General features: G+C 39.7%; 17 protein-coding genes and 2 pseudogenes across 21 annotated transcripts; 13 read left to right on the forward strand and 6 right to left on the reverse strand.

Moving 5' to 3' along the window:
• The first annotated feature begins 832 nt into the window (after positions 1–832).
• LOC122000407 (calmodulin-binding protein 60 D-like) lies at positions 833–2564 on the forward strand. Its single transcript, XM_042554819.1, has 5 exons — positions 833–1024; positions 1107–1683; positions 1760–1920; positions 1995–2160; positions 2252–2564. Exons 1-5 carry the CDS (start codon positions 857–859, stop codon positions 2449–2451), a joined length of 1272 nt encoding a protein of 423 aa, XP_042410753.1. The 5' UTR covers positions 833–856; the 3' UTR covers positions 2452–2564.
• Positions 2565–33669: 31105 nt separating this feature from the next.
• LOC121999642 lies at positions 33670–34817 on the reverse strand (annotated as a pseudogene).
• Positions 34818–35906: 1089 nt separating this feature from the next.
• On the reverse strand, positions 35907–36419 carry LOC121999643 (zinc finger CCCH domain-containing protein 37-like). Its single transcript, XM_042554295.1, has one exon. It carries the CDS (start codon positions 36417–36419, stop codon positions 35907–35909), a length of 513 nt encoding a protein of 170 aa, XP_042410229.1.
• A 560-nt stretch (positions 36420–36979) lies between these two features.
• Positions 36980–43167, forward strand: LOC122002172 (phytochrome-associated serine/threonine-protein phosphatase 3). 2 transcript variants are annotated; one of them, XR_006117595.1, is made up of 10 exons: positions 36980–37185; positions 39288–39434; positions 39542–39609; positions 40298–40355; positions 41257–41367; positions 41482–41532; positions 41991–42134; positions 42216–42312; positions 42467–42538; positions 42693–43167. XR_006117595.1 is itself a non-coding variant. In XM_042557260.1 (10 exons), exons 1-10 carry the CDS (start codon positions 37105–37107, stop codon positions 42774–42776), a joined length of 909 nt encoding a protein of 302 aa, XP_042413194.1. In that variant the 5' UTR covers positions 36982–37104; the 3' UTR covers positions 42777–43167. The 2 variants fall into 2 exon arrangements, 1 of the variants encoding a protein (XP_042413194.1); XM_042557260.1 differs by having other exon boundaries at positions 36982–37185; positions 42216–42308.
• Positions 43168–47155: 3988 nt separating this feature from the next.
• On the forward strand, positions 47156–50339 carry LOC122002173 (peptidyl-tRNA hydrolase, mitochondrial-like). The gene is made up of 8 exons (XM_042557261.1): positions 47156–47524; positions 48465–48549; positions 48885–48952; positions 49043–49093; positions 49177–49250; positions 49725–49783; positions 49851–49927; positions 50012–50339. The coding sequence occupies exons 1-8, from the start codon at positions 47288–47290 to the stop codon at positions 50123–50125; spliced, it is 765 nt and encodes a 254-aa protein (XP_042413195.1). The 5' UTR covers positions 47156–47287; the 3' UTR covers positions 50126–50339.
• Positions 50340–50642: 303 nt separating this feature from the next.
• LOC122002171 (glutathione reductase, chloroplastic-like) lies at positions 50643–56896 on the forward strand. Its single transcript, XM_042557259.1, has 11 exons — positions 50643–51070; positions 52146–52371; positions 52472–52750; positions 52833–53009; positions 53098–53151; positions 53228–53376; positions 55170–55233; positions 55314–55484; positions 55571–55711; positions 55877–55930; positions 56674–56896. The coding sequence occupies exons 1-10, from the start codon at positions 50694–50696 to the stop codon at positions 55910–55912; spliced, it is 1674 nt and encodes a 557-aa protein (XP_042413193.1). The 5' UTR covers positions 50643–50693; the 3' UTR covers positions 55913–55930; positions 56674–56896.
• Positions 56897–59547: 2651 nt separating this feature from the next.
• On the forward strand, positions 59548–65861 carry LOC121999644 (annotated as a pseudogene).
• A 1464-nt stretch (positions 65862–67325) lies between these two features.
• Positions 67326–67796, reverse strand: LOC121999645 (ethylene-responsive transcription factor 8-like). Its single transcript, XM_042554296.1, has one exon. It carries the CDS (start codon positions 67794–67796, stop codon positions 67326–67328), a length of 471 nt encoding a protein of 156 aa, XP_042410230.1.
• Positions 67797–69082: 1286 nt separating this feature from the next.
• Positions 69083–72411, reverse strand: LOC122002175 (IQ domain-containing protein IQM2-like). Its single transcript, XM_042557262.1, has 9 exons — positions 71398–72411; positions 71200–71314; positions 71051–71116; positions 70883–70971; positions 70706–70796; positions 70456–70602; positions 70265–70357; positions 70076–70177; positions 69083–69929 (listed from the first exon to the last, which is right to left on the reverse strand). Exons 1-9 carry the CDS (start codon positions 71676–71678, stop codon positions 69303–69305), a joined length of 1611 nt encoding a protein of 536 aa, XP_042413196.1. The 5' UTR covers positions 71679–72411; the 3' UTR covers positions 69083–69302.
• Positions 72412–73829: 1418 nt separating this feature from the next.
• On the reverse strand, positions 73830–80294 carry LOC122002176. Of its 2 annotated transcripts, none has more exons than XM_042557264.1 (14): positions 80075–80294; positions 78875–79577; positions 78760–78794; positions 78577–78655; positions 78387–78465; positions 77956–78036; positions 77719–77879; positions 77580–77636; positions 76853–77012; positions 76385–76604; positions 74807–74920; positions 74563–74682; positions 74349–74400; positions 73830–74174 (listed from the first exon to the last, which is right to left on the reverse strand). In XM_042557264.1, the coding sequence occupies exons 2-14, from the start codon at positions 79478–79480 to the stop codon at positions 74016–74018; spliced, it is 1923 nt and encodes a 640-aa protein (XP_042413198.1). In that variant the 5' UTR covers positions 79481–79577; positions 80075–80294; the 3' UTR covers positions 73830–74015. The 2 variants fall into 2 exon arrangements, with proteins under 2 accessions (XP_042413198.1, XP_042413197.1); XM_042557263.1 differs by having other exon boundaries at positions 77956–78048.
• An 8871-nt stretch (positions 80295–89165) lies between these two features.
• On the forward strand, positions 89166–90806 carry LOC121999647 (secreted RxLR effector protein 161-like). Its single transcript, XM_042554297.1, has 3 exons — positions 89166–89507; positions 89559–89732; positions 90741–90806. The coding sequence occupies exons 1-3, from the start codon at positions 89166–89168 to the stop codon at positions 90804–90806; spliced, it is 582 nt and encodes a 193-aa protein (XP_042410231.1).
• Positions 90807–91677: 871 nt separating this feature from the next.
• LOC121999648 lies at positions 91678–92205 on the forward strand. Its single transcript, XM_042554298.1, has one exon. It carries the CDS (start codon positions 91678–91680, stop codon positions 92203–92205), a length of 528 nt encoding a protein of 175 aa, XP_042410232.1.
• Positions 92206–92597: 392 nt separating this feature from the next.
• Positions 92598–97045, reverse strand: LOC122002178 (sec-independent protein translocase protein TATC, chloroplastic-like). The gene is made up of 4 exons (XM_042557265.1): positions 96722–97045; positions 93564–93865; positions 93033–93323; positions 92598–92949 (listed from the first exon to the last, which is right to left on the reverse strand). Exons 1-4 carry the CDS (start codon positions 96966–96968, stop codon positions 92740–92742), a joined length of 1050 nt encoding a protein of 349 aa, XP_042413199.1. The 5' UTR covers positions 96969–97045; the 3' UTR covers positions 92598–92739.
• A 671-nt stretch (positions 97046–97716) lies between these two features.
• On the forward strand, positions 97717–99062 carry LOC122000408 (probable calcium-binding protein CML14). The gene is made up of 2 exons (XM_042554820.1): positions 97717–97831; positions 97921–99062. Exon 2 carries the CDS (start codon positions 98405–98407, stop codon positions 98897–98899), a length of 495 nt encoding a protein of 164 aa, XP_042410754.1. The 5' UTR covers positions 97717–97831; positions 97921–98404; the 3' UTR covers positions 98900–99062.
• Positions 99063–99477: 415 nt separating this feature from the next.
• On the forward strand, positions 99478–104586 carry LOC122002179 (glycosyltransferase BC10-like). Its single transcript, XM_042557266.1, has 10 exons — positions 99478–99959; positions 100046–100162; positions 100279–100379; positions 100802–100873; positions 100975–101056; positions 101149–101229; positions 101461–101499; positions 103375–103440; positions 103542–103688; positions 104043–104586. Exons 1-10 carry the CDS (start codon positions 99690–99692, stop codon positions 104220–104222), a joined length of 1155 nt encoding a protein of 384 aa, XP_042413200.1. The 5' UTR covers positions 99478–99689; the 3' UTR covers positions 104223–104586.
• A 620-nt stretch (positions 104587–105206) lies between these two features.
• Positions 105207–108743, forward strand: LOC122002181 (uncharacterized membrane protein YuiD-like). 2 transcript variants are annotated; one of them, XM_042557270.1, is made up of 5 exons: positions 105207–105532; positions 105765–105921; positions 107150–107200; positions 108278–108370; positions 108551–108743. In XM_042557270.1, the coding sequence occupies exons 1-5, from the start codon at positions 105384–105386 to the stop codon at positions 108608–108610; spliced, it is 510 nt and encodes a 169-aa protein (XP_042413204.1). In that variant the 5' UTR covers positions 105207–105383; the 3' UTR covers positions 108611–108743. The 2 variants fall into 2 exon arrangements, with proteins under 2 accessions (XP_042413204.1, XP_042413205.1); XM_042557271.1 differs by having other exon boundaries at positions 105765–105903.
• Positions 108744–108877: 134 nt separating this feature from the next.
• Positions 108878–110730, forward strand: LOC122002180 (two pore potassium channel c-like). 2 transcript variants are annotated; one of them, XM_042557267.1, is made up of 2 exons: positions 108878–109874; positions 110362–110730. In XM_042557267.1, exons 1-2 carry the CDS (start codon positions 108925–108927, stop codon positions 110507–110509), a joined length of 1098 nt encoding a protein of 365 aa, XP_042413201.1. In that variant the 5' UTR covers positions 108878–108924; the 3' UTR covers positions 110510–110730. The 2 variants fall into 2 exon arrangements, with proteins under 2 accessions (XP_042413201.1, XP_042413202.1); XM_042557268.1 differs by having other exon boundaries at positions 110105–110499.
• A 96-nt stretch (positions 110731–110826) lies between these two features.
• LOC122002182 (DNA-binding protein DDB_G0278111-like) lies at positions 110827–113836 on the forward strand. The gene is made up of 7 exons (XM_042557272.1): positions 110827–110991; positions 112177–112242; positions 112319–112368; positions 112457–112521; positions 113297–113388; positions 113464–113535; positions 113619–113836. Exons 1-7 carry the CDS (start codon positions 110989–110991, stop codon positions 113655–113657), a joined length of 387 nt encoding a protein of 128 aa, XP_042413206.1. The 5' UTR covers positions 110827–110988; the 3' UTR covers positions 113658–113836.
• Positions 113837–114435: 599 nt separating this feature from the next.
• On the forward strand, positions 114436–117334 carry LOC122002183 (zinc finger BED domain-containing protein RICESLEEPER 2-like). Its single transcript, XM_042557273.1, has 3 exons — positions 114436–114615; positions 115052–116976; positions 117050–117334. The coding sequence occupies exons 2-3, from the start codon at positions 115317–115319 to the stop codon at positions 117139–117141; spliced, it is 1752 nt and encodes a 583-aa protein (XP_042413207.1). The 5' UTR covers positions 114436–114615; positions 115052–115316; the 3' UTR covers positions 117142–117334.
• Positions 117335–138394: the final 21060 nt, after the last annotated feature.

Here is a 138394-nt window from a genome sequence, read left to right on the forward strand (position 1 = left end):
CAAGAGTTAAAGGAAGATGAAAGCGATGGAATAATCAAAGCGTCCAAATGGTTGTGTCCACATAGCTGCGCATGTGGGAGCGGGAGTCTTTTTATAGAGCTACAACTATATCTTCTCATGCCCCACGTGCTCCAAGATGAACACTAATATTGTCCACATCCTCCAGATGAAATTGGTACACTATTCATATCTTTTGGGATAAATAACTATATTACTATGATCTTTCGGAGGGGAAAAGTAATGACTACATTATCCATATTTACCGAAGTAGCGGCTCACCAAACTATGTAAAGGGTAAATCATGAGTGACTCAGCTAGAGAAGTCGATGATCACTTTAACCTCTATTTTTACTTAACTATTGATCCATACCTTTGACTGGACCACGTCACATCTAGATTTATATTCCCACATCAAATATCTGCTTTTTTTGATATGTCAAACCTAAGGTCGGCAATGATGCAATATATGATTAACGTTGCATGGGACCAAGCTCATTTAGGTGCTTTTATTTGAGTTGGTCGACAAAATGTTACATTTTGATATTTCATGGAAGCTCCCATCTTACAGAAATTTCTCATCAATCTTATATAGTACCGAAGATTAACCGTTGACATGCTGAGTGTTTGGTGTTTGACTTGAGCCCTCCACAGTTACAAGCCATCTTCCTCCCGACTTGACTTCCCAAGAGTCAAACTCCAACCTTCCAACCACTTTCCATGCACACACAGCGAATCAACCTCCCAACTGCCGCGGATATCATCGCGCGTTACGCGCCAGCTTACTCCAACTCGCCATATAAATTAAGCCAGCCATTGCCCCCGAAATGAAGCATCGATCCCTCAAGCTCGTTGACTAATGGCGATCCAAAGCCTTTGCGTAGATATGCAGCTCAAGGGCAACGAGGATAGCAATACGGCGGCCATGCTCAGACGGATGGGTTCCAACTTGTGCAGAGAGGAGATGAGCACGAGCAGATCTGCGCAGAGTTTTTGCAGCATGTTAGAACCGATGCTTCGAAATGTGGTATGTATGCACTAAATCAGAACATTTGTGGTATTTTTATTTTTTGTTCAGATCTTGTGCTGAACAAATTGACAAAGTGCAGGTGCGTGAGGTGGTTCAGCAGAAGTTCGATCAGTTCGTGGTCGCACTGCAACGGCCTCTGTCGTCAGTTGCTCCCCCCAGATCTAACCATTTGCTTATGGAGAAACAGCCGCCAGTAGCAAGCCTGGAACTCATGTTCGTAGATCAAATGTCAACGCACATCTACACCAAATGCAAGATACGGAACAGAGACGACAAGCCTCTGCAAGTCAAGCTTGTCGATGCCATGACTAAAGAAACTCCGGTCTTTTCTCCCTCGAAGACTATGAAGGTAGAGATTGTGGTTCTCAATGGGAATTTCCCCTCACAGAAAGAGGAAGACTGGACGGCAGACGAGTTCAACAGCAACCTCGTGAAACAGAGAGATGGAAAGCCGCCGTTGCTCGTCGGAGAATGCACGGCGGTGCTGTCCGGAGGCATGGCGACGTTTCAAGAAGTTGAGTTCTCAGACAACTCGAGGTGGGTGAGAACTGGGAAATTCGTGCTGGGTGCGAGGGTTTGCTATGGCAATGGCGGAGGGGCAAGGATTAAGGAAGCAACGACCAAACCTTTCAAAGTCCTGGATCGTCGCGGTGAAGGTGATTGAACGCCACCTAGCTCCAACTAAATTTCAATCCGTTCAGATATCTAATGATTAAGTTTCATGTTTAACAGCATATAAGAAACATTATCCACCGATGCCTAATGATGAAGTGTGGAGATTGAAGAAGATCGGCAAAGATGGAGCATTCCACGTGAGGTTGGACAATGCAAAAGTAAGAACAGTGGAAGAGTTCGTGAGGCTAATGGACAAAGATCCAAAGCGTCTCAGAAACGTAAGCTGAAATGTCTAAATCTTTCTCTACAAAGGCTTTAATTTTAACCAAAGTGAATGATGGTGATGATTCAGATTCTAGGAAAAGGTATGTCCGAGAAGATGTGGAAGGCAACTACAAAGCATGCAAGGACTTGCAAAGTTGAAGAGAAACAGTGCCTTTATCAAGGGCAGTTGCAGATGAATGATCAGTTGAACAAAGCTAATGGAGTGGCGTATAATGGATGCTTTGCCACACAAAGTGATCTTCTCTTCGTTATTATAATTTTGTTCTGAAATTAAAACTCTATTATGAACGTATTACTTATTGGATTTCCCTTCTCTCTTTCCAGTGAATTCTGTGGAGGAATATGGAGCAGAGACTCGGCTAGTTTCAAGTTATCAGCAGCAGAACATGAATATGCCTGCATATGAACAAGGGAGATCAGAGGACAACAATAGAACTTTGCAAAGCAACATGCAGATGAACACCACAATCGTAATCGAGAACATGGACTTCGAATTATTTGCATTGCAACAAGTTTCATCCTAGCAAATCTTGTAGCTTTATATATACTCCCCACTTAATCTTGTATTATGTTTCTTAGTTGTAATGCTTCTTCAATATATCAAGACAGTAAAGCAAAGTCTGATGGTTAATGATCATGTCCGGAATCTGAGTCAGACGGACTGTCGAGTGAGATGGATGAAATATTGATCGAATCACGATGACCCGAGGGAGGTATGCTAAGATGTCTTCTATGTTGACCAAGTCGTCAAAAGTCCTCTGGTCAACGCTATCTGCAGCCAGCGACTGGGTCGCCCCGATCCCTAGTACCCCGATGCTCGAGCCAGATCCAACGAGTATATAAGTAATAGACTAAGACATAAAATAATGACATACATATAGAATATGAACGAAGAACGTACCCTGACCCAAGGAGACGCCCTCGGATGGAACGTTACTCGAGTTGTTGTGACCCGGAAGCGTAGATGAATAAGTCGGATGACCAGCTAGATCTGACGGCACCTAATCGAGCATGACCTAGATCTGGAAGACAACATGCAAGCCGGAACCTCGTCATGTCATGCCGACCGGGATATGAAATCGGCACGTAGGTCGGGATATGAAATCGATACGCAGGTTAGGATACAACGAATATGCCCAAATAAGACAACGATGCGAGGATCGGAATGCAGCCTCATCTCGAAGGCCGGAACACAGCAGAGATGGAGCACGATCAAATCGGAATCCACTGGCGACGAGGGCCTAGAGGGTCGACCCACATCGAAGGCACACGACAATGCGGACGGTCGGGAGGTGGCCTACGATGAGGCAATAAGAGAGGCAATGTTGTGGCGTCCTGGAGGAGACCGCTGGTGAGGCAGCGCTTGGTTGTTCGGCGATTCGAAGGGCGACAGTCGGCTGTTGTGGGCGCCGATGTGCCAAGGGAGAGGGAAGAGGTAGGAGGCGGCAAGGCTGACGTTGTGGGTGAGGGTGAGACGATGCCAGTGCAATGTCGTGCGGGTTTTCCCAGCAACGGAAGAACCCAAAGCCCTTTCTCCTCCCAAAGGCAACGGCCCCTTCAAAGAAGAAGACCTTCCTTCTTATGCTGGTTGTGGATTAAAGGAAGAAGGCAGCTCCGGTGTTGGGGCTGAGAGGGGAGAAGGAGGCGTCGGCTAGGAGGGCGGCAGCGCGACAGTTGTGGCGACCTCAACGACGTCGCCCTGGAGGAGAGAAAGGAAGATGCAGCGGCGTCCTCATGGGCGTCTGTGTGGCAGCCAAGGCACGAAGAGGTGGCGGTGCCGCTCGGCGACGGGGGAGAAAGCGGCAGCCACGACAGCGGTGGCGTGAAGAGGGAGAAGGGAAGGCGGCGTCAGTGTCGAAAGAGGAGAGGAGATGGTGACCAGAAGCGCCTGTCGACCGTAGGAATGGGAGAGTATAAGAGAAGGGGGGTGGCTCGCCGGCGACGAGGGAGACGGTGCCGATGAAGGTGGCGTCCCCTCTACTGTTAGAGCTGTCAGACGGGTCAACCCGTGGCGGGGCGGGTCGGCCCGTGGCGGGCTAACTATTTGGCGGGACGGGGCGGGCCAACCCGCCAACTTGGCGGGTTGGGAAATTTCCAACTCAACCCATTCTAAGGCGGGTTGCGGGTTTGGCGGGCCAACCCGCGGGCCCATCAAAAATTTTTTAAAAAATTAAAAAATATTTCATATCTTCAATATTTTACTTCGAAAAAGTTTTCTATAATTAAATATATACATAAACATGTATTTTAAATATAAATAAAAACAAACGAATACTTATGTTGGATGAAAAATACTATTTTTATTTCAAAATTATAACAAAGAAAGATAATAAATTGGCTTAAAACTTATCTTACATGTGTTTTTCAATCCACGGGCCAACCCAAGCCTGAGCGGGCCGTCCCACGCGGGTCGCGGGCCTAGGCGGGTCGGGCCACGGCGGACTTGGGTTGATAAAATTCTAACCCAACCCGCTTAAATTGTTTGGCGGGGCGGGCCAACCCGATGGGCCCAACCCAAATTGACGGCTCTATCTACTGTGGTGGTAGTGAAGAATTTCCACGAAGAAGGAAAAAACCTAGCCCCCCTCTTAAGCCCTAAATAGTGTAATAACCAAATTACCCTTCCTCCTCTTCCTAATTTCTCCTTTGCCCTTAAATTATATCGACATTACAAGCCTCCCCTTCAAGTCTAGTCGAAGGAGGTGTAAGTCCGACTGACTAGACCCAGCCAAACGAAAAGCAAAATCCCTCATGAATATAGAGTCAGATCGTTAGGCCTGTCGTATAACATCAAACGAATAACCACGAATGGTAGACACCTGGCAGAGCGACGAGTGAGATGTGAACGATGAGCGCCAGGTAGAGCAACGAGTGGGATGCGAACGATGAGCGTTGGGCAGAGTGACGAGTGAGATGCGAACGATGAGAGCTGGGTAGAGCGACGAGTGAGATGCGAACGATGAATGAGGTGAATGTTGACCAGGCCATAGGGAGAATGTCGAGCGAGTCGAAAGACGACGAGCAAAGGGTTCTGAGGGCACGACCGAAAAAGTACTAATAGAGCAACAGTAAATCACGATCGAGCAATAGAGAGAATGATAGACGAGCAGAGTCGTAAGCGCGACCGGAAAAATGCCAACCGAGCGACAATAAATCAGGGTCGGGCAATAGAGAGAATGATGGACGAGAAGAACCATAAGCACAACCAAGAAAAATATCGACTGAGCGACAGTAAATCACGGCCGAGCGGCTGCACAATACTGACCGGGCAATCGAAAAAATGTTGATCTAGCAATCGAAAAATGCCAACCTGGCGATCGAAAAAATGCCGACCTGGTAATCAAAACAATGTCGACCAGGTAATCGAAAAATGCTGAGTGGGTCGAAAGACGATGGACGAGTAGTATCAAATACGCGATTGAGAAAATATCGATCGATCTATAGTAAATTATGATCGGACAATCGAATAATGCCGACCTGGCAATCAAAAAATCTCAACCGGGCAATAGGGATGAGCAAAACGCGGATGGTGAGCGCGGGCCAGAGCAGCGAATGAAGCGAGTGTGATGAGTGTTGGGCAGAGCGGAGAGTGAGTGGTGAGTGCCGATCGAGCAACAGCGATGATCTTGTCCGAACCAGAAGCCAACAGACGCTGGGCACGTGGCGCTTTCCGACTCGCTGATGTAGATCTCCAACCGGTGGCGCGATGCTCCGGCTAACCTGCACAGAAGTCGGGCCAGGAAGGGCGTTCCCGGCGGCGACCCTCCGACGCTCAAGTCAGGTAAATTACGATAAACAAGGTGGCTCCCAGTGTCTCCAAATACCTCCCCCCAAAAAGTCCTCTGGCGACGAAGTCTGAGGCTCTTTATATAGAGCTGTGAAGGGTTTGGGCACGTGTACCGAGGTGCATACGTGTCCTCTGTCCCTTCCTAGGTATGCGGCTGTCAGAAAGCTTACCTGACCCATATCATTACAATCAAAGCACGCCCTTGATGGGACAGCAGAATCCCCTGTCACAAGATTTGGAGCATGGCACACACGTGAAACCTACCAGTTGTCAGAGAAAGAAGTCTCCTGTCCTTTTCCCTTGCTCCAAACTTATCGTCCGGGCTGACAGCTCCCTCAACATCCGGCCGGACATCCGCAGTGGTTTACTTGTGCTTTGTGGAGACTAATAAACAGGGGTGCTTTATGACTGTGGTCGGTCAAAAGGTCAGCTCGGTCCATGACCTTTTCAACTGAGCGTCGGAACCCCGATTTGACAGGATGCCTTCCAACCATAAGTGTGAGCCGGCCGGACCCATCCGGGTATTCGGTTCCATCGGTCGGCCGGCAGTCCGGTCGGACCGGCCGTCTACGGTCGTCCATCCGGTCGGACCATACTCTCCCCGGATGGGCGGCTGCTCCAGTGACCTCCACGTGGCGTTGACTCTGCTAAATGGGGTCCCCCATTCTTACTGCCGGATCACTTGCCTCCCCTTCAAGTCTAGTCGAAGGAGACGAATAGTCCGACTGACTGGACTGTGAGTCTAGCCGAACGGCTAATCCATGCTAATACTCTCCGCCCGGTCAGCCGTAGAGATATCCTTGAATGAATCGATGATGGCCTTCACCGGATCTCCTCGCGTTCTGCGCCAATCTTCGACATCAAGGTTGATCATACCTTCATTAAATGCTCCGAATGATTGACTGCCACGTGGAGCAATGCCATCAGAGTACGGAGGCAGTGGCATGATATTTTGATGTGATCGAAGCAATTCGAAATAAACGGCTAGATGCATGCTTTGATTTCCGTGACCTGGATCCGACGGTGGAGGCCGCCCGGCCCTCACCCTATAAATCCTTCGCTTCCTTCTCACCTTTACTCGCCTCCATTACCTCTACTGTTGCCCTCTGCGCTTTGGAGCTCCGGCGATCTTGTTTCTGCCCTTTGACGCTCTTCGGCGCCTTTCCTCGATCCCTCTCCCCTTAGTAAGGTTTTAGATCTTCCTTCTTCCTTTCCGGTATCTAATTCGCATTTCTTCCCCTAGCTCCAGTCTTTGCAACTCCTTTTCTTGGTCTTTGAAACTTCTTTTTTGATTTCTTCTGTCCGGCTCATGGCCAGTTCTTCTCATCCCGAAGAACAATCCCCAGGCCCATGGTATACTACCATGCGGTCCCGTTTCGAACAACGGGATTTTGATATTTTGGCTGAGAATTTCGAAATCCCCGAGGATTTCGAAGTTCGCCTAGCTGGTCCCGCCGCTCGGCCACACAGACCGCCGCGCGGCGGTTTCTGTGTCTTTCGCGACCAGTTTACCGCCGGTCTGCGGTTTCCTGTACATCCCTTCATAGTAGATGTCTGTAATTATTTTGGTGTGCCGCTCGGCAGCTTAGTACCCAATACCTTCCGTCTCCTCTGTGGCGTTGTTGTTTTGTTCAAGATTCACAACATCCCCCTCCGACCGGAGGTCTTCTTTTATTTCTACTACCCTAAGCAAGCCGAGCCGGGCACCTTTATGTTCCAAGCTCGGCCCGGTCTGGTCTTCTTCAACAAACTACCCACCTCCAATAAACATTGGAAGGACTATTATTTCTACATCCGCATGCCCAATCAGCCGAACTTCCCGACCCAGTGGCAGGTCAGTCTGCCTCCTCCTCCCGAGTTGAAGAAATTCAAGACCCGACCAGATTATCTTCACGCTGCCAATGTACTAGCCGGTCTGCGGCTTGACATCAACAAACTTCTTCACGAGGGAGTGATATACATTTTTGGGCTGAGTCCTATACGGACCCCACTTCCGACCGGCTTCGGTAAGAATTTTGCTTGGGCATTTGCTTTAATTGCTAACTGATTTCTTCTTCTTTTCATGCAGCTGATATCGTCATGGACTCGTTGATGGCCGGCGTTCTGAAGAGAAAGGCAGCGGCGCTGGAGGCCGCGGCGGCCAAGAGCGGCACCCCGGCTGAATCGGCCGCTCAGGCCTCTCAACAGCAGGTGGCCAGCAGAGCTACCCCCTCCCGGGAACCAACGGCCCCCGAGGAAGGGTCCGTTCGGGAGGAGGAACAGCCACTGCAAAAGAGGCGGCGGGTGGAGACTCCGCTGCGCTCGGCTACCTCCGCGGTCCAACCCTCCGACCGGGCCGCCGTGACTGCTAAAGGCAAGGCGCCTGTGCCCGAGACCATTTCGTCCGACCGGACGCCATCTGACTGGGACGAGCTGACTGCTCCGGTTGAGGCCACTCCGGTCGACACTCTCCCCCCTGCTCACCGTTCAGTCCAACGCTCGACCATCCATTCGCGGTTTTCTGCGCCAGCTTCTGATCCCGGTCAGGCGATCCCTGGTCACGGCCGCACAATACGGGTTACTCTTCATCTTCCAACTGAAGAGTTGCTACCAGAACCCGACCGGCCAACCGTGCCCGAGCACACCATTACTTTGAAAGGGCCCCTCGCCGAGATGTGGGCCGACGCTCGGGCGCGCGTAGCAATGATCCCCCTCCGGAACTTAGCCAACAGCCACATGCAAGCGGCTACGGGGGTAAGTTTGTTGAAGTTTTGCCTGAATATTTCCGCTCGGCTTTTAACAACTGCGCCTTCTTGCTTCAGAGATGGGTGGAAGAGATAGCAGTTTCCAACCGCCTGGCTATGGCGGACGAGGAGATAAGGCAACTAAAGGCGGCAGGCGGTCCGAGCGGCTCCCAAGGCCCTTCCTACTCCGAGCTGCAAAAAGAGCTGAAGAAAGCTCAAACTCTGCTGGCCGCTGAGCAGAAGAAAACAGCTGACCAGGCCCACGCCCTAGCCGAGTCCGAGCGACAAGTCAAGTCGCTTGACACAAAGATAACTCTGGCCACCACTCGGAAGAACACAGCCATCTCCGACCTGGAGAAGAAAAACGTGGAGGCCCGGGGCCTGGAGCTGAAAATAAAGGAGCTGACGGAGCAGCTCGACCGGGAGAAGGCAGGCCGCTCGGCCGATGCGGAGAAGATTGAACATCTGAATGAGGCCCTCACAAGCTCCCAGGCGACCTTCAAAGAATACCAGGATGCCGAGCCGAGCCGAGTTGCCGCTCTCCGACAAAGCCATATCCGATCGCCCGAGTTCTCGGAGAAAATTTGCGAGCGGATGTACTCAGCTTTCGACTTGGCCATTACGGCCACTATGACCTATTTGAAGTCGAAGGGCCTTCTTCCGGAGTCCACCAATATTCCAGCCGGCGATCAGGTGGAGCTCCTGAGCAACATTCCGAGGGACCTCTACGACTACATCGAGTAATTCTTGTAATTTCGCCGCTCGGCTGAACATGAATCTTTTTGTACTTAGGCCACTCGGCCTAAGGTTTTAATTTCAATGAAATGCTTTCCTTTCGTGTACTCTATCTTTTTGCACTATCCCCTTGCTAACACCTGTGCTGCCTGCTCGTCTACTATCACACCTTTGGCCTTCGAGGTGCATTCTTGCAAGTGTTTTCCCCAGCCCCTCCGTTCGGCCGAATATCATTCGGTGTTGCAAGAATCGCTCGTTATAAGCCGATCAGAACCTTTATACCTTGAGTCTGAGCGGAACTTAGCGTCGGTCTAACAATATCGACGGATAATTGCAGTGTCGACGATACTCCGCTCGGATTATTTATAGACGCCGGCACGTCTCTCGATGTTTAACGTCGGAGCTCGACGGTTAGTCCGCTCGGATTATTTATAGACGCCGGCTCGTCTCTCGATCTTTAACGACGGGGCTCGTCAACACGGATATTTATAGCCGGTCGGCGCGGCTCTACGGTTTAACGTCTGGGCTAGACGGTCTTCCGCTCTGAGGGTTTATAGACGTCGGCTCATCTCTCGTTCTTTAACGACGGAGCTCGTCGGCGAGGATATTTATAGTCGGTCGGCGCGGCTCTGCGGTTTAACGTCTGGGCTAGACGGTCTTCCGCTCGGAGGGTTTATAGACGCCGGCTCGTCTCTCGATCTTTAACGACGGAGCTCGTCAGCGCGGATATTTATAGCCGGTCGGCGCGGCTCTGCGGTTTAACGTCTGGGCTAGACGGTCTTCCACTCGGAGATTTATAGACGCCGGCTCGTCTCTCGATTTTTAACGTCGGAGCTCGACGGCGCGGTTATTTATTGCCGGTCGGCGCGGCTCTCGATGTTTAACGACGGGGCTCGTCGGGTTTCCGCTCGGGGATTTATAGATGCCGGCTCGTCTCTCGATCTTTAACGACGGAGCTCGTCGGCGCGGATATTTATAGCCGGTCGGCGCGGCTCTCGATGTTTAACGACGGGGCTCGTCGGTTTTCCGCTCGGATTTATAGCCGGCTCGTCTCGATATTTAACGTCGGTGCTCGAGGGCGCGGCCGGTCGTAGCGGCTCTCGATCTTTAACGCGAGCTCGTCGGTTTTCCGCTCGGGATTTATAGACACCGGCGTCTCTCGATCTTTAATGACGGAGCTCGTCGCGGATATTTATAGCCGGTCGGGGCTCTCGATGTTTAACGACGGGGCTCGTCGGTTTCCGAGTGAGTTTATAGACGGCTCGTCTCTCGATCTTTAACGACGGAGCTCGTCGGCGCGGATATTTATAGCCGGTCGGCACGGCTCTCGATGTTTAACGACGGGGCTCGTCGGTCTTCCGCTCGGGGATTTATAGACGCCGGCTCGTCTCTCGATCTTTAACGACGGAGCTCGTCGGCGAGGATATTTATAGCCGGTCGGCGCGGCTCTACGGTTTAACGTCTGGGCGAGACGGTTTTCCGCTCGGGGATTTATAGACGCCGGCTCGTCTCTCGATCTTTAACGACGGAGCTCGTCGGCGCGGATATTTATAGCCGGTCGGCGCGGCTCTCGATGTTTAACGACGGGGCTCGTCGGTCTTCCGCTCGGGGATTTATAGACGCCGGCTCGTCTCTCGATATTTAACGTCGGTGCTCGACGGCGCGGTTATTTATAGCCGGTCGGCGCGGCTCTCGATCTTTAACGACGGAGCTCGTCGGTTTTCCGCTCGGGGATTTATAGACGCCGGCTCGTCTCTCGATCTTTAACGACGGAGCTCGTCGGTGCGGATATTTATAGCCGGTCGGCGCGGCTCTACGGTTTAACGTCTGGGCTAGACGGCCTTCAAGGCTAACTCCTTACCAGGTCGAGCGACCTTGGCCTTCATATCATATCACGCGTTCGAAAAATATTTATGCCCAGCTGAACAGCACGGGTCATTCGCTTACAAGTTTAAATATATAAACCTCCAGGCCGATCGGCTCGGGGGGCCTTCGTTATTCGGGCGCTTGGCTCAGATAATCCATACGCCCCTGCCGAACGGTAAGCCGCTCATCGGAGAATACTCAATGTGTTTGTAACACCCCTAGAAAGCCTAGATAAGAAAGTAAGGATAATGAGAGTTTGAAGGTAGTGAAAAGAAGGTGTAAATATTCTAAGTTGAATATTAAGATGGGAAGGATTTAGATGATTAAAACTTTATGAAAGAAAATAAAGTTGAGAATATAAATCATCTATATTTATAATACATGGAATTAATGTAAACAAAAGGAAGGAATATGAGATAATATATATGTGTATGAAATATTTATGCATAATGCATAATATGGTGATATATGAATTATTATGTACAAAAGAATATCAATAATATGTTAGAAGAGAAATAGGATTGAACCTTGGACCTCTTGTAAGGAACATGTATAGGATATCAAAGGGGATAGGAGAATTATTGATAAAAAGAGAAAGGACTAAGTAGTTAAGAATAAGAAAGGATTCTTTTTACTTAAAAGGAAAAGGAAGTAAAAAGAAGTAAAAATATACATAACCAAGTTTTGATCCTTGGTTCTCTTGTGGATGCATGCATATGTTAACCAAGTGTGATAGGAGAGGATATTGTAAGAGGAGAGATAGGAATTTTAATTAAAGGAAAGAAAAGAGAGAAATTAAAGGAAAGAAAAGAGAGAACTCAAGAAGCATTTCTCTAGAATATTCTTATCATTAAAGAGGAGAAATAAATAAGGAGGATGAATCAAGTCAAGTTTTCCTCCCCTCATTTTAGTATAAATAGGCATGGAGGGGTGGCTTCATCCTCAACTCACTCTCCTCCTCTTCTCCTAGAGGTGCCGAGACACTCCCTCTTTTCTTTCTTTCTTTTTGTTGCCGAGCAACACAAGAGGAAGAAGCCTCCTCTTCTTCCTCCTCCTCTCCACCAAAAGACCTAGCCACTTCTTCCTCCATTGGTGCCGAGCAAAGCAAGCAAGGAAGAAAGGTCCACAAGCAAGTTCTCAACTCTAGGAAACTTAAGCAAAGAAGGTAAGCTTCCCCTCACCTGTGGTACAAGGTTTTTATGTGATTTTCAGATTTATAAGGATTAGAAAACCTAGGAAAGAATTTAAGAAAATTCGGCTAAAGAAAAGGTTTTCAAATCTAAGATGATTTAAACAAGACCTCATTTCATGATAAGATTTTCTATACTATGTAGAAGGATTCTTTTCCATGATTTTATACTGATATGATGTATGATCGGAGGAGTATCTAACCCTAGGATTTAACCAAAAATATTTTAAAGAGGCTAGGAAGATTATAGTCTAACCAAACTAGTGCAAGGTTCCTTCTATGAAATGCTAAGGACCTTTCTATGGTTTTCTTGCTTGGAAATTAATTGGAACCAAAAGAAAACTCACTTGTATGCTTCGGACCAAAAAGGTTAAGGGTTAGAAAGACTAAACATGCTCCTATGATAGGATATAAAGTTTCTTAAAGGGTGTTCACATTGCTAGAAACTCATGAACTCTTTTTAGGGTTTTTCGGCCATGATAAAAGGGATAGCTTAGATTAGCCTAAACAAAAATATTAATATGCTCAAGACCTCTGTGATATTATGATATGAAAGTTGATTAATGCTCTCATGTTTAATTGGAATGTAGAAAATTAGTTACATGATATAAGACATGTAAGATCACAAGAGTCCTAGCTTGTTTATGATCCAATTTTGTGTATGATGTTCTTAGTAACTTTTGCCATGATATTTACTTAGGCTTTCCATGCTTTAGGCCACTTAAGAAACCTAGCTTAAGGACTGGTAGGTTTTGGCCATGAAGGAAAATAAAAGAAAAAGGGAAAGAAACCTAGGAAATGCTATACATAATGAGAAGAAATGAAATTATGTTATGTAATATGCCATGATATGTTATAGCATAGGAAATGCTATACATAATGAAAAGAAATGAAATTATGTTACGTAATATGCCATGATATGTTATAGCATAGGAAATGCTATACATAATGAGAAGAAATGAAATTATGTTACATAATATGCCATGATATGTTATAGCATAGGAAATGTTATACATAATGAGAAGAAATGAAATTATGTTATGTAATATGCTATGATATGTTATAGCATAGGAAATGCTATACATAAAGAGAAGAAATGAAATTATGTTACGTAATATGCCATGATATGTTATAGCATAGGAAATGCTATACATAATGAGAAGAAATGAAATTATGTTATGTAATATGCCATGATATGTTATAGCATAGGAAATGCTATACATAATGAGAAGAAATGAAATTATGTTACGTAATATGCCATGATATGTTATAGCATAGGAAATGCTATACATAATGAGAAGAAATGAAATTATGTTACGTAATGATATGTTATAGCATAGGAAATGCTATACATAATGAAAAGAAATGAAAAAAAAAGAAATGCATGAAAGATTGTTAGGGACACGATATGATAGTTATGCATGATAAGTTATTTTTTTTGTATGGTTTGTACCAAGGGTGGGCTCCGTAAACGCCCCGGGATCGATGGAGTAAGACTCGGGCCTCGTAAGTAATGGGCCTCTGAATGCCCTAGGTCGATGGAGTAAGACTCGGGCCTAGTATGTATGCATGGTAGGGTTCAAGACTTGCTACCTTGGACCTACCTATGAAGCGCGCGCATTATGTATGTGGTACAAACCGGGATCCCCTCTAATGATGATATTAATTTCAAGTACTTATAAGTATAAGTTTTCAAATTCATGATGCATTGCCTACATATGTGCTTGAATTATCTGATGATTAGATATAATGTCATGTGATATTATATGAATATGAATATGATACCCTTGTATGTCGTATGCTTATGATACCTCGCATGATATTGATATGCAATGATATGAATTCAGTTTTAGTGAGTAGGAAAGGAACTTACTGAGCCATGAGTGCTCATAGCTTACTTTCCTTGTACCGCAGATATGGGGGACGGATATTCGGAACGACGGAGCAGCAGGAGGAGCAGATAGTGATGTGTGTGGTGGTGGCTCGGCAAGAATGATTCGGACAAATTAATATTTTTAGTTATATGATCAATATATGCACATTCGAACTAATCAGAATATGTGATATCATGCTTATTTAAATAAAAGGAATGATTTAAAATTTTCCGCTGTTATAGTATAACTAAAGCATGTACGTAAGTAGTATAAGATCGTAGCGCCGCCCTTGGATAAGAAGGGTGGGCGTTACAGTGTTTTCATCTTTTTGCTTCCTGCATCACAAGTACATAAGCGACCAAAAAGTATATAAATTTATATTTAGCGCACCTTTCACCTAGCTTGGAGAACGTACTCCTGGCCGAACGGCTCAGGGTCTGCTTCGTCGAGCATTTTGGCTCGGATAATTTACCTCCGGCCGAACGACGCGGGGCCTTCGTTTGTTGTTGACAATGCCTTATATTTGTTCTCTTGATTCTTCATTTCTGCATTTCCAGTATTCAGTCGAAAAAAGTACACGGGATGATTTACAGTGGTACACCTTTCATCCCGCCCGGTAAGGCTGGAGGTGGTTCGCGCTCCACGGTCTATCCAACTGCCGACCGTCCTCATCCTCCAAATAATACGCACCCGAGCGGAGCTTTTCGATGATTTTGAAGGGACCTGCCCACGGAGCTTCAAGCTTGCCGACGTCGCCGACCGGTTTGACTTTCTTCCAGACAAGGTCGCCGACCTGGAATGATCGGGGAATGACGCGGCGGTTGTAGTTTTGCTTCATTCGTTGACGGTATGCCATCAGCCGAACGGATGCCTTGGCTCGCTCCTCGTCAATCAAATCCAGCTCCATGTTCCTCCGATCGGCGTTGCCTTCATCGTACAATTGGACCCGGACGGACTCGACGCCGACTTCAACCGGAATGACTGCTTCGCCGCCGTACACCAGATGAAAAGGTGTGACGCCCGTTGCTTCCTTAGGAGTCGTCCGGATGGCCCATAAAACGCCCGGCACTTCATCCGGCCAACTTCCTCCCACGTGGTCGAGCCGAGCGCGCAGAATACGGAGAATTTCCCGGTTGGCTACTTCGGCTTGACCGTTGCTTTGGGGGTAAGCCACGGACGTGAAGTGTTGCTCGATGCTGTAGCTTTTGCACCAATCTTCTAGCACCTTCCCTGTGAATTGCCGCCCATTGTCGGAAACCAATCGGCGAGGGATACCGAACCTACAGATGATGTGTTGCCAGATGAATTTTTTGACCATCTGCTCGGTGATCCTGGCTAGTGGCTCGGCCTCCACCCACTTGGAAAAATAATCGACCGCTACCAGCAAAAATTTCCTCTGCCCGGTCGCCATCGGAAATGGACCCACAATATCCATTCCCCATTGATCGAACGGACATGAAACGGTTGATGTCTTCATCTCCTCTGCCGGTCGGTGCGAGAAGTTGTGATACTTCTGGCATGAAAGGCACGTAGATACTGTCTGAGCGGCGTCCATTTGTAAGGTCGGCCAAAAGTATCCAGCTAGCAAAATCTTCTTGGCTAGTGATCGTCCGCCCGGATGTCCTCCACACGATCCTTGATGTACCTCTTGGAGGATGTAAGCCGAGTCTTCCGAGCTCACACACTTCAACAGCGGGCGAGAGAAAGCCTTCTTGTAGAGCTGATCGCCGATGAGTGTGAACCGACCGGCCCTCCTCCTGAGCAGCTGGGCTTCTTCCCGATCGGCAGAAATGGTGCCCGAGCGCAAAAACTCCATGATGGGTGTCCTCCAGTCGTCCGGAAACATGAGGCCTTCCATCCGGTCAACATGTGCCACCAAAGATACTTGTTCAATTGGCTTCGGGATAATGACCGGCGTTATAGAACTTGCTAGTTTGGCCAACTCATCGGCCGCCTGGTTCTCCGTTCGGGGAATCTTCTGAATGAGAACCTCGCGGAAATTAGCTTTGAGTTTTTCAAAGGCCTCAGCGTAGAGTTTAAGCCGAGCGCTGTTGATTTCAAAGGTGCCAGATAGTTGCTGAGCGGCCAACTGTGAATCTGAATAAAGTGTCACCCGACCGGCTCCCACATGCCGTGCTGCCTGTAATCCGGCTATGAGGGCCTCAAACTCTGCTTCATTGTTGGTAGCTTTGTAATCCAGCCGGACGGATAAGTGCATCTTTTCTTCTTGAGGCGATAGCAGCAATATTCCAATCCCACTTCTGAGCCGAGTGGAAGACCCATCCACATATATTCTCCACAGAGCTTCCGGCTCTGGCTTTTGCACTTCGGTCACAAAATCAGCCAAGGATTGCGCTTTGATCGCCGAGCGGGGCTGGTATTGGATGTCAAATTCACTTAGTTCCGTCGTCCATTTGATGAGCCGTCCGGACGCTTCTGGATTCAACAGCACTCTTCCTAGTGGGTTGTTCGTCCGGACAATGATGGTGTGAGCCAAGAAATATGGTCGAAGGCGCCGAGCGGCTAGAATCAAAGCAAAGGCCAACTTCTCGAGCCCGGTGTAACGAGATTCAGCATCTTTTAAAATGTGGCTCAGAAAATACACCGGCTGCTCTTCGCCGCTCGCCCTCATAAGTGCTGAGCCTACAACATGCTCAGTTGAAGACAGATAAATATAAAGTGACTCACCCCCGATCGGCTTGGCTAGTATAGGTAGAGAATTGAGATATGTTTTCAATTCTCCGAACGCTCGATCACATTCTTCATCCCACTGGAACTTAGTAGCCTTGCGGAGGATCTTGAAGAATGGTAGGCTCCGGTCGGCGGTTTTGGAGATGAATATGGACAAAGCAGTTATCCGACCGGTCAACCGCTGCACTTCCCTTGTATTTCTTGGAGGCGGCATGTCTTGCAGAACTTTCACCTTGCTGGGATTGGCTTCGATTCCCCGCTCGGTCACTATGTACCCCAAGAAACGCCCTCCTTTTGCTCCGAACAGGCACTTTTGGGGATTTAGCTTGACTCCATATTTGCGCAGCATTCGGAAGGTTTCTTCCATGTCCTTGAAGAGATCGGCCGCTCGGGCGGACTTGATAAGAATGTCGTCCACATAAACTTCCAGATTCCGCCCGATCTGCTCCCTGAACACTTTGTTCATCAAGCGTTGATAGGTGGCCCCGGCATTCTTCAATCCGAACGGCATCACATTATAGCAATATGTGCCGTCGGCCGTTACGAAGCTTACTTTTTCTTGATCTTCCCGGGCGAGCGGCACTTGATGATAGCCTTGGTAGGCGTCGAGCATACAAATTAATTCGCAGCCGGCCGTAGAGTCCACCAGCTGATCTATCCGGGGCAGGGGATAAAAATCTTTGGGGCATGCTTTGTTTAAGTCCCGAAAGTCGATGCAGACTCTCCACTTGCCGCCCGGCTTGGAGACTAATACTACATTAGCCAGCCAGCTCGGGAACTGCACTTGGCCTCCAGAAGTTTCTCTACTTCCGCCCGGATGATGGCATTCTGCTCGGCACTGAAATCCCTTTTTCTCTGCTTCACTGGCCGAGCGTCCGGTCGGACATGCAACTCATGCTGCGCTATGCTCGGCGAAATTCCGGGCAACTCATGTGTCGACCAGACGAAGACATCATGATTTCGTTGGAGGCATTGGATCAGCTCCTCCTTCTGCTCCTCCTCCAGATCAGAGGCGATAAAAGTCGTGGCATCCGATCGGGTCGGATGAATCTGAACCTCCTCCTTTTCATCATAAATTAAAGCAGGAGGTTTCTCGGTTATGGCGTGTACCTCGATCCGGGGCGCCTTCCGAGCGGAACAGGCTTCTACTCGGATCATCTCTATATAGCACCGCCGAGCTGCTAGCTGGTCTCCACGTACTTCTCCTACTTTGTCTTCCACGGGGAACTTGATCTTCTGGTGGAAGGTGGAGACGACCGCCCGGAACTCGCTGAGCGCCGGTCGTCCCAAAATGACGTTGTATGATGAGGGAGAGTCCACCACCACGAAGTTTGCTGTTCGCGTCCTCCTGAGCGGCTCTTCTCCCAGTGAGATAGCCAGCCGTATTTGTCCGACTGGCTGCACTTCGTTACCCGTGAACCCGTAGAGCGGCGTTGTCATGGGCAGCAGCTCGGCTCGATCAATTTGCAGCTGATCGAACGCCTTCTTGAATATAATGTTGGCCGAGCTCCCTGTGTCAACAAATATGCGGTGAATAGTGTAATTTGCTATTACCGCTTTAATGAGCAGAGCGTCGTCGTGGGGCACTTCTATTCCTTCTAAGTCTCCGGGCCCGAAAGTGATTTCCGGTCCACTTGCCCGCTCTTGGCTACAACCAACTGCGTGGATCTGTAGTTGCCGGACGCCCGCCTTTCTGGCTCGGTTGGAGTCTCCTCCGGTCGGCCCACCAGCAATAACGTTGATCTCGCCTCGGGCAGTATTGCTTCTATTCTCTTCTTCCCGAGCGGACGGCCGGGATCGTTCTCTTGACGCTCGGCGATTCTCCTGCCTTGGAGATCGATGCCGATCGGGCGTCTGTTGATGTCGCCTCTCGGTGCGGGTCCGGTCGGCTTCATGGGTCCTTTGTCTCCTGTCGATGGGAGGAGACCGTCGTTCGGCATTCCTGGGAACGGGATTAGCCACGAAGGGAAGGCTTCGACAATCCCTCGTGTTGTGCGCATCCGTTCGGTGGAAGGAGCAGAACATAGGGGTCCATCTCTTCTTTGGCTTGGGCCGAGCGGCAGCTGTTGGTGCGGTTAGCACTAACGATTTAACCCAGGTTTTGATGAATGACAAATCAGGTTAAGTTAGTTTGTTTTTGTCTAACACTTTGATCGAGTGTGCAGGAGAAGTCCAGACAGGTCGACGGGCTGACCGGATGTCTGGCACGAAGTCCAGCTAGGTCGACGGGCTGACCGGATAGCTGGCAAGAAGTCCAAGCGGGTCGACGGGCTGACCGGACGCTTGGCGCGAAGTCCAGCTAGGTCGACGGGCTGACCGGATAGCTGGCGAGAAGTCCAAGCGGGTCGACGGGCTGACCGGACGCTTGGAGAGAAGTCCAAGCGGGTCGACGGGCTGACCGGACGCTTGGCGAGAAGTCCAGACGGGTCGACGGGCTGACCGGACGTCTGGCAGGTAAGTGAGGTAAGTCACTGGAGGGGAGTGACTGCGAGGACGCGTTCCCGGGAAGGGAACATTAGACGTCGATCCGGCTTAGATCCATTTCGGAAGTCTAAGTCGAGATCGTGACTAGATCCCGGTCTCGGAAAGACGGAATCTAAGTTATACTATTTTTGCTAATTCATACTCACTTTGCTTTTGCTAACAATCTGTGTTGCAGGGTAAATTTGCCTCCGGACTAACGTTTGTCTTGCAGGATGGATTCTGCGGGAAAACAGGGTCCGGGCGCTCGGGAGGGAAATTTCATCCTGATCACGCGTCGCCACGTGGAACTCGCTGGTTGGACTTGCCACGTCTCACCAGGGCGCCCGGAAGGCATCCAGGGCGCCCCGAGCCTCATATAAAAGAAGGGTCAGAGGAGAGCTTCATAATAACAACGAAAAGAAAAGTCTTCCACTGCTCTGCACTTCTGCGACGCGAACAAAGCTCCGACACTACACTCCTTTCTTGTCTTTATTGTCGGTATTTGCTTTTCATTTTCATTAGCATTCATTGTACTGGTTTTTGTAATCATTATTTAGAACTGCTAGTGAATTGCCCAACGAAAGTACTCACGGAGTACGGGCCTTCGAGTAGGAGTCGTCACAGGCTCCGAACGAAGTAAAAAACACTGTGTCTATTTTACTTTTCCGCTGCGTTTATACTCTAACTTTTCGAATCGATATTCACCCCCCCCCTCTATCGAATCTAACGGTCCTACAAGTGGTATCAGAGCAGGTACCTCTCTGATTTGGTGCAACCACCAATCAGGCAAAGGGGGGACTTTTTGAAAGAAAAATTAGATATCGTTTGTCTTTAAAATAAAACCTTACGCCTTTCGTTTTTTTCCCCTCCAAAACTATTTTTGAAAAATACATCGTCATCTCTTCACCATTACTTAGTATTGACAAGATATTACATTTTCAACAATTTGAAATAATATTTTTTATTAATATTTTAATAATATTTTATTATTTTTTTTCGAAAACAGTGAAATATTATTTTTTTCGGCACTGCTAATCCAAGATCAAGTCTTGGGATCTTTTGTTTGTTTCTCTGTGTGCAAGAAATTATGACTCTTCTAGAAGGACGGAACCCCTGCGAACCGCCACCATACGATCATGAAGACTTCAACTACTGGAAGCGATTAATGGAATGCTTCTTAGGAAGCGTTGACATCGATTATATGCTAATTTTGAGGAAACCTTCTCAAAACTCGGAACTGAACAAAAAGGTAAGTAACATTATTTGTAATGTTTTACCTAACAATATTTTATGCAGATTAGAAAAGTACAAGAATGCATATGAGCTGTGGACCCAGTTGATCAAGGTTCACGAGATGCCGATGGAGCTAGAAGATCAAGTTAAAGTCGAATCCGGACTCGAGTCAGATCCAACGGAGAAATTAGGGGTTGCGCTCAAGGTTAGTAATATTTACCAAAACACCCTTGCTGGTAGTAGTTTAAAATATGCGACTGTTAATTTCGATATGTCTGAAAGTATATGTGAAAATAGTGTACATGACAATACTTGCAAAAATACCTCTAGGATATTTTCTGATAAAACAAATATAATTAATTTAGAAAATACAGAAAATCTGAAAATAATTAATAAATCTAAAAATTTGAATTTAAACCTAAACAAATTTGAAAATTCAAACAAAAAAGATGACAAGGTCAATATTGATCAAGATAAAATTAATAAATTATTTAATCTAGAAAATTCTATCCAAAACCAAGATAATTTAATTAATGAGAAATTAAACTTTAAAGATAAAACTAATCTAATAAATTCAATTAACCATATCAATTTAAAAGGCAAGGAAAATATAAGGATAAAATCAAACACTTTGATAAAATCAAAACGGAATTTAACAAACTTAAAATTAAATGTTAAAGATAACATATTAAACAAAAATAATCTAGAAATTTCAAAATTAACAATTAATAAAAAGTTAAAAGATAAACCATTAAGAAAATATAATTCAAACTGTTTAGTTAATTTAAATTTAAAAATAAATAAAAACTTAAACTTTAAAAATAAGCTATTAAAGAAAGATAATTCAATTAACCCAATAAAATTGAAATTGAAAGAACATTCAAATATTAAATACACTCTCTTAAAGAAAGATAATTTGACCAATTTAATTAATTCAAAATTAAAAACTTAAATTTAAATTCCAAATTAAACATTACAACTTAACTAAAACCAACTCTAATTATACAAAAATCTTAAATTAAAGACCAATGATTTAGGGGAGGCTCCGATACCGGCACCTCCAAAACTAACTTACCCGGCACAGGTAACCCAAACAAACTAACCCGGGTAATTAGGATTAGTTAATAAGAGACCAAGTTTAACTTGAATCATGGTCTGGTGAAGTTTTGGATGATAGTACGTTAGGAAGCTTGGGCATCGCATGTCTAGAAAGATATGGCTTCGATCGGTGCATTTGGGAACTGACCGAAGCTACCCTTAAATGGATCCTAACTAGTTAGACCAAGGTTTAATACTAAGCTCTGTGGATAGGACTATTCGGAAAACCTCGAAAGGTTGGCTACTTCTAATGACGTCCAAGTGACTCACCAAGCTTAGAAGTTTATCCGAAGAATGCCTATTTGTTGAGACCAAAGCTAAACCTGAATCTAACAAAAGTTAAACCAAACTCTGTAATTAAATCTAATTCATCTCACAATATTATAGAATTCCCTGATTGATAATCTAGATCGGGTAAGATGAATAAGGATCAAATTAATTTTCAATTAAATTAAAATTAATTAAAATTAAATTTCAAATTTTAAATTGAATTTCAAATTAAAATTAAATTTCAAATTTCAAATTGAATTTCAAATTAAAATTAAATTTCGAATTTCAAATTAAATTAAAATTAATTAAAATTAAATTTTGAATTTCAAATTAAAATTAAATTTTGAATTAATTAAAAATTAAATTTCGAATTAAAACTAAATTAATTTTAAAAAAAAATATTAAATTATCTTTAAAAATTATTTTAAAAATTAAATTAACTTTAAAAAATTATTTTAAAACAAACATTAACTTTTAAAAAAAAATAATTTTAAATTTAACTTTAAAAATTTTATATTTAACTTAAAAATTTTATTCTAAACATAAAAATTATTTCCAAATTTTTGAAAATTATTTTAAAAACTCATTTAAAAATCATTTTAAAAACTTTAAAAAATTCTTTTAAAACATTTTATAAATTATTTTAAAATCTATTTTAAAAATCATTTTAAAAAACTTTTAAAAATTCTTTTAAAAAATATTTTAAAACATTTCAAAAACTATTTTAAAAAACTTTTTTAAAAATCATTTTAAAAACTTTAAAAAAATTTTTCAAAATTATTTTAAAAAAAACTATTTTAAAAATCATTTTAAAAACTTTAAAAAATTCTTTTAAAACATTTTAAAAATTATTTTAAAAACTCTTTTAAAAATCATTTTAAAAACTTTAAAAAAAATTCTTTTAAAAATTATTTTAAAACATTTAAAAATTTTTTTAAAAAAAAAAAAAAAACTCTTTCAAAAATCATTTTAAAAACTATTAAAAATTCTTTTAAAACATTTTAAAAATTATTTTAAAAACTATTTTAAATCATTTTAAAAAACTTTAAAAAATTCTTTTAAAAATTCTTTTAAAACATTTTAAAAATTATTTTTAAAAAACTCTTTTAAAAATCATTTTCAAAAACTTTAAAAATTCTTTTAAAACCTTTTAAAAATTATTGTTATTTTAAAAATTATTTTAACTTAAAAAATTATTTTAACTTAAAAATTATTTTAACTTAAAATTATTTTAATATAAAAATCATATTTTTAAATTATTTTAACTTAAAAATTATTTTAAAAATTATTTTAAAAACTTTTAAAAATCATTTAAAAACTATTTTAAAAATTATGTATAATTTTGAAAAAATTCTTCTTATTTTTTCACTATAATAAAAAACTTTTAACTTAAAAAATAGTAATAATAATAAATTATTTCTATAGACTATTTTCACTTTAAAAATTATTATTTTGACTTTAAACTCATTTTTATTTTTAAACATCATTTTAACCTTAAAATTATTTTTTAATTTAACTTAACTGAAAATTAGATCTTAAATTAAAACTCATTAAAACTTAATTTAAACATTACTTTTCAACTTAATTTAACCTAATTAAAAATTAAAACTTAAAAATTTAACTTAAACTTAAAACTTAAAGCTAAATTAATCACTGATATTAATTTTAATCTAAAATCAAAACTGAATTGTACGTATATTAAGTGTCATTAAATTCCTGTTAGAAATCCCTTAAAAATAATAATTATTATAATTCTTTTAAATTCATTTAAAACTTAGACACCTAACTTAAAAACTTAAAATCCGTTAACTTCAACTTTAAACTTAATTATGTAATTAATAAGTAGAACTTAACTTTATTTGAGAACTAAGCTTGATTTGATCAGAACCTAGGTTTAACCTTAGTAAAAATATTAAAATTACTCTAAGTCATTTTTCTTAATCAACCTTTAAAATATTAATTATTTTTATTAAAACATAATTAAAGTTTGACTTAAATTGAACCTTACTTAACCTTGTTTAATAACGAGTTTAACTTCAAATTACCACCAACTTTAAACTAAGTCAATCCAACTTAAAAGGAAGTAAATGAAAAGTTAAATTATAACTAACACCTTCATCAATTAATACAAAATTTAGATTATAGCAAAATTTAATCAATAAATTATTAATATTGATCAATTATTAATTAATAACAACTTATCTTACTTAACATTACACTAAAGATTAATTTATTTCAACTTAATCTAACATTAATTACGGTTAGTCAAATTTAAATGAACAATTTTATAAAGATAATTATACAATCGTCTAAAACACTTAGGTACAAAAATATGTTACGGTTGTAAAATTTTATATTAAGGGGAAGTAATAAATAAGGAGGATTAATAAATTAAAGGAGTATCAAATTAAGAGGGAGGTTTATTTTTTAATTATCTCCTGAAGTGTTATTTTTTAATCTTCTCTTTAAAATCTCTCTAGAAAATTCTACCTCAATTTAAAAAATAAATATATATCTACTTTGAATATTTTTAGCAAATGTTTTCAAATTTTATGTCAGGTTCAGGGGGAGGAATTAATTAAAAATTTCCCTATATATAAAATATTTTAAATTTTGTTTGAAAAATGTTTTCTTAAAAATTTCTTAAACCTACTTTTGAAAACTAACTCTTATAAAACTAAGTTGTTTTTAAGAATTGGGTTTTACTTTTTATTGAAAATTGATTTTGAAAATTAGATTTAACTTAGTTTTGAAAATTGTGGAAATTAGATTTTTCAAAACTTAAGTTTACAAACTAAGCTTCTCAAAATCATTTTCCTTAATTTTGAAAATCAAAGTTTAAAAATCAATTTTCAAAATCAACTTGATTAAAATTGTGAAAATTTTTTAAATCAACTCAAAATTGTTTCTTTTAAATCACAAACTTTTTATCCTTTTTACTTAATTTTTGAAAACTCAACTTTTTAAGTATTTTAAACCATGGTTTTGAAACTAGTACTTTTGAACTTTAAAATTTTGATTTTTGAAAATTAGATTTAATTATTTTACTTTATCAAAATTAGTTCTACCAAACTCCTTTGAAAACTAAAAGTAAAGTTCAAAATCAATATTTGCAAATTGAAATTTGATTTGCAAAAACTCAGTGTTGAAAATTATGAAAGTTAGATTTTTCAAACTTAAATCATTGTCAAAACTTAAGTTTTAAATTAAATCGTTTACAAACTTAGTGTTGAAAAATAAATCAGTTTTTGGAAAAATAAAATTTTCAAACTTAGTTTTGGAATTTTGGTTTTTGAAAACTTATGTTTGAAAATCAAACTATCTAAACTTAGCTAGCTTTCTAAAAGCTAAAAGCTAATGCTTTAAACGAATTTTCAAAAGCTTAAACTCTCCCAGATTAACTTGACATTTTTTTTGTCTGAAGTCTATAATTACTTAATCCATGCTTATTTTTGATGAATGCCAAAGGGGGAGGGTTAGATGGTTAAGTTAGGTTAAGTTAGCTGAACCTAACTGAAAATTCAAACTAACTTTAAAACCACATAAATGCATGGTTCTTGCATATGTTTTCACTAACTTAACCAAGTTGTCATTCCATCAAAAAGGGGGAGATTGTTGGTGCGGTTAGCACTAACGATTTAACCCAGGTTTTGATGAATGACAAATCAGGTTAAGTTAGTTTGTTTTTGTCTAACACTTTGATCGAGTGTGCAGGAGAAGTCCAGACAGGTCGACGGGCTGACCGGATGTCTGGCACGAAGTCCAGCTAGGTCGACGGGTTTGTTGGACCCTGTGGTAGTTTTGATGTGATCAACCAAGTTTGTTAGGTCCTGCTGTGTTTGATCCCTGTGTCTGAGTGTGCAGGAGCTTAGGAACACAGGAAGTCGAGCGGAAGACGCAGCTAGCGAGAAGGACGGCACAGGAAGGGAGCCGACGGGCTCGGTGCGTCCGAAGGACGAGAGAGTTGCGGAAGAGTACTCCGGTGGGCGTGAAGAGCGTGCGCGGCGTTCGAGGGACGTTAAGCCGGGACGGAAGGCTGCTCGAGTAGAAGGCCGGGAATTGGGTTCGGGTGAGCCCTATTCCGGTTGGTCGCAATCACCCAAAAGAACGGAGCTTCGGAAGCTAAAGAGGAGAAGAAAAGAAGACAAAAGAGGCTGAAATTACTGTAGCTGAAATTACTGTAGCAGTAACCTTGAAGGCGCCTTAAACACATTGAAGGCGCCTTGAACACATTGAAGGCGCCTTGAATGATTGTTTAAGGCGCCTTGAGCAGTCCAGTTTGACCGTTTGCGCTGCGGACAAAGTTTTATCCGCAGATCGAGTTGGAGGCGCCTTAAACCTTGTTGGAGGCGCCTTGGACCCTCGAGATAGACTTTCCAGGAGCTATAAAAAGGCCCCTGGAGCTAGGAATTCAACAACAACTCAAGCAATCATTGTGTAGTCATTCCTAGCAATAGTTCTAAGCTTCCAAAGTGTAAAAGGCTTCTCCGCCTTCAGCAAAGGAGATTTTTCTACTGAGCTTTTTCTTACTGCCCTGGATTAACAACCTCCTTGGTTGTAACCAGGTTAAATCCTGTTTTCTACTTAATATCTATTTCCTTGCTTAGTTTAATTTTATTTCTGCCTTTACTTATTTACTATTGCATTAATTGAGTTGAAATCCGAGGAGGGTATTTTTATTTTGTGTTTTCAGCAATTCACCCCCCTCTTGCCAGCCTCCGCTGCACCAACAAGTGGTATCAGAGCCTGATCGCCTCAGAAGGACTAACCGCCAACTGAAGCACTACGATCAAGACGATGGCCGGAGCGAACATCCATCCCCCGAAGTTCGACGGAGACTTCGCCACATGGAAGCGCAAAATGGAGGTATTTTTTAAAACAAACTTTGATATTTTAATTACTATGAAATATGGTTTTGCAGCTCCTAAAGACAAAGAAGAAAACACGTGGAGCAAAAAGGAGCAAGCAGATTTCGTCGCCAACGGAAAGGCTGAGTTCCACCTACTCAGCGTTCTGCCGCCGCAGGAGGTAAACCGGATCGGAAGCTACGACTCCGCGAAAGATCTCTGGGAAAAATTCCTGGAACTTCACGAAGGTACCTCCGAAGCGAAGCTAGCAAAGCGCGACATCCTCCGGAACCAGTTGACGAACCTCCGGATGAACCAAGGCGAGAAGGTAGCGCAACTCCAAGCGAGAATCAAGGAGCTGATAATGCAACTAACGAACCTTGGAGAAGAGGTAACCAACCGGGACTCTATCCGGTACGCGCTCAATGCCTTCCCGAGAACTCCAGAGTGGGCCTCCTTAGTAGATGCATACTACATCTCTAAGGACCTCGAGGTAAGTACGTTAGAACAGTTATTTTCGACTTTTGAACTTCACGAATCTCGAGTTTCAGAGCCAAATGGAGTAGAGAAGACCGGTCAGAACATAGCTCTAAAGGCAAAAGTAATCGGTTCTGACTCCGAAGCCTCGGGCGATGAATCCGAAGCAGCACTACTGGTAAAACGGTTCAATAAGTTTTTTAATTCTAATAAATTTAGACCGCAGAAAAAGAGGCATCAACAAAGAAAAAGGACGGTTCGCTGCTACAACTGCAACGAAGAAGGGCACATCAAGGATGACTGCCCGAAATTAAAGAGAAAGGAGAAAGAAAGGAAAAAAGCAAGAAACCCACTCCCCAAGCACAACTGAAGGCTACTTGGTGATTCATCATCCTCCGAGTCCGACATCGAAGAATTCTCGGGACTAGCACTGATGGCCAACCATCAGCTAGAAGAAACGTCTAGCTCAGAAATGAGCATAGATGAAGGGGGAGGAACATCAGAAGGAGAAAGCAATGATGAAGGGGGAGCATCGCAAGATGAGGTAAGTAAGGTACGTGCCCTAAACTCTAAACAGTCTTTTGAGTTTATTAAAGCTTTGTCTAAAGAATTAGATCAATTAGAAAAAGAAAATAAAAATTTGAAATCTGAAAATAAAAATCTAAAATTAGAAATTGAGAAATTAAGAAATAGTACATGTTTAAATAGATTTCCAAATTCAAAAATTAAAGTTTATGGAAAATTGAACTGGTATATTAGAAACCATCAGGGCCAGCTTAGAAGGATACCCAAAAATTATGTACCCCCTAAGTATCTGAATAACCCTGTAGGTAGGAACCTCTATTGGGTTCCAAAATCTGTGCTTAATTAATTTTTCAAAAATTAAAAACTTACAGTGAGAAAATTAAATATTGAAATTCTTTATGGAAGATTTGTCTAAGGAAGTGGTTGTTGCTCCAATAACCAAGAAGGCCTAGCGCCTCGCCACGACCTGGAAGCTAAAATAATGAAAAAAAATGTTTAATTAATTTTCTGAAAAAGCATTAAACTAGAATTAAATAATGCTTTAAAAGTTCTTAAATCTTTTTAAAATTCTAAAAAGTCAGATTGTGAAAATTCAAAAATTTAAATTTGACTTAGAAATTTTTTTATTGACTTAGAATTTTTTTTAAAATTCAAAAATTTGACTTAGAAACTTTTTTTGGAAAAATTCATATTGACTTAGAAAATTTTTTGAAAATTCAAAATTTGACTTAGAATTTTTTTTGGAAAATTCATTTTGAATTAGAATTTTTAAATTCTATACATTTCACTTAACTTAGGTTATTTTTTAACCTCATTTTTTTGTGATCAAAGGGAGAGAGAAAATACAAGTTTAGGGGAGTTAGAAAATTTTGAAATTTCGTTATTATAAAAGTGTTGCAATTTTACTAATTGCAAAAATTATGCTTAACTTGTTAGTTTAGTAATTTTTCTTTAAAATTACTTTTTATGTCTATTTTAACCCTAACTTGAACTTGGGTTGATGCACATCAAAAGGGAGAGATTGTTGGACCTGTGGTAGTTTTGATGTGATCAACCAAGTTGGTTAGGTCTGTTGATCCTGTGTCCGAGTGTGCAGGAGCTTAGGAACACGAAGTCGAGCGGAAGACGCTAGCGAGAAGGACGGCACGGGAAGGGAGCCGACGGCTCGGTGCGTCCGAAGGACGAGAGAGTTGCGGAAGAGTACTCGTGTGAAGAGCGTGCGCGGCGCTCGAGGGACGTTAAGCGGGACGGAAGGCTGCTCGAGGAGAAGGCCGGAATTGGGTTCGGTGAGCCATATTCCGGTTGGTCGAATCACCCAAAAGAACGGAGCTTAAGCTAAAGAGGAGAAGAAAAGAAGACAAAAGAGGTTGAAATTAGCAGTAACCTTGAAGGCGCCTTAAACACATTGAAGGCGCCTGAACACATTGAAGGCGCCTTGAATGATTGTTTAAGGCGCCTTGAGCATGATTTGGCCGTTTGCATGCGGATAAAGTTTTATCCACAGATCGAGTTGGAGGCGCCTTAAACCTTGTTGGAGGCGCCTTGGACCCTCGAGATAGACTTTCCAGGAGCTATAAAAAGGCCCCTGGAGCTAGGAATTCAACAACAACTCAAGCAATCATTGTGTAGCCATTCCTAGCAATAGTTCTAAGCTTCCAAAGTGTAAAAGGCTTCTCCGCCTTCGGCAAAGGAGATTTTTCTACTGAGCTTTTTCTTACTGCCCTGGATTAACAACCTCCTTGGTTGTAACCAGGTTAAATCCTGTTTTCTACTTAATATCTATTTCCTTGCTTAGTTTAATTTTATTTCAGCATTCTCTTTTTTACTATTGCATTAATTGAGTTGAAATCCGAGGAGGGTATTTTTATTTTGTGTTTTCAGCAATTCACCCCCCTCTTGCCAGCCTCCGCTGCACCAACAGGGTTGACCGGATAGCTGGCGAGAAGTCCAAGCGGGTCGACGGGCTGACCGGACGCTTGGCGCGAAGTCCAGCTAGGTCAACGGGCTGACCGGATAGCTGGCGAGAAGTCCAAGCGGGTCGACGGGCTGACCGGACGCTTGGCGAGAAGTCCAAGCGGGTCGACGGGCTGACCGGACGCTTGGCGAGAAGTCCAGACGGGTCGACGGGCTGACCGGACGTCTGGCAGGTAAGTGAGGTAAGTCACTGGAGGGGAGTGACTGCGAGGACGCGTTCCCGGGAAGGGAACATTAGGCGTCGATCCGGCTTAGATCCATTTCGGAAGTCTAAGTCGAGATCGTGACTAGATTCCGGTCTCGGAAAGACGGAATCTAAGTCATACTATTTTTGCTAATTCATACTCACTTTGCTTTTGCTAACAATCTGTGTTGCAGGGTAAATTTGCCTCCGGACTAACGTTTGTCTTGCAGGATGGATTCTGCGGGAAAACAGGGTCCGGGCGCCCGGAAGGGATCCGGGCGCCCGGGAGGGAAATTTCATCCTAATCACGCGTCGCCACGTGGAGCTCGCTGGTTGGACTTGCCACGTCTCACCAGGGCGCCCGGAAGGCATCCAGGGCGCCCCGAGCCTCATATAAAAGAAGGGTCAGAGGAGAGCTTCAGAATAACAACGAAAAGAAAAGTCTTCCACTGCTCTGCACTTCTGCGACGCGAACAAAGCTCCGACACTACGCTCCTTTCTTGTCTTTATTGTCGGTATTTGCTTTTCATTTTCATTAGCATTCATTGTACTGGTTTTTGTAATCATTATTTCGAACTACTAGTGAATTGCCCAACGAAAGTACTCACGGAGTACGGACCTTCGAGTAGGAGTCGTCACAGGCTCCGAACGAAGTAAAAAACACTGTGTCTATTTTACTTTTCCGCTGTGTTTATACTCTAACTTTTCGAATCGATATTCACCCCCCCCCTCTATCGAATCTAACGGTCCTACAGCAGCTACCTCTTGTACTTGGGACCTCACACGAGGGGAGCAGATTGCTTCGGCCCTTGGTCCTCTTGGCGGTTGATGAGCGGCCAAGGGTCTCCACTCGGCAGGAGGAGCCCGTTCGGTTGGTGTTTCTTTCTTCCTGGCTGCCTACGCTTCCTCCACGTTGATATATTCATTGGCCCGGTGCAGCATATGATCATAATCTTGGGGCGGCTTTCGGATGAGCGACCGGAAGAAGTCCCCATCCACAAGGCCTTGCGTGAAGGCATTCATCATCGTCTCCGATGTGGCCGTTGGAATATCCATCGCCACTTGGTTGAATCGCTGGATGTAAGCTCGAAGCGATTCTCTCGGCTCTTGCTTGATGGCGAACAAGCTGACACTTGTCTTCTGATAACGCCGACTGCTGGCGAAGTGGTGGAGGAAAGCTGTTCGGAAGTCCTTGAAGCTAGTGATGGATCCGTCCGGCAGCCTCCGAAACCACCGTTGAGCCGATCCCGAGAGAGTGGTAAGAAAGACTCATCTGTATATTGATGGAGCGTAGCTGTGTTATCGAACTTACCCAGATGATCATCCGGGTCTGTTGTTCCATTGTACTCGCCAATCGCCGGGGGCGCGTAATGTTTAGGCAGAGGGTCTCGTAGAATAGCCTCCGAAAATTGGCGATTGATCCGCTCGGGAGATGAGTCCGCTCGGGGAGCTTTCCCCTTTCTGGCGTCTCGCCTAGGCATTTCGTCGGAAGAAGATCCTCTATCTCTCCGAGCTGGTACGGCTTCAGGGGTGCGGAATAAGGCCCGATGGAATGCAACGGTGGCTTGAGGTGCTTCCGCTCGGCCACCCGATGCAGATGTTGCTTGTTGCTCCGGCCGCTCGGCTGATGCTTTTTGTTTTAGCTCCACAAGTTTGGCGGCCCTCATCTCGACCAGAGCGTCGAGTTCTTTCGTCGAAAGCGTCACCGTGTGTTGTCGTCCAGCCTCGTCCATTGTTCCCGTTCGAATGCAGGTGCGTTCCCACAGACGGCGCCAAATTGATCCTGTCCGAACCAGAAGCCAACAGACGCTGGGCATGTGGCGCTTTCCGACTCGCTGATGTAGATCTCCAACCGGTGGCGCGATGCTCCGGCTAACCTGCACAGAAGTCGGGCCGGGAAGGGGGTTCCCGGCGACGACCCTCCGACGCTCAAGTCAGGTAAATTACGATAAACAAGGTGGCTCCCAGTGTCTCCAAATACCTCCCCCCAAAAAGTCCTCTGGCGACGAAGTCTGAGGCTCTTTATATAGAGCTGTGAAGGGTTTGGGCACGTGTACCGAGGTGCATACGTGTCCTCTGTCCTTTCCTAGGTATGCGGCTGTTAGAAAGCTTACCTGACCCATATCATTACAGTCAAAGCACGCCCTTGATGGGACAGCAGAATCCCCTGTCACAAGATTTGGAGCATGGCACACACGTGAAACCTACCGGTTGTCAGAGAAAGAAGTCTCCTGTCCTTTTCCCTTGCTCCAAACTTATCGTCCGGGCTGACAGCTCCCTCAACATCCGGCCGGACATCCGCAGTGGTTTACTTGTGCTTTGTGGAGACTAATAAACAGGGGTGCTTTATGACTGTGGTCGGTCAAAAGGTCAGCTCGGTCCATGACCTTTTCAACTGAGCGTCGGAACCCCGATTTGACAGGGTGCCTTCCAACCATAAGTGCGAGCCGGCCGGACCCATCCGGGTATTCGGTTCCATCGGCCGGCCGGCAGTCCGGTCGGACCGGCCGTCTACGGCCGTCCGTCCGGTCGGACCATACTCTCCCCGGATGGGCGGCTGCTCCAGTGACCTCCACGTGGTGTTGACTCTGCTAAATGGGGTCCCCCATTCTTACTGCCGGATCAAGCGATAAGCAAAACGCAAACGGTGAGTGTCGGGCAAAGCGGTGATTGAGACGCGAACGGTGAGTGTCGGGCAAAGCGATGATTGAGACGCGAACAGTGAGTGTCAGGCAGAGTAGCAAATGAATCATGAACGATAAGTGTCATGCAGAGCGGTGAGTTGAGCGAGCGTGATGAGTGTCGGGCAGAGCGAAGAGTGAGTGGTGAGTGCCGATCGAGCAACAGCGATGAGCGAAATGCGAACAGTGAGTGCCGAATAGAGCGGCGATTGAGACGCGAATGGTGAGTACCCGACAGAGTAGCAAGTGAATCGCGAACGAGGAATGCCGGGCAGAATGCCGAGTGGAGCGTGTCCCTGACTAGGGAGGAACCCCGCCCGACTAGTAGTTGATCCCGGTCCAAAGGGCGGCGGTCGGCAGCTGTGGGCGGCAGCCGGTGGTTGTGGGCGCCGGTGTGCCAAGGGAGAGGGAAGAGGTAGGAGGCGGCAAGGCTGGCGTTGTGGGTGAGGCCGATGCCGGTGCAGTATCATGCAGGTTTTTCTGGTAGCGGAAGAATCCAAAGCCCTTTCTCCTCCCAAAGGCAGTGGCCCCTTCAAAGAAGAAGACCTTCCTTCTTCTGTTGGCTGTGGATTGAAGGAAGAAGGCGGCTCCGGCATTGGGGCTGAGAGGGGAGAAGGAGGCGTCGGCGAGGAGGGCGGCAGCGCGGCGACGGCTATGGCGACCTCAATGACGTCGCCCTGGAGGAGAGAAAGGAAGAGGCAGCGGCATCCTTACGGGCGCCTGTGTGGCGGCCAGGGCGCGAAGAGGCGGCGGTGCCGCTCGGCGATGGGGGAGAAAGCGACGGTCGCGACGGCGGTGGCATGAAGAGGGAGAAGGGAAGGCGCGGTGTCGAAAGAGGAGAGGAGATGATAACCAGAAGCACCTGTCGACCGTAGGAGTTGGAGAGTAGAAGAGAAGGGGTGGCTCGCGGCGAGGGAGACGGTGCCGACGAAGGTGACGTCCCTTCTACTGTGCTGGCGGCGAAGAATTTTCATGAAGAAGGAAAAAACCCGGCCCAGTGTAATAACCAAATTACCCTTCCTCCTTTTCCTAATTTCTCCTTTGCCCTTGAGTTATATCCCCATCAGATAACTAACACATTAATTAATTCTTGATAAATGGATGCAGACGAAAAGCTTCAGAGCTTTATTCAACAAGTTCTTCTATTCTATTTCCCCTTCCATATTCATGTTCTTCTTGGAGATCTCGTTGTGGGGCAGTTGCATGCCTGCTCATGTGAGTTTGCTTTGCGATCGAGACACTTGGAACTATTTTGTTTCTCTTCTTCTCCATTGCCTTGTTTAATTTCCTGCGATCTACATTTTCTTTGAGTTGTTAACCTTCTTCTTATAAGCAATGACTGCGTTCATGAATTCCTGCAAGAGAAGGTATTATTACATTAGTTACTAAAAATGCTTTTGAAAATTTTGCAGTACTTTTACCTGATAGGCTGCAGGGCAGCCAGGATACTCAAATTCCTCGGTGGCCGGCCGACGCATTCGCTCCGGGTGGAACTGTAACCCCACCGTGAACTTGCCCTCCTCCGGGCAGTACGAGTTCGGGTCATAGAATCCCTCCACCAATCCTTCTCTCGCCACACCCATCGCCACGAACCGCTCCGCCAGCCTCTTAACCCCCTGGTGGTGGTAGCTGTTCACAGAGATCTCCGGCGAGCCTCCGAACCATGAATACAGAGGAGTGTTCTCCACCAGCCACACAGGATGCCGGTGGCCGTCGTAGTTTTCATAGTCCACATGCTTTCCGGTATCTGGAAGCTCCTTTTCCACGTCCCGGAAGAGCGAGCCGCCGCATGCCACGTTGAGGATCTGCGCGCCGCGGCATATGCCGAGGATGGGGGTGCCTCGCTCGAGGCAGAGCTCGGCGAGGGCAAGCTCGATGAAGTCCTTCTCGTGGTCGACGGAGGCGTCGCCGGGGTGTAGGCGGCGGACCTCCTCTAGCTCCTCCGGAGAGAGGCTGCTGGAGGTCTCGCCGTCGTAGAGCGACGGATCGATGTCCTCTCCTTCACAAAGGAGCACGCCGTGGATTGGCTCGTAGCCGCGGAGGAGCGAGTGGACGCCGGAAACTCGAGGGACGATGATTGGAACTCCACCGTAGGCGACGATGAGTTCGAGATGATACTCCCCTGCATGAAGAACGCAGAGAAATGCCATTGTTTGATCATAAAAAAAACAGAGAATCTTTGGTTTGGTGAAACAAGACCACATACCTACGAAGTCGACGAACTTGTTCTTGCGAATGGTGCGACGAGAGACGATAAGAACTCGGGGGAGCATTTGAGATTGATCGCAGAATGAATTCATCTCGATCTTCGCAGAATGAATTCATCTAGATCTTCTTATTGGTTTTCTTCTTTACTTAAGAAGCAACGATGCAAGAGAAATATTCACTTTGCCTCTCAAAATTTCGAAGTTCGTATCTGTGTCATCAAGAAATTACATTTACCTCTTACAATTTTAAAATCTATTTATCTATTAATTAAAATTTATTTGATATTGATTTAATTCAACAATCAAGTTGGGAATTACATTTAAATTTATTTAAAATTGTTGGAACAGATATGTATATTTTATTCAAAATATAAAGGCAAAAGAGAATTTAGTACTCTGATAGTAAAATTAAAATTTCTAAAACCTTGGAGACAAAATGAAAATTTCAGAACAAGAGTAGGGCCGGGTGAGAACCCGTGTTTACTAATTTGACTACACCTGTACAATTACCTGAAATGTCATAGGTGAAAAGCGTGGGGTCATCTTATTGTCCCATAAACACGATGCGGCGTCGACGATACTCTATCTCATTGCCACCACGAGAGGCTTCCGTTCACGTTTCGAATGCCAGGTCACTTGAAGACGTGGCAGAAGCCACGCGTCGAAGGAAGGTGGACGTTGTAGGTGGGCATGCGTAGTTCTGCTCGGTGACAGTTACAACTGGGGCGGGCCCAACTGGTGGAGTTGAAGTGCAATTTCATGATGACGTGTCAGTTCCGTGAAAGTCTCAAGTCACAACTCACAACTGTCAACTGTCAACTGTCTGAGAGAAGAAGACAGTGGACTCACGTGCTTCATGGGTTTAGATTTTCAGTATTTTCTTTTAACCAAACATTTTTTTTAACAAAAGAAAATACAACAGCTTGATATTTTGCATGACACACAGAAATTATTAATTATGGTAGAATTTTTTTATTCTATTATAATTGTTTTTGTGCATTGGAAGAGAATGTTCATGGTGTTATCAGCTAATTGAGTTCCATTAAGAACAGTTTGGATGATAATTAAGTGCAAGCTCTAAAATTTAGAGTATCTAATTACAATTAGTTACTCCCAATTCTCTCTACGGATTATGAATTATAGTGGTAGTAGTAGTTAATCCACCAGCTCGTAGACCCACCGGATATCCGGCTCGTCCGCTCTCTTCGCCGGCTCTGACGCTTCCCTTGCAACATCCCCCGCCGGGGAGACGGCCTCTGGCCGCAGCTCATCGGCGGAGTGCGCGAAGAAGCAGATCTTGCGTGCGCATGTGGGTCCGGAGACACACATCCTCGTCCGGTAGCGCGTGGGGTGGAGCCAGAACTCGAACACCCCGTGCGCGAACTCGCAGCGCAGCCCCCGCCGGCACGCCCCGCTCTGCCGGAACTCCGGGCACGGCACGCCGTGGTGGGGGAACCTCCTGGGGTCCCGCCGCCGAGCCTTCTCCCCCCGGTGCGCGTACGGACATTTCATCCATTGGTGCGGGTACGCCTTCCCGCACCGCCGCACCTTGAACTCGTACATCAGAAACTCGTCCAGCTCCGCCCTCGTCACCCCGTACGCCACCCGCGCCGCCTCCGACACCCGTAGGTACTCGCACGGCACAACTAGAAAAGGGTGCTGCTCCATCGATACAATTAACTGTTCTCTGCATCGCAAATTTGGGTCTGGAAATCGATGTATTTATAGGGGAATCCTTTTGTTGGATTGTGCATGCATGCTAGGCAAGTGTAACCTTGAATTCTGCCACCAACTCCAGTGGTTAAAGCTGCTGGGCAGGGAATGGTAACGAGTTAACTTTAACATCGCCGAAGTAATTCGGCAGGCGAACTCTGTTTACGGCGGAGGAGGTGGGAAGAAAGGGGCGGCGGCTGCCTATAGAGGCTTGATTTGAGAGTTTCAGGGAAGAGACAAGGGAGGGGCGGACTTCTTCCGATGGCTAGCTGCGTGTCTGTAATTCTGAAACGGCAGGCAGGGAGAGAGGTTTGTCGGAGTCCGCCGGCCTGCAGCCCACAAAATGCGGGTTGGTCTTTTGATTAACATTATTCATTTGTTTATGAATTATTGTTTATGAATTTGATTATTATTATTCATTTGTGGTAAAAGAAAGCGTTATAAGCTAGGAAACAAATCGGGGCCGATACGCTATATATCTATATCTTCTGCCACATAAAATCGCTACCTGTTATTTTTGCAAGTTTCCGCTTCGTACCCCTTCGCCCCCATTTCGGAAACCGGTTCGATCTCGATTCCTCCTCTCTCGCTTCATCGGAGAGCGAAGCGTCCCGAAGGATCGGAATTCGTGCTCTTCGCCATGGAGCTAGATCAATGGATCTCCAAGGTGAAGGAAGGGCAGCATCTTGAGGAACACGAGCTTCAACTCCTCTGCGAATATGTACGCTAGGGCATTTTCCCCGTCTCTGCTATTGATCTTAGTTTGTGCTTTTCCCCCAAGACTCTTCTTCTAGGGTTTGTTACACGCCTGCAGTTCTTATTAGTACCTAGATGTGTTAATTATTTCTTGGTATGTAATCCAACCACACTTCCGTCTCCAACCACAGTTTATGTTCGTTTTCAAGATTCACTTTGTTTGGAAATCATAAAAGAGACCTAAACCTGTGTCGAAGGGAAGTAGGCTCTTTATCTGGAGGAATTCAGTTTTGTGAGAATATTGTAGGAGATGAAGTCCGTGTAATCTAACATTATTTCCATGGCATGAGATGTCTTTATGATACACTCTTCGGAGTCAATGTGAGTTGGAGAGTGCATACATGGGGGGTTGAAGGTTTGACTTTTGTTGTCGTCACAAGTTACGGTTATCTTACCTTTGTATTGTTTGTTTCAATATTTATTGATTGATCAACCCCATTAGTGTAAGCACAACCGTGCACATTCACAATATAACTATTATTAGCTCAACGTCTCAGCCTCTCATATATTAATGGTTAACCATCACGTTTATTATTTCTTCTTCATATTTAGAATTTGAAGGGGAGACTTGGCGCAACGGTAAAATTATTGCTTTGTGACCAAAAGGTTACGGGTTCGAATCCTGGAAACAGCCTCTTGCAAAAAGTATGGTAAGACTGTGTACAATGGATTCTTCCCCGGGATCCCGCATGGCGGGAGCTTCGTGCACTGAGCTGCCCTTCTTCATATTTAGAATTTATTTTGGTGTAAGACAGGAGTCTCATCCATCAACTTATATAAATTTTACACGTCTCTTTTCTTGGGGAAGCTGTTTTCAACTTCCTCTTCAGCATCCTCCCATCTTTACTGTAGGTCACCGGAGAATGGTATGTGAGCTTGAAAAACTTGGGAACAATTTCTAATAGGCTCGCATTTATTGTGGTTGACTACATCATCATACTTTTGGCTTCTTTGATATGCTCAAGTTCCTTTCTTCACACCATCATCCGCTGTGTTCTGTGGCTAGTTGACCAATTATTTTTCTATGTATTAGAAGTTTGATAAAGTGATTTTGTGAAGGAGTTTTAACCTTTCAAATTTCTGCATTTCCTTGTCTATGTTTTGTCAAATAATGTTCACATATAATTAAACAAGTTATTATCAATGTTAAGATATGTTTGTCTCAACTGGTTGGGAAGTGTGCATGAATCTTTATCACTCCACTGGGTTCTACATAATGCTATATCATTAGCAATATTCAAAAGTAAATTATAGAGCTTGTACAAAAAACAAACAAACAAGCACACATTTGATTTCCCTTTGGCTATGTAGAGCAATCTTTGACCTAAAAATTTTCTTTGTTGGACAATATATTGCCTCTTTATGTTGGTTACATAGACTCGGAATCAGTTGCTAAAAGTGACACCTTAATTGAAGTAAACGTTTTAGATCAGTTAGGACTCTTGATAATTGAAACTAACATTGCTTGAAGATCAGATGGGAGCCTTATTTTGTGTTTTGTGATTAAAGCATGAAACAATTTTATAGCAACTACAAAGTCATGCTTGCCAATTTTCTTTTCTTCCATACTTCATTGTTGAGTGCTGACAACAAGTATAGGAAGTACTAGCTAATCCCAAGTTGGTTGATTAAGTGAAGTATCTTCACCTCTTGTTTTTGTTTGAGATTGCCCTTATCCATTCCAATTTTATGTAGAAATGTACTGTGAAATCATATTTTGCTAAACTTTGTTTGGCAGATAGGCAAAGAGATGTTAAAGTATGTAGCAATAGCTGAATCAATGTTTTTTTTTTGTTTGAAAGGAGAAAAATATTACAAAATCATTGTTCATAGATAAATATCCACTTTCCCTCTTGTGGTCAACGTGCAAACTAGATAATTAACTATTGGTTTCTTGTTTGACTAGTTGTTCGTGAAATCTGTATAATTTCCTTCTGTTTCTGAGGAAGGGAAAGGCCAATAACGTGCCCATATATTATATATAATACATACATGAAGGCGAGCCCTCATTTGGTGAACATCCTTCTGAGTTAAATTTTCCAGTTTTCATATTAATTTCCTTGACAGGTCAAAGAGATACTTATAGAGGAGTCAAATGTACAACCTGTTAATAGCCCTGTCACTGTTTGTGGTGACATTCACGGTCAGTTTCATGATCTAATGAAGCTATTTCAAACTGGAGGTCATGTTCCTGAGACAAATTATATTTTTATGGTGAACTTCTCATTTTCTAAAAAATATTGGTCCATTTTGTTTGTTTATAATTTTGTGAGAATACCTACTATGTATTGTGATTTAAAATTTCTCAATATATCTGCCAGGGTGATTTTGTTGATCGTGGTTATAACAGTCTTGAAGTTTTCACAATCCTTTTGCTGCTAAAAGCCAGGTAATCAGTATGTGCCACATTGTCTATTTTTAACTCTCTTAATCTCCCATTATTTCTCTGTAATACTTGAAAGTGCATTTATGCTAAAATAACAAGATACTGGCCATTGCATTGGAATAATCTGGAAATGATGTGTCAAAAGTCTAAAACAAGTTATGAGTGAAGTATAATTATAGTTGAAATTATTCGAGAGATTACTTGGATAAGATTTTGGTCGTTATATGATGAATTTGTTCCTTTTGAGTTCCAGAGTTAGTCAATCAGCTTGGAATTTGATATTCCTCTAATGTATGCCACATCTCTTGGCCGCTAAAGTTAGGTGAATGCTCAACTAGTACGTGCTTCTCTTCAAGCTGATTGGGCATTAGAAAGGATATTTGTGATAGTCGAACTCCATAAATGCAGTTTACAAGCTTTATGCACGCAACATTATTTTTCTTGTTTCTGAAGTGCAACTGTGGAAGGGATACAATGGTTTAATTCATGCTTTTATTCTGTATAATGTGTTTGTAATTTTAACCCAGGGAATATACTCTTGTGTATGACACTTTCAGCATTTTCTTGAAAATGATTTCTATGGAGCTAATCATTTGCAATCCTTATCAGGAGCTACTTTTAGCCATTTCACTGAGTTTCATGAAGCACGCCCAACTCATATTATTTAATTTTTGATTTCCTTGTACATCAGATACCCTGCAAATATCACCCTTTTGCGAGGCAATCATGAGAGCAGGCAGTTAACCCAGGTAATTCTATTTGGTAGTGTGGTCTGTTTATTACAGAGTCAATCACAAGCATACTGATCTTTCCTTGCAGAGATGAAAATTATTTGATGCGACAATTTCTTTATAAAGTTCTATTTGATCTTCTTCAGTTTTAGTTGCATTTGTTTCTTGCTTCAGTTTTTAAAATTATGCATATGTATCTCATATATCACATTTCACCACTTTATTTTTATATAAACCGTCTTTTTGAGATTTGATAGATAAAAGTGTTGTCAAAGCTCACCTTCCTATTTCACTATATCTAATTCATTTGTTGCACTTTTTCAATATTTCACTACTCATATCTGCATGAATCTTTAATTTTTATACTAGATGTATGTTATAAAAGAAAATCTTGTTTTCTTGAAGACCTTTTGGGGTTTGTTGTGTTTATTTAGATGTTTAAACTCCAGATCTAAAGAAGGGATGATGCTATGCTTTTAAATATAAATCTTCAATTCTGAGATGCTGTTTTTGGTTAACTGCCTCTGCTATGACTATGACAGTTACTGTGTGCATGTTCTTTTGCTACTTTGCCTTCTGCGTGCATATCTAACTAGTTTGAATTTAGATGTCAGACATGGCTATTTCTAAATACCTTTTAACATGCTGTCAATGAAAGTGTAGTGTGTTTGATACAAATATATATAGATAAGAGTCCTTGAAGGTATAATCATAAAATGGAAATAGATGCTTTAAATAAATAAATAAATCAAATTTGCTGTTTTCGAAAATATTGCAATTTTTTTTCTTGGCTGATCATGATCTGAATGCCACTGCCATTAATCAGCTAACGATCAGATTTCATTATATAATTTGGTTAAATCTTTAAATTAACTTAATCAAATTTAATATATATTAATTTGGGATGTGATTTTCATAGGTTTATGGATTTTATGATGAATGCCAGAGGAAGTATGGGAATGCAAATGCATGGCGCTATTGCACAGATGTATTTGACTACCTTACTCTATCAGCAATTATAGATGGAACTGTAAGCCATTTTACTCAAACTTGAGTGCACGTGTATTCTCATATAATAGTGAATTGAATTTCTCGTGCTGTGTCAGATAATCAATTGCTTTATTCATATAACATTTGAATGCAGGTACTTTGTGTCCATGGTGGCCTTTCTCCAGATGTAAGAACAATTGACCAGGTTCGTCTTTACTTTGCTTTTAATTGTTTGCAAAAATCATAAACTATGTCTGCCAATATGCCTTTGGTTGTCACGTTAGTGGTGTCTTGAGTTTGTATAAACTTTTTAAGTATGACCTCTATGCCTTCTGTTACATTTTAATGGAATTTCAACTTGATGCATTGACGGCAACTATGTCTCTGATTCTTTGGTAACTTTTAATATCTGGATGGAATGTATAGATGTTTCTTCATGTCGAATCAGTTCTTACTATATCTTGGTCTGGAGCAACTTGTTGCCGCTTAGGTTACCCTGTTGAAGATTTTGTTTCATAATACGGAGAGAACTACATTTGGTAATTAAAAGAATGAAAAGTACAAGTGCATGTCAAAAAAATGCAAATATGGGAAAATGACTAAGATTTATTTCTTTCTTATAATTAGTATCCTCATTCTATTTTCTCTTTTTATGGTGAGCAGATAAGGGTTATTGATCGCAACTGTGAAATTCCCCATGAAGGTCCTTTTTGCGATCTCATGTGGAGTGACCCAGAAGAAATTGATACATGGGCCGTTAGCCCTCGAGGTGCAGGTTGGCTATTTGGATCAAGGGTTACAACAGAAGTATGCAGATATTTCTGTTTTTTTTCCCTAGCTTGTTTGTAGCTAAGTTGGTTGCACTGATCAAAAGCTTTGTATTCACAGTTCAATCAGATAAACAAACTTGATCTAGTTTGTCGGGCTCATCAGTTGGTCCAAGAAGGCCTCAAGTATATGTTTGATAAGGGACTCGTAACGGCAAGTTATTCTCATGCACAAACAGCTCTCTTTCCTTGTTACTTGCAGTACAAGTTTCTCAGCCATCAATTAGATCCTTCTTTCATCTATATTGAATTTTTATCTGGTGACTAGATTCGCAAATTCGAAGTCCTACGGGCTGTATAAACTTTTTGCAGGTTTGGTCAGCGCCTAATTATTGTTACAGGTGTGGGAATGTAGCTTCAATATTGAGCTTCAACGAAAACATGGTATGACAACCGCACTTATGTCTGACTTGGTGTTGTTTGCGTACTTATCATGTGACAGTCTAGTTTCTTGTGCAACTCATACTAAACACTTTGAAGTACTGCCGATCCCAATGTTACATTCCCTTTTCAAGATCTTTTCCCTTCATGATGGCAGGAAAGGGAGGTGAAATTCTTCACAGAAACAGAGGAGAATAATCAAATGCGGGGGCCGCGGTCTGGTGTTCCCTATTTTCTTTGAACGAATTGATATTGGTTGCTCAAGTACGTTTTCATACATCATAGAGCAGACCAGTAAGATGATAGATGCACTGAGATTGATGTGTTGACCGTTGGAGAATGGGTCAATGCTGATGAGATCCCAAACCATTGCAGCTTTGCCTCGCACATATGTTATGCTACATAGTAGAGATTGTCGATGTCGTCTGTCTTAATTGACTATGCTGTTTTGCTACAATTAAAGGTCATGATTTCAATTGTTATTTTGAGTTAGGAGGTCAGGGTGAACTTATTTGTTGCAGGAACTTCATAGGTTCTATTTAAATTCTCTGCAAAAAGTTGTTTCCAAATGCATGGACCAACTTGCATCAAGTGATTTGCTTAGCACTTTGAAAATGTATCTCTTTGTTTCAGACCTCGCGCTTTAATTCAGCCTCCATGATTGATATTCTTCAAAACAGCCACTTGGATCTTTGTTTTGTATCCTTCAACAAAACAGCCAATTTTGATTAAATCAAGGTGACTGGTTTCGAATAAAATTAGTGACATTTGTTGGGACGAGAGTTCCTTTTCTCTGTTAGCTTGGCCTATTCCGTTGCTTGACCTAACTCAAATGGATGGATATTTTCATTGGAAATTGTTATATATGAATTAACTTTCATCAATTCCTCTGCCGTCTTCTCACCATTTCTCATTCACGGCGACTCACCAAGTCGTCGCCTTTCTTCCCCTCAAGAACCCATCGCCAATTCCACCTCTTCATTTCATCTCCTCCGCTGAATTCCTTACGTCCACATTTTCTCTCCAACGGAAGTTCAGTGCTTGGCATCATCCTCACGGCCTTGTCGCCGCCGCCCTCCTCTCCTTTAAATTCGCTGTTCGAGATGACCAAGTGGCTCCGTGGTCAACTGGAACTCCTCCCAACCGGACCCTTGCTCCTGGAACGGCATCCCTTGCAGTTGCAGGGGCGGATCCGTGGCCGCCGCCTTGAGCCTGCCTAAGAAGAAGCTGCTAGACTACCTCTCCGCCGGAGACTCCCCTCCGGAACAACCGGCTTTTCGGAAGACTCTCCGCCTGCCTCTTCGCCTCCCGGAAACTCCAAAGCTTGGTCCGTTACGGTAACTTCTTCTCCGGTTCTATCCCGCCGGAGATTGGGGACCTTTTGTACCTCCAAAGCTTGGATCTTTCAGGCGAGCTTGCTAATCTTTCTTACAATGGATTCAGTGGTTCAATTCCTGTCGAGCTTGCTAATCTTACTAACCTTCAAGGAACCCTAGATTTGTTCCACAATAGGTTCTCCGGTTCGATACCGCTGCTGTGGAGAACAGAGAACCGACGGCTTTCCTCAGAAAAACCCAATCCTTGTGGCCTGCCATTGAACAGTCCCTGTCCTAGGGATTCTCCATTGACGAATCCCTTCTTGCCCAACAACTATTCTCCTATGCCACTTGAAGGAAATGCCACACATGATAGAAGAAGAAGCAACACAGGCCTGCTGAGTAAAGCTGGAGTTGTTACCGTTGCATAAAGAAAAAATAAGTCAGGTAACGACGATCGGTCAGGCTCCATTAAAATTTTCCATTGACTCAAGGGACAAATGGCGGAAGTGTACAAGGAGATCCATCTTGACCGCAAGCATTTCCAGATCCGCAGAAAAAAAAAATTCAATAAACATGATGCTTTGTTGCCATTGTGGTGTGTAATATGGCTGACATTTGTTTGATTGCATTGATGTTAGGGATGGTAAGAGACAGATTCGGTTCAGGTTTTGCCAATTTTAGAATCTGTCTTGTTAAAAAAAAATAGATCCGAATCTAGATCCGTCCTGTCAATTTTTTTAATCAACCTCGATTCTGCTCAAAATCTGACAATTCTATAATGAGTTGGATTTGTCAATCTGCTAAATAAATAAATATATATATATAAATTATTATTATTATTATTATATAATATAAATATAAATATAAATATTATTATTATTATTATTATTATAAAGGATGGGTTCATTAAAATTGAATCTGTTTCTAAATTTGATTAATGGATTTAAATCCGTCTCGTAATGTATTTGATTGGGGTTAAATTTATATTGAATAGGATCAGGGCCGCTCTTGGAGGAGGGTGACAATGACCCTGGGCTCAGAATTTGGAAGGGTACAATTTTTTTTTTTTTATTATTATGTATTGTAGGCATTAGTTGAGGCCTTAGGTAGTTGGGACTTTGGGTAGTTGAGCTCAAATTCATATTTCAAAATCTTTTGATATTATCTTTTCCTTTTTATCTTTTTAGATTACAATTTGCAAAGTGGTAAACAAATGAAAAATTAGGGATTTGGAGCTGCCATGAAACAATTGGAAGGTATAATCTTTTTTTTTTTTTTGAAAAGTATAGGAATGATGATTTTATTGTAAGTTTGATTATTATTAAAAGTCTTACATCATATATGAACATAGAGTCAATACTTATAACAAAATATCATATTTTTAGTAAAAAATAATTTAATGAAAGAAAGGACGATGAAGTTTCACAATCCTTTAGAATTGATTATTTGTTGTTGTTGTGGACATGACGATTGTTTCTTTAAAATATAGATTTGAGCAAATGAAAATTTTTGAAAATATATTTGATTTTTTATTTAATTAAAAAATGTTAAGAACTTTGTACGATTATGAATTACGAAAATATTATGTCAATCTAAAATTTACTCTAACTCATAATAATTCATTAGATGTTAAGTTAGATAATTTATTTACCGAATTAACAAATATTACAAATAACTTTAGTAAACATTCTTGAATTTGTTCAATGTATAAATTGTTATCTAAATATTACAATTACTTATAAAATCTTATTGACTATACCTGCTACGGTAGCATCTGTTGAAAGGAGTTTTTTAAAATTAAAATTATTGAAAAATATATATGAGATTGTCAATATCGCAAGAAAAATTAAATGAATTGATAATTTTATGTATTGAAAAAAATATTTTGAAAAATTTTGAAACTGATAATATTAAAGATGATTTTACAAATAGAAATACTATAAGAAATCATTGTAGATGAATTGTATATTATTAAAAATTTATTTTGAACCTCATTTTATTTTTTCGTCCTGGGCCTCCTGAGTCAAAGGACCGGCGCTGAACGGAGGAGTTTAATAAGAGTTAAGTTTAAATTCGATCTAATATATCTCTATTGATGTTCTTTTAACTTTTACTCCAAAGCAACTGCTTCCCTTGGGATTAAAGAGAAATGGAAATCTGGTCAGTTTCCAAGTCCAAGGAGGGCATATCCTTTAGCCTTCTATTGACAGTATTTTATTTTGGGGCATTTTGTTTTAGCACATTTGAGGTCAAATATATTTTAAAAAATTATTGTTATGTATTTGAAAATATTTTTATAATTAAGAAAATTAGATGAACACATTGATTTTGTATAATTTTAAAATCTCTATGTCCATCAATCAATTTTAACTGAAATTGATTAATGGACTTATAGATCTCGGAACGATACGAAATCAGTTTCTATATGTTTATCTAATTTTCTTGATTGTAAAAATATCATCAAATATTAATTTTACTTAATATATTGAGAGTAATGATTTTTTGAACACGAATATATCTAAAAAATTAATTTATATTTAGAAAAACATCGTTCTCAATATATTAGATCAAATTAATATTTGAGGACACTTATATAATCATAAGAATTAGATGAATTCGATCGAAATCGGTTGATGGACATAGATATCTCAAAATGATATGAAATCGATTTTTATATATTCGTCTAATTCTCCTAATTATAAAAATATCAATTTTACCATAACAATGAGGACACTTATATAATCATAAGAATTAGATGAATTCGATCGAAATCGGTTGATGGACATAGATATCTCAAAATGATATGAAATCGATTTTTATATATTCATCTAGTTCTCCTAGTTATAAAAATATCAATTTTACCATGACAATGATTTTTTGAACACGAATCGATCAAAACTATCTTAAAAAAACTTGATCTGACTGTGTAAAAAAGGCATTCCACTGGAATAATAATATAGAGAAAAATAAAAGTGAATATATGATTTGATAATTTTAAAATTAGGGTATATGATTTGATCATTTTAAAAATTTATGCACTCGATAAAAATGAAAGTGAGGATGTGGTTTGATAATTTTAAAAATAGGATATACGATTTGATAATTTTAAAAATTTATGCACTCGTTAAAAAGTTGTTTATCCTTATATTATTATAAATGGCAGAGAGGGCTTAATAGATAAATAGGTGGGGAGTAAAATGTTAATAATGGAACTGTAAGAGACATACTGCTAACATGTGTAAGTAGAGTGACTTAAATGATAATAATAAGACTATAGGGGTACATCAAAAATCAAACAAACAAAATCTGGGCTCATCGAGTCACGTGGGGTCGGATCATTCTCCAATAGATTTCCCAGGCAAATGGCGAGGGTTTCTCCGATACATCGCTGGTCATCCGTGGCGGCTGCGGGACGGCACCTCTGTTTGATGTGATGCTTGGCGCAGTCGTCTCCTCCGCGTCCGCCTCCTCTGGAGGACTGCGGCTTCCATTCCCGGTCTTCGCTAGCGCGGCTCGGAGGACGATGCAGATGCCTCTGTCGACGCGGCGCCCTCTCGCGCCTCCTGACGCCACCGCTTCCTCCTTGGCCCCCAGCGAATCTACCCGCAGGCCTTGGCTCCTCGTCGGGCTCGGAAACCCTGGAAAGATATATCAGGGAACACGGCACAATGTAAGAGCCTGAGCACCTATCTAAATTTGTACTTTAAACGTTCCGTTTTGTTTTAATAAAATGCCTCATACATGTTCGGTGTTATGCCTCATACTCGTTCATTTCGATTGTTTTACGCATAAGATATTTTTTAATTTTTTGGTTTGGAGAGCTTTGTAAATTGATAAATGTGTAGCCTACATAAGCTTGATTCGCTTCCTTGTATGGTTATCGTTATGGGCTTGGAACTACGCTCACTCGTTGACTATCTGTCTTGGTCGCTACTTTGCTTGCACTCAATCTTTTCTATGGGAGAATACGAATAGATACACTGATGGCTGTATTGATGCCTAAATTGGGCTGAAAGGTGGATTTTTACGAGGTCAGTTTCAAAGAGCTCTGAAACTGCTCCATCAGAGTGCATTGTTGGCTTATTTATGGTGGGCACCTTGCTAATTGAAGGGTCAGCCCAGGAAGCTTGTCTACACGACTTATTTGACACAAGAAAACATTTTATGTGGTGTTGCAATGTGGGTTGATTGGCTCAAGCACAATGATAAAGTATACATATGGAAAGGAAAGAATGTGTTGTATGACCTCCCATTTATTTCACCTCATTCAAATTCCCCTTTAGCCCTGTATTGGCTAAGAGTGGTAGATCCATGAGTTAAATGTGGCAAGCAAGTCATATTTAAAAGAAGCATTCTAGGCTAAGAGTACTTTAAAGAATTGTACTATCAATTATAAAGTAACAGTGATATAGGGTTAATATCCTTCACATTCGTGAACTTGGAATGTTTCATAACTTTTTTGAATGTATCATATGGGTTTCTAACCCAATTTGCTTGATGCTTTTCTGAAACTTCAAACGCACCATGCTAGTCCATCATAATAACATGATAATCAAATCATTAACTTTAACTCCTCTTAATCTTACCATTAGCAATGTCTTTTGTTTTAGGTGGGTTTTGAGATGATAGATTTTATAGCGGAATCTGAAGGAATATCTATGAGTACTATGCGTTCAAGAGCTCTGTTTGGAAAAGGTAATTCTGGTAATTTTGTTTTACTTGTTGCATGTCTATGTTGTTTTATGGTTCAGTTAGAAGATTGTATACTGGGTTTTCATTAGACCATAATCTCCTGTGCTCTTTCTGCTTTGCAATGACTCGCCTCGAGTTCTTGTTTATAAGTTCTGTCTTGATCACATGAATATGCTCGTGATTATGTCCCATCCAATCAGTAACATGACTACCTATTTTCAGCTTACATAAACTAAATCAATTATGTCCAAAGGAGTGACATGTGAAAAATGCAATACTATCTTTGGGACATTTGTCCTTATCTAATTTGGAAGGCTCAACTTTCTTTTCTTTATCAGGTTTCATCTGTGATGTTCCTGTCATGCTTGCAAAACCACAAACCTTCATGAATGCTAGTGGTGAATCGGTAACTAATACTGCCATTTCCAATTGATAAGTTTATATGCCAATATCTATATGCAATTTCTAAACCATCATATCTTGAACACTATTTCAGGTTGGACCAATAATATCATACTTCAATGTACCTCTCAATCAAGTGCTTTTGGTAAAAGGCTTTTGTTGGGATTACTTGGTGACCGGTATTTGTAACTTTATGTTCTATGATAATCCAATGTCTTTGCTATGTAGATGTATGATGATTTAGATTTGCCATTTGCAAAACTGCGCTTATTGCCAAAAGGTGGACATGGCGGCCATAATGGGTAATATATTTCTTCCCGCCAAGTTTTTTGCACTATCGTGTCAAGAGTAGTGAGTTCATTTATGGTCATTTCACAAAAATTTGAAAGCCTTCTCATGAACTGGCACCAGATTATTATTACTATTCAGACTAATACGAGCTTCTTCATAATGTTCACATGACTTAAATGGCGTTCAAACATAGTTCAAGGATGAAAGGGCAATACATACATGAGATTACTGGCGTTATTGCTGTGAAAATGGAAGATATACGACAAGGCGATGTTTATATGCACCCACATTTTGAATGACATAACCATCTATGGAAATGATCTTAGAACATTGAATGAATACTGGTGGACTGGGCTTTATCTAGTGTGTCAGTTCAGTTCTTAATATAACAACTTCAGACACCCCAACAATCTACCATTTATATTTGTATTGTATTCGCCTTGACGAAACTATGCATGGGTAAGTAACAGAGATTGTTCTAACAGGATGCGGAGCGTGATCAATCACCTGAAAGGAAGTCATGAATTTCCTCGTTTAAGAATAGGTGAGCTAGGCAACTTTCAGATACAGTTTACATGGGTTCCTAAACCTAATATACATTTTTTGTCAAGGTATCGGAAGACCCCCCGGGAAAATGGATCCTGCGAGCTTTGTTCTCCGACCATTTAACAAAAAGGAACAAGAAGAGGTTTTTGCATCTTTACTTACCTGATTCAACGACAAGAACTGTTGATCAACCAAACATCTGAATGTTACAATCTGGTTTCTGCAGCTAGATTTTGCCTTTCAAAGAGGGCTGGAAGCAGTGAGAATTCTAGTTGAAGAAGGGCTCAACAAGAGTGCCACATTTGTAAACACTGCACAATCACAAGTTCTGAATAGCTAGGCACCTGGTTGATGATTATGATGATATTTTTGCTTTGGAATCAACAAGATCATGTGGATCAATCTTTACACCTTGATTTATGATTTTTTTTTTCCTGAAGAACAAGAGGTAATTCACACACTCCTTGGTTTGGAAGAAAAATCATGGAATCACTTTCTCCTGTAATTTATTCATGTTATAGGAATAAGAAAACTTTGGTGAAGGGACTTAATTGCTTGGATGATCGACTAAATTAATTTACTACTTTGGTTGGTCACTAATCCATCTAATTGCACTAACTCAATCAGCCCTTTAATAGACACATATTCATGAAAATTTTAAATAATAATAAATAAACAAGCAGTAGGATGAAAACTAACAATTTGAGTTTACTTTAAGAAAATTTATTTCAAGAAAAATAATAAAATAATCACATCAAATGCACAATTTAGACCACTTTTGTATATAAAAAAATGATTTCATCGTAATTGTGGCCCATGAAGAGTTGGATTTTGTGTTCTATATATTTATTCCATTTGTTCCATCTGACTTTACTTCTCGCTCTACGTTTTAGACTCCAATTTACGCGATGGCGGCCGCCCTGTCTCTCCGAGCTCCGCCTCCCGCCCTTGCCTCCGCCATCGCTCTCCGAACCTTCTCGACGACTCTCCTCTCCACCCCCCTCAAACCTCTCTTCGCCTCCTCCTCGAGGGCCTTGCGATCGACCCCGTTCCCACCTTTCCTTTCCCTCCTCCCCTCTCGCCGTCTCGCCGTCCGCGCCTGCGCCGACGGAGGAAACGGTGCCTCCTTCTCCCGCCAGTTCGACTTCGACCTATTCACTATCGGCGCCGGCAGCGGAGGCGTCCGCGCCTCGCGGTTCGCGGCGACCTACGGCGCCAAGGTGGCCATCTGCGAGCTACCGTTCTCCACTATATCCTCAGAAAATGCTGGCGGGGTCGGAGGAACGTAAGATTTCTCTTTTATCCATCTGCGTTGTCTAATTGACTGAAAATTTTACCCCTGATTCATATGCTGTTCTTTTGCTGCGTAAGTAGCATCTTCTGTAAGATGATTAATCTACTGAACTTCATGATGCCAAAGAGCAAAGAGGTTTTGACCTAGGATTGTTTTATCAGCCTGTATGAAATCGAACTTTGTTGGATCATCTCCAGAATTTTGGATTTTCATACTTGAATAGACTATGTTATGTTTTGGTTATTTTCTGACTCCTTTTCCTTATTAGAATATCGTTTGATACTTTCCTTTTACTCCTTTCCCTTTTCTCCCTGTATTGGTTCTTTTGTCTGCTTATTTTGTTCTATTTAGCTTTTCTTTTAATGTAGAGAATTATGTTTGTTTTGATAAATTGCTATTACAATTTCATATCATTCATTCTTTCAAGTAGATTGAGTTTTCCGGGGTTTGTTCTGGGAGGTGTATTTTCAAGGTGTCAAATTCTATAATCTATACTTTTTAACTTATAGATCGTTGAAGATCATTGAACAGGCATTTCTATATTTGTAGCTTAGTCCATGCTAATATACGAGATGTTCCATATTTACTAACACGTTGATTTTATGGCTGATAGATCATTTAAAGAAAAACCAAAAAGAGGCACGTTTTTAAAGGTAGACAATTAGACACGTCCTACATAGCAGGGAACGACAATTTGTTCAAAAGTAATAAAAAAAAAAAAACAAAGACAGCCAGGCATGAAGTTGTGAATTGAGCTGGAGTTGTTATTAGGGAGTATCATGCTAAAGACATAAATGATCACCTACTTTGCCTTGTGATTTAGTATAATAGTGTTGAGGTATCATATGTGAATAAACTTTTGGCACTTTCAACTCATTCTTTTTTAGTCAATCTCGTTCATCATGAAAGCCACACATCCAAAGCACATGATTTGATACAAGTTCCTCAAGTAAGAATGATTTTCTTAGCAAACGGAGGGGAAATATATTATTTTATGATTGGCATTTATTTTTATTGTATTCACCTTTTGTTCATATAAATGATTATATACTTCTTTCTTATATAGATGTGTGCTTCGTGGGTGTGTCCCAAAGAAACTTTTCGTGTATGCGTCTCAATATTCCCATGACTTTGAAGAGAGTCATGGCTTTGGATGGGCATATGAATCTGAGCCAAAGCATGACTGGAGTACCCTTATAGCTAACAAGAATGCAGAACTACAACGTCTCACAGGAATCTACAAAAATATCCTTCAAAATGCTGGTGTCACTTTAATTGAAGGCCGTGGAAAGGTTAGATGTACTTTTGAAATCGATTTAAAATTTAGTATTTTAATGAATAAATTATTTTGATTGTTATGGCTTATTTGTTTTCTTGGTCTTAATGGTACAGATAGTTGATCCACATACTGTTGAAGTTGATGGGAAACTCTACACAGCTAGGCATATACTTATCTCTGTTGGTGGGCGACCTAATCTTCCAGAGATTCCTGGTATAGAATATGCTATTGACTCAGATGCTGCATTAGACTTGCCTTCAAAACCTGAAAAGATTGCAATAGTAGGAGGTGGGTATATTGCTTTAGAGTTTGCTGGCATCTTCAATGGGTTGAAGAGTGAGGTTCATGTATTTATTCGACAAAAGAAAGTTTTGAGGGGATTTGATGAGGAGGTGAGGAAGATAACTTGAATTAAGAGGAGTACATTTATGTTTTTGATTGTGAATTCATCTTCTCACAGTTTGGTTCATGCAGATTAGAGACTTTGTTTCTGAACAGATGTCCTTGCGGGGCATTGAGTTTCATGTAGAGGAGACTCCTCAGGCACTTGTCAAGTCAACAGATGGATTACTATCACTTAGGACTAACAAAGGAACAATTGATGGTTTTTCACATATAATGTTTGCAACAGGGCGAAGACCAAATACAAAGGTTTGTTGTTTGGAGGTTGAATTTAACTTATATGTTATGTCACAAACCTAATATAATGTCTATATATAATTTTCTTTCATACATGCAGAACTTGGGACTAGAGAATGTTGGAGTAGACTTGGCTGAGAATGGTGCCATTCTGGTATTGTTACTATGCACTTCATTTACTCACTGGAAGTTTTCAAAACATTTTGATTCTATCTATTTGTTTCCTCTAGGTTGATGAGTATTCTCAGACATCAGTAGATTCCATCTGGGCTGTTGGAGATGTTACAGATAGGTTAAACTTGACTCCTGTTGCACTAATGGAAGGAGGGGCATTTGCTAAAACTGTCTTTCTTAATGAACCAACAAAGCCCAATTTCACGTATGTATTTACAGCATTTTAGTGGCAATTTAAATTTTAAATAGTGATATACAAACTCATTAAATTGGTACGATAATTTAAAGAAGAACACAGCAAGAGAATGTTCAGAATCTTTCATATTCTAGTCAAGATCAATCAGCTAAGGTTAACTAGATAGTCATTCTTCTGAGTTTATCTTTTCATTTCTTGGTCAAGATTCTGTAGTTAACTGAATAATCATTTTTCAGAGTTTTAGTTATTTCTATTGTTGATGGATCATGTTTATTTGCAGTTTCATATCTGATCTTTCAATGTGATTTATCACATTTATTTAAGCTGCACTTTCTTATTTTGTTAGCTATTTTTGGTTACACACATGGTACCAGGATGTTGCTGCACCTTCTGATTTCTGGATATGCACATAAGGGAAACTTTAAAGTTAAGCAGAAGAAGAATCTCATCATTAATGAAAAATTTGCTGAACTTGATAATTGTTTGGGAAAACTAATTACATCAATCAAGCAATAAAAAAGGCTCCTGTGGCCTAAGGGCAAAAATTTCAGATATTGCGGTAACCACTTCAAAGGTACCTCATCAGTCATCAGTACTAATGGAAGATGCTATTGGGACTCATAAATCTGTTTAAGGATGTCTTTGGTAGCTTGAAGTGTGTCATCAAGTCTAAGCTGTAAACTTTTGTCACACACATAGGAATGCTAATCATCAATTAGAAGTCATTACATATTCTGAATTTGTACGTGATGCAGTTATTTTTAAGTCTTGTCTGTTATTGGTTTCCAGCTTGTTCTGGAAGACTGGAACTGAGTGGTATGTTTCTTGGTCTTGAGATTCAAGGAAAATCTGATTATGTAACTTGCATATACCGTCAACAAGAAATGATATATTTCTCAAAACTCCTCTTCGTTCCTTTAGAAAATCAATGTTTTCCCCTTCAAAACAAACGCCAGGAATGATGGGTTCTCTCATAATAAGCTTGCAATTTTTTCTCTCTCCTATGGAATCATCCTGGTTTGTATCACCTTCATTCTTTTCCTTCTTTTAAGGTACCCAATCTGAGGATTAATTCGAGTTTGTCTTTTTAATCCATAAGTTTCCCAGAATTTTAATTGAGTGGAACATGTCCCTAGGTGTTTCTGGTTGTTTGCAGGAAGATCTGAAAGCTTTATAGCTTCCAGTTACTTCTATTTTCAAAACTCGACATACAGTAGGAATGATAAAATATAATATTGGAGCTCATGGAATGCTCAAGTGCTAGGTTTCTCAGTTTCACCTTTATTTTCCAACTATTCATAGTCCTACTATTGTTGAATGGTTTAATTATGATACTTGCTAACAAAACAAGAAATCTTCATATCTGCTTCCCAAGACCTTGGGGCTTCTTTTCCTATTCCTGAGGATTATTGCTTATTTGAACATGAGACTACTTGTGACCTTTAATAACTATCCTTTGGGTTTTGAATATTCTACATTTTTACAGGTAATATTTCTTGATTTGTGGTCTTGGTTGACCAACAAAGATGCAATAGTGCATATTTAAAATGGGCTTTTATACAGCTTAAATTTAATAATTATTTGTCCTCTACATGCTCATGTGTACTTCTAGGCTCCAGTTTGTGAATTCAAATTCAATAACATTACAGCTTAAATTTTAATAATTATGTGTCCAGTACATGCCCATATGTACTTCAAAGCTCCAGTTTGTGAATTCAAACTCTCAATAAATGTTACACAGAATCTTTGAGGCAGATAAACTTGATGAACTTATCAAACTAATTCTTTTGTATTTATAACAGAGCTGTGCCTTCTGCTGTATTTTGTCAACCTCCAATTGGACAAGTTGGTCTAACTGAGGAGCAGGTGAGGTGCACTTTGTACACAATAATAGTGCTTATGAGCTTTCATGTTTTATTTCCATATGAACAATTTAACTGATGTAGGCTATCCAAGAGTATGGTGATGTTGATATTTATACCACCAACTTTAGGCCTCTGAAGGCTACCCTCTCTGGTCTGCCTGATCGTGTGTTTATGAAACTCATTGTGTGTGCAAATACAAATAAAGTATTAGGTGCTCACATGTGTGGGGACGATGCACCAGAGATTATACAGGTTACTGTCCTCTAGTTCAAGTGCATACTTTTCTACTTTCTGGTTGCCCCAGTTTAGCCCACAAAGTTTAGCTTCATACACTTCAGGGGATTGGTATTGCTATAAAAGCTGGACTAACAAAATGGGATTTTGATTCCACTGTTGGAATTCACCCAACCTCCTCAGAGGAATTTGTGACAATGAGGAACCCAACTCGGAAGATTCGGAAGGATTCGGCTTCAGTTGTGGTATGTCAGTTATTATAATTGCAGTTTATCGTCCATAAAAATGAGCATTTTTTAGTTAATCTTATGGTGTGTTTTTTTGCCACAAAAGGAAAAAAATTTGGTGTGGATGTTCTAACCATTGTTTCTTCTCGCGGCTGATAATGTTCCTATTGTCATGTTATCTAGGAAATGAGTGGCGACAAGATAAAATCAGCAGGATAAGTAGTACATCCACATCAAGTAGGTTATTGGAATTTACTCATTTACTATTTAGAAAACATTAATTCCTCTGACGTTCATATAAGTTTTACTTGTACCTTTGCATTTATTTGAGCATAATACAACTTTTGCCTGAATATAATTCTATTCATGACGTTTCTCAAAAGCATGATTACTCTTTGCATGAACTGGTTGGTTTTGCATATATACAAGTATATGTTTCTTATGAACTTGCAAAAGTTTTACTCGTAGCACTGCTGCTCGCTGGAGCATGATAAACACTTTTGTTGCCAGAACAATCTGTTATCATATTTCTTGGATGTATAATTGCTTCATTGCTACAATCTGGAAAAGGTAGACTATATATGTTTTAGTGTATGTTTCCCTTGATGAAAGTTTGGTTATCTGTGCCTTTGCATGAAGTTATATGTACGTTTCCTTACTACATGTTGATTAGCATCACTCTATTAGATAGAAAACCTTCAGATCAAACCTTGAAACAAGATAAAAATACAATAAACTACTTTCTTAAGTAAAGGATGCTTTCATTGTATTCACGCAGAATATCATCAATGTTTAGCACATCTTCAAATTTTCTTCATGCAAAGTTTGAAATGGTTGTCAATACAATTAAATAAAGAAGAGTTGCATATGGCTGCAAAGTTTGAAATGAGCTTTTCTTTAGGATTTCAATTCTTTGTGCTGATAAACATTGATCCAGCAGACCATTTAAAAAGACACTTCTTGTGTTGTTTCTCTTGCAGGAGAAACATCTCACTACCAGTAAGGAATCAGAAATCGGTTCTACATAAGGAGCCTATACCCAACGGAGAGTCTGATGTCTATGGTTAGGGTATAACCATTCCACACAAAAGAAGGAAAACATGTTTTGCTTTTTTTTTTTAAAAAAAAAAAATCTGTAGAAACAAAATTCTGGGTTACTTACTCATCTTCCTGCAGAGAGATTAAGTATTGGGTTTTTGTTTTTTTTTTGGTGTTTATCAGTTTTGATCTTTTGGTCGCCAACTAGTTTTACTTGAACATTGTGGAGGTGAATTGTTGCCGTCGTCAAATAACCAATAGCATTGGTGTTTATATTTATAACAGATGATAAACCTATATGAACCGTCCCCGCAAAACAATGCATATATACTCTATCTGCTATTATACCTCTCTATTGTTTGCATTGCCTCAAACTTCATTGTGTATATGAAAACGAAGGCAACTTTAGATACTGCAATGTTCTTGTACAACTAATGTTCAAGAGTGATGATACTTGTATGCTTGCGGAGATATTCGATCTAGTATAATTTATTCGAGCTCAAGGTTGCCGATGATTATCAATGATCATTAGTCGAATCGAAGGTAGCGCAGCATTATTTTAAGTTCAAGTTTATCTAACTTCTCCATTTTCTTTCTTTGAAGGTAGTGATGTTCATTAGTTGAATATGCTGTCGAAATTCACATGTTAAGAAGCAGCATATTGAATGAGATCACACAATTTACAAAGTAATCTAGAACTGACAAATGAAACCCGAGCCGGCCATTTTATCGATGAATGCTGCGTGTTTAAGCTACATTTGACTTTGTCTATACGACTAAACTCAAGGAAGCAACAGCTATTGATAATATCGACCAAAAAAACCACATAACTGATGTTTAGGTGTCATTCAATAATATTGAAGATAGATAGCATTGTGACTACAAAATAATCAAAATTTTGACTAATAACAGTGATGCATGAACAAGAACCTGCAACTATAACATTGCATGAACAGAGATCTTCAATGTTAAAGCAAAAGAAAGAGCAACGCGATCACAACAACTTGAAGACTTTAGTTAATCAGTAGTATCAACTAAAGAACTATGAATTATGATGAAGATTACTCCACAAGAAGACAAGTGCACTGACAAACTGTAAATATGAGAACTTTTTTCTACTCTGATGAATCATTGCAAAAAGATCTTGAGCTATGAGATCTTCATTATATGTATCAAAAAACTAACTCATACTGTATCAATCTGAAACCATAGAGGAAGTAATTTAACTAGAAAAGCAGCAGCAAATTGATTGATGCTCCATCCATTTCTCGCCCAATTCTTACAAAATTTCTCGTCCCCTCGAAAACAATCGATCCGCTAAAGTCAAGTAGAAAGGGAAGTACCGAAAAACCCCAGCTTTGCACTCAATCGGATCCCTTCTTCTTCTTCTTCTTCTTCTTCACTACTCGTCGCCTTGTGCTCCGCTTCCATGGCTGCATCACGGAATCGTGGAACCTCGAGGGCATTGCCAGTTGCCTCTTCCTCGGCTTCCTCTTCGAACCATCTTACACTCCGCCGCCCGTATCCTCCTCCTGCCTCTCGACCGCCTCCCGCTTCCCCTTCTCCTCCTCCTCGCCGATTCCATTGCTTCCAATGCGCTCCGCGTCCAGAGCTCTGTCCCCGAATACTTCAATGACGGCCAGCGCCAGAAGATCGAGACCTGCGCAGCGATCACTGGAAGCGAGGTAGGGATTGGAAATGGAGCTCAAAGGCGGAGCCTCTGATGCTCGAATTCTCATTGGAAAAAGGCTCTTTATCGGATTGAAATAGTCGGTAAAATTTTGTAGAGGAGAAAGGTGAGATCTTGGAGATGAGAATTGGATGAGAATTGCGATAGGAGATTGGAGAAAGCAGACGAAGGGGAAGTAAGATTGAGTCGAATAGGAGAAGGCAAAAGCCAAAGGGTGGAACAGATGGCCTGCGTGGTTTGATATATGAAACAGGGGCTGTGCGCCAGAAATTACTGCTCTGGGGGTCAATTTTTTTTACTAAAAATAGCAAAAATCTAATAAACCTAATTAAATACGTTTTAGATTTTTAAACCTTGAAAAAAATCTCTAAATATTGTTTCAATTCTTGCCCTTCACGGCATAACCGAGTTGGGTACTTAGTAATAGAGGAATAAAATTTCTCTCACATAAAGAGATGCTTTTTGTAATCATGATTTACCTCCCTTTCAAATACTTAGTATACGTATCACCTTGTGTCATAAAAACATCAATACTTTTTAAAATAATCACAAACTTTACGCTCAGTTTTTTTGAAGAAGAAAAAACATTCGAGAAATAGAAATTTGAAGGACCAAATAGCAAATAAATTAGAACAATTTTACATTACATTGATCTAAGAAACAAGCTGATTCAACTTTAATTTATGCATTGTAGTTTGGACATGTCAATTTATACATATATTAATTACTATAAAGCTTTTACAAAATCTTACAAATTATCATTTTCTTCTTAACTAACAAAATAATTATATTAATAGTCAAGAGAAAAGTGTTACGGATTAATTCTTTTAAAAAATATTTGATAATTTTAATTTTTTTAATAATTTTTTTATCGTTAACACTCATTTTGAACCGGTGAAATTAATCTTAGAGGGAAGGTTGAACTTCACCAATGTTGCAAGCTAAAGTATAATTTTTTAAAACTGGAGGAGTATTATGAACAAGTTAGCCCATATGGGCATATTTCCGTCTGAAAATACGATGAAGTGGATCCAAATCCAATAACCCGTTATTCATAGAAGCGGATCCTAATCCAATAGCCCGATTACGTACAAATAACTCTCTTCCCTCCCCTCGTCTTGGATCAAAACCCTGGTCGCTGAGTGCTGCTCCGCCCGCCGTCGTCGCCTCTGCTCCGCTGGGGGTTTTGCCATTCGATTTGGCCTCTCTTGAAGCGTGGTTCGATCGTGCTGCTGGGATCCTCTTGGGTTTGTCTCGCTTAGCTTCGTAGACTACTACGCCTCAATGGGAGGCTTGCGCACGCAGGCGAACAAGGCTCACAAGAGCCGCTTCGCGTCCAAAGCTTCTCGTCAGCTTCATCGGATCTCCGGAACTGGTGAGTCTGGCTCAACTTAATTTGATAATTTGGCATTTCTCCATGGTGCAAGTTTCATGTAAGAACCGTCCGTGGGTATTTAGTTAATAAACGCATCGGGAAGCCGGATTCTCACCGGAAAGCAGTGAAGGGCGCACGTACTTCTCGGATACAGCGCGGAAAAATGGCACGCGTCACTAACAGGTGCTTCTCCGTATCTGTTTGTTTTAACCGTATAAAAGGCTTTTTTTTTTATTCTCATTCTCTTTAAGTTGCGTTGTTAATTCAATTGCAGTCAAGATTTTTGTACCTGTTTCAGATGTGTTTTAACTGCTTAGGGATTTCAGAAACGAAAGTAAGGTTGAAGAGTATTTATATCTTTCTCTGCATTATACATATTATCTTGAATGGTTACGCACTTTTTCTCTCTAATGTGATTCAGTGGGTTTAAACTACTTTATTAAAATAGGATCTATACAAACTATAGTCACAAGTAGGCAGGGATCACTTACATATATAGGTAGCGTGCATAAACAAACTTGCAAGTGGCAATAAGCGGAGGCATAAACAATAAAATTTTGCAAAACTGATGATTTGCACGTAATTTTCTTCTTTGCTGCATACTAGGTCCCACTTGCTCTGTTTCTTTCCCTTCCCCATATGCTTAATTAGTTTTTGTACACTCTATATTCAAGTAGAGATTTTGATTGTGACTAAGCGCGAGCAAATTTTCTTGCAATGTTGGCTTACCATCATTTTTAATTTTCATTGTCTTTTTTGCTGAATTGCATAATGTGGCAATGTATCAATTTGTTTATAAATGATTATTGCTCTAATTCTTGTCCCTCTCTCTTAAACTACAGATCCGCGATCAAAAAAGGGTTGCTTTGCTGAAGGAGAAAAGAGCCTCAAGTGGATCATCAAGTCCACCTCGTGTTATTGTGAGTTATATATATGAAACGAGTTTTATTTGTTAATTATGCCATTACAGCTGCTTATTGACTTGAAGGTTGGATCTACCATGTTTGTCAAGATTCAAGGCAATTTCTATGTTTAAGAAATATTTCTCAATTATTTTCCCAATTCCTTTTCTCTCAATATAAATTACCAGTGAATTGCACCGAACAACTTTCCATTTCGGGCATTAACTTATTTGAACTTGTGTAACTCGGATTTTTGTACTAATGTCGTGGTTTAATTGACTTGATAGTTTCTTTTGATAAATATTTCATGGCCAATGTATGATGATTTAAGAAAATTTTAGTTTCATTTAATGAATAGACCACCTGATTATATGGTGTGCTAATAAGATATATGAAAGGCACTTCAGCATCTTACATATGGTGTGCCATTTCTTTTGTTTCTTAAACTTCTAGTGCATTGCCCACTTTGTTCCCACCATTTCCATTCTAATAAGCATGCTATTTGGTATTGAGATTCATGCTTTAGCTTTTCAATTTGAAATCACCTGTATTTCACAGGAGTACTTTAGAGGCAAATAATTACACTGAAGCTGCACAGGGCACCATTTCCATTCTAATGCATTGGCCATTGTTGATGTATCAAGATTTTAGCTCATCAATAAATCTTTTTTTAGTTAATTTTTTGGCTTCTGTGAACAAAATCATACAAAATAAAGAGCAATTGGCTTCTGAAATTTTACAGATTGGAAATTCCTCAAACTATTTAAGTAGCTTAGGTTTAGATTTTGTTCATTCTAGAAACCAGACAATTCTTTTGTAATTGTTCAGCCTTTGTGCCTATGCTTTGACATTATAAGGCTTTGCTGCCTTGATTATTATACGCAGAACAGGTCAGCAAGTATGATTTAGAATACTAGTCGAACCAGTTGGCTAGAGGTTTTTGGCTGACTGGTCATGGAGTGCTTACCAGAGTTGTATGTTTCCAAAGTTAGTTTTTTTTAGTATTTAGCATACCATATAGAACTATCCTTTGCTATGTTGGCAGTTTACTAGTTCAATAAGTATATTGCAACCAAGCAATTTCCAAATGAGATTGTACTGGAGCAGTAAATCATAGGATTTGTTGTGTGAGCCGTAGGTTCCTGTTGTCATATCCATATTAGTGTCCATGCTTACTGTGCATTGTAGGCAAAACAATTCTCCCAATAAAATTAAATGAATAAATGCCTTAACAGGCACCTAGTTTCATCTCTGTACATGTGGTGTGCCTCATGGTCCACTTGCCAATTTAGAAAATTTAAAGGACAAATCTTCTCCTTGTTACGCTTCAACTGTTACTGTGCACAGGAAGATAGACTGAGAGAAACCTGCAATATCATTACTATAATGTGTCTGATAAGACACAATTTTGTACATATTTGGTTGTGGTTTATAGTTCTTGTTAATTAATCTGTGTCAAATAAGACATTTTTCATGGAAGCTAAGAAGCCAATTTTTTCTGCTGGTTACCATGGATATCATCTTAATTGGTAATCTCAATGTTTCTTGCAAATGTTTCCTGATCATTGCCAATAGTCATGATTTTATGCTTTAATAGGCTAGTTCTGTTTACTGATATGTATATGTTGAGTAGACATGGCAACAGAAGCAGAGATGGCTGAAGCTGAGACAAATAACAAAGAGCGGAAGTTGGTTAGGACGAGACTTCCTCAAGGCACTTCAGATTACCAGGTTATGTTGCCTTTTGAGTTATTATACATTTCCCTTACTTTTTTCCATTTCCAAGTACAATATGAATGAACCATGAGTCCCAAGATCCAAGTAGTTGGAACAGATTGCTGGGATCTTATCCAATTGTGACCTATCACTGCAAATATTTAATTTTTGTAGTATCCTTATAAATGTGTTTATTAAAAATTTTTAGTCTCCCTTCAAGGCTTCAATCCTCACACCTTCAAACCTAATTTCTTCTAGCTTATCTACTAATCAAATTCTTTGCTTGTCTTTGAACGCTACAAGTTTTGTTTTCCCGGATGTGTGGTTAACTTTTTTTTCTTCTTTTTTGGGTCTGTTTGTGTCTAGTTTCTTTCAGTTTTCTTTGAAATGCATAGGTGGAAAAACTTGATTGTTCACATTTATTTGCCATGTTTTCTAGGCTGCTTGGATTGTGGAGGATACAGATGATGACTTGGATCTTAGTGATGAGGATCATGATGGTATGATAATGGATGAACATGAAGGCCAAACAGCTCAAGAAGATTCTGATCATTCAGAAATTGATGGTCAATTTATTAGTCAAAATTTTGATAATAAAACTATAGGGGATACTGAGATGGCTGTGAGTTTTCACCCTTTCTGTTCTAAATAAAAGCATACTTCACCTTAAATTCTGATCATTCAGATATTGTTTGGTTGTAGCTTCACTTTTTGTTTTGCTTACATATTCTATGCATGGTTCGCATGCCAATCATCAAAGTTCGAAATTTTTGTAACTTGTCTGACTACGTATTTCTGTTTGTTTCTCCATGTTAATGTTCTATGTGAACATAATATGACACATGTTACAGGATGATGAAAACATGACAAAAGAGCAGATAGAAGCAGAGATTAAGAAAATTAAGGAAGCATATGTTGACGATCAAGGTACTTCTCATCTGCCCAATTACTTACACATAAAAAAATCTCCACCTTATAATCTGTAATTGTTGAGAATCTCACCTATTTTATACGATATAGGAAATGGAATATCATCATTTGCATTCTTGAAAGCAATTTCAGTTAGAGCAATTCTTTTCTTCTCCAGTTAGTTTTCTTTCCTTTTTTTTTTTTTTTTTTTGCTTTAGTTGAACATGAATTGCAAATGCCTATTTCTTTCAGTTGATGATATGCTATTATTCTATTGTTTTCATTAATAGTTCAATTATATATCTGAATACTTTTGTGCTCATATTTTAATGCTCTAATTAACTAATACCTCTTATTTCCTGTAGAATTTCCTGATGAAGTAGAAACACCAATTGATGTCCCAGCTAAAAAGCGTTTTGCCAAATACAGAGGACTAAAGTCTTTTCGAACCTCTTCATGGGATCCTAAAGTGTCCATCTTATATTAGCTTTTTGTTAATTATTTATTTCTCTTTTATATCATATATACTATCTTCATTGGCAGGAATCATTGCCCCCTGAATATGCAAGAATTTTTGCTTGACAATTTTGCCAAAACACAAAAGAACGTCCTTGCAAAGATGCTCGAGGTGGACGAAGGAAACATGAATGAATGTGCTCCTATAGGATCGTATGTGAGATTATACTTGAAAAATGTACCTTTGGATGTCGCTGCCAGGATATCTTTACCCTCAAGGAAAGTGCCTGTGCTTGTATGTGGGCTTCTGCGACATGAATCAAAGATGTCCGTCCTTCACTTCAGGTATAGTATGTTTATGTGAGTTATCATATTCAGATAGAATGCTTACTATTTCAATTGTTAGTATGCGGAAAGGTGATTGTGATTGTTGCCATGGATCTTTACTTTGACTATATTCTAGTTGTGTTAATCTTATGGGTCCATTGAGTCTACTTATGATGAAATTCAATCATCAATGTTCCTTCATCACCAACACATGTTAATTATCTTTAGGTATCATCTACTTTGTATGATGTAACAAATCCTTAGGAACATTGTGGATAACCTTCGTGACTTATGCATCCTTATTTGTGAGATCCTCATCGGGAGCACTCTGTGCGACATTGTACAGTGACTTGCTTGTATGATTTCTTCCCATTTGTTAGAACTCCATTTTTGAAATTGTGATCGAATTATTTAATCCATGTCAACAAGTCTACATACAAATTAATATATGATGGATTCTCAACTTTAAATTGGTACTTATGAGAACCTGATGATGGATGGGTCAATGAAATCAACTGAAGAACAATTGTCCTAAGACCAATACCTGCTAAGCTCAATTTAATAAGTTCTGCATTATATAACTGGGCTAAAGCTTGAAAGGCATTTCTTATGTTTTTCTCTGTCTGCAGCATTAAAAACATGACCCTTACGATGCCCCTATACAGTCCAAGGAGATGCTCAGTTTTCATGTAGGGTTCCGTCAGTTTTTGGCAAGGTACTATTATGGTGAACTTTTGGCGTTTAGATGTTTACTGAAGCTTCCTTAGTCCTAACAATTCTGTCGATAAAGGACTTAGAAGTTGAAGAGTCTTCAACATGCTTTATTTGTAGGCCATTGTTTTCTTCTGACAACTTGAACTCTGATAAGCATAAGATGGAGAGATTTCTACATGCAGGACGTTATTCTGTGGCTACTGTTTATGCTCGCATTAGTTTTCCTTCATTACCATTGGTTGTCCTGAAGATTCAGGATGGAGAAGCTCCTGCAGTTGCTGCCATTGGTTCACTAAAATCAGTGGACCCAGACAGAATAATTCTTAAGAAGATCATTTTAACCGGGTAAATTTTTTCTTAGCTTTATTTTTCCTCGCATGTAAATTTGAATTTGTCTACTAACCAATTGCAGACAATTGTATACTTAGTTGCAGACCTAATAATTGTTTCTTTTTTTGCTATGTGCCCTAACACAATCATTCTACCCTGAATTCTGATGTCAAACATTCAAAGGTTAGCTTAGAAATATATTTAGATGTAATGCAGAAGCACTCCGTTTTCCCAAGAAGACATTTTTTTTTACTTTGTCATGCAAACTAATAATTGTTGTGAATGATACCTTTTCCCTCACATCTCTGATTTTTTTTTTTCACTTCCTCTTGCAAATTACAATCATTGCCACATCTTTTCCCCTCAAATTTCTTAGCTACAACTCATTATGCATGATGATGTTACTATATGCTATAATACAATAATTGTATAATGATCAAACTTGTTTGAGGTTTAGCAATGAGTATATTTTAATATTTGCAATTTAATATCTCTGCACAGCCATACGGCATACATAAAGTGAATTTTCAGGCATAGTAAATCGATCAACCTAAGAAGATACTTGTACTTGGATTACGTTTATTATCCCGAGTTAATAACCCACAAGATTTCTGTTGCAGCTACCCTCAAAGAATTTCAAAATCGAAGTCCATCGTACGGTACATGTTTCATAATCCTGAGGATGTCAGATGGTTCAAGGCAAGTCTCACCTGCATTTTTTGGCGACGTTCTTAAAGTGCCATTTGAAGTTCCTGATACATTTTCTCCCTGACATGCAGCCACTAGAGGTATGGACTAAAGGTGGTCGTCGCGGTCGAATAACTGATACTGTCGGTACTCATGTACGTATACTTTATAGTTATAATGAATGCCACAAATTGGGACCTAGATCGAGGAGCATGCAGTTTTCTGAATCGTGGCCTTGTGTTTATCGTACTTCAGGTGCTATGAAATGTATCTTCGATGGCGTGATTCAGCAGAGCGACACTGTGTGCATGAGTTTGTACAAGCGTGTTTACCCCAAGTGGCCCGACATCCAATGAAGGGGCACAAGTAAGTGAAACTCACTCCGGCTCAAACTAGTTATTATGTTTGTATATTCTATCAGCCTTTGGTCTATCAACCAAACGATTTTTTTGTCCGGTTTGTATTCTTCTGGTTTCTAATTATCATGTATATTGTTTTTAAAAAAAATTGTTGATATTGTTGTTTGCTGCATTTACTGAAATACAAACGTAAATAAGAATTAACGTGTGAATCCCGTCGATGTTACGGTTCCTCTCTCCGACCCCGCGACAAACGCCAACGCACAAACAAGGCGTCTGTCTGAATGGGTCAGTTTTCTCATCCCCCGCGCTGTCGGCAAGTCCCCGGCGATGACCCCATTTAAAGTGCACAAATCGAGGGAGAAAAACAAAGATGCAAATCTCGCCGTCCATCTGCCAATCCCATGCCGCCACGCTTCCTCCGCAACACGCGTCCCCTTCCTTATCCTCAACTTTAAAGACGATGGGCCCCGCTGCAATCCTCGCTGATGCGGCCTCTGCGCTGCCATCTCTTTTTTTACATTATCTCTTGCCAAAAGCGGCTGCCGCTGCAGCAGCCAATTTGTTCTACTCCCGCCGCGGCCGCCGTTTACTTTTTTTTTTTTCTTTTTTTTTTTTTTAATATAAATCACATCGTGGCCGGTAAAATCTCTGAAAACACTATATATTTAATATACTTTTTTTTTTAACTTTTATTGGCTGTCATGACAATTTATAGCTTATTTTTTCTACACTTATTTCTTCAACTAAATTTTAATTTTAGAAGTATATTTAATATACTTTTACCTTCATCTATGAAAAAATCATATATTATTGTGTTTTTTAATATTCAGTTATATATAATTCGAGAATAAATGGTTGTTTTCGACAACATTAATTAATTGTTTTTAATGTGCGGCTCTATCTCCGTACGCGGACTAGCATCAAAGTAATTGACAATATTTCGGTGGCATTTCGGTCATTTAATATCGAAAAAGACGCGCATATGGCATTAAAGACCGAACCGGACAAGTCAACCGGGGGATTCGCGTCTAAACCGGTTTCTTGTGAACCCCTCTGTACAAAGCCGCGACCGGCTAAAAAAAAACCGAAAACTTTTAACAGAGGCATCTCGACCGTCCGATCTACATCAATAGAAAGGAGCCGGCAAATTGAGATCAAACGCAAAGGGCGTCTTCGCCTCCGCCGCGCCGCCAGCGGCGACGGCGGCGGTGTTCTCCTGCGCCACCACCTCGACGGCGTCGACGCGGCACACGGATCGCCCCGGCCCTCCTCCGGCCGGAAGCCCCAGCGACAGGTTCCGCCGCCCGAGCACCGGCGGCCTCCAGCCCGGAGGCGTCGGGGTAAGGCCCCACGCCACCGGCTGGTCGTCGGCGGATCCGAAGTTGGTCTTCGCCTTGGGGCCGCGCAGGCTGCGCGCGGCCTCGTCGTACGCCCGCGCGGCCTCCTCCGCCGTGTCGAAGGTCCCCAGCCACCTGCGCGTCTTCTTCCACGGGTCCCGGATCTCCGCCGAGAACCGCCCCCACGGCCGCTTCCGCACCCCACGAAAGTGAGCCTCCTCCCGCGCTCCTCCCCCCGCCGCCGCCGCCGCCGCCGCCATCGCCACCAGAAGATTTCGAGGCGAAGCGAAGGGGTTCCAAGATTGGGTATTTATAGGCGGAGCCGACGGTCTCGCTTCCGCCCGACAGGTATTCGCCCGAATGCCCGTCTATTTTTACCGGTTACCATTCGGCCGCCCTCAGTAAGTCGGTAACGTGCGAAATGGGCGCTTGCGTGCCCGCTGGGCTCATCCAATGGATGGCGGTGATTCAACCTCGGAGCTCGGTATCTCGCGTCATCTGCGCGAATCACGCAACGTGACGGCGATCGCGCGCCATCAGACGGCTGGTGACGTCCGGATCAACGACAGTGAACGGTGATCGCAGCGCAGTCCCGGCGCACTGTCAGTTGCCAGGTCACGGGACCACCCCCACGTGTCGTCCAACTGAGGGAACCGGATGAATCGAATCTCCCACCCAAAAAACGGATTTATCAAATTTATCTCTTTTGATTAGCTAAATTCTTATATTGTTTTATTTTAAACTTTTTAATCGCTTGCTATATTTTATTAATTCCAGTGAAAATTATTTTATATTTGTTACGCCGTGGATATAGCATTACAGATCAAGGAGTCCCCCGCTTTTGTCTCCACTCTTGGATTTACGTCACTACTTGATTAAATAAAATAGCAAAGCATGAAAATTTTAAAGCTCGGAAGTATTTCAAAATTAAAAAAAAAAAAAGAAATTATAAAGGATGCAGTAAGTTTTAGTAATTAGCTATGGTAATCACGTGGGTTTGTGGATTAGTGGGTAGACAATTAAGCAGACTCATCGCCGGAGGAATTAAAAAGTCTTGATCCGAGTCATCAGACACGCCGGCGGATGAGGAAATAATATAATTGGTCGGGGGAGATTTGAATAATCTAGCGTGTCGGCCACTGGATCCTCCGTGACTTAGACCACAGTTCACGTCCATGGCTTTCAATTTTTGGTGGTTCACCAGAACTTTTTGCTGATTTTTCTTGTCTCGCAATTATTAGCTGGCGAATTGCTCGAGGACTACAGGACCGATCAAACTTATTGAATCAAGAATGCAAGTGACAGATGAGGACGAATGCATGGTCAAAAGGTCAAAAGTCAAAGGTCAAAGTCATGGACGGCAGACCGCATGGCTGAAGTCAAAGGCACTAGTTGTTTAGGTCGTGAGAAGATGGGAGCATTCTCAATGTTTCCCTCTCAAGATCAGAAATGTACACCACTGAGATCAAATTTCTTTATCTGAAAATGACGATGAATGATCGAGGAACACAAGATATTGGCACACGATTAAAAAGGAATTCGAAAATTATCAGTCTGAACACAACAATGGCACTAAGATCCGTCTGAAAACCACAACTTGTAGTGTGTAATTTATTTTCTGTGACATCAATTTTCTTGTGTACAGTTTGTGTAGTATACTCTACATCTGTGGAGAGATCTACCAAAAAGATGAATTCGATCCTTTCAACATGTTTTGTCGAAGAGACTGGTTTCTTCTATGATATCTATGGTTTGTGCAGTTCTTACTAAGATGCTTCCTTGGCTCTTGGACTGTTGGATTTCCTAGGAGAAGCAAATCTTGACACCCCATCACTTCTCGGCGACAAGTTTACTTGTTCCAGGGCTTGAAATCGGAGCTCCGGCGGGTAGTCCCTCACACACCCAATTCTAGGCCCTGCACCTGATATCCACCTGAAAGAAAGCTGCTTCCCCAACTGATAGGACTCAATTCTATTCTTGGATTTGATCCTCCTAAGTATCAACTCTGATGGCACAATAGCTCCTGCATCTTGCTCTTGCTCCTTGCTAAAGAGATTCTTTTTTACGAAAATATAATTGGTTTTTGAACTCGAAGGATTTTCCGATACTGCACTTTCTCCTCCTCCATCTGTACTAGTCCTATCTAGTTCTTTCGAACTGCCTACTTCCTCATCGTCCTTTTCTTTTCCACAGGGTTTGAGATCAGCAAGGGGACAGTTTTCTTCCTTAAATGCCTCAAATGAAGATCTCTGTGCTGCTGGATCACTGCTTAGTGTTTGTTCGTTCGCTTCGGTTTCATGTTCAGTGCTGATTTCTTTTTCAGACAATTTGAGCCCAGAGTTGCTCTTTTGAAGTTCATGATTGAATTCATGATCCTCTCCAGCGACACCTTTCTGGTAAGAGCAAGCAAAGGGGAACATACCCACTCAAATTAGTCATCGAAAATCCAAGACACTCAAGACTTCACTTATGTAACTTAACTCATAGTTTTCAGGTTGTCAGCATTCTAAACAAGTAGAATGTGCATGGACTTGCTCACCTTCACATCACCAAGATCAACCTTATTTTCCACAAGAAAGCTCATGAATTCTTCAAAGTTCTCTTCTGTCGGTCGGTAGTGCCCACTATGAGAACACACAGCCTAACAAATTATGATCGAATAGCTAAACCTCTCGAGTAGCAAATCATTTCTTAGGACCATGAACTAACATATTTAGTGAGCATTTACCTTGAGAATTCCATCTTCTACAACTAATTGCCCAGCAGCAGATGTGGCTCCTCCAGCAAGGAAACTTGAGTGCTGAAATTTACCTTTTTTCTTCTGAAGAATTCATTAAAGGCTGCTGTTACATAAAACAACCATATCGAAAAAAAGAAGTGTTTTTTTATAAAATTTCAATGGATCGAGAAAACTTCCACCTGACCAACATATAAATTCTTTGATGTGCTCAAGACAAAAATCCACTTAGCATCTTGAGGACTATCAGATGTGTTCAGCAATTGTCTGCTCTGTTTGTAGAAGAATTTTCCATCCTCAATTACTACTTCATAAGCCTCCCTTTCTTTCTGCAAATCGAGAAATCTTTTCACATATTCCTTCGCAATGTTACTCGTATATAGCATGTGTGTTTGAAATGAAAAGAATTGGATAATCTATGGCATTGCTTACGGGGCCAAGATACTTGACGCACTGTTGTTGAAGTCTCGACCGTGGGCACTGTTCTTCGAGATTGACCTCCTTTCCTTCTCCAACATCAAGCCTATTAATCCACATTAGTAGTGGTGGTTATGTTCCCTAATTGAACTTTGTCCCTTATAAACAATTCATTGAATATTTCAAACATACCAATAGAAGAAGGGCTCCATGCTCTCACATTGAAGCCAACAATCATAATAGAATTGGAGATTGTGGCCATAACGATGTCGAGGATCGATCTGCGCATATAGGTTAACAATAATAGATTGAGCAAAACATGAGCTAACATGCAAAAGAAGTGGTGTGTGATTAACCTACTGCTTCTAGCCAATGCTGCAAAGCTAGTTTCTGAGCTTTCTCATCCTTTGACAAACCTTTGCCAACCTATAACCGAAGAAGAGCCAGAAGCTTAAGCTCGAACATCATTCCAAAATGAACACAATTGTCATAGAAAAAGTATCAACTACCTTAGCAGCTCTGGTTCTTGCACGGGACCATCGAGAAATCGCAGTTTCCGGTTTCTCGATATCGAAAAATGACACAGAACTTAGTTTGAGCAGTGCAAAATCCAACAATTTCCACCTACAAGGCGCAATCCGAACACAATCACTAAGCAAATCCTTTTCAGAATGAAAACCCACAAAACCTGAGAACAAAGTCCATACCAACGCTGTTCTATGAGAACAGCACAATCCGCAAGCCTCCTTCGAGTTTGAAATCCTTTGTAGATTTTCTGCAGTTTCACAGCAGCTTGGTGCTTGGGACACTCAGTCGATATATTCAAGCTCGATTCGAGTGATCTCATCTTCAAAGGACTAGATTTGGAGCTCCTTATGGAAATCCTTGTTTCTGATTTTACAGAACCTTCAAGTAGAAACCTTTCCGGGCAAAAAACCTTGAGAGCCATCGAGTGGAAGTCCCTTCTACTGAAACTGAGGGACTTCATCTCGTTCCCGAATTGAGGGCCCTCTTAATGAGAGCTTCCATTCCATCATCCTTACCTTCATAGCAAGCTCTAGAACTTGAGAAAGCTATTTCCAGGTTTATGCGACGTGGAAGAGCCTTTGATGCTATGCATCTCATGGTTCTTAAAAACAATGAGATTTAGGCATCGCCTTGGAGACAAACATGAATCAGGAGGTCAAAATCACAGGTCTTGCAGTCAAAATTGAATGAAAAATGGAAATTTTTGGTTTAAATTATTAAGCAAACAGTCTATCAAATTCCAAAAGCGACAAACTAATGATCTAAAAGGGACCAATCTTTCTTAACTTTTCAAACTTCCAGATTTAAACAAAAAATCTTTTCTTTTCATAAAAACAAGTACGAAACAACAATCTCGTAGACTTAAATTAGAAAAAAAAAGAACAAAATAAATCAGCAACCCCCAAAAAACCTTGGGGAAAACAAAGCAGAGAACACATGTAAAACAGCTGCTACCTCCATATATCAGAACCCTAATCACAGTAGGCAGACATGAAAGATCGAAACTTTACCCGATAAAAACTTCACCTTGGCCAACTTAAAGCTTGTGATTGCCAGAAAGGAACGCATCTGAGACAGGGATTGAAGAAGTGAGACAGAGGAACTAACCTGAGAATGAGATGGATGTGTTTAAACAGGGTGGGAGGTCGGTGAAGCGCCCAAATGTCCGTTCACGTGTTCTCCCCGTACTCTATCTCTTTAAACTCTATATCGTTATTTTCTTTAAAACAAAAAATTGAATCATCATAATTAATATTAATAATTTAATCAATATTCAACTTATCAATATATATTCATGCATATGTTTGACATTTAAATCGATATAAATAATGTATATTGAAATAAAGAGAAAATAATTAATTAGTTAATGACTGAATTTACTAGATATGAATGGTTAAAATATCTCTATCAGGGAAGATATTGGTTGTATAGATTGTTTAATTAATTTCAAAAAGTTATAGCTAATCAATGAATATAACTTAGGAGAGAGTACAAATTATTATTTTTTTTAGAAAACAAATATTTTTTATTTGTTTATTTTTAAATATTTGCGGCTGAACGGCTACACACGACATATTGGTTTCATATTGACTGCACGTTGTTCAACCTCGGCACAGGATCTCTCATCTCGCTCTCAAGTCTATTTTTTTAGATTTACCGTTGACTATTTATAGAAAACAATTTGACTTTTTAAGACGCTTCACGTGTGATAATATAAAAGAGTATTTTTCTTTATATATAATTTTAAAATTCTATTATAATTTAATAGTATTTTACCACCCAATTTAATAGTATTTAGAAAATAATACAACTTTTATTTATAATATAATTTAATAACATCATACACCTATTAAATAATACAATATTTAAAATGATAAAAAAGTTAACAATAATATTTTTAGCTAATCATTAAGTGCATAAAAAAGTTAACAATAATATTTTTAGCTAATCATTAAGTGCGTTCAGATCTACATAATTGTTTTTTTTTTTTTTTTGCTTATTTATTCTTGATTCGGGTCAACTAATTTGATTTGCTCCCCAAAATATGTGGATTAATTGATTCCGCGTGTAAAATATAATGCGTGAGGTCGATAGCCCTGTCAGTTAGCTATCGATTGGTTAGGCTGGACCCACTTAAAGGTACTACTGCATTAAAGCATAAAAGATGCATATCAAAGACATTGCCAATAGTTCATTATCCACCAAACAAATTCATAAGATTAAATTTGAGTTAAAACCTCATTATCACTCACAGATAAACGAGTCATTTTAAAATCAAGTCCAACGCTCACGGATATAAAACGAAAAATAAAAAACTAATAAAATTATTTTTATATATTTTTAATTCAAGTTTTAAAAATAACCTATTCCAAAGCAGAATAACATCACATATAATCGATCCTTTTTCAATTTCATATTTGTAAAATTTCGTCCACCAAGCTGCCTTTTATTTTCATCTATTATACCGTAAATCAGAAATAAAATAATGCAATTTTACCAGTAACCATCAAGAGAGATCGAGTAGACATGTTGGCGACAAGAGCATCACAGCTGTTCTTGCGGTTGCTCTTGATTTAGTGTATAATGGAAACAAAGATGATCGAAACAGAAATAAAAGGAGAAAAACATATACTAAACTTGCATATGAATCTCATACATGCCGATCCTTTACATTAGCTTGTGTTTTACGTTCTCTGATGATGGAAAAATGGTGCATTGCAGTCGGGCATGTGATGTTCATCTTTCCAGGGAGTGTTCTCCAGGAAATCCCCAGTAGGATTGCCTTGCTGAATGAAGTTCAATCCGCGTCTCCAAGTCCATCACTTCCATCCCCCCTCTTGGATATTGGCATCATGCGACTGTTTGATCCGTGTTTCTTGCTCTGTGCGGCAATCTCGGCATTCTTCCGCAAGACGGCACCGGGAGAAGGATAGGGACGCTGCTGAAAAAGAGGACCCTGCAATGCAGAATAAAATCAGCCCTGGACCAGACCGAAAACACGAACAAATGCACGATAGGTCAGGTGGAAATGTTAATGTTAATTTCCACAGCAGAACTAGACAGTGTCCCAACTAAAGGTCAAATAAACCTAGTAAATTTTTACAAGAAGCATTTATCAGAGAAAACTTACAGTAGCAGTGGTGTCGGCTGCTCGTGGTTGCACCCCTTTAAGGCCCACAACCCTAAACAATCACAAAACCGATCAAATAGTGTTCATAAATTGCATGATATTCCTTCTCAGCAGATACACCAAACAAGAACTCTTACAAACTACAACTCAAACACTATAGCAGTTAACAATGCAATGGTACTTGTTTACATTTAATTTAGTTAACAAAACATACCACCCGCCGCGTGGAGCATCTGAATAAGAGCTTGGATCCATTGGGTCCAATTCATCATCCTCGGAGAATGTTCGTTTCCTATCTCTTCGATTGCCTTTTCCAAGTGGAGGCTTGCTCGACCTACATATCAACAATTGGGTAATAACTGCACATGTTACACTAGCTTAGACATTTAAAAAGTGCTGATTCAACATGCTTTGTTCTGTTTCTGCTGTGTATTTTTTGTGGTGAGGAAATAAATTACCTATGCTTGGGAATTGCTTTCCCTGACTGATCTCCTGAGCTAGCATCATATTTTCCGTGTTGATCATTTACTATGTAAGGTGCCGGATCTTGTTTAAATGGGAGATTGTGAATCCTGCAACAAAATATCATTTATTAATTTTATTTAGTTTTTCTATAAGCTGATTCTGTACATTCAAAAGCATAATGATCTATGAAAAAGAAAATGAATTAGGCTGATGTGTATAATATGTTAAGTTTCACAGTGAATTGCGGCTCCATCCCCTCTGCATATGGTAAATAATATAAAAGAAACCTCCACTACCAGTAAAGATGACATGGGACATCACAAAGTACTCGTGCAATTCATACTTTCTGGAGGAAGTGGAGGTACAAGTAACCCTAATTTCTATATTCTGGGAGATCAGAGTAAATATAATTGATAAGGATAAAAGGTCAACACCATATAGCAAGCGTTAACTAGTAGAGAATCATGACTAGTGCAAATTTACTCTTGGCTTTATTTGAAGAGATACAAACAAGCTTCTTTTAACTTTCCCCTGTGTATGGCTGATACAAGAAGAAAGAACTGGTTGTCAAGCACAAGTTATAGCAAGAGAGATTGACTAATTGTAGTTCTGCAGATTTGTTTGCTAATTGAAGGAAACCAGCATGGGGTCATACTCTGGGATAAGAGTGATATATCATATACACAAAGGAAGGATAGCTAAGCACATGATAGTAGATGTCAAATGATCACACAACTCGAAGTATACATGGAAAAATTGCAATTGGTCAATAACCAACAATCAAAACTCACTGTCTGGCTTAGTATGCACAATTGCAGAAGATGCAGACTTAAGCTACTGATAACCAATAAAGACTAATCTGTCACAGACTTCTTGAAGATGTAACCAACTGATCAGATGTTTAACTATATGTCTTGGTAACTACTAAAACTCCCTGACAAATGGTGATTCAAACAACTTGACTTCATGTTTACTACTATAACTCTTGAAGACTAGAATTTTTGTATGTTCTCAAATTTGTGCCTAGATAGCCCATTATCTATGATGTTTATAAATATAAAGAATTATTCTTTCAACCTTAAACTTAAGAAACTAAAACAAAAAATCATAGCTCAAGAAATTGTTGAATTTGGATTTAGTTTCGGGTTTAAAACATAATTAGGAGTCATCTCTTGGTCCCTGAATAGATAATTAGCATAATGTCATAATGTCCTTTCTTTGCACCATCAGCATTTGTGAAAGATATCAGAGCAGCCCGATGCACGAAGTCCCCGCCATGCGGGGATCCGGAGAAGGATCCATTGTACACAGCCTTACCCTGCTTTTTGCAAGAGGTTGATTCCAGGATTCGAACCCGTGACCCTTTGGTCACATAGCAACAACTTTCTTGATGCGTCAAGGCTCCCCTTCCATTTGTGAAAGATATATCAAACCAATTTTTAAAAATATCAGTCTATGTTGTCATATCTATATCTACATACCAAGGCAAACTAGAATCAATAATTTGTCTACACATAAGGAAAATCAAATGCTTATAAACAAACTGAAAGTAGCACATTCAGAAGAAATACCGTGTGCAGTGATTGCAATAGCCCCAATCTTGGACCAAGCCAAGTCCCCATCCACCACAACCCATGCATCTTTTCACTTGATTGGGATATAAGTGCTCGGTTCTAAAGTAATGTCCATGAGTAACGTTGTGCACACTGTTCTGTGAACAGTCAAGTCTACTTGAAGCAGGCCGCTCCCATTGCGAGATATGTGTCTTTACGTTATAGTAGTATGTTTGTCCTATTACATTTGAAAAAACAATGGATTAAAGTAGATAAGGGAACAATATGATGGTTTTGATCTCCCTGATATAAACAATAGCAAAATTTTCAAATTAAATAGCAATTTGATGAATCAAAGATGATAAAATCCAGATAATATATAAAATAGAAAATAAAAAACTAGTGATCCTTCTGATAATAGTGTCTCAGCAAGGTGCATAGGTTTTGTGAATGTCTGAGCTAAAAATAAGGACTTTTCCATCATACCAGTAGAATTATCAATTGCCTCTTGCCAATCATCGGGCAATGGGTGCTGGCTTAAAGCAACTTTATAGCTATCATTTGCACTGGGAATTTCCCATTGTCTTTCTCCAGTTTTTTCATTGTAATAATAGGAAGATCCAGTCGCCGGATCCTTTGCTTCAATCTAAGACAATAAGAAAAAGTCATTAGCCTCATTTTATGCATACCATTGTTTGTTAGCCTAACTAGTAGAATCTCAAACAATAAAAATATTTCATTTTGCAAAAATTAAAAAGGTCCCAATAAAATAAGTACTTGTGTCTAAATAACAACCCTACTTTATTCTACCTGGCTTAAATTTGTAATACCTAGCACATCTCACTAATTATGCTAAACCTTATGATACCATGTAAACATAAAGCCTATGGAAAAGATTCCTAATTAAAGAGATCATTGTTCATTGTTTTAAATATAAAAATTTCCTTAATATATTTCTCATCTTCTATGAGATCATTAGTTAAGTCACACAACCACATGAGATCAACTACTGAGGCAAACATCTATCCGGGTGCTGCAGCACAAGCCACAACAAAAGTTGAGAACTTTCACATGACAAAACTGTGTATGGAAACATGTCAGATAATGTGTAAATTGAACTGAACTCACATAAATTTCAAGATCAAGCTTGTCATTTCACAGAAATTTCTGATGCATAAGGAATGGCAAATGCATTAACATTTTACATGCTTACCCAACCAATAGGTAACGCAGAGACACTTTTTGCCAAATCATTTTGATGATCCAATTTCTGGCATGCATTGTGAAGTCATTGATTAGAGCTAGCAAGACATGCAAAAAGACAACGATTTTAGATTAGGATAAGAACTTGCATCTTCAATTAACTTGGAACTATCATCAAGTTTAACGTCTCTAAGAATTCCCCTTGCTTTTAATCTCTTCTTCAAATATTCGGGTAACTCCTTTTGAGCAACCTTTGATTCTGAAACTTCAATTGAGGAACTCAAACTAAGACCTTCATCTTTGGTTTTCCCTGATGGACCAGATGCTCATCAAACCTCTCCATATGAAATTATAAAATTAAAGGATAATTTTTTAAAGAAACCTACTGGACTGAACATTAAATGATGGAGCAGCATAATATGCACCACCACCTGGCACTCCATAGCCATTACCAATTTCAACATTGCCTGACCAGAAATCTACAATGGTCAAATAAGTATAGACAAGAACATATCACTTCAAAAGAAAACCAATATCATACAAATGAAAAGGAAAGAATTATCATGATTGATCAGGAAAGAATTGGCTTTATCAATAGTTATGATGTTAGGGCATCATTATCTTGGAACCTTGAAGAAAGCATATGCTCAAAAATTATGCATTAACTTAATGTGATTTGAGGAAAATGCATATAAATTCTTCCGAGATCCCAAGAGGCATAATTTATCAAAATGGAAACTTAAGAATTACAAATGAATTAAACAAATGCAAAGAGCTGGAAATATCATGAAACATATAAAAAAAAGGCATGACATACCATTGTCATGGTGGATCGACTTTCCACGTTTATTGGTCATTTCAGTCCTATGATCAGAAGCCATCTTCAATAAGTGCTCCTACAGTAAGCAGTAAAAGAGGCCATAAAAACACAATCACTTTGAATAAAAGTATGCAGAGCAAATAGTTATGCTATGATGGTTAAATATATAGGATGACAAGTAACAGACCTTTAATGCATTGGGATCATAGCGCCCAGACATAATATCTTTGCTGTCATCCAAAGATCCAGTTCTGCCCTCTACTTGACTGTGATTAGAAACAAATTACAATAACTTGAAACTTTTTTATGATCACTTATTAAAATATCAAGTGCCCAGCAACATGAAATGAGATGCACAAGAAAAACTGACCTTTGAACTTTTATAATTTCTTGTGTAATAATTTCCTGGATGTGACAAATTGGCATAACTTCAACACCACAACAAGCAGAAACATGAAGTCTTAACAGTAAATTAGGAAATATACCTGTTTATGTAGTACAGCTTTTTCAGCAGCAGTCTCAATTCTGAAATCTTCACTACATAAATTTGATGTTTTGACCTCTGGATCCTCTTCAACCCTTTCAGGAGCACTGGGCAGCTCAGAGCTGTTATCTACTGATCCTAGATGATTTACCATACCATACTCTGCAATTTGTGACACTGCACCAGAGATCTGATCATTTAGCATGGGTAAACTTTGTTCAGGATGTTTATTGTGGAGCTTAGAATTAGAGTTGGTAGTGCTATCATGAATGATTTCCTGGATAATCTGGACCTTTTCACTATCAAGATGCGGTTCTGATAAATTAAAAATGTTTTCCACCTGCAAACTTTGAATAGGTGCAGCGCTGGGCCCATTGGATAGAGATGGTTGTGAATGCAGAAAGTTTTGAGCTGAAGGGAAGGGTATATTCGAGGGCCTGATAGGGAAAAGATTTGCTGAACCATTAGTCTGTCTGTCACAATTGTATGTAGGAGGCAGCGGAGAACTAGGTGCAGGTGGATCTATAGGTGCAGCATCTGACGTAGTATGTGAATGTGAGTATGCATCAAATTCAGAAGGCAATGATTGATCATACGCATTCTCCATGCCCCAGAGATTTCTTACTCCTTGAATTTTCTATGGCTCTACACTAAGAGATAAGCTTGCAAAATATAGAACTAGTATAAGTGGTGAAACTTTCAACCTGAAAATAGAAAATTAACACAGCATTAGATAACGCCATTGATACTGTCAAATTGGGGAGTTTAGATGTGCTTCCGCGTGCACACTATTGTGGCACCCAAATAATACAGTTAATGTCAGTAGTCACCTAAAAGGAAGAAATAATATTTAGCACGATATCAAGATGATACAGAATAGCCACATCAAGGAAAAAAAACTTTGTCCTCTAATTAATGAACCTCCGGACTTTCGTCTAAGTAGGATGTGATACAACTGGTAGAAGCAAATTTAAAGCATAACGAGGGAATGAGTGGTACAAAAAAAAAACGAGAGATTGATTTCCTAGAAACTGTATGTAATAATCAAATACTCCTATTTCAGTTTCTCAGCAAGGAAAACCCTAGACAGAATAATCAAGTTCCTTTCTTTTTTGCATTCCTTACGATACCAATCATCATTAAGCTGAAAGAAAAGAAGGAAGGAGAAGCAGAATGAATCTATTAAGAGTGACCAACTTACTTCTGGTGGCGGCCGCAGAGGCTGGAGAGAAGAGACCACGTGAGCCTTCTACGATTTCCTTTCCGGCGGACGGCGGCAACAAACAGCCGGACTTTGAGTCGCAATCATCCAGCACGTAATCAATGAGCGATTTGGAGATCGTGGCGATTCTTCTCTTCGGCGAAGAAGCCGGCGAGGGAAACACGAAGATGATAACTGGATACTGAAAGGACAACAAGGATCGAGGACGGAAACAATTTGTTGATAAAAGGACAACAAACCGGCCCAGCCCATATAGTCATTTTCAATTTGGGCCGGAAACAATTTGTTGATAAAATTTAATGTTGTTCAGCATTTGCGAGTTTCTGGAACTTTACTCACTAAACCATACCAGCCCTAGAATTCGTTCTTCAGAAAAACTATCCAATCATCGAGTACGTAGTCAGTGGGTCAAATCCTCTGTCCACATTTCTCTCTGTCCCCGTATTTTACTATCGCTCGGACAAATCAGATTACATCTTAATGCATCATGGCATCTTTAAGATGTGTGCAATATCCTCGTGATGTGCAAGGTATCCTTAAGATGTAATCTGGTCCATCCGATCGGTAGTGGGACATAGAGACAGAGAGAAATGGGGACAAAGGATCCAAACTGGCACGCACGCCTCTGACACACAACTCGATGGGAGAGATCTTAGCCGTCCATTTTGTTCATCATGGAAAACACTAGCAAACATGATACTTGATAAGAAATGTTTATATTTATTTGTTTATATTTATTCAATTAATATGAGATCAATTAAATAAATAAATTTAAATAATTTATTAAATTAAATAAATAAATATAAATACATATATGTTCAATTCATTAATATTCATGAGTAATATTCATAGATAATATTTACGAATAACATTTGTGAATATTATTTGTCAATAATATTCGTGAGTGAATGATGCTTTTAATAAAGGTCTTATCAATATGTTAATTTTTTTTAAATATATCAATAAATTTAAATTAAATTCTCAAGTTGAATAACTAATATAAAAATTTCAAATAATAAAATAAGTTTCAATTGAGGATAATATCTAAATGAATCAAACTCAAGTTAAGTTTAAATTAAAAATTTGATAATATCTAAATGAATCAAGCTCAAACCAAGCTTGAACTAAGCTTCAAGTTCATAAAAAATTAATTAAGTTAAATTTGAATAATCATTTCAAAGGCTTAATTCATTTTAAATTTGATTCGGTTATCTTATTAAATAAGCTTCAACACTCTCAAATTTAGTAGGATTGGATTTGTCTACGACCCTATTTTTTTTAAAAAAAATGATTAACCAAATAAGGTAACGTTGAACCTGGGATGACCGGTTCAGCCCTACGAAAATTTTTCATCGATCGTCGGGGTAAATTGGGAAAGTGCACATGAAGACTCATCCTAACAGTCAATATTTTTTGGTCAGCTACCCATTAAAAAAAAATTCAATAATATACCGCATCTCAAATTTTAAATACATGAATTTATTACTGGAGAACCTATGATGACACTATGCCCTTAGAGCTCTACAACCCTATTCTTGAGTAGGTGGGCAGTGGATGAGAGGTGAAATTTTATTCTCACTTTATCTCTCGTTCTCCCTTTTTCTAAAACGATTACACGCACACGTTCGACATGCTACTCGATGTGAGAGATCTTAGCCATCTGCTTTTGTTCTCCACTCAATAACGTATGAAGATCTCTACTATGCTATCTGGGGTAATGCCCAAACACCAAGAACCCGAACGGCTTCATTAACACTTGTCATCTTAAAAGGTGAGTACTCGTTTGAAACCCAAATATGAGGTCTTCACCATCGTGCTACGCCTCCTCCTCCTCTTCCCTATACGAGTCCAATTCCTAACACTAGTCCTAAAAGGGCAAACCTTAGATTTAGCAAATTTTGAATGGGAAAAATATTTTCCACAATCGTTTTTGTTCATTCCATCCTCGCTTGTGGATTTTTCTCTCTTTTTCTGATTTCTTAGATAGTTTTTTAGTGTCAAAATCGTACCTTTCCCCACTTTTTACCGTTCTATAAGATAGTGCGGAGTATGTGATCTTCCGTCTTCATCCATGATATAACGACTAAGGTGGAACATTCAAAATTGGGTTTGACGTCAAGAAAATTAGTTGATGTGACGATCCAATTTAAGAAGGGATGAATTCTCGGGTCATATCGATGTCATGCCAAAATAAATTCAGTGTCACCGTTAAGTGGTCTGGTCGATCAGACCAAAAGGTTGATTAGACATGCTAAGCGCATCGCTCAGCAGGACCAAACTCTATATTCAAGTATAGCAGTCATATATAAAATGAACCCCTGACATAAAGTCCGATTAGACAAATTGTTCGAGCAAATTCTGAATCCCCAGCATAAACCCGACCAGCTCAAAGGCAGGTCGGATCTTAGGGGTTTAGCTCTCCACTTCTCCAAATATAAGACTCTTAGTTTACGTCTGCCTGACCCCAGCGCCAGTCGAATTTATGGGGCTCAGGTTCCCACTTCTCCAAATACAAGACTCTCAACTTACATCCGTCCCGCCCTTAAGTCAGTTGGACCTCTAGGACTCAGCTTCCTGCTCATGGGCATGCCCCTTAGCTTACATCCATCCTGCCCCAACGTCGGTCAGACATCTGAGGCATAGTTCCCCACATGAGCATGACTCATAGTCTACAGTAGATTGGACTCCTAGTCTACAGTAGATTGGCCCAAAGCCGGTCGTACTCTCTTTGAGAGACAACATTGTCAGAGAATCTTAACAACCTGTTAGGGAATATGTCATTACTCTGACATATGCATGCAATAGAACCTTCCTCCGCCTATAGGAAGACTGTCATATATACTCCATCACCTGACATACTCTGACACCAGACATTCTCTACTATCTTATTAATACGGAGGTTATAAGAGGCGGTATAAAAAAGAGGTCATCTTCGTTGGCCAGGTATGTGCTTGAATGAATACCCATCGACACACTTATGCATTTACACTATTATTTTATTGTTCATCGTCTTCTCTATTTCGCTCGGTTACTGTTTTAACTTGAGCGTTAGAGTGTCTGTGCTATGGACCCCTTCCCTAGTTCTCACTCTAACGTTCTCGTTGACTCTGTCTGTGATGTGTGCAAGTTCATCTTAGTGTCATCTTCTTCTAGCTTAGAGTCTTCTCTCAATCAACATACAAGTCACCTTGACTCCACTCCTAACTAGCGCGCCATCTTCTCCGCTTTCAAACAGGATTAATCCATGAATCTAGAGAAAGGATCACCGCCCCCCCCCCCCCCCTTTTGCCCCCCCCCCCCCCCCCAGGCGGAAGCAAGGGTGGTGCCTCCTGTTGTGCCTCCAGTAGCAAGCTTGTCGTAGGACAACCTGAAGCTCGTTGCTGCCTTCCATGTCTTGGAGTTGGTGCGGTACGACATGATCCTCGATCTCGGCATAGTTCCACCATTGCCCATGCCTTCAATTGCATTTACAACCTCCGTGATGTCGTCGTCATCCCCATGTCTGAGTGGCCCGCCATCAGCATCCCTCTTTGACCTCAACTCGCTGTCCATCGATGGCGAAGACAAGGTTGACCTAATGCTCAACCTCATGAAGGGTTGCGACGCCATCCTCCTCTGCTAGAAGATGGTGGAGGGTGTCGGTCGCTACTTCGTGGTCATCGTCGACGAGTTAAAGCTTGTCCCACGCCTAGGTGGCAGTGGCCAAGTAGTCCCTGTGGAGGTCATCCCCTTCAGTTGGGCCCTCACTCTCACCGACTCTAGAGCCTCTTCAACGGCACACCTAGCTTCAACCTCAAGCTCAGGATTGCATCTATCAACTCCAAATCTAGCACCTTTACCTAAAAAGAGTCTGAAATATAACCATTTGTGATGGATAACAAGAATTATATCGTAGACCTATTCTTCGAGGATGGAATTGATGGCCACCACCCGCTATCAGTGTGACATCTTGAGGGTCACTGGTGTAGTTGAGCATGGGATGTTCCTAGGTTTGGCGATGTCAGTCATTGAAGTTAGGAAGGACGATGTGGTTGTGCTATATAAAGAGGGAAAGTTAAATGGTTTATGCATAGAAGAATACTAAGAATGAAGTGATCGAGTTTCTGAGTTGTGGCTAATTGTATGTTGTTAAAATATCATCAAACAACAATGGTGATGTGCCAATATGAGTTGAAATCAATTTTGTCAGTATAAAAGTATCAGTTGTCTCCTTAAGTTTTGAGAAACACAATCAAATTATGTTTGATGTATTGATTTGCTTTTATTTGAGTATGTTTAATCCAGTGTTGAACGTTGGTCGTTAATCTTTTAGTTTAAATAATTGAATATGAATGTTACCTCACGTGTCCTATGTGATAAAAAATCATGATAATTTGTCAGTAAGGTGGGGTAAATGTGTGGATGCCAAACTCAGTCTAGAAGGAACTTAAGTGAACTAGCTGAATATATTCATTTAAATATTTGAATTTGACCAAAGTCAAGTCGGCTATTACGTCTTGATTTAAGACGACCAATATCATCCCGAACTCAGTCCCAATCACTGACTTCGTTTAGGACTCGACCTCAGTCGTGACATCATCCATGTTTCAGCCTCATGTCCCGACATTCTCCATGTCTCAGTTTTAAATTTCGATATCCTTCATGCCTCAGTCTTAGTCATTGACATCTCCTCTGGCTCGATCTTAGTCGCCAACACCATCCTGATCTCGTCCTCATTCACATACATTCTCCTTGTCTTGGCCTCAGCTCCCGGTACCATCCATGCTCCAACATCGGATCCTAATAGTGTCCTTGATTTAGCCTCAGATCTTGACATCCTCCCTGCTTCAACCTCAACTTTGTCCATCCTCAAGGCCACTTAACATCAACCTGATTTCTTTTTCCTCGGATTAGGTCCACACCATACGTTGGCATGCTAAAATCATGTGAGGAGCATGTGGATAAGGTGGCAACGTATCAACCTCATTGATGATGTTGTTTTTCTCGAGAGATGTCGACAACAACAACTATGAATATTTAAGAACACGTGGCACCGGATGAATAGAGACATAATCAAGTGGTTGTCAAATCTGGTTTCTTAGATATCCTCTTTCAAACACGTGGCACTTGGTGAATGAAGAAACAACTAACGATTGCCAGATCTAATTTTTTCACTAGCTATGATGAAGGCGAATGCAACATATGGTGTGGAGATGCTCTTTTGACTATATAAACTTTAGAGAAGGTAAGTCCAAAGGGATTCTGGACTCTCTTCGGCTCCACTCTGTGAGAAAATAATCCAAACATGATAAGGTTAAATCCCCACATCGCTAGTTTATTTTTTTTTAATTTCTTATTACTCGGTCTTCCTATTTTTATGGATCTAGTCCTAGCCGATCCTATTTTTATGGATCTCATAGTCTTTGCTCTTATCATTTGTGGTGTATTTAAAGGGTCATAGAGGCGTGTAGAAAATATCTCAATGTAAGGTTTTATTTCATAAGTTAAATTTCTATTTGTCTTATTCTTCTTATGTGCTCTGTACTTTGGGTGTGCTATCCTATCCAATTCTAAGCCAACATCTGGTATCAAAGCCTTGGCAGTATAGAACACCCAAGAATCCATGATTCCACAAAAATGTCTGGCATACAACAAGTTGCTGCGAAGAAGAACGGCAGAGTGTCATTTCTCTATTCGATGCTAAGCCCTCACAATTATACTGTGTGGGCAATAAAGACAGAGATGATTCTTGATGCCCAAGGAGTCTGGGAGGCGGTGGAGACAACGGAAGGAGCCCAAGTAGATATAAAGAAGGACAAAAAGGCGCGTGCATACATCTTGCAATATATCTCCAAAGACATCCTTCTCCAAATTGTAAAAAAGAAGACGGCGAAGGAAGTCTGGGACAACCCCAATACGAGATACCTTAGTAGTGATCGGGTGAAGAAGGCACGCGTTCAAACGTTGAAGAGCAAGTTTGACGCCCTCCGGATGAAGGAGACCGAGACGATTGATGAGTTTGATGTCAAACTCAGCGCCATGAGCAGCAAATTCTCCACTCTTGGTGCCATGCTTGAAGATTCCTCTTTGGTAAAGAAGTTGCTTAATTCTGTCCCTGATAAGTTCTTTCCTATTGTTGCCGGTATTGAGCAGTTTCATGATCTTGAGACAATACCATTTGAGGAGACTATTGGACGATTGAAGGCGTACGAGGAACGAACACTACGATTACGCGGCAATACGAACGGCACTGAAGGTGAGCTCCTACTTACTCATGTCGAATGGCAAATGCGACAGAAGGGGAGCAATGTGGACACTTCGTCAGGAGGCAAGGGGCGTGGGTCCAACAGTTCTAGTTGTGGAAAATGGCGTGGGGATGGGTGAGGGAGTGGTCGTGGTCGTGGTCGTAGTACGCCGAGCCAAGACAGTGCAAGAGGTACTAGCAGCAACGACAGAGACACTCGTGATAAGAATTGTATAAAGTATTTCAATTGTGAGAAAATGGGGCATTATGTGTCCAAATGCTATAATAAGCGTCGTGATGATGAGGCTCACCTCACTTGCACCACCGATGAAGAGTCAGCACTGATGATGACCGTGTTCCACGAGGAGCCTGACACTAGGCGTGAGCAGCAGGATACCATTCTGCTCGGTGAAGATAGGTTGTTACTGGAGATGTATCGCGACGTTAATAAAGGAGATAAAGACGTTTGGTACCTTGATACCGGTGTCAGCAACCACATGGCTGGTCATCGCAAGAAGTTTCAAGAACTAGATGAAACCATCGCTGGGAGGGTGAGATTTGGCGATGGATCAACCATTGAGATCATGAGCAAGGGGACGGTTGTGTTCGAATGTAAGAACGACGATCGGAAGGCTCTCCACGAGGTATACTACATTCCGAAACTTTGTAGTAATATCATAAGTCTCGGTCAATTGACAGAAACTGGGAACGAGGTGCACATGGAAAGAGATACCATGAAGGTGATTGATAGGAGTGGGAAGCTCTTGATGCTGGTAAAGAGAACACAAAATCGCTTGTACAAGATAACCTTGAAGACATTCAAGTAAGTCTGTCTCCTAGCAAGCCTAAAAGACCCAACCTGGTTATGACATACAAGGCTCGGACATGTCAATTTCCATGACTTGAAGCTGTTAGGGGAGAAGAAATTGGCGGTTGATGTGCCTTCATTGCCCCAGTCGAACAAGCTTTGCGAGATGTGTGTTCTCGCCAAACATGCAAGGTCGTCATTCCCGTGCCAAACAAACTTTAGAGCGGAGAAGCCGTTGGAACTTATCCATGCTGATATTTGTGGGTTAATCTCATCATGTACACTAGCCTGTAACAAGTACTTCCTTTTAATTGTTGATGATTTCACAAGGTGGATGTGAGTGTTTATATTGGTAGAAAAGAATGATGCATTCCGAACATTTAAGAAGTTTAAATTACTGACGGAGAACAGGACTGAATACAAGATCAAAACACTCCGGGCAGACCGGGGCGACGAGTTTCTATCCACGGAGTTCACTCAGTTCTGTGAAAATGAAGAGATCGAGCGACATCTCACGATTCCCTACACACCCCCAACAAAATGGTGTTGTGGAGCGTCGTAATCGCACCGTGATGACCATGACAAGATCTCTCCTTAAGGGTACACATATGCCGACAAGGTTCTGGGGAGAGGCGGTTAGACATATTGTCTATCTGTTAAACTGTCTCCCAACTAATGTGCTAGGAGAGCGCACGCCATTTGAAGCTTAGATGGGGAGAAAGTCACATCTCACCCACTTGAGAGTGTTCGATTGTGTTGTATATGTGAAAAATACAGCCCCTCAACTCAAGAAACTTGACGACAGAAGCTCGCCCATGGTATACTTGGGTGTCGAGGAAGGCTGCAAAGTTCATCATCTATTTAATCCAAGGCATGACAAGCTACAAGCAAGTAGAGATGTGATGTTTCGAGAAAATTGTTAATGGACATGGAATGCATGTGCCAACAATGAAGAAAAGGTACCAGAGTTTATTGTGGTGAATGCATTCGGCACCGACGAGGTGATTATTGCAGCAGACATTGAGGTCGCAGCGGAAGATGTCACAACACCGACAGTTGCCGTGGTACCCATGACAGGAGCATCAAGTCCATCTACACCATCATCGAACACTCATACAGCTTCCTCGCCTTCGATAACAAACTCACCCGAGTCTTATGAAGGATCAGTCCGTTTTAGATCTATTGCTGATATCTACGCCAACACCGAGGAAGTGGTTGGTATTGATAAAGAAGAGGGTGAGGTGATGGTGGTGATATCTGAAGAGCCGACATGTTATCAAGAAGCTGCAACCGAGGCTTGCTGGTACGAAGCAATGGAGAAAGAGCTGAAATCTATTGAGATGAACAATACCTGAAACTTAACTGAACTCTCATTAGGCCACAAGCCTATCGGCCTAAAGTGGGTGGTCAAATTGAAGAAAGATTCAGATGGGAAAGTCGTTAAGCACAAAGCAAGATTAGTGACTAAAGGCTATGTACAAAGATAAGACATCGACTTTGAAGAAGTGTTTGCGCCTGTCGCTAGACTTGACACTATTCGAGTCATTCTTGCGCTTACGACAAATCAAAGCTGGGAGGTACACCATCTAGATGTGAAGTCAGTATTTCTTAATGGAGAGTTAGAAGAAGAAATATATGCTACTCAACCAGAAGGGTTTGAAGTACAAAATTAGAAACATAAGGTATACAAGTTGTCCAAGGCCCTCTATGGACTGCGATAACCTCCACGAGCTTGGAACATGCGTTTGAACAGGAGTCTGGAAGAGCTTGGCTTCAAAAAATGTACTCAAGAACATGCAGTATATACAAGAGGTGAAGGAGAAGCAAGTATACTTGTTGGAGTATATGTCGACGATCTCATCGTGACAGGATGTAGCATAGAGAAAATCAACAAGTTCAAACAACAAATAATGACAGAATTTGAGATCAGTGATTTGAGTCTTCTCTCCTACTACTTAGGGATTGAAGTGGAGTAACAGAAGAGCCAAATTTTACTTAGACAATCAGCTTATGCCAAGAAAATTCTATCTCAGTTCAAGATGACAGACTGCAATGTCATAAAGCATCCAATGGAACCCAAGACACAGTTGCATAAGGATTTGGAAGGGACTCCAGTTGACGCAACGGAGTACAGGCGCATTATTGGTTGTCTGAGATATTTGTTACACATACGGTCGGATCTGTTATATTCTGTCGGGATGGCGAGCAGATACATGGAAAGACATACAATCATGCATCACAAGGTGGTTAAACAGATTCTCAGGTATTTGAAAGGTACAATCTATTTTGAGCTTGTTTACATAAAGGGACCCCAGGAAATTGGTATATTCGGCTACTCAGACAGTGATTTAGCCGGCGATCTCGATGGGAGGAAAACACAAGTGGAATGACTTTTCTATTTTAATGAAAGTTTGGTGTTCTGGAATTCACAGAAGCAGAAGACAGTGACGTTTTTATCGTGTGAGGCAGAGTTCATGGCGGTCGCAACTGCGGCCTGCCATGCTTTGTGGTTGAGGAGCCTAGCCAGCGAATTAATTGGTGTAGAGCCGAAGCCGGTAACTTTGTTTGTTGACAACAAATCTACCATAGCTCTCATGAAGAATCCGGTATTCCATGATCGAAGCAAACATATAGATACAAGGTTTTATTTTATCAAAGAATGTATTGAAAGGGGGCAGATTGTGGTTGAGTTCGTTAATACCGGAGAATAACGAGACGATGCATTAACTAAAGCATTGCCAGGAGTGAAGTTAGCTGTCATGCGACAACAACTCGACGTCCGTGATTTACAACCATGTCAGGATTAGGGGGAGTAATGTGAGAAAATAATCCAAACATGATAAGGTTAAATCCCCACGTCGCTAGTTTATTTTTTTTAATTTCTTATTACTCGGTCTTCCTATTTTTATGGATCTAGTCCTAGGTGATCTTATTTTTATGGATCTTGTAGTTTTTGCTCTTATCATTTGTGGTGTATTTAAAGAGTCGTAGAGGCGTGTAGAAAATATCTCAATGTAAGATTTTCTTTCATAAGTTAAATTTCTATTTGTCTTATTTTTCTTGTGTGCTCTGTGCTTTGGGTGTGCTATCCTATCCGATTCTAAGCCAACACACTCAACTCTCTCTTTCCCCTTCCTCTTCCTCTAATTTCATACCTCAAACAATCCTTAACTCGAGTGAAGTGGTTTGGTAGGATCCCTCCTTAACGTCATTCTAACTCTAACTCTATAGAAGTGTGTTTTAGATCCTCTCATCCTTTTCATCGATGATTTCCTAAGAGCGTATACGTCAATCCGTTTGTTGATCGATAGTTTAACTTCCGGAATAAAAACATTAATACTTTTGTTCTGATGGTAAGTTCTTGTATGTGAATCTTTTGGCTAACGTCACGAACTGTTGGCTAAGCTTGTGTGCTGATATACAGACTCTCAGACTTTAAATGTGATCATTTAAAAGCAACCCTTGAATAAAATCCATTCGCGTGATATTATTATTGCTACACATAGATTTAATAGAAAAAAAAACCTCTAAATCTAATTCATTTGTTATAAACTCAGCAATAATTAAATAGCATCCACTTGTTAGATTCTCATGCAATCAAATGCAATTATCAGGAATCAACTGTTGCTAAGGACCGTCTGATTAATCTTCCAAAGTTGGGGCTTTGGAGTAGAACGTAAGACGGTGTCAATTTTGACTTATTAATCTATCGAAATTAAATTCATCTCATAATTTGACGACCACATAAAAAGCCCATTAGAAAAGCTTCTATTCAAAAAAAATAAATCTTGACTTTGAACAAATCCCCTAATTGACCCTCAAGTATGAAGTTTTTAAGAAATTGCACTAGCATTTCCTTGCAAGTATCGGTCAAGTGATGTGATTAATCTGATCTGTTTTTTTTTCCACCCTACAAATATTTTTTGTTTTTACATTACAAAGAACAGTCGACGTACTTGCAGTGTCGGCCTCGTTTTATTCTCTAGGAAGTTCCAGCTTTCACACTATAATTGATTATTTCAAATAAAATATTTTTCTTTTTTATTAAAAAACAAAATAACGTCGACTAGCGGTTGACCTGAAGGATATTTAATACAGTTTGACAACTCAGTGGGTAAAGTTTTAAATTAGAAAATCCAATGGCCATACCGAAAATTTTCACATGTTGAATATATTTACAATTATCTCCTAAATTTTGCTTTATTATTCCACCGCCGCGGTCGCTGCCGCCGCTCTCCAAATGAGAACAGAGCCGGGAGGAACGACTGTGGGTTCCACGCGCAGTCACGCTGACAATTCTCAGAGCTTCAAGTTTTACTCCTTCTCTTTTTAATAGACTGCGTTTGCCACGGTACAAGCATTGTTCTGAACGCGGATCCAGCTGTTAGAAGCCGTGCCACGGTGCCAGTCATCGAATCTTCCTCCATCCATCTCCGCGTATATATGTACGTGTTTGTGTTTGATCGACGTTAAGCGCCCGAATTGGTCGAGAAATTGCTTGCTCTGTTTTAGTTTTGTTGGTGGTGGATTGGTTCTCGATTGATTTGGTCTATGGGGAACTACGTGTCCTGCGCGCTCGCCGGCGGTCCGGGCGGCGGCTCGCGGTCGGCGAAGGTGATCCTTCCCGGCGGCGCGGTGCAGCGGGTGGAGGGGCCGGCGACGGCGGCGGAGATGATGCTCAACGCGCCGGGGCACTTCGTTGTCGACTCGCAGTCGATGCACGCGGGGCGGCGGTTCGCGCCGCTGGCGGCGGACGAGGAGCTGGAGACGGGCCACGTGTACGCGATGTTCCCCATGAAGCGGGCGGGCGCGGTGGTCACGGCGGCGGACATGGCGGCGTTGCTGCTGGCCGCGCAGAGGGAGGTGCGGAGGGAAGCGGGAGGCGCGCGGGTGCTGCCGGACCGGCCGATGATAGTTGGCCCGGAGACGGAAAACACGGCGGCGGAGGAGTTGGGGGAGGGTATGGAGGGGGCGGCGGCGGCTGAGATCGGAGAGTTCAAGTACAGGTCAAGCATGTGCCGATCGAGGAGGCCGAACCTGGAGACTATCCACGAGGAAGGAATTTGTTTTTCAAGATGAATTCATCGTCATCATCTTCTCCTAAAATTAGGATTAAGAATACATGTATAAAATTGTGAGCAATCATTGTAAAAGAGAACACTAATTATATATAAAAAGTATGATTTGTAGCTTTAATTCGAGAAGGATCATTGCATGCACTGGCTTATATTTCCAGACAAAACTGATAAAATCAACTTGAATGGGATCATTGCAATCAACAGAAATGATAAAATTATTGTTCTTCCCAACCTTTTCAGAACAATTGCAGAGAAAATCCAATAAAATGAGAAGATACTATAATGTAGAAAAGCTTTAGCAAATCCAATTAACAGAGTTTTGAAGAATAGACAATCTGCTATATGCTCTAGACTCATTCAACTCATTTGCCCATTCAATTTGCAAACAAAACAGAAGATTTCAATCGGGGTCTGAAGATCGCTCTCCATATTTTCATTAGCTCTTATTGTTAACAAGATTAATACAGCTTGAAAAGAAATATACAATCTTCCATGAGATTTGCGTAACAATTTGATAAAGCAATGTATAATCTAACTAGCGACCTATTAATTTGACCATCCATGCCCCGCCAAAGTAAAGACCCAGCAGAGGCCCTGCTAATAGCATCTGCGTGAGGGGATCGGTCGAGGGTGTCAGAACCGCCGCTACAATGACAGCGCCGACCACGACGTACCTCCAGATCGATAACATCTGGTCCCCAGATACCAGTCCAACCTGCCCCAACAGTAGTTGAACGACTGGAACCTGCACAAGAATAGAAGTTGTGACAAACATTTTTGAAGCCATTGTTTAGGAACTATGATGAATATATGGTCTTCCAGCATCACCTGAAAAGACAATCCTGTGCTGAACATAAGAATGAGAACGAACTCGAAATACTGGTCAATGGACCACAGTGACTCGACTGCACCTTGCGCATAGTTAACAAAGAAGTTCAAGGCTGCCGGCGTTAGGACTGTGTAGGAGAAGGCAATACCGACGTAAAATAGGACAGAGGATCCCAGCACAATTGGTCCAAGAAATTTTCTTTCATCTCTAGTTAGACCGGGAAGAATAAAAGCTATGATCTCGTATAGAATGACAGGACTCCCGAGAAGCAACCCACAGTAACCTGATACCTGTATTTATCGAAATACATCTGTTCAAGCACCTCTATTTGTAAACCTTTCTAACTTGATCAAATGAGAGATAGTGCATCAGAAAAACAGTTATCATGAAGACAGAACTGTTTTTGTCAAATTATGACAAAAAGATAAGCTTTTAGAGGCAACAGAAAGCTAAAATTTGAGTCACAGGCATGAGAAAAAGAAAGTAAAGTATGAGAAAACTTTGCTAAAGTTCAGGGACAAGAAATTTACCTTTATAGTTGTAAAGAAAAATTCTCCAGGTGAAAGTTGGAGGAAGCGAACTCCCTGGGAACTAACAGGTGCTTCAAGGAGGACAATCAAATCCTTAGAAAAACAGAAGCAGCCTAATATGGCACCTCCCACAGCCAAAACCGAGACAAATATTCTTTGACGAAGTTCTTCTAAATGGTCAAATATGCTCATCTCTTTATCGTCTGGAAGAAGCTCTTTATCAGGATAGAGAAAATTATAAAGGGCATTTTTCTCTTCATCTTGTTGGATTTTTTGCAATGAATCTTCTATAATATTATCATCTGCACCAAATATCGGTGACATTTTTAGGTACTATGAAGCTTCAAATATTTCAAACATTAATAAAACTGATTCCCACCCTCATTACTATAATGAAAGTAATGGGACTTGCAGCTGAGGTACATTAGATGGATCCAAAGAGACAAAATGTTGAGTTTGTAGTAGTGAAGGGTTTGATTATCTATCTGATGAGATGACCCTCACAGTTTGCGGTGCATGTCCTAGAATGCAGAAATTGAGCGATTAGATAAAAAACACAAATGGCTTCTTATCTTTAGCTGCCACTAGATAGGATCAGTTTAATTTCTGCACTTTTGACGTGCGTAGAGAAAATAAAGCAACCAAAAAAGCCCAAATCAAAGAGATCCTGCTCATCTTATCACATGAAATTCATTCTTTCATTTTGACATCTAAAAGAAACATTACACGTCAGTCTAGAAGAATCTCCTATTATATTTTTTATGTTCCCAATTTAGCAGCTTAAGACATTTCTGGACATAAGAAAGACCATGATGTTTTCCTAGTGAATGTAGCGACTAAAATGGGCCATAAGTAAGGTTGGACAGTGGAACATGGTTATGCTTGTAATGAGGACAATACCTTATTCCAAGTTGGAGACATATCCACATTTTCTGATGGAACAATGAACACCATATTTATTGTAATTCCACAAGGGAAAGTATAAGGGGGCGTTTGGTTCTTTCCTAGGAATAGGAATCGGAATGAGAATCATTGTATTGTGGAATGGGAATGGGTATGAGCATGAATATCACTTTTAAAAGCAATGTTTGGTTAGTTGCATATTTTCTATTGAAATAAACCAAAATTTCCTTTTTTACCCTTAAAGGAAAATAAAAGAAAAAATTAGATGTGAGAGAAAGATGAATGTAAGAGAAAAATATGATGAAAGAGAATGATGAGAGAGAATTATAATGAGAGAGAAAATGTGATGAGAAAAAATAAAGAGAGAGAAAGTGTGATGAGAGAAAATGAGAAAAGAGAGTGTGATAGGAGAGAGCATGATGAGAGAAGATGACAGAGAAAATATGATGGGAGAGGATGATGAGAGAAAAAATATAATGAGAAAAAATGAGGAGAGTGAGTATGATGAGAGAGATTGAGGAGAGAGAAAGTGTGATGAGAAAAAAATGGGAAAGATTGAGGAGAGAGAAAGTACGATGAGAGAGAAAGTATGATGAAAGAGAAAGTGTGTTAATGAAAAAAAAAAGAGGGAGTGTTACAAGAGAGATTGAGGAGAGAGAAAGTGTGATGAGAGCAGAAGTGTGATGAGAAAAGAGAGTGTGATGGGTGAGATTGAGGAGAGAGAAAGTATGATGAGAGAGAAAATATGATGAGAAAAAAAGAAGGAAGAGAGTGCGATGGGAAAAATTGAGGAGACAGAAAGTATGATGAGAGAGAAAGTGTAATGAGAAACAAAAAGATGAAAGAGAGTGTGATAGGAGAGATTAAAGAGAGAGAAAGTGTGTGATAAAATGATGAGAGAGAAAATATGATGAGAGAGAACAAGGAGAAAGAAGTGATACGAAGGAAAACATAAATAAATATATTTTGATATTAAGGGAGAAAATTTTAATTTTAGGTCAAGGGTATTTTTGGAATAAGGAAATATTTTGATTGATGAAAATAGGATAATGACTCATTGAAGGGGAAGTACATGGGAATGAGTTATTACCCAATTTCAAGGATTCATTCCCTTATTTGTATTCCTATTCCTATAATCCAAACATTAATAATGATAATCAATAATTCTCATTCCCATTTCCCACTCCTATTCCCCTAAACCAAACGCCCCCTAAATATCAAGAAGAAAACACTTAGGCTGAGTTTGCTTGGGTGGAAAGATAAAAGGGAGAGGGGTAGGGGCAGGGAAATGACACACAAAATATACATGAGTAATTCATGCTCCATATGTTATTTACAAGCTTTTCCCTCTCTCTTTCCCTCTCCTTCCCCCTCCCATTCTATCTCTCCACCAAGTAAACCTATCCTTGGAGGAAAAAAAGAGGGTAGAGAGAGCTATCCAAATTGCTTCTCATGTCAGTCCTAATCTGCCCGGACTTAAAAAGGCAGAAAGTTGGGTCAGGTTTAAAATTTAGCACAAAATAGACCAAAAACTTCACTACCATAGCTAACTAGAATAGCTAGAATAGTTCAGATATACATCTGTCTCCTTGTCAATGTAGAAACAACTAAGTGAACAAGAATGTGGATAAGATTAGACTTCAACTAGAAAAAATTAAAATATGTAAAGCAAACAATGAGAAAGAAATGTCCATCTAATTGTTCCGATATTGGCAATGTCTTCCAAGAGAATGCAGCTACTATCACAATGATAAATTTGTTTAGCAATAATACAAACACATCTGTGAGTACATCAGCATGACTCTGCAGTCAAATGAGCTTTTATAACTTGATAAGAAGAAGCAACGTGCTAGATGTTGATACAGAAATCACAGCTGAGTGGAATTAAGTTCTAGATATTTGAAATTGCATTAGTTTTCGATGAGTACTGTTCGCTGGTGGTGTTCCTTCTCACTAATTCATTTAAAAGTGGAACTTTTGTTCGCATAACAAAATCTATATATGTTAAATTATGCGATTCACCTCTTCCATTACTTTTCTTTGGCCATACCAAACAAGATAATAAACTTAAATAATCGCTAGCAAAAAGGACAAAACTGTTTAACAAATAAATTACAATAATAATGTTATTCAATGGTAACATTATCAACAAAACTGAATAATTAACTTAAACAGGAGGACAATAAGATGCCGATTTGGGAATTGAAACTAATCTTCGAATTATCCGGAAGACGAAAGAGAAGCAGAGAACGCACCAGGCCTTTCTTCAATAGCTGCGCGGACTCCCTCACCTGGACTTTGTCGCGGTATCTCCTCCGGAGGGGCGTCGTCTTTGAGTACGGCGCAGTAAAGGCGGCGACGCTTGCGGAAGGGCTTCGAGAGGGGAGCAAAAGCCGCTAGCGAAGCGGCGGCGGCCCGATTATTAGGGGGTCGGAGGCGATGCCGAGGTAAGCAAGAGAACTGCCCATAGGGGTAAAGAAGAAGAAGACCCGTGCTTCCCATCCACCTCTCTCTCTCCCTCTCGCTGTGCCTCCGGAAGAAATGTTATCGCCGAAGTGTTTATGCTTGTGTTTTCTCCTCATGATTTTTGTTTCCTTCTTTACTAGTTTTTTGACCACGAGAAGGAAGCACGTGCGACTCACACCAGTCAAAACTTCTCGATATAATGTCGCGTTATAGATTAAAACATTAGTTCAATAAAGTGTTGCAAAAATAAGTTACGAGAACTGAATTAAAATCTAGAGCCTTTTTTTCGATATAAGTGAAACATCTTATTCGATCTGTGAAACAATAAAATTTTATTTTTCATATATTCTATTTTAAAATATTTAAATTTTTTTTATTTTTAATTAATGTATTTTATTTTAAAATATTTAAATTAAAATTTTATTTATAATTAATATATTTATAATTTAAAAAATATCGAAAGCTACGAAAAACTGTATTGTTCCGATCACCGAAGCCTAGGCACCCGAGTTTTTAAACGAAGCTCAGGACAAACAAATGTGCTTGCCAATAAGAGTTAATTATATTAATTTTGACAATAGCAATGTATGATAGGATTATATTTGGCTAAAAATTAAGGCGGAATTATGTGCGAAGACATCAGAGGGTTTAATTAAAGAAGAAGCAAGAAAGTAGAAAAGCAAACAAATCCCAAAATTCCAGTAAGTAACCACTTGCCGGCAACACAAGCATCTCTGGATCCATATAAACGACCGGGAAGCTTAATTTTGTAACCAGTTCATGAACAAAAATGAAGAATAATTCGTCTTCCCCGTCTCTCGTCGTCTTCTTCCTTATCGTCGGCATTCTCTCATCGACTGCAATAACTACTGCCAATTCACGGCAAATAAAAACACAAGGTTCGGTTCCCAAATTCTCCTTTAATTGTTCATGTGGCATAGCTTCGATCGACTTGCATAACATATTCCATCTTAACTTTCGTCTCCAGTGCATTTATCGACTCGTGCTGAAGGTAGAGTCGAGGGCATAGCTGTGAAGGGAGATGTTGAAACGGTCGCAAGAGTGTCTCCTTTTACACCGACCCGCAACCGCCACTCCGATGCTCCTTCCCTTAAATATATACAGATATATTATAACAATATAAATTAATATTAAAATGAACTTTAAAACTTATCGACAAAATCTATCCGAATCTTCCAAATTTAGTCCTCAAAAGGGAACTTCAATCTATTTTTTTTCTAAAATTGGCATCGCAATTTGGGACTCCGTCCATTCGTTCCCGTGCCTTTTTTTATTTCCTTTTTTTTTTGTTTTCCAATTTTACCAACTCCACTTTTCGATCCTAACAATTTCGAATTCCGTCTTCCACACCGTCAATTTCAATCCGCCAAAAGAACAATTATTTCTTCCTTTAATTCGATCCGTTCTGTAATTTTTCGAAGTTTTTCTTTATTCCGATCCATCGGAATTTAATGGGCGGCGGTCGGGGGCTGCAGGGGGAGCAACTCCGGCAGCTGCGCAGCATCTTCGACCGCTTCGACATGGACGGAGACGGCAGCCTCACCCACCTGGAGCTCGCCGCCCTGCTCCGCTCCCTCGGCCTGAAGCCCTCCGGCGACCAGATCCACGCGCTGCTGGAGGGGATGGACGCGAACGGCAACGGCGCGGTGGAGTTCGAGGAGCTCGCCGGCGCCATCGCGCCCATCATGACCGAGCAAGCGCTGCTCAACCAGCAGCAACTCCTCGCCGTCTTCAACGCCTTCGACCGCGACGGCAACGGCTACATCTCCGCCGCCGAGCTGGCCCGGTCCATGGCCTGCATGGGCCAGCCCCTCACCTTCAGCGAGCTCAACGACATGATGCGCCAGGCCGACACCGACGGCGACGGCGTCATAAGCTTCTCCGAGTTCGCCGCCGTCATGGCCAAGTCCGCCGTCGAGTTCCTCGGCCTCACCGCCGTCTCGTAGCGCAATCAATTAATCAACGTTCTTAACGATACCTTCGTCGTTAATTACTTAATTAATGGATGTTAGAGTTAATTCGGGTATAAATAATGGTGCCTGGTGGGTTCGGTTGTGTGTATTTTGACTTCAAATGTTTACGTGTAAATTAATTAATTTTATTATATTCCCTTCTCCTCTGTGCTAGCTACTCTCTGTTTAGATTTCAGATGAACTAATTAATGAAGACACTTGAATTAAGTTGGAGGTTGGATCACGAGTTCAGATTTCATGCCGTCTGTGTTGTCCTCCAACTCGTCATCCAACGACATCAAGAACACAAATGGCATGAACTCCATCTGCCACGACTTGTATCATGCTCTTTTAAATTATATTGAAAATTGAATCGACCTCGGAAGAAGTAGCTCGACACGCTTCTTTGTTCCAAGTGTGCGATGAGAGATGAATGATGGATTCTTTTTTTTTTAATTCAGTCACATCGTTTTCGTTCTGCTTTGCGAAATTGAGTTTCTCAAAATGATAAAATATTATTAGATTCTAATTTAGATTTATTACTATTTACAAATCAACTGTCTAACCGACATAGAATTAGGGGATTTAAACGCTCTTGGAGGAAAATATTTGTCAGCAACAAGAGAAGTGGTTCATTTGCGTGCGCTATATATTTATTAGCCAAATCGAAATCCATGGCGGCGTCGACGCAGTGGGAGAGCAAATCGAAGCCGTGTGCTTGATTTTTCAAGGCGTTTTTTTTGGGTTTCTGATTCCGTTTCCTCCGTCGCCGGATCACGACGCGATGAAGAAAAGGGCGTCGCCGCTTTCTGCGTCGTCGCCGTCGTCGGTAGTCTTCTCCCGGGGCAGGCTCTGGCTCGGCCTGCAGCTTATCATTTGGCTGTCCGTGCTTGCGTGCTCGCTCGCGCTCATCCGCATCGCCGCGAGATCGCCGTCTCTGGATGCGGCCGTCGGCGAGGAGACGCCCTTGAGCGGCGGCACCCCTAAGATCGCCTTCCTCTTCCTCTCCCGTTCCCACCTCCCGCTCGATTTTGTTTGGCACGCCTTCTTCCAGGCATCTCCGTCACTAAAAATCTCGCCTTTAGGGGTTTTCTTTCGTTTGCGCGGTTAGAATGAGCTTGCTTTCGATGTGTTGTGCAGAATGCGGAAGAGGAGAAATACTCGATTTACGTACACTCGGAGCCGGGATTTGTGTTCGATAGGACGACGACGAGGTCCCCTTTCTTTTTCGGCCGTCAGATTCCGGATAGCATAAAGGTCTATTGAATTCTCCTAGAATTATAGTTTATCTCCCTTTGTTAATTGCGCCCCTCATTTTTTGGTACTCGGTGAAGAATTATATAAACTGAGCGAGAGGGTTTTTGGGGTGGCAGGTGATTTGGGGCGAGTCCACGATGATCGAAGCAGAGAGGCTGCTTCTTGCTGCAGCCCTCAAGGATCCTGCTAACCAGCGTTTTGCCTTTATTTCTGATAGGTATCTTGTCTTCCTTGAATGTTTTCTGTTTATACATATTTCATACTTGTGTTTTTAATGGATATAGTATTTGTCTTTCATGTTTGAAGCAAAACCTCTTCTATTGAAGGGTTTGCCTCTTATCTAAAAAATGAAGCCCTATTTCCTGTGATCTGTTTTGTTCCAGATATATGTTGCTTATCCCAGCAAGTCTTGTGTTGAATATTTACATGTGGTTTAGTTCATTCAATTATCTTGTGTCAATCCAGTAATCCCTCTTTTGATTTATGATATCCGAGCAATTAAAAACACACTGAGTCAATTTTTTCCCTGTTGTTAGCTATTTTTCATCTTCTTCAAATTGCTTTATATTATATTGGTTTGAATCCACTTTGGTTGATCACGACAGACTGGATCTCTGATTCATTTCGTCTGTATTGCAGCTGTGTACCTCTTTACAACTTCAGCTACATATATAACTATGTGATATCTTCTCCAAAAAGTTTCGTGGATAGGTAAACAGCTGGAAGGGCATTCTTAGCTTGTTTTATTGTTTTTTTTTTTCATTTTTTTGGAAGAATGTGGTGATGACTAAGCTATATCGTCCTTGTTCTAGCTTTCTTGACAAAAAGGAAGGACGTTATAGTCCAAAAATGTTTCCTACAATACCCAGGGACAGATGGAGAAAAGGTTCTCAGGTATTTTACTTTTAATTGATCGCAAATGTGTCTAGTTGTCGCATCAAAGAAAAACAAATTAGTTTGTATATCTGAATAATTTTTAAATCCAGTGGATAACCTTGGTGAGAAAGCATGCCAAAATTATCGTGGCTGATACCGTTGTTTTTCCAGCATTCAGGAGATTTTGCAAGGTGAGAAGTGACTGTTACATAGAGAAATTTTGGCATTCTTATATATTTTGTGAGCTTAGCTTTGTCTTGTCTGGAGTTATTTGCAAGCTGAATTGGCTACCTTAGAGAATAATGGGTATGACATACTCTTAGGTTGTCTTTGCTACAAAATCTAAACTATTTGGGATTAATTTGATCGTGTTTATGGATTAGTCAAAATATTTGAAGCCTCTTATTGTGATCATTTTGCAGCGCCTGAGTGGAGGAGCACTTGGAGGAAAACAGAAAAATGTGAGTAGCTTCATTAGCATTTTAATCAAGTTACCACCTCTTGAAATGAACTCAGGCCTTATTGTGATCATTTTCTTCATGTTTTTCTTTGTATAATATGGTGTTTCATTGTACCACTATCACTTCATTTAACTTATTTAATTCATATTACATCGATGATATATTTGTAAACTTGGTAGGATGTTTTTTTTCACTATTAGCTTAAGTTTGCTCGGTTCATACCTCAAAGTGTTCTTTCCTGCAAATACATGTAGCAAGGATTTGGTTCTTCTGATCGAATACAGAAACTCTAGTTGGAACATGTAATCTCATTTATCATGTTGACTATTCAACATGAATTCTGTATTAAATGTATATTTGAGCTTAAAAATGGATTCAATTTTATGAAGATGCTAAAATTTATCCCTGAAAAGAAAAACAGAATGCTGAAAATATTTTATTTCAAAGCACAGATCAGATTTGGCTTCCTAAGAAGGATAGTGCAAACACATTAGGTATGATTCCTCTTAATTGAGATTTCTTCAACACAATAGTTACTAGCGGCGTCTCTCTAAATTTTAATTAAATTATAAACATTGAGGGAATTTCTTGGTATTTCCATAAGCAACCATTATTGTGCTGCTTTCTTAGAAGCTAAAAACTTAATCCTCGAAGTTGGAGCCTATATCATAATGGAAGTCAGCCCTAAGAAGCGATCATCCCTTTTCCCCTTCCTTTTTGTCTCCTTCTCCATTAGAGGGGATTTGTGTTTCTATCAACATTCAGATGAAATGAACTGAGCATTAAGTTGCTCTCTCAGGAGACTGCTTATGCTGGAATTGTGTGAGCTTTAGAGAAGCTTCTCAAATTAATAGGAAATTTGAGCACTGATCATACATCTTCATTGTGGATTGAGATTGCTAACAATATTCTCAACTGTGGGGATGCTGGTTAGGTTTGACATGATGCATGCACAATCAAGAAATATTTAGGTTTAAAGTTAACAAAAGACTTGACAAGAAAAAGACAGGTTTGGGGAAATAACCTCAATATACGTGTTGAATTGCACGAAAAATCTCAATATGCTATCTTATGGAAGAATAATCATAGTTTTATGGCTTGTTTCTTGCTATCTTCTAAATGGAAGTGTATAGTTGAATAATGTTATGGCACAACAACATTGATCTTATGTGTATTTAGGTAGGAAATCTGAAGTCTCCTTTGTCTTGTCCATTAATTGTAACATGTTCTCAGGGAAAAACAGAACAAGCTTCACAATTTTTCAATATTTCATGATTTTGTAGTAAAAAGAGTTTTGCAACTGTTCCGATATATTCAAGTGACTTAAAATTATGGTCTCTTTTATTTTCCGCCTCTGTCACTGTATAACTAAGATATGGCCGGAAGATACTGTTTTGCAAAATGAGAGTCAAAACAATATAAGATTTGATACTCATCTTAGATATTGACTGACACTCAACACCCTATTGATCATGTGTAAAAACTTTGAAATGACCATGTCCAACACTTGGATCTACACCCATGGTGTCAATACTGACACTGAGTGCAAGGAAAATAGAATGCGAGTAAAAGTGGTACTAGACAAAAGTTTCAAGTAAAGATGGAAGCTTACCAGTGCAAACTGAAAATTCTTCTTCTTTTTAACTAGAGTTCTCTTATTTACTGTCACTTTTTGTTTACGTTGGCTAGCATTGTATAGGTTTGGTTATACATTTCTGTTATATAGGCTTTTTGTGCGTTCGAGTTGCTTATTTGTGATATCACTTAAATCTCTTCTTCTCCATATTCAATTGGAAGTGGAAATTGCTTTTTCTACTGGTGTTATAAAACAATGAATCTTTTTTCAGTATTAATCTTTAGTTTATACATGTGCAGAAAGAAGCAACAAAGAAGGAACATGATTGTATACCAGACGAACACTATGTCCAAACATTATTCTCTGTAAAGACTATGTTATACTTATGAAGTTAATTTGTTAATATCTCAGTTCCTGTGTTTGTCATGTTGTTTTTTCATGATCTGATTGTTCTATCTTTTTGTAGATGAGTCAACTTGATGATGAGTTGGAGAGAAGAACTTTAACATATACTTCATGGAACCAATCTATTGATGCAAAGGACAAACGAAGTTGGCACCCTAAGACATTTGAATTTGCTGACGCGAGTCCACAACATATTACAGAAATAAAGGTCAGTTACTATCGATTATTTCTAATTACTAAGCTTGTTTGCACAAGCTTTTGTCTAACTCTAGGTTGTTAAATGTGTTGCTTATACTATTTAGTGTCGTTCACCAGCCTAAAATTACTGCCTTTTGGCATTACCCAGAGACTCCTTAAAGCCAATGAATCACTCTATCTTAAGAATGTGCCACGAGGATTGTCATACTTTAAATTGCTAGAAGCATGACCCTTTGTCTCCAATAGATCCGATAAAATCTACTACTTCACCTCCCATTTGAGCTAATTATTTTGATTTCTCAAGAACTAGCTACAAGTTCCTTTTCCCTTAACTGAAGAGTCTTTTTTCCCCCATATTTTGCAGGGTATCAATCATGTATACTACGAGACGGAGTATCGCACAGAGTGGTGTCAATGCAATGCTACTTTTGTTCCTTGTTTCTTGTTTGCTAGGAAGTTTTCGAGGGGTGCTGCTATGCGCATTCTCAACGATGGTCTCGTGGGTCCCTTCGACGCTGGTTCTTTATTTTTTCCCGACTCGTAATTTTACCTCTATGGATAGCTCAATAGTTGCAGAAGCACGGGTATTGATCATTCAATCAGATGCATTCAGATTATCCGATAATTGATCCGACTCGCAAAGTCCAAATGAAATAAGAACCTGAAATCATCGAAATTGACTACGGATGCAGATTTGTACAGAACAAAACACAGTGCATTTCAATCGGCAAGATTCTGACTCCTCTTGTAATTGTTAGCTTATAGGGAAAATTTATCGAGGGATGATACAATGTTCTAAATGAAGAACTCTATTGTGGCTTACACTTGAGCCACCAGTTTTCATATTTTGTTTTAGTAATTTTCATACTTTCTGATACGACGTTACTGAAATGGTGAATGTTGATAAAGTGGGTGACTAGATGTGAACGCTTGAATAATTGGTGAAGTTGGTACACAAAGTTGGGAGGATTAAATATCTTTCCATTTAGGAAGTCATTCGGTACATAATTTATCTTTTTATCTTATTACGGGTTTCCATTTAGGAGGCCATTCGGTACATAATTTATATCTTCTTATCTTACTATGGGGCGGGAGATGAAGAATAGTTTTACGGTGAGCGAAATCATATTTTACTTCGTCGAGACAGAAGAAGTGCAATGTAGTATGACAAAGGTTTTTGACGGAGGAGAGGATAATCGAAAAGAAAGTTCAAACAAACACCAAAAAGGACACACAAAGAACAAACTAAGCAAATAGCAGACATCAAGGGAATAAAATCTAGGAAGGTTTAATCAAAAAAGAATAAACAAAGAAGGAAAGATATAAGCCAAGAACGAACTATTTTAACAACCAATTAAAAAGATAGAAATAATTTAATGGAAAAAGAGATATCAAAAGGACCAAATTTTTAGTTGATTAACTTCCAATAATGTTAATTAGGAGATCAGATTCTAAAAATCAAAATAATTTCCTTAATTTTAATGTCTCTCTGTATATAAATAATAATAAATTTAATGATTTAGGAGGCTACATCTCCCCTGCAGGCCAGGTTAGGGTTTTGGTTGGACTTTTGGCTTTTCAGGATTCCATCCCTCGCCGCGGTGGACGGAGCTTGCCATCGAAGGGCGAAACGAATTAACCATCAATCCATCCGTCACATACCGCCGATCCCCACTCTAGCTTCCTAATCGAGAGAGAAGACGAGATGGATGAGGTGTTGACCTACGCCGATGTGGCAGTGTCGAACGCGTCGGTGGTGCACGGCTCCTCGCCGCCGATGTCCTCTAATCTCCCCCTCGTCTCCGCAGTCCTCGCCTTCTCGGTCGCTCAATTCCTCAAGCTCTTCACCACCTGGTTCGTCCTTTGCCATTCAAAAGTTCCAATTTTTGTATTCCATATGTTCCTAGTTTCTCAGGTCTTTTGCCTAATACATCTGTATTAGTTACCTTCGATATATTGTGAAGCAAATGCACAGCCAAAATATGGACTTTTTTTTGTCTTTCTGGAAGTTTATGTATTGCTTTTGCATCTCACTTTCAATATTTGCTCCTTGGTGGTCTTTCACAAACTCATTCTATAAATGCAGGTACAAGGATAGAAGATGGGATTCCAGGAGGTTGCTTGGTTCAGGTGGAATGCCTTCCTCGCATTCAGCTACGGTGGTAGCTCTTGCGGTGGCTGTAGGTCTACAAGAAGGGATAGACAGCACTACATTCGCTCTTGCTGTAATTTTAGCATCCATTGTATGCACAATTTCTTTGGATTCTGCACGCTTTCTGTTTCATTAATTGATTATATCCTGGCTGATTACTTGTATCTTGAACTATATGACTTTTAAAATACTCAGGCAGAATCTGTCTTTCTTAATTGATTGGGGATTGGACCTTACGTCTTATCATAGATCTGGATAACCTTCTACTCAGTAATAACCTTTATTGATATTTGATTTGTTAGGGCAATATTCTGTTAGTTAGGGAGTCAGAGCTATATAATTTTTCTTGTTTTCTAGTTCCATGATTAAGCAACACTTGGGTAGAGGGTATGGACAGAATTCCACATCACCTTGCTATGTTCAATTCCTAGTGGAATTTCTAATCCTCATCTATTTGGACAGATATATGATAACTTGTAAAGTTTTTATGCTTAAATTAGGCACAAACCTAAGTTTTGGCTAACCTTGATAGTATCTCTAAATTTATGTGACTATTAGTAATTTCCCTGTATATTGTTAGTTTCTGTGTTTTCCCTTTCAAATTTAATTTAGCATATATATCATGCAAAGTTCCTAAAGTTGTGAATATTGATGTTGATCTGTGAGTGAAAAATTCTAATTAAGTATACTTGCAAATGAACATAAGTGTGGCCTTAGATTTTATGAAATAAGAAGCATTTTAGTATATCCAATGATATTAAGTTTATATTTTTAGTGTTCTTTGTTAATAAATGTTGACAGGAATATATGAGGTCCTAACCTGTTATCCCTTTTTGTTCTTACACAGAATCCTATGCAATAAAATGAGTTTTTCACCTAGATGCTAGAGCCCATCCATAGTTTTAGCTAGCTAGTTGCTTCTTAGACAACAGACATGTCTTCTGTTTATCTTTTCCTGCAGTGCAATATATCTTTTCAGCAGCTTTTACATGACTGCATCTCTATCATGAACTGTTTTTTTGGGACAAATTTTCTCAATTGTCAAAAGTATTTTCTTATGTTTGAAGTTTTCTTCTTTTTGTGTCTTTGGCTCAAATATATATTTGTTTTTTTTTGTCTCATGGTGAGGGCTTACTATTTCATGGCATATTTTCCCAGATCTTTCTTTCGCTGTCTACATTTCAACTCATGCTGATATTATGATATTTGCTCATTGATGTTTGAACTTGATGTTGTCAAACTTCATTAGTATTTGATGCATGCAACATCAGAATGTCCCACACATATAAGTTGCTATCTAAATTATTGGATGGTTTCAGGTAATGTATGATGCATCAGGAATCAGATTGCATGCTGGTCGGCAAGCTGAGGTAAGCCTAATAAAGAAGCATGCATTTGATTTGTGTGGATACCAAATTGTTTTCTGTTTTCTTAGAAAGGTGTTCGTTTCCCAATATTTGTGATAGTAACTTTTTCTTGTTTTAGGGGAAGATCTAACAAGCATCCTGTTTGTTGAAAATAAATTGTACTGTATAGAGAAGTCATGAAAAGTGTTAGGAAATAGTTTATTTTCTTTTAATTTTTTGAATTTTATAAAAATGACAAAACTATTTCTGTAGGCGAAGTTTGTGTGTACTAATTTATTTCAAAGCATGCCAAATATTCATGTGTTATGTTGCATGTTAAGTTTTCGATTTTTTTTCATCTTGTCAAGCTGTGAATAGGATACGTGTTAACTTATTTCAGATATACACTGGTCATTGACTCATGCTATCTTGTTCTGTTTATCTGATGAAATGTAGAATGAGTCACCTAATTATCTTATCATTGAGGATTTGTCCAGATGATATATAGATCTTAAAGTATTCCCAAATCCATGGTTTTGCATAATATGTGCTGGCTACCCTAGCATGATCCATAGCCTCTTGATACTTGGTTTCAGTGAGTTCACCTCTATATTGCCTGTTGACTGTTGTGGTTTTGTGGTTGCCGCTTGCAAATTGTTTACATATGACAGTGCCTTAATTCTCTCATGCTGTTAAGCATGAGGTTGCGCTATAGATTCTTGCTCAAGTCTCTTCAATACTTGTTTTTTTATTTGAAATGTGCTAGATAACATTTTTTTGCTAATCTTAATTCAATTAATTGTCATTCTTGTAGAACTTTGTGAACTGTTTGGTAGAAATCATAAGTTATGAAGTATATTACAAGACTATTGCATTTTCTCCTTCCTCACGTTCGAAATCTCCCCCCTTGCTCTACATGATTGACCCGTTCTTATTTTATGAAACGTCAAGTGTATACGGTCTTTGTTATTTTGATACGTGACTTTTAAAACATCACATGTATCTGGCCTTTTTCTATTCATTTAATAAACCTTATTGGCGTTGTGAATTACTGAAAAAGAAAATCTAATAACTTTTCTTTCTGTGTGGCCATTTATGCAGCTGCTGAATCAAATAGTATGTGAGCTACCACCAGAGCATCCTGTATCCAACTACAGGCCTTTACATGAACTTCTTGGACACACGAAACTCCAGGTACTCTGCATGTACATGCAATTTCATAGTGCAAGTAAATTTTCTCTATGGCAACTCACATCAGACTTTTTCACTCCTTATAAGAATCTATTCGGTCCTTAAATTTTGATCTGCTAGCAAAGCTATTAGGTTCATCTCTTGAGAAGCTGGCTTTTGTAATGACACGAGTTCTCGACACAGGTTTCTGCAGGGGCCCTGCTTGGTTGCATAGTAGCCTACCTCCTGAGAAGCTCCGTTTAAGCTCGCTGGGTCCTTAAGGCTGATTTGAAGGAACCGAAACAGACCTTAAAACATACAGAAATATTCTTCACTGCATCCTTTGTTCATAGATTTTTGTACTTACAATTTCATTTATAATGCTTATGAATATCTATATCTTTGTGTTCAGAAATATAGCAAAACGGTCAATGGTTATCTAAAACATTTGACTAGTAGTCTTCCATTATCACACTGATTGTTAGTAATACCTGTTGCTCAACTACTCTTCGTATCTAAACGTCAACTTAACTGTAAATCTTGTTTCAAAATCGAAGCTTTATGGCTCTCCTGCGTCAATGGATTCTATTACTCTTCCTCCGACAAACACTTGTGCTGAATCCTCTGTTCATGTTGTCCTTCATGACGACGCCAATCACCTTTCAAATAATCACCTTTCAAATCCGCTTCTTGATCCGCACTTTCGCAGATCGCATTCTTCTCCATCCATCTTCGAGGATTCCCATGCTCCGTCTTCCCCTGCGATAGATCTCCAACCCATTGCCAGACCTCCTCCGACTGCACTTTCCTTCATGAAGTTTGCTGCCGCCGGCGTAGTCCTGTACGTCTCCGTCGGCGTCGCCGTCTACGCGGCGAGGCACAAGAGCTTCGTCGGCCGCACCACCGGCTCCCCCGTCGTTGATGGTCTCTACTTCACCGTCGTCAGCCTCTGCACCATCGGCTACGGCGACATCGTGCCGGGCACGCGGGCCGCCAAGCTCTTCGCCTGCGCTTTCATCCTCGTCGGATTCGGCTTCATCGACGTCGTGCTCGGCGGTCTGCTTGCGCACGCGCTGGACTGGCAGGAGGAGGCGCTGCTCGCGGCGGTCGACGCCGGCGGCCGCCGCGCCCTTGGCCGCGCGCTCTTCCTGGTGGACGTGCGGAAGCGGCGGATGCGGGTGCGGATCAAGGTTGCGCTCGCGCTGGCGGTGGTGGTCGCCTGCGTCGCCGTCGGGACGGTGGCGGCGCGCGCGCTGGAGGGCCTGTGCTGGGTCGACAGCTTCTATCTTGCGGTGGTGTCGGTGACGACGGTGGGGTACGGGGACTACGCCTTCGGAACGGTGAAGGGGAGGCTGTTCGCGTCGGTTTGGCTTCCGGTGAGCACGCTGGCGGTGGCGAGGGCGTTCCTCTACCTGACGGAGATGAGGGTGGAGAAGAGGAACCGGAGGGCTGCGGAGTGGGTGTTGAGCCGGAGGATGACCGCCGGCGACGTCATGGCGGCGGACCTCGACAATGATGGCTCCATAAGGTACAGTTTCGGAGCTATACAATGCCTCGTTGCCATTAAAATCTTTCCCAACAAAAAAATGACGACAAAATCTGAATCAATTCTCAGTTCGAACAGAAACGGTCAAGCCGAATCGAAAATTTTATATTTACTAAAAAATCATGAAACGCAGAACCATTTTGATTCAATTCCTCAAAAGATCGATGATCTCTCGTGTCTTCATCCTTATTTAGATCTTTTCATTCTTACAGTCGCCTTCTGGTTGGCACATGCACCATGAGAATTCAGATTTATTTAGTAAGAATCTGGACAAACTGAAGCTCATACTCATGCCATTATCCGATAATGAGTTCCGATAGACATGGAGTTAAAAATGGTTCTGCTCCAGAGAATGCAGGATCCTCAAATAGTCGGTCGATGCTAAAAAGATGTTCAATGCGTATTAATACAGCAGTAGTTTGTACAGACACTGTACTTATCATTTTCCATGTTATGTTACTCCCTGCAGTAAATCAGAATACGTGATTTACAAACTCAAGGAAATGGGAAAGATTTCGGAAACTGACATCACGCTCATCTGCAATCAATTCGACAAGCTAGACGCTGGAAAATTTGGAAAGATCACGCTCTCAGATCTCAAAAGGAGTCATCTCTGAAATCGAAACCAGATTTCTGAATTGCGTCTTTGTTATTGCTAGGATGTTCTTGTGTTTATACTTCGATACCACCTGGAAGGAGAACAGAGCCGAAGAGTAAACTTGTAAAGAATAATGGCTAATTCCTTCCAATTAGAAATTAGAATGAAGAAATTTTTACGACTAAAATGCCGTCCAATAAACTGACAGAATAAGTTGAATTATTCAGTATTTTTTTTTTTCGCGAGCTCAAGGAGTTTCTTAATTTCCTTCTCTCCATAATGAATAAATATAAATAATAAAAAATTATTTTTTATGAATTAAAAAAGAACGAAGGCTTGCTTTCCCTTTCTCCGATCCCTTTCCCTGCTGCGAGTGTGAGATGGACTCGGGGTCCTGTCGTTCATATACCCATTAACGACGAAGAAGACAGCAGCAGCGTGATACTAGACAGGCTGAGGCTGAAGAGATCGCGAGTGGAAATCCAACCTTGCGGCGACATGGTATGGGTGTTCGTTTTTTCCCCCATTGATTAATCTATTTCTATTTTGGCGGCTTCTTTTTGTTGATGATTTCGCGCTTCTGCTTGGGCTTGGTCGTGATCTTGTTTCTCTCTGCAGCTCTTTTAATCGGGATTCAAATTGGTCTGTTTTTTGGACTCTGATGGTGTTTTTTTCTTCGTTACTTATATCAGAGCCTCACTTCTTCGTCCTCTCGAAGTTTTTAGAATTTTTAACCTAGCCTGATCGAGGAGCCAGACAAAAATGCTTTATGCTAATGCTACCATTTATGTTCTTCATTCTGAGAAGATTCCGATTGATCGATCCGTTTGTTCATGCCCTTGATTGGAGTTATATGTTAGTAATTTTTTAGATCTAATTTCGCCAGAAGATAAAATTGCCCCTTTTCTTTTCCTTAATTGATATAGTCATGCCTTATGAAGCAAAAGGCTTCCACCAGATATCCTAGTTGTTACATACTGGAAAAATAGTTTTTGTTTTGACAAAGAGAAACATTTACGATGGATCAGTTGGTTGAATTTTCTCATGTTTCCCTTTACTTTGAACTGTCTCCTTCAATCTTTGTTATTGGTTGCTTCTTCATTCTCTTTACACAATCATGGTTGTAGCGGTACTCACTATTGAACCTTTGATCTAATCTTATGCTACCTCATCATTCATGTATAGGATCTCAGTCTAACAACCTTGGATAGAATATATTTACATTTAATTGGATATTTTTAAGATTGACATTTACTTGATCTAGTTTTTTCTGTGTATGCCACTTGAGAAAAATTTTAATTATAGGAGATTATTTTTAACTCCTAATTAAAGAAGTGTTTTTAACTTTTTCTGTTATTGGCCACCTTCATTCATCTTATAGAATTGTTACTTGTTGTATAAAGATGCATCACTTTAAGAATAATATCCATTGTCATATTGCTAAATCAATAATTTTAATTGTGCTTCATGATACTATGATAAAGCTTAAAATGTCAATATTAATATTATTTTTCAAAAGATAGTATATTAAATAAATTATAAAATAGTTCTAAAAAAATTAATTCAATTGTAGTATCTAAAGATATTTATACTTCGATCCTATGATCCGAAGCTATTAATTTCTTGTTCTCAGACAGGTCCTTGACCCTTACAATCTTGAATACATTATGTATTGTTTTTCCATAGGATGATCCAGAGCTTGAAGCTATTAGGCAACGAAGAATGCAAGAGTTAATGGCTAAACATGGCTCTGTAAGTTATCTTCATTGATGTTGGAGTATAAACAATGCTGAGTTTGTAGGTTATATCTCTTTGACCTTTTTGTCAGGGTAATCAACAAAATGGTGAGCAACAGAATGCACAAGAGGAAGCAAAAAGGTTCACTACAAGATACTTGCAAATTCTTTTTATTTCAATCTAGTTATACCAAATTTTACGATTCGTCTATTTGTAACTCAAAATACAGGGATGCAGAGGAACGTAGGCAGTTGATGCTGAGCCAGATATTGTCAACTCAGGCAAGAGAGAGGCGTAAGTGTTTTATTAGACATAGTGTTCTGGCCACGGTTGTTCTGTCATGTCTTTTAATATTTGCTCTTCTATTTTTTTTATATATGAAAACATTATTATTTCTCCTCTATAGATAGACTCTTTCCCTGTGAAGAAAAAGCTTATTGGAAGTCTACCATGGTTATAGCACATCTACTACAACTCAATCAAAATCAATCTCTTGATTGGATATCTATGAGTTTGGGACTCTAGGTTTAAGTGCAATCATGTTGACTGAAAATTATTTGATTTTTGTCCTAGTCTTTGATCCAATCTCCTTTGGCTGGATTAGGGTCTTGTAGCCAAGCTAATCTTATACATGACTGGAAATAACCAGAAGAAAATGACGTCCTGGTATTTCAAAAATAGCTTCTTGCTATATATGATGAACCACTTCCAATCATGAACCAGCCTATTATCTTGAAAGGCTTATAAGCTAATTGTGTTAAGATTCAAACTGTGAAGTTATGGGAACTATGAAACCTTGCTTATGAAGTTTATGGAATTGCGGTGGTGACACAGCACAGTGGAAGAACAAAGATAAGATCTCCATCCTGAGGAAAATAACCAATTCTCACCTAGAAAAAAAGGAACTTGGATTTTAAATATAATTACATTCTTGGCTGCGTTAGCTGGTTAATTGGAAATCACAATACTCTTTGTTTATTTTGATATGCTAACCATGCCTTGTGCAGTTAACAAAAACTTGATTATTTACATAAGGTTCTTCGCACATAGTAATTCTTGTTATCTGTAGTTGCTCGGATTGCTTTAGTGAAACCTGATAAAGCAAGAGGGGTGGAGGATGTTCTACTAAGAGCAGCTCAAATGGGACAAGTATCTGAGAAGGTACAATTTGAAATGGAGGCATTTACTGCTCACTATACGATGGATTGATGAAAGGATTCTCATGTTTGTATTCAGGTATCTGAAGAAAGGCTTATTTCACTTCTGGAGCAGATTAACAGCCAAACAAGTAAACAGACAAAAGTAACCGTAAGTTGCCTCGACACACACACAGTTAGCTTCTTAATCTGGTTCCGGAGTCAGTATCAATCTTGATGCTCTTCCATATTCAGATTCAGAGGCGTCGAAGTGTGCTCGAAGACGATGACTAGCCGGATCGTCCACTGAGATGGTTGTGAGAATTCAGCAATGTAGTGCATAGTTCAGTTTGAAACTCCCCAAGACTAGCAGTTGCTGTTCTAGACGGGTTTATTGGTGTGAATCGATCATATACTATGAGATTGAAACGTGCTTTTATACCTTATATTATTTGTTAGTGTGATATTTTCAATTGGACGTCGTGGAAAACTATCGGTTTTTATCATTTGCCAATAAAAAACAGAGTAGCAGAAAGATCCAACCACAAGGCACTAATCTTTTAGGATCTAACAAAAAATAATAATTAATAAGAAAAATGCCAAAAAAAAAACTTAAGAAATCTTACACAACACAGGATACGAGGTTGCTATTATGAAAGTAATTAAAATCTGCTGAAAATCTAAATATTATACCAACTATACTTTATCCCATCACTTTTCTTTTTTGGATTTTAAAAAATAATTTAATCTTGCCCTAATTTAAATATGCGGGTTAGTTGACTGCTCTTGTTTTAAAAAAATGACGTGACCGTTTACCCGATCCGATTAATCGAACGCGTGATCCAATACCCGAATCCGGAAGCTAACCATTCATCAACCAAGCCCTTTTTATCGGACTTGATTATGGATCAGAGTAGGTCCGCATCCGATAAGTTACCGATCCTATTAATATGAGCACGGCAAAGATTGGAAGGAGTAGCATTAGCATCCGCTTCTTCTCTCGGCTTGAAGCGATTCGCTTCGCTTCGGTTCCTCCCAATTCCCATCCGAAACCGAAACCCTAATCTCCCGCACCCCCTGTTCCTGCCGCTTGCCCTCCTCTCTCGAGGAGGTTCGAATTGATCACCCTCCTCCAGGGTCGCGCCTCTCCCTCCGGAGCTCCGATTAAGGCTCCGACAATTTTTTTACGCTTCGTCACGATCCCACAAGACTTCGTTTTCGCATCCATCGACTTGGTTCTCTGGATAAAAAGGTAGCTTTTTTTTCCATCCCAAAATCTCCCCTGCGCTTGCAGAATTACAGTCTTGGGAATTTGATACAACCCGCAGTTGTTTTTTTTTTCTTCATGCGCATTAATCGTTGGTATTTTCAACTCGGGTTTAATTATATATGAAACATCTCGTGAATTTCACGTCATACAATATTTACTGGAGTAAAAACTTGATCTTGTTATTTCTTGATCGTTGTCTGTCAATTGTATGTTTGTTTTCTCCTTGCAAGTCTTTGTTTTTATCCCTATTTTTTTTAAAAAATAATTTACACATATTACCCCCTACTTTGAGCTTCGTATGTGAGTGTTGTAGAAAGTGACATGCTTATTGATTTGATGAGTTTGTAGTAGAGACAACTGTAGTCAGCGAGGCGATCAATTAAATCTCATAATCATCTATGATGGATGCAAATGACAGCACTGCAATTACTGTCCATAATCCAAGAGCCCGGAAGTTGAGATCCTTAGTTTGGAATGATTTCACCAAGGAGAGAAGACCAGATGGGAGCTATGTTGCCATATGCAATCATTGCAAGAAGCAGCTCACAGCAAGCAGTCGGAGTGGTACGACTCATCTAAAGAACCATCTTGTGATCTGCACATCAACCAAACGAGTTAAACGCAAGAAGCTGGTGGTGCGCCGCCTTGTCCTTAAGTCCAATGATGCCAAGAATGAGGGCGGCATGAGTTCTGAGCATTCTCAATTTGATCAGGAACTGAGCCGGCAAGATCTTGCTCGCATGGTCATTCTGCATGGTTACCCGTTCAATATTGTTCATCATGTTGGTTTCAGGACTTTTGTCAGGAACCTTCAGCCGCTGTTTAAAATGGCATCTGCTGATATTGTGAAGGCAGATTGCATGAAAATATATGAAAATGAGAGGCTCAGGTTGCACGAAATGCTAGACAAGATACATTCCCGAGTTAGCCTCACAGTCGATATGTGGAAATCTATTGCAGACATGGACTATGTGTGTTTAACCTGCCACTATGTTGACAACGATTGGAGGCTTCAGAAGAAAATTATCAACTTCTTTCCTCTCGGGCCTTCTGAACTTGGGCAAGATGTGAGCAAAACCATAATGGAGAGATTGCAGGAATGGAATATTGATGGGAAGCTATGTGCTGTACTGCTAGATAACTGTAGCACCAGTGATTTTGTGGCAAGTGAGCTTATAGGATACCTCCGTGCAAAGGGTTTTCTTATTTCAAATGGCGATCTATTTTATGCTCGGTCTTGTGGGCATTTGCTGAATGCCATTGTTCACAAAAGCCTGGAAGCAGCATGTGAAGTCATTGATAGAGTTCGTGTCAGCGTGCAATTTGTAAAATCATCACAAGAAAGGCTATCCATACTTCAGAAAAATGCAGAGCAAATAGGCATCCTAGAAAAACCATTAGTTCTCGATGCTCCATCTAATTGGCCCTCAACATATATGATGCTGGAAACTGCATGCCATTATCAAGAGGCTTTCAAACACTTGGCAGAAAGTGATGTGGACAATGCTAGCTTTCTTTCACCCAAAGATTGGGAAGATGTTAGAGCTGTCATTGAGTGTCTAGATGTTCTTTACCAAGCTTTGGAGAAGTTCTCTGCCACCAAAATCCCAACTGCAAATCTATACTTCAATGACATGTGTGGTCTTCATCTTCTCTTGAAGACTTGGTATAAGAGTCCGCAACCCTTTGTTGCATGTATGGCTAAGGAGATGCTTGAGAAATTTGAACAATACTGGGACTCGAATAGAATGTTAATGGCAATTGCATCTGTTTTAGATCCGCGTTACAAAATGAAGTCTGTCGAGTACTTCTTCAAGCAAATTTATGATGATGCATTTGAAGCAAAAACAAGGATTGACAATGTTCGTGACAGCTTTATAAATCTATATAATGAGTATGTAGGCCACTCTGCTAATTCTTCAAAACTTCAAGCCTTTTATGCTGGGAACAATAGTGGCTACAGTGGGGGTGAATATGTAAATGGTGGAGAATGCAAGACTTCTCGTATCACATTGTCTGATACACAGCGTGGATTGGATCAATATCTTAAAGAGACATCCTCCGGTCATCCAGCAAGATCTGATCTGGATATGTACTTGGAAGAGGCTGTGCATCCCTCAAAAGGTTCTGAAGACAATTTTGATATCCTGGCATGGTGGAAATATAATGCTGCCAAATATCCTGTGCTTTCTATGATGGCCCGTGATATTATGGGCATTCCTATTTCAGTCGTTCCATTAGATAGTGAAGCAAGAACTCTAAATCAGTATTTAAGTTCAACAGATCCAGCGATTATAGAATGCTTGATATGTTCACAAGATTGGATAGGAAATGAGACAGAAGGTAGGACACATTTTACTACTTATTTACTTCTCTTCTAGTTAATTATTTCTCACACTTCATTTTGTTCTGTTAGTGTCTTCAGTGGATGCTCTTGCAATTGTTCCTTCAACAGCATGCTTGGAGACTAATGGTGATGAGTGCATGCTACCTGCTGGTGGTGACTAGACTTCATTGTGAATCTGGTACTTTGCTCTCACCTTTTTCCCCCTTGAACTTATTGTATCATTTGCGAATCTCATATTTGATAATTATTGTCTAATTTGTTAAAATATGAGATTTTTTGTATGATGTTTTAACTCTCTGTCTTTTGATATCTGTCTATTATTACTCTTGGTAATTTAGCTAACTTTTTGCTCCATCTTATGCTGCCTCACTAAAAATGAATCTCTTGGATATGGTCCGAACAAATGTGCTGGTTAGTTTACATTTTAATGTAGTCAATGTAAACTCTCATTTCATGCGTTGGGATTAATTTTGGCGAATTATACTTTCCCTGGTCTTTGTATTGTATGCTACTGGTGATATAAAATGTTGACTTACAATCGCTTCAAGTGTTCAAATACCCATAGATTTAAGCACCAATGAGAGGATTCTATCAACCGACAATAAAATTAGCATAACACATGCCATGGAGTAGAGATTTAAGAGAAAACTTAAGTAGAAACAATCATCATTGTCACAAGGTAAAGAAAAAACTTAATTAGTAACATCTTTGTGCACTTTCACCAGATGGCTCTCACTCAAATAGAGGACGCTTACACTTAATCAGCACTTAAGTAACATATATAATTTTTAACATCTACTTAACACACAACTCAAAATAAAAATATTGATAGGTACTTCATAGGCCATCTAAATGAAAACTTTCAAGTAAATTGAAGATCGTTCTCCATTGCATTCCTATAATAAAATTTTTAAAAATTAATTAATTAAATAATCAATAAATAACTATTAATTGAAACTTAGAAAAACTAATATAGAATGTACCTTTTAGTGTTCTTCTGCTAGGTGAATGTCTCGTTCGGCTTCGGTTTCAAAGACATTGCTGCATTTTTCACACTTAAAGGGGTTTTGCCTATCATGGCGATCTCCATTATGCGATTTGAGATTTTTTTTTGAAAAATATATTTTTGTGGAAGGATTGTCTTTCAAACAAGGTAAGCATAGAATTTCTCCATAATCATCATAGAGGGGTGGAGGATTTTTTGTCTTCATTCTTGAATTTGTATAATCATTTCAATACGAGAATGTATTTATAAGAGTGATTCATAATGCTTTTGGAATGAAGAAGGACAACTTTCATGACCGGCACACAATAAAAATGAGAGGAACACAATTATCATTCTTTTGAATTTAAAGGAGAATTATTAATTGATTAATTATTTATTGAACTTGGATTTTGTCTTATTGGGCCTGTGGCCCATTAGCGATTAATTGAATTGCAAAACAGGCGGATGTTGTAGAGATACAACAAAGGATATATAGTAATATTATGTAAGATTTTAATTGCTTGAGGTTTTTGAAGAATTTAAAATGTTCTAATATGAAAAGATTTTGTTAAAATTATAAAAGCTAATTTCATCCGAGCACACAAATCTGAAATATTATAAAAGCTAAGTCACTCTCATCGTGGTATGGAATATGAAGTCGAGATTCTCTAGTCTATAATCCCTAGTCTTTTTTTGGTCCTTTCGTAATTTGTATGCTAAATTATGATCGGAATTTAGCCAAAAGTGACTGCAATCTCTTTTGGGTTCATTTTTCCACTTAAGTTATAGTTTTGAGTCGAGCCAGACGGTTGGAGGCCGTTGACAGTGGACGGACTGTATGGTGTCGAGTAGGGGCTGTCCGTCCACTGTCGGTAGTCTCTGGCTGCCTGGCTTGACCTAAAGAAAAAATAAAAAAAAATAAAGAAAAAAATAATATTCATATAATTGCAATAGGTAAGGCATTTCCTTATTCATAAAGAAAAAAATAAACTAAACTTTAAATTATGATATTTTTATTGATAAAAAAAACGAAAGCAAGATTACACTAATAATATGAATAATTAATCCATTTATCTCGATCATCATTCATAACGTTACATGGATGGAATTAACCAAATTGGCGGAGGTAAAGTAATTTCATATGGCAAGCGATAACGCTGAAACTTTTTTTGTTCCAAATTGAAGAAGCCAATATCTAAATTTGATCTTCCTTTATCTGCATTGCGTCTTGATCCCTCCCAAGTGTCAGTGAAGTAGATACAATTTGCTTCAAGTCCAGCAAAATCTTCGATCGATAATAAATAAGCATTATTCATGCCTATAAAAATAGACTTGTTTCCCAAACATCTAACTTCATCCCAATAAGAACTACTCTCACAATTATACTTGAAAACCATAAATCCTATGGTCTCATGCTTTATTGGATCTTCATCATCATCAGAAGGATCTAGATAAACATAATGTGCACGTCTCAAAATTAGGAATAGTTCGCCAGTGCTTGAGAATGCCAAGTAATGATAATGATATTTACAGATTGGTAAGGAGTCGAAGAATTCAATGTCATCATCAATGAAAACTCTCTTGATTGGATCATCTCCACTTAGGTCAATCGCAATAATATATGAAGGACCCATTAGATCATAAAATGAGAGGAACATAATTATCATTCTTTTTAATTTAACGGATAATTATTAATTGATTAATTATTTATTGAACTTGGATTTTGTCCTTTTGGGCCTATGGTCCATTAGCGATTAATTGAATTGCAAAACAGACGGATTTTTGTAGAGATACAACAAAGTATATATAGTAATATTATGTAAGATTTGAATTGCGTGAGGTTTTTGAAGAATTTCAAATGTTTAGTATGAAAAGATTTTGTTAAAATTATAAAAGCTAATTCATTTCAAGCACACGAATCTGAAATATTATAAAAGCTAAGTCACTCTCTTCGTGGTATGAATCTGAAGTTCAAATCCTCTAGTCCATAATCTCTAATTTTTTTTTTGGTCTCTTTCGTAATTTGTATGTTAGATTATGGTCGGAATTCAACCAAAAGTAGTTGCAATCTCTTCTGGGTTCACTTTTCCACCTAGGTTATATAGTTTTGGGTCGAGCTAGACGGTCGGAGGCCGCTGATAGTGGACTGATTGTATGGTGTCGAGCAGGGTTGTCCGCCCACTGCCGGTAGTCTCTGTTGGATCCTGTGATTATTTTGATGTGGTCAACCAAGTTAGGTTAGGTCATGTTTGATTTTGATCTATGTGTCTAAGTGTGCAGGAGCTTAGGAGCGCAGGAAGTCGAGCGGAAGACGCAGCTAGCGAGAAGGACGGTACGGGAAGAGAGCCGACGGGCTCGGTGCGTCTGAAGGACGAAAGAGCTGCAAAAGAGTACACTGGTAGACGAGAAGAACGTGCATGACGTTCGAGGGACGAGAAGCCGGGACGGAAGCTTGCTCGAGGAGAAGGCCGGAAATTGGGTTTGGGTGAGCCCTATTTTAGTTGGCCGCAATCACCCAAGCAATTGGGACTTCGAAAGCTGAAAAGGAGAAAAAGAGAAGTTGGAGCTATTTATACCCTGTAGCATTGAGGGCGCCCTCATGGCGTTGAGGGCACCCTCCACATTGAGGGAGCGCTCCATGGCGTTGAGGGCACCCTCAACCCAGTCTTTGTGACCGTTGGCATGCGAATAAAGCTTTATTCGCTTATCCCCTTGGAGGCACCCTCAACCCCTTTAGAGACGCCCTCAAGACTTGAGATAGGATTTCCAAGAGCTATATAAAAACCCCTGGAGCTAGGAATTAATCATTCAACTGAGTATTCAATTCCTAGCAACTCTTAGAGCTTTCTTAGTGTGTAAAAGGCTTCTCCGCCTACAGTGAAGGAGACATTTCTAGTGGAGCTTTTCAACTACCTTGGATTAACAACCACCTAGGTAGTAACCAAGTTAAATTTCTTGTCTCTTCTTTTCTGTTATTTTATTTTATTTTGTTGTTGTTTTAGAGTTGAAAGAACGAGGAGGGTTTTTTCTTTTTACAGGCAATTCACCCGTCCCCTCTTGCCGACCCCACTGCATCGACAAGTAGTATCAGAGCCAGACCGCCTCAGAAGGATTGACCGACGATTGAAGCATCAAGATCAAGACAATGGTCGGTGCAAGTATTCATCCACCGAAATTCGACGGAGACTTCATTACATGGAAACGTCAAATGAAGGTATTCTTTAAAATAGAATTTGATATTCTTTTAGTTATGAAATATGGTTTTGCAGTCCCTAAAGACAAGGAAGAATACAACTGGGCGAAAAAGGAACAAGCTGATTTCGTGGCGAATGGAAAAACAGAGTTCCATCTGCTCAGCGTTTTGTCGTCCCAGGAGCTAAGTCGGATCGGAAGCTACGACTCTGCCAAAGACCTTTGGGAAAAATTCCTAGAACTCCACGAAGACACCTCAAAAGCAAAGTTAGCAAGCCGCGACATCCTTCGAACTTAGCTTACAAATCTTTGGATGAACAATGGCGAGAAGGTAGAGCAACTCCAAGCAAGAATTAAGGAGCTAATAACTCAACTGAACAACCTCGGAGAATCATAACAAATCGAGACTTAATCTGGTATGCGCTCAATGCCTTCCCAAGAACTCCAGAATGTGCGTCCTTAGTAGATGCATACTACATCTCTAAGGGCTTTGAGGTAAATACGCTAGAAAATTTATTTTCTACATTTGAACTTCACGAGTCTCGAATTGTAGAACCTAAACAAATAGAGAAGTCAAATCTCAATGTTGCCCTACAAGCCAAGATGGACGATCCCGACTCCGAAGCGTTGATCGATGAAACTGAAGTGACGTTATTGGTAAGGAAGTTAAATAAGTTTATTAAGACTAATAAATCTAGATCGCAGTCGAGAAAGCATCAATGCAACAAAAGGATGACCCGATGCTACAACTGCAACGAGGAAGGGCACATAAAGGATGACTGCCCAAAATTGAAGAAAAGGGACAAGGAGAAGTCCCAAAGATCGACGTCTTCTAAACACAAGAGTATGAAGGCTACATGGGATGAACCATTATCCTCCGAATCTAAAGTCGAAGCCTTCTTGGTATTAGCACTGATGGCCAACCATCAAATTGAAGAATAAACCAGCTCAAAGATGAGCATAAATGAAGGGGAGAATCAGAAGAAGAAAGCTATGATGAAGGTAGAGCATCAGAAATAGAGGTAAGGTACGTACTCTAACCTCTAAACAGTCTTTTCAATTTATCAAAATTCTTACAAAAGACTTAGTAAAAGCAGAAAAAGAAATTGCTGACTTAAAATTAATGTTAGATCATTTACAAATAGAAAATGATAACTTTAAATTGCAAATTGACAATTTGAAAATAAATGCATGTTTAAAACTAAACAACTTTCAAAAATCAAAACTTAGAGTTTATGGAAAATTAAATTGGTACATTAGAAAACATCAGGGACAACTTAGAAAAGTTCCCAAAAGTTATATACCTTCTAAATACTTGATTAATTCAGTAGGAAGGAACCTATACTGGGTTCCAAAATCTTTTCTAGATTAAATTTTTTGCAAGTTAGCGCTTTCAGTAAGAAAAATTAAACAGTTAATTTCTTTATGTGGCATTGTCTAAGAAAGTGGTTGTTGCTCCAATAACCAAGAAGACCTAGTGCCTCGCCACTGCCTGGAAGCCAAAATATTGAAGTAAAATATTTAATTAACTTACTGATAAAACATGAAAATAAAAATTAGATAATGCTTTAACAAATTTTTTAAAATTTTTTTTGAAAATTTCACAAGAATATTTTGTTTAAATTACCTAAAGGTTAGAGTTCTTTGTTAACGTAGAACTTATTTTGAAAAATTCCTATCCCATTTTTGCTGTAATCAAAGGGGGAGAGATAGGAACAAGTTTAGGGGGAGTTAATATTTTTTTAAAAAAATTGGTACTTAAAAATTTTTTTGGATAAGAATCAGTTGGTACTTAAAAAAAAATTTTGGATAAGAATGAGTTAATATTTTTTACTTAGAAAGTTGTAAATTCTATTATTACAATCTTTATGCTTAAAATGTTAGTTTAATAATTTCTTTAAATTACTACTTGTCTGTTTTTTTACCCTAACTTGAACTTGGGTTGATGCACATAAAAAAGAGGGAGATTGTTGGACCCCGTAGTTGTTTTAATGTGATCAATTAACCAAGTTAGGTTAAATCCTGTTTGATTTTGATCCCTGTGTCTAAGTGTGCAGGAGCTTAGAAGCACAGGAAGTTGAGCAAAAGATGCAGCTAGTGAGAAGGACGACACGAGAAGGGAGCCGACTGGCTCGTTGCATTCGAAGGACGAAAGAGCTACGGAAGAGTACATTGGTGAACGAGAAGAACATGTGCGACGTTCGAGGGACGAGAAGCCGGGGCAGAAGCCTGCTCGAGGAGAAGGCCGGAAATTGGGTTTGGGTGAGCTCTATTTCGGTTGGTCGCAATCACCCAAGCAATCGAGACTTCGGAAGCTGAAAAGGAGAAAAAGAGAAGTTGGAGCTATTTATACCTTGCAGCATTGAGGGCGCCCTCCATGGCGTTGAGGGCGCCCTCAACGCCGAGCAGGGCACCCTCCGTGTTGAGGGCGCTCTCCACATTGAGGGTGCCCTCCACATTGAGAGCGCCCTCCATGGCGTTGAGGGCACCCTCAACCCAGTGTTTGTGATCGTTAGCAATCGGATAAAGCTTTATCCGCTTATCCCCTTGGAGGCGCTCTCAACTTCTTTGGAGGCACCCTCAAGACTCGAGATGGGATTTCCAAGAGCTATATAAAAGCCCTGGAGCTGGATTAAATCATTCAACTGAGTATTCAATTCCTAGCAACTCTTAGAACTTTCTTAGTGTGTAAAAGGCTTCTCCGCTTGCAGTGAAGGAGGTATTTCTAGTAGAGCTTTTCAACTGCCTTGGATTAACAACCACCTAGGTTGTAACGAAGTTAAATTTCTTGTCTCTTCTTTTCTGTTATTTTATTTTATTATTGTTACTGTTTTAAAGTTGAAAGAACGAGGAAGGTATTTTCTTTTTATAGGTAATTCATCCCTCCCCTCTTGCCAGCTCTGCTGCACCAACAGTTTCTGGCCACTTGACTCGACCTAAAAAAAATAAAGAAAAAATTGTATTCGTATAATTGTAATAGGTAAGGCATTTCCTTATTCATAAAGAAAAAAATAAACTAAATTTTAAATTATGATATTTTTATTGATAAAAAAAATGAAAGCAAGATTACACTAAATAATATGAATAATTAATCCATTTATATCGATCATCATTCATAACGTTACAAGAATGGAATGAACCAAATTGGCGGAGGTAACGTAATTTCATATGGCAAGCAATAACGTTGAAACTTTTTTTGTTCCAAATTGAAGAAGCCAATGTCTAAATTTGATCTTCCTTTATCTGCATTGCATCTTGATCCCTCCCAAGTGTCAGTGAAGTAGATACAATTTGCTTCAAGTCCAGCAAAATCTTCGATCGATAATAAATAAGCATTATTCATGCCTATAAAAATAGACTTGTTTCCCAAACATCTAACTTCATCCCAATAAGAACTACTCTCACAATTATACTTGAAAACCATAAATCCTATGGTCTCATGCTTTATTGGATCTTCATCATCATCAGAAGGATCTAGATAAACATATTCTGCACGTCTCAGAATTAGGAATAGTTCGCCAGTGCTTGAGAATGCCAAGTAATGATAATGATATTTACAGATTGGTAAGGAGTCGAAGAATTCAATGTCATCATCAATGATAACTCTCTTGATCGGATCATCTCCACTTAGGTCAATCGCAATAATATATGAAGGACCCATTAGAGCATAAAATAATCCATTATAATAAATAAGGTCACGCATAGAAAAGTCTAGACTTATCCACTTGGATATGGCTGCTTTAGTGTAGGCACTTGGAAATCCATTACAAATAACCATGGCCATATAATTATTGGGAGTTGGATTGGAGGAGAAGACGACTTTCATTATGCGGTAGTCACGACAAGTTTCGAATTCATGAAAGTAAGAATTTCCATCTGTCCTATAGAATCTGTAACCGCCACAATTAGGTAGAGATTCACAAGGGAAAAGGTGGAGCAAAGAAGGGAGATCTATTTGAGCACCAGTAAGGGGGTTCAAAAGGCTAATATTAAAAGCTAAATCAACAATGGCAACCCAACTGCCATTAGATCCAGCATAACACATGCCATGGAGTGGAGGCACGGGAGAAAACTTGAAGTAGGAATGATGCTCATTATCTGAAGGTAAAGGTAAAAAGGTACACGAGTCATCAATTTGTTGTGCGGGAAGAAGAAGCCAAGGGTATGGAACAATAACAGAAGGGAGAGCCGAGCACCAAGACTTACACACGGTACGAAATACAATACGATGTTGGAGTTCTAACTTCTCTCCGAGAAGTCTGAGAAGATCAAGAGGAAGCAACGACCAATCGTGAGCATCACCATCCATAATGGAAAGAGAAGAGGGGACGAATTTTGCTTTGCCAAAACTCTAAATTGGGGATTGTTGGCTAAAGGTTGTACTATTTATAGATATGGTACGTTGCCTCGTCAATAAAAAATAATTTTCATTAACAGAATCCTAATTAACAGAATTTTACTTATTTAATAATTTATTGGAACAAATAATTTATATTCTCTTTTACCCGGCAAAGCAAGCACTAACTTTGATTTAAAACCAGCACTCGTTGTGCTAGTTTTAAAGTAACACTGATTTTAAATTAGTATCAGCCAACATCATATTGGTGTTAGATTTTAAAGATCAACGTCAACATTAATTTGAAACCAACACCAATCAGTAGACTAACACCAACTGATATTGGTTTCAAACCAATGTCGGTGCTGATCTTGAAGACCAACTGGTGCTGGCCTTGAAGACTAGCACCAAGGTGTTGGTGTTGATATTTCAAGACCAGTATCAACATGGTGCGGATCTTGAAAAACAATACTAACGTGATGCTGGTTTGAAATTAGCTTTGGTGTTGGTTTTTAAAGATCAACATCAATGTGATGTTGGTCTTTAAAGATCAGTACTAACGTGGTGCTGGCTGACCTACCAAAAATCAGTCATTTAGGGATGAAGATTTGCGACAAAAAAATTTTTGTCCCAGATTTGCGATGAATTTTACGACAAAAATAAATATTGTTGCTAATTAGCAACGAAATATTTCAACGCAAATCAGAAACAAAAAATTTTTGTTTCTAAATTTTGTTTCAATTTAGCGACAAAAACGAATATTTGTTGCAAAATCAGCGATGAAAAAAAAATTATTCGTCGTAAATTTTGGAACAAAAAACTATTCGTTGCGGATTTAGCAACGAAAATAATATTCGTTGCAGATTTTGAAACGAATTCGAAATTCATTGCAAATATTGTTTATATAAATTTTCACTAAGAATTTGTGACAAATAGGAGTTTCGTTGCAAATTTGCAACAAATTTTTAAATTCGTTGTAAACTTTAGTACTTAAAAAAAACTCCAAATCCGATTAATGGACCTAGGGAGCTTGAAATGAGATGAAATAAGTTACTATATATTCGTGTCATTCTCATGATAAGTAAATATCCTCAAATAATTTTTTAGCCGAATATATATTTTTTCATAGCTAGAACGTGTTAGAGTTAGCAAGCAAATTGAATTAGTTGTACTTGTTAGAGATACAAATTAATGTCAGAGAGCTTAGAATCACACAAAATTATTTCTATGTATTCGTAGTATTCTCCAGATTATATCAATGTCTTCAAAAATTCATTACAAACCTTGGTACTTAGAAAAAAAAAAAATACTTCGAAGCCGATTAATGGACCTAGAGAGCTCGGAATGAGATGAAACAAGTTCCTATGAATTCGTGTCATTCTCAAGATTATGAAAATGTCCTCCAATAATTTGATGACTGAATATAATTTTTTTTTTCATATAGCTATGTGAAATAGATGAATTTCAAATGAAGTTGGACGTGTTATAATTAGCAAGCAAATTGAATTAGTTGTATTTGTTAGAGTTACAAATTAATGTTAGATAACTCAGAATGATACAAAATTAGTTTCTATGTATTCGTATTGTTCTCTTGATTATATCTATGTGTTCAAAAATCAATTTGACCCAATAGATTTGGGCGTGAGAATTTTTTAAAATGAATTATATTTTTCGTACACATAGGTGATCAAAAAATCACTGAAAAATATATTAAGTAAAAAAATATTTGAGGATATTTATATAATTAGGACAAATAAACGAACACATAGGAATTGATTTCATCTAAATCTAAACTCTCTAGGTCCATCAACCGGCTTGAGACATATATAATCCAAGTTTGCAACGAATTTCTGGATTCGTTGCAAATTTGTAACAAATTCTGAAATTCGTTGCAAACCTTGGTACTTAGAAAAAAAATACTCCGAAGTTGATTAATAGACCTAGAGAGCTTGGAATGAGATGAAACAAGTTCTTATGGATTCGTGTCATTCTCAAGATTATGTAAATATCCTCAAATAATTTGATGACTGAATATATATTATTTCATATAGCTAAGTGAAATAGATGGATTTCAAATGAAGTTGAACATGTTATAATTAGCAAGCAAATTGAATTAGTTGTACTTATTAAAGTTACAAATTAATGTCATAGAATTCGGAATGATACAAAATTAGTTTCTGTGTATCGTATTGTTCTTCTGATTATATTCATGTCTTCAAAAATCAATTTGACCCAATAGATTTGGATATGTGATTTTTTTAAACTGAATTATATTTTTCATACACATAGGAGATCAAAAAATCATTGAAAAAATATATTAGGTAAAAAAATATTTGAGGACATTTATATAATTAGGACAAATAGACGAACACACAGGAAGTGATTACATCCAAATCCAAGCTCTCTAGGTTCATCAACCGGCTTGAGACGTATATATTCCAAGTTTGCAATGAATTTAGAATTTGTTGCAAATTTGCAACGAATTTTTGGATTCGTTGCAAATTTGCAACGAATTCTAAAATTCGTTGCAAACCTTGGTACTTAGAAAAAAAAAATACTCCGAAGCTGATTACTGGACATAGGGAGCTCGGAACGAGATAAAATAAGTTCATTTGGATTCATGTCATTTTAAATATTATATAAATGTACTCAAATAATTTTTTAACTGAATATATATTTTTTCATATAACTAAGTGAAATAGATGGATTTCAAATGAAGTTGAATGAGTTCTAATTAGCAAGCAAAATAAATTAGTTGTACTTGTTAGAGTTACAAATTAATATCAGAGAGCTCAGAATGACACAAAATTAGTTTCTATATATCTGTATTGTTCTCCTAATTATATCCATCTCTTCAAAAATCAATTTGACCCAATAGATTTGGATGTATGATTTTTTTTAACCGAATTATATTTTTCATATACATAGGTAATAAAAAATCACTTAAAAAAATATATTAGGTAAAAATAATATTTGAGGATATTTATATAATTAGGACAAATAGACGAACATACAGGAACTGATTTCATCCAAATCCAAGCTCTCTAGGTCCATCAACCAGCTTAAGACATATATAATCCAAGTTTGCTATGAATTTCAAATTTGTTGCAAATTTGCAACGAATTTCAGAATTCGTTGCACACATTTGCAATGAATTTTTGGATTCATTGCAAATTTGCAACAAATTTCAGAATTTGTTGCAAACATTTGCAACGAATTTCAGAATTCGTTGCGAACATTTGCAATGAACTTTTGGATTCGTGGCAAATTTGCAACAAATTCTGAAATTCATTGCAAACCTTGGTATGATTTTTTTTAAAACCGAATTATATTTTTCATACACATAGGTGATCAAAAAATCATTGAAAAAAATATATTGGGTAAAAAAAATTAGAAAATATTAATATAATTAGGACAAAAAGACGAACACACAGGAACTGATTTCATCTAAATCCGAGCTCTCTAGGTCTATCAACCGTCTTGAGACATATATAACCAAGTTTGCAACGAATTCTGAAATTCGTTGCAAACCTTGGTACTTGGGAACAAATACTCTCAAGCTGATTTATAGACCTAGGGAGATTGGAATGATATGAAATAAGTTCCAATGAATTCGTGTCATTCTCAAGATTATGTAAATATCCTCAAATAATTTGATGACTGAATATATATTTTTTTTCATATATCTAAGTGAAATAGATGGATTTCAAATGAAGTTGAACGGGTTATAATTAGCAAGCAAATTGAATTAGTTGTACTTGTTAGAGTTACAAATTAATGTCAGAGAACTCGGAATGACACAAAATTAATTTCTATTTATGTGTATTGTTCTTCTGATTATATTCATATCTTCAAAAATCAATTTGACCCAATAAATTTGGACGTGTGATTTTTTTTAAATAGAATTATATTTTCATACATATAGGTGATCAAAAAATCATTGAAAAATATCTTAGGTAAAAAAAATATTTAATGGCATTTATATAATTATGACAAATAGACGAACACACAGAAACTGATTTCATCTAAATCCGAGCTCTCTAAGTTCATCAACCGGCTTGAGACATATATAATCCAAGTTTGCAACGAATTTAGAATTCGTTGCAAAATTGCAACGAATTTCAGAATTCGTTGTAGACATTTGCAATGAATTTATGGATTCATTGCAAATGTTTGCAACGAATTTCGAATTTCATAATTCGTTGCAAACATTTTCAACGAATTTTTGGATTCGTGGCAAATTTGTAATGAATTCTGAAATTCGTTGCAAACCTTGGTACTTAGAAAAAAAAAAATACTTTGAAGCCGATTAATGGATCTAGGGAGCTTAGAAGATAAAATTAGTTCCTATAGATTCATGTCATTTTTAAGATTATGTAAATGTACTAAATAATTTTTGATTGAATATATATTTTTTCATATAGCTAAGGCTACGTTTGGTTAGGCATAGGGATGTAATCGAGCCGAACCGAGCCGAACTCTTGAATGTTTGAGCTTGACTCGTTTATAATCGAGCCGAGCTCGAGCTTTATTTAACGAATATATTCATGGCTCACGAGCTTATTCGAGCTTTTATCGAGCCTAAACGAGCTTAATAAATATAAATCATAAATTTAAATATTTATTAAAAACTAAATTATATATTTAGAGAAAATTATAATATCATTATTAAAATTTATTATTTTATTCTAATAAATAAATTTAATATATTTGTCTATATTTTTCATAAGTAGAGTATAAAATTTATAAATTAAATATCAAAATTATTATTATTTTTATTTAAAAGTTGTTTAATGAGCTTAACGAACGTGTTCACGAGCTAACGAGCCGAATATTGCGAAGCTTGAGCTTGGTTTGTTTATCTTAACGAGCCTCATTAAACGAGCTGAAACAAGCTTTTATCGAATCGAGCTTCGAATAGCTCGCGAATGACTTGGTTCATTTACACCCCTAGTTAGGCATAATGTAATTTAGCTTGTAATGTAATGTAATCTTGATTATATTACTGCGTTTGGTAATGTAATGTATGAAATCTTTGATTACAAAGGTGATTAAATTCTTTTGTTTGATGTCCATTATTTTTATAAGGAATGTAATTCATATTATTATAAAATGACAAAAATATACTAACCTCTACCGGCGGTCGCCACATCTCTGCCGGAGTTTGCGGCAGCCATCGGCAACCAGCTGCCGCCTGCCGTTGTCGCAGGTCGCCGTCGCAGGTCGACGCCGTCGCCGTCGCAGGTCGACGCCGCCGCCGCCGTCGCAGGTCGCCGCCGCCGCCGCCGCCGCCGTCGCTGCCGCCGCCGCCGATTGCTGGCGGGCGGCGACAGGCGATGGACGGCGACAGACTAGGGATATATTTGACATTCAAATTTTTGTTAAATGGCGACCTCGTAATGTAATCAGATTACAAATATATTATTAGGACAAATAGATGAACACACAGGAACTAATTTTATCTAAATCCGATATCTTTAGGTCCATCAACCGGCTTGAGACATATATAATCCAAGTTTTCAACGAATTCTGAAATTCGTTGCAAACCTTGGTACTTGGAAAAAAAAAATACTCCGAAGCCGATTAATGGACCTAGGGAGCTCGGAATAAGATGAAATAAGTTCCTATGGATTCGTGTCATTTTCAAGATTATGTAAATATCCTCAAATAATTTGATGACTGAATATATATTTTTTCGTATGGCTAAGTGAAATAGATGGATTTCAAATTAAGTTGAACATGTAATAATTAGCAAGCAAATTGAATTAGTTTACTTGTTAGAGTTACAAATTAATGTCAGAGAAATCGGAATGACATAAAATTAGTTTTATTGTATCCGTAATGTTCTTCTGATTATATTCATGTCTTCAAAAATCAATTTGACCCAATAGATTTGGACGTGTGATTTTTTTAAACTGAATTATATTTTTCATACACATTGGCGATCAAAAAATTACTGAAAAAATATATTAGGTAAAAAAATATTTGAGGATATTTATATAATTAGGACAAATAGAAGAATACACAGGAACTGATTTTATCTAAATCCGAGCTCTCTAGGTCTATCAACCGTCTTAAGACATATATAATCCAAGTTTGCAACGAATTCTGAAATTCGTTGCAAACTTTGGTACTTGGATAAAAAATACTCTGAAGCCGATTAATGCACCTAGGGAGCTCGGAATAATATAGAATATGTTTTTATGAATTCGTGCCATTCTTAAGATTATATAAATATCCTCAAATAACTTGATGACTGAATATATATTTTTTCATATAGCTAAGTGAAATAGATGAATTTCAAATGAAGTTGAATGTGTTATAATTAGCATGCAAATTGAATTAATTGTACTTGTTAGAGTTACAAATTAATGTGAACTCACAATGACACAAAATTAGTTTCTATGTATTTGTATTGTTCTTTTGATTATGTTCATATCTTCAAAAATCAATTTGACCCAATAGATTTGGACGTGTGATTTTTTTAAAACTGAATTATATTTTTTGTACACAGGTGATAAAAAAATCATTGAACAAAATATATTAATTTAAAAAATATTTGAGGACATTTATATAATTAGGATAAATAGACGAACACACAGGAACTGATTTTATCCAAATCTGAGCTCTCTAAGTCCATCAACCGGCTTGAGACATATATAATCCAGGTTTGCAACGAATTTCAGAATTCGTTGCAAACATTTGCAATGAATTTATGGATTCGTTGCAAATTTGCAACGAATTTTTAGATTCATGGCAAATTTGCAATGAATTCTGAAATTCGTTGCAAACCTTGGTATTTAGAAAAAAAAATACTTCGAAGCTGATTAATGGACGTAGGTAGCTCGGAATGAGATAAAATAAGTTCATATAGATTCGTGTCATTTTAAAGATTATGTAAATGTACTCAAATAATTTTTTGACCGAATATATTTTTTTTCATATAGCTATGTGAAATAGATGGATTTCAAATGAAGTTGAACGTGTTCTAATTAGTAAGAAAATTGAATTAGTTGTACCTGTTAAAATTATAAATTAATATCAGAGAACTCAGAATGACACAAAATTAATTTCTATCTATCCGTATTGTTCTCCTGATATAATATACCAAAAATATAATAAAGATTTAACATATAATTCAAATGTGACATAATTAAATTATTTTAAGGAAAATAAATATATTTTAATGGATAATATATCAGAAAATAGGTTAATATGAATTTATAGAATTTTATGAATTTTTTTTTTCAGAATTTAAATGAGTTATTTTAGATTTTATGGGATTAAATATATAAGATAAAAAGTTTGTTTAAAATATTCTATTTAGTTGGGAGTTGATTAAAGCCCTCCCTCTCATCCTCTCCATGGATGCACTCGTCAGCGCGTCTGCCGTCGTGAACGACAGTGAGTCTGCTGTCGCGATCGATAGAGAGTCTGCCGCCGTGCCCTCCTTCGCACTCGCGTAACCCCAGTGCGCCGATAGAATGTCGTGGCTGCCTCACTGGGAAAACTACCGGTTGTTGGCCTAGAATCGAATAGGACAGCATACTCAAAGCACACAGCACACAAGAAGAAACAAGAAGAATAGGACAAATAGGAACTTGACTTATGAAAGAAAACCTTACAATGAGATGCCTTCTCATGCCTCTAGGACTCTTTATATAGCATCACAAATGATAAGAGCACGAACACAAGATCCATAAAAATAGGATCTAGATGAGATCCATAAAAATAGGATCTAGACCAAGTAATAACTAATTATCAAGATAATAAAACAAAAAAAAATGATGTGGAGAGGATTATTTCTCACATTACTCCCCCTAATCCTGACATGATTGTAGATCACGGACGCCGAGTAGTTGTCGCATGGCAGCTAACTTCACTCCTGGCAATGCTTTAGTTAACGCATCGGCTCGCTGTTCTCCGGTATTAACGAACTCCACCACAATCTGCCCCTTCTCAATGCATTCTCTGATAAAATGAAACCTTGTATCTATATGCTTGCTTCGACCATGGAATACCGGATTCTTCATGAGAGCTATGGCGGATTTGTTGTCAACAAACAAAGTTACCGGTTTTGGCTTTACACCTGTTAATTCACTGGCAAGGCTCCTCAACCACAAAGCATGGCAGACCGCAGTTGTGGCTGCCATGAACTCTGCCTCACAAGATGAAAGCGCCACTGTCTTCTGCTTCTGTGAGTTCCAGGACACCAAACTTTCATTAAAATAGAAAGTCATTCCACTTGTGCTTTTCCTTCCATCGAGATCGCCGGCTAAATCACTGTCCGAGTAGCCGAATATACCAATTTCCTAGGGTCCCTTTATGTAAACAAGCCCAAAATAAATTGTACCTTTTAAATACCTGAGAATCTGTTTGACCACCCTGTGATGCATGATTGTAGGCCTCTCCATGTATCTGCTCGCCATTCCAACAGAATATGACAGGTCCGGCCGTGTGTGAAGCAAATATCTCAGACAACCAACAATGCGCCTGTACTCCGTGGCGTCAACTGGAGTCCCTTCCAAGTCCTTATGTAACTGTGTCTTGGGTTCCATTGGATGCTTTGTGGCATTGCAGTCTGCCATCTTGAATTGAGATAGAATTTTCTTGGCATAAGCTGATTGTCTAAGTGAAATTCGGCTCTTCTGTAGCTCCACTTCAATCCCTAAGTAGTAGGAGAGAAGACCCAAATCACTCATCTCAAATTCTGTCATCATTTGTTGTTTGAACTTGTTGATTCTTCCTGTGCTACTTCCTGTCACGATGAGGTCGTCGACATACACTCCAACAAGTATACTTGCTTCTCCTTCACCTCTTGTATATACTGCATGTTCTTGAATACATTTTTTGAAGCCGAGCTCTACCAGACTCCTGTTCAGCCGCATGTTCCAAGCTCGTGGAGCCTGCCGCAGTCCATAGAGGGCCTTGAATAACCTGTACACCTTATGTTTCTGATTTTGTACCTCAAACCCTTCCGGTTGAGAGACGTATATTTCTTCTTCTAACTCTCCGTTAAGGAATGCTGACTTCACATCTAGATGGTGTACCTCCCAGCTTCGATTCCCTGCAAGTGCAAGAATGACTCGAATAGTATCAAGTCTAGCGACCGGTGCAAATACCTCTTCAAAGTCGATGCCTTGTCTCTGTACATAGCCTTTAGTAACTAATCTTGCTTTATACTTAACAACTTTCCCCGCTGAATCTTTCTTCAGTTTGTACACCCACTTTAGGCCAATAGGTTTGTGGCCTAATGGGAGCTCAGTTAGGGTCCAGGTCTTGTTCATCTTAATAGTTTCCAGTTCTTCCTCCATTGCTTCGTACCAGCAAGCCTCGGTTGCAGCCTCTTGGTAACAGGTCGGCTCTTCAGACATCATCAGCATTACCTCATTTTCTTCTTCATCAATACCAACCACTTCCTCAGTGTTGGCATATATATCGGCAATGGACCTAAACCGAACTGGCCCTTCATGAGAGTCAGGTGAGGTAGTTGTATGGGTGCTCGATGATGATGTAGATGGACTTGATGCTCTTGTCATGGGTACCACGGCTGTTGCCGGTGGTGCGACATCTTCTGTTCCTGCCTCAATGTCTGCTACAACAATCACCTCGTCGGTGTCGAGTGCATCCTCCACCATAAACTCCGGTAAGTTTTCTTCATGGTTAGCACCTGCAGTCCATGTCCATTCACTATTTTCTTGAAATACTACATCTCTACTTACTTGTAGCTTGTCATGCCTTGGATCAAATAGACGATGAGCTTTGCAACCTTCCTCGACACCCAAGTATACCATGGGTGAACTTCTGTCGTCAAGTTTCTTCAGGTGAGGGGTTGTATTTTTCACGTATGCAACACAATCGAACACTCTCAAGTGGGCGAGATGTGGCTTTCTCCCCATCCAGGCTTCAAATGGGGTACGGTCTCCTAGCGCCTTAGTTGGGAGACGATTTAGCAGATAGACAGCATGCCTAACTGCCTCTCCCCAGAACCTTGCCGGCATATGTGTACCCTTGAGGAGAGATCTTGCCATGGCCATCACAGTGCGATTACGGCGCTCTACAACGCCATTCTGTTGGGGTGTGTAGGGAGCCATAAAGTGCCGCTCGATCCCTTCATTTTCACAGAATCGAGTGAACTCTGTGGATAGAAACTCACCGCCACGGTCTGTCCGAAGTGTTTTGATCTTGTACTCAGTCATGTTCTCCGTCACGGACTTGAATTTCTTGAATGCTTGGAATACATCTTTCTTTGCTGCCAATACAAATACCCACATCCATCTTGTACAATCATCAACAATCAAAAAGAAATATTTGTTACCAGCCAGTGTACTTGGTGAAATTGGCCCGCAAATATCAGCATGGAGAAGTTCCAACGGCTTTGTCGCTCTGAAGTTTGCTTGGTGCGGGAATGGTGACCTTGTATGTTTAGCGACCACACATACCTCGCAAAGCTTGTTCGGCTGGGGCAATGGAGGTACATCAACTGCCAATTTCTTCTCCCCTAACAGCTTCAAATCGTGAAAATTGACATGTCCGAGCCTTGTGTGCCATAACCAGGTTGGGTCTTCTAGGCTTGCTAGGAGACAGACTTGCTTGCATGTCTTCAAGGTTACCTTGTACAAGCGATTTTGTGTTCGCTTTACCCGTATCAAGAGCTTCCCGCTCCTATCAATCACCTTCATGATATCTTTTTCCATGTGCACTTCGTTCCCAGTTTCTGTCAATTGACCGAGACTTATGATATTACTACAAAGTTTCGGAATGTAGTATACCTCGTGGAGAGCCTTCCGATCGCCATTCTTGCATTCGAACACAACCGTCCCCTTGCCCATGATCTCAATGGTTGATCCATCGCCAAATCTCACCCTCCCGGTGATGGTTTCATCTAGTTCTTGAAACTTCTCGCGATGGCCAGTCATGTGGTTGCTGGCACCGTTGTCAAGGTACCAGACGTCTTTATCTTCTTTCTTAACACCGCGGTACATCTCCGGTAGCAACCTATCTTCACTGAGCAGAATGGTATCCTGCCGCTCATGCCTAGTGTCAGACTCCTCGTGGGACACGGTCATCATCAGTGCCGGCTCTTCATCGGTGGCACAAGTGAGGTGAGCCTCATCATCACGCCGCTTGTTGTAGCATTCGGACGCATAATGCCCCATTTTCTCGCAATTGAAACATTTTATATGTCTCTTGTCTCGAGTGCTATTGTTGTTGCCGCTAGTCCCTCCTGCACTGTCTTAGCGTTGCGTACCACGACCACGACCGCGCCCTCGCCCACGTCCACGCCATTTGCCACGACTAGGGCTGTTGGACCCACGCCCCTTTTCTCCTGACGAAGTGTCCATGTTGCTCCCCTTCTGTCGCATTTGCCATTCGGCATGGGTTAATAGGAGCTCACCTTCAGTGCCGTTGGTGTTGCTGCGTAGTCGTAGCGTTCGTTCTTCGTACGCCTTCAGTCGCCCTATAGCCTCCTCAAATGGTATAGACTCAAGGTCATAAAATTGCTCAATACCAGTAACAATAGGAAAGAATTTATCAGGGACAGAATCGAGCAATTTTTTTACCAACGAGGAATTTTCAAGCGTGCCACCAAGGGTGGAGAACTTGCTGCTTAGGGCACTGAGTTTGCCAGCAAACTCATCAATCGTTTCGGTCTCTTTCATCCGGAGAGCGTCGAACTCGCTCTTCAATGTTTGTACACGTGCCTTCTTCACCCGATCACTACCAAGGTACCTCGTCTTGAGGCTGTCCCAGACTTCCTTCGCCGTCTTCTTTGTTGCGATATGGAGAAGGATGTCTTCGGGGACACACTGCAGGATGTATGCACGTGCCTTTTTGTCCTTCTTTGCATCCACCTGGGCTCCTTCCGCTGGCTCCACCGCCTCCCAGACTCCCTGGGCATCAAGGATCACCTCTGTCTTTATTGCCCACACAGTATAATTGTGAGGACTTAACATCGGATAGGGAAATGGCACTCCGCCGTTCTCCTTTACTGGGATGCTCGACATTTTATGGAATTGTAGATTCTTGGATGTCTTATACTACCAATGCTCTGATACCAGATGTTGGCCTAGAATCGAATAGGACAGCACACTCAAAGCACACAACACACAAGAAGAAACAAGAAGAATAGGACAAATAGGAACTTGACTTATGAAAGAAAACCTTACAATGAGATGCCTTCTACATGCCTCTAGGACTCTTTATATAGCATCACAAATGATAAGAGCACGAACACAAGATCCATAAAAATAGGATCTAGATGAGATCCATAAAAATAGGATCTAGACCAAGTAATAACTAATTATCAAGATAATAAAACAAAAAAAAAAATGATGTGGAGAGGATTATTTCTCACACCGGTGTCCAGGCAGAGATCCGATCATGTCTGATAGAGGCCCCGCCGGCGTTCCGTCATGACCTGACGGCCACAACGTGACGCTACTTTCCTCCAGCAGAGCGTGCATGGCATCGCCCTTGTTCGATCATCTACGGATTCCCGACGACCTCGCAACCAGAGTTTTCGGCGTCTGATCCATCCAACCGATCATAACAACCTCTGATTCTCCCTATTCGCTCATCCTCATTAGCAGTGGCGTTGTCCAACCAGAGCGCAACTCCGTTCGACCCCACGCCGCGAGAACTAATGCCGCACCATCGCACGATCCTGCGCAGCCGTGTTAAGATGCCGCTGCAGCGCACCTCTCGCCATTGCTGACTTCCCGTGGGATGCAGGTTGTTATGCTGTCGGAGAAGAAGAAGCGAAACGAAAGGTAACAACGATGAGTAATTAAGGCAAGGATGTAATTAATGCAATTATACATTTGGTTAAAGTTTGTGGATTATCTAGCGTATTAAGGAATTTTCAAAACAGTGGTTTTAACTAAAATTCGAATTTATG

Source organism: Zingiber officinale, chromosome 7A (genome assembly GCF_018446385.1).
Source record: "Zingiber officinale cultivar Zhangliang chromosome 7A, Zo_v1.1, whole genome shotgun sequence".
Taxonomy (NCBI): domain Eukaryota; kingdom Viridiplantae; phylum Streptophyta; class Magnoliopsida; order Zingiberales; family Zingiberaceae; genus Zingiber; species Zingiber officinale.

What these genes read in the sequence shown, in the direction of transcription:
- LOC122000408 (XM_042554820.1), top strand. Translation starts at nt 98,405, where the DNA reads ATGGGCGGCGGTCGGGGGCTGCAGGGGGAGCAACTCCGGCAGCTGCGC.
- LOC122000407 (XM_042554819.1), top strand. Translation starts at nt 857, where the DNA reads ATGGCGATCCAAAGCCTTTGCGTAGATATGCAGCTCAAGGGCAACGAG. An exon ending in CCTGGATCGTCGCGGTGAAG is followed by an intron (nt 1,684 to 1,759) that starts GTGATTGAACGC and finishes CATGTTTAACAG; the next exon opens with CATATAAGAAACATTATCCA. An exon ending in ATCCAAAGCGTCTCAGAAAC is followed by an intron (nt 1,921 to 1,994) that starts GTAAGCTGAAAT and finishes GTGATGATTCAG; the next exon opens with ATTCTAGGAAAAGGTATGTC.
- LOC122002173 (XM_042557261.1), top strand. Translation starts at nt 47,288, where the DNA reads ATGCTTGGCGCAGTCGTCTCCTCCGCGTCCGCCTCCTCTGGAGGACTG. An exon ending in ATCAGGGAACACGGCACAAT is followed by an intron (nt 47,525 to 48,464) that starts GTAAGAGCCTGA and finishes CTTTTGTTTTAG; the next exon opens with GTGGGTTTTGAGATGATAGA. An exon ending in AAGAGCTCTGTTTGGAAAAG is followed by an intron (nt 48,550 to 48,884) that starts GTAATTCTGGTA and finishes TTTCTTTATCAG; the next exon opens with GTTTCATCTGTGATGTTCCT.
- LOC121999645 (XM_042554296.1), bottom strand. Translation starts at nt 67,796, where the DNA reads ATGGCGGCGGCGGCGGCGGCGGCGGGGGGAGGAGCGCGGGAGGAGGCT.
- LOC121999643 (XM_042554295.1), bottom strand. Translation starts at nt 36,419, where the DNA reads ATGGAGCAGCACCCTTTTCTAGTTGTGCCGTGCGAGTACCTACGGGTG.
- LOC122002182 (XM_042557272.1), top strand. An exon ending in GCACAAGAGGAAGCAAAAAG is followed by an intron (nt 112,369 to 112,456) that starts GTTCACTACAAG and finishes CTCAAAATACAG; the next exon opens with GGATGCAGAGGAACGTAGGC. An exon ending in TGGGACAAGTATCTGAGAAG is followed by an intron (nt 113,389 to 113,463) that starts GTACAATTTGAA and finishes GTTTGTATTCAG; the next exon opens with GTATCTGAAGAAAGGCTTAT.
- LOC122002175 (XM_042557262.1), bottom strand. Translation starts at nt 71,678, where the DNA reads ATGAAGTCCCTCAGTTTCAGTAGAAGGGACTTCCACTCGATGGCTCTC. An exon ending in ATGGAGCCCTTCTTCTATTG is followed by an intron (nt 70,797 to 70,882) that starts GTATGTTTGAAA and finishes GTGGATTAATAG; the next exon opens with GCTTGATGTTGGAGAAGGAA. An exon ending in AGAATTTATATGTTGGTCAG is followed by an intron (nt 70,358 to 70,455) that starts GTGGAAGTTTTC and finishes TGAATTCTTCAG; the next exon opens with AAGAAAAAAGGTAAATTTCA.
- LOC122002178 (XM_042557265.1), bottom strand. Translation starts at nt 96,968, where the DNA reads ATGGGAAGCACGGGTCTTCTTCTTCTTTACCCCTATGGGCAGTTCTCT. An exon ending in TTTTCTTTACAACTATAAAG is followed by an intron (nt 93,324 to 93,563) that starts GTAAATTTCTTG and finishes CGATAAATACAG; the next exon opens with GTATCAGGTTACTGTGGGTT. An exon ending in GCACAGGATTGTCTTTTCAG is followed by an intron (nt 92,950 to 93,032) that starts GTGATGCTGGAA and finishes ATTCTTGTGCAG; the next exon opens with GTTCCAGTCGTTCAACTACT.
- LOC121999648 (XM_042554298.1), top strand. Translation starts at nt 91,678, where the DNA reads ATGGGGAACTACGTGTCCTGCGCGCTCGCCGGCGGTCCGGGCGGCGGC.
- LOC122002183 (XM_042557273.1), top strand. Translation starts at nt 115,317, where the DNA reads ATGAGTTCTGAGCATTCTCAATTTGATCAGGAACTGAGCCGGCAAGAT. An exon ending in GATAGGAAATGAGACAGAAG is followed by an intron (nt 116,977 to 117,049) that starts GTAGGACACATT and finishes TTGTTCTGTTAG; the next exon opens with TGTCTTCAGTGGATGCTCTT.
- LOC122002181 (XM_042557270.1), top strand. Translation starts at nt 105,384, where the DNA reads ATGGATGAGGTGTTGACCTACGCCGATGTGGCAGTGTCGAACGCGTCG. An exon ending in CTCAAGCTCTTCACCACCTG is followed by an intron (nt 105,533 to 105,764) that starts GTTCGTCCTTTG and finishes CTATAAATGCAG; the next exon opens with GTACAAGGATAGAAGATGGG. An exon ending in CTGTAATTTTAGCATCCATT is followed by an intron (nt 105,922 to 107,149) that starts GTATGCACAATT and finishes GGATGGTTTCAG; the next exon opens with GTAATGTATGATGCATCAGG.
- LOC122002179 (XM_042557266.1), top strand. Translation starts at nt 99,690, where the DNA reads ATGAAGAAAAGGGCGTCGCCGCTTTCTGCGTCGTCGCCGTCGTCGGTA. An exon ending in TTTGCCTTTATTTCTGATAG is followed by an intron (nt 100,380 to 100,801) that starts GTATCTTGTCTT and finishes TCTGTATTGCAG; the next exon opens with CTGTGTACCTCTTTACAACT. An exon ending in CATTCAGGAGATTTTGCAAG is followed by an intron (nt 101,230 to 101,460) that starts GTGAGAAGTGAC and finishes ATCATTTTGCAG; the next exon opens with CGCCTGAGTGGAGGAGCACT.
- LOC122002180 (XM_042557267.1), top strand. Translation starts at nt 108,925, where the DNA reads ATGGATTCTATTACTCTTCCTCCGACAAACACTTGTGCTGAATCCTCT. An exon ending in GACAATGATGGCTCCATAAG is followed by an intron (nt 109,875 to 110,361) that starts GTACAGTTTCGG and finishes TACTCCCTGCAG; the next exon opens with TAAATCAGAATACGTGATTT.
- LOC121999647 (XM_042554297.1), top strand. Translation starts at nt 89,166, where the DNA reads ATGACAGACTGCAATGTCATAAAGCATCCAATGGAACCCAAGACACAG. An exon ending in TCGATGGGAGGAAAACACAA is followed by an intron (nt 89,508 to 89,558) that starts GTGGAATGACTT and finishes TGGAATTCACAG; the next exon opens with AAGCAGAAGACAGTGACGTT. An exon ending in TAGCTCTCATGAAGAATCCG is followed by an intron (nt 89,733 to 90,740) that starts GTATTCCATGAT and finishes TGCAATTATCAG; the next exon opens with GAATCAACTGTTGCTAAGGA.
- LOC122002172 (XM_042557260.1), top strand. Translation starts at nt 37,105, where the DNA reads ATGGAGCTAGATCAATGGATCTCCAAGGTGAAGGAAGGGCAGCATCTT. An exon ending in CAGCAATTATAGATGGAACT is followed by an intron (nt 41,368 to 41,481) that starts GTAAGCCATTTT and finishes ATTTGAATGCAG; the next exon opens with GTACTTTGTGTCCATGGTGG. An exon ending in TTGATAAGGGACTCGTAACG is followed by an intron (nt 42,309 to 42,466) that starts GCAAGTTATTCT and finishes AACTTTTTGCAG; the next exon opens with GTTTGGTCAGCGCCTAATTA.
- LOC122002171 (XM_042557259.1), top strand. Translation starts at nt 50,694, where the DNA reads ATGGCGGCCGCCCTGTCTCTCCGAGCTCCGCCTCCCGCCCTTGCCTCC. An exon ending in CCAACAAAGCCCAATTTCAC is followed by an intron (nt 53,377 to 55,169) that starts GTATGTATTTAC and finishes TATTTATAACAG; the next exon opens with AGCTGTGCCTTCTGCTGTAT. An exon ending in ATGCACCAGAGATTATACAG is followed by an intron (nt 55,485 to 55,570) that starts GTTACTGTCCTC and finishes CATACACTTCAG; the next exon opens with GGGATTGGTATTGCTATAAA.
- LOC122002176 (XM_042557263.1), bottom strand. Translation starts at nt 79,480, where the DNA reads ATGGAGAATGCGTATGATCAATCATTGCCTTCTGAATTTGATGCATAC. An exon ending in GAAATTATAAAAGTTCAAAG is followed by an intron (nt 78,656 to 78,759) that starts GTCAGTTTTTCT and finishes TTCTAATCACAG; the next exon opens with TCAAGTAGAGGGCAGAACTG. An exon ending in CAGCCGACACCACTGCTACT is followed by an intron (nt 74,175 to 74,348) that starts GTAAGTTTTCTC and finishes TCTGCATTGCAG; the next exon opens with GGTCCTCTTTTTCAGCAGCG.